Here is a 130970-nt window from a genome sequence, read left to right as displayed (position 1 = left end):
CCCGAGACCTCCCTGGGACGCCGGCCCCAGCGCCGTGGCCCCAGCGGCGGGGCAGCTGTGGCCACACCGGGTCCGCGCTGCCTGGCGCCCAGGCCTGGGCTGGCTCCGGGCCCCGGGAGGGCGGGGGGCCGAGCTCACCTGGCAGGGCGGGCTCGCTCCGAGGAGGCTGGAGGTCCAGGTCGGCCAGCTCGCCGAGCAGGGCGAGGCCGGGGATCCCTGAGCTGGGGGGCGAGGGGGCAGGGCTGGGGGGCTCGGGGGGCTGAGGGCCTGGCGGGCCTGGGCCAGGCAAGTCCCCGAGGTCGATGGTGGCTGCCACCAGGGCGTCCAGGCCCAGCAGCGCCCGGGGCAGGCGGCCGTGGTCGGGGGGCACCGCCCAGTCCCCCTCCTCCTCGCCTTCCTCCAGCCCGTCCTCAGACAGGGCCTGCTCCGCGGGGCCCGCCTCCCGGGGCGCCGGCCGTGCGTCCCGCGGGGCCCGGTCCGGGGCCCGGGGGCTCCCTGCCTGTGGCCCCGGGGCCGGGGGGCCGGCCCCCCACGAGGGCCCTGGCGCCCCCTCCTCGCTGCCTGCCCCTGTGGCCCTCTCCCCGGGGGCCCCTCCCTGAGCAGAATGAGCGGGGCCAGTAGCTTCGGGGCCCCCTCCCTGGAGGAGGGCCGCGCATCGCAGTTCCTGCAGCCCCTCCAGCGGGCTGGGGTCCGCTGCCTTCCCTGGGGGGCCCCGCTCGGCAGGGTGGGGGGCAGCAGCAAGGTTCTGGGGGGCTTCCCTGGCCCCCAAGGGCAGCCCGGGCCCCTGCAGGCTGCGGGGGCTGCGGCAGGGCTGCCCGGACGCGGGCACCCCGGAGGGCTCCGGCGGGGCCCGGGGGGCGGGGCTTTGCATAGTTTTGGGGTCCGAGAGGTCCGATGAGTGCACGCGGGGGGGCAGGGAGAAGCCCAAGCCGGCTGCAGGGCACGTGTGTCCAGGAGGCAGGTCTGCAAAAGAGGGGTGTCCTCAGGGGGGCTGCTGAGGCCAGGGGGCTCAGACCCCGCCTGGGAGGGAGGGGGCAGACACGGGAACAGTTATGGGGGTGCGGAGGGGGTCGGGGGCCCTCTCGCCCGGGCGTGTGGCTGAGGGGAAGGGAGGGAGGGCTGCTGGGACGGGATGCTCGCCAGGGCTCCCCCTGAAGCAGAGCGCGCGGCCTGTCAGAGGCCTCACGGCCCATTAACTGCAGAAAAAAAGGGAAAAAAGCCTAAAAAAACCGACACCCTCCGCTGGCTCCGTCTCCTTGTTGTGGAATTGGGACGCTTTTATGTTCGCCACACGAGTTTCCAGTGCAAACTCGCAGCCAATTCGGAGAGAATGGAATAGCCGTGGGGCGCTGGCAGGCTGGCGGGCCAGAACCCTCCTCACAGGCCCCGTGCTGCCCTGTGCCGCAGGCCAGGCTTCTGGTTCCTGGGGGGCTGGGGCTGGGCGTGGAGGCCTGACCCTGTCCCCCCTCTGCCTGGGGCTTTCAGGAGATGGCAGGGACCCCCTGCTCCTTCCACAGCCCGCCCCCCCCAGGAGGACCGTGGGCAGGGAGCGAGAGAGAGAGCAGGGCCAGGGGCCGGGCGGTGAGCACACTGCCGGATTCTCCTCTGCCTGGGGGGGGCGCAGTGGAGCGGGGCAGAGGCCGGAGCAGAGCACGGGTCTCACCTGGCTCCGCCGTGCCGAGGTTGGCTCCCGCCTGCCGGCCCTCCCCGCTCCTGTCCTCCGTGCGGGGCAGCCGGGCGCCGGGCCTGGGGCTGCCGCCAGGGCAGGCGGGTAAAGTGCAGGGGGCGCCGGGCTGTGGCAGCAGCGGGGGGCAGCTGGCGGGGGGCTTCGAGGTGGGCGAGTGGCAGCAGGGGGGCAGCCTGGCGCAGCCTGTGGCGGCGGCGGGCGAGGGGGCGCCCTTGGCCGTGGGGGTTAAGGCAACTGGCTTGTGGGTGGACTTCAGGGCCTTCTCGGGGGCCGGCTCCTCCAGCTCCAGGGGGTGGTCCGCAGGCCGACGCTGCGGGGAGGGGAGAGCTCAGGCGGGGGCGGGGCGGGGGCAGGGGAGCCGGAGCCCCCGCGGCCCCGGGCGGTACCTGGAACTGGGCGGCCCGCGGCGGGGGCGGGGGCTGTTGGTGCTGAGCCGGGTGCTGCGTCGGGTGCTGAGCCGGGTGCTGCAGGGCGTAGAGCTCCTGCTGCCGCAGGAACTGGGACCGCGAGTACATGGGGAGCTGGCCCGGGTGCTGCATGTGGGAGGCGGGGCCCCGGCCCCCGTACACGGGGGGCCACAGCGAGGCCTGGTCCATGACGTCGGCTGCGGGCAGGGCGGGGAGCCGTCAGGCACAGGGAGGGGCGCGGGCTGGTCCCCTGCCTTCCCACTCCTCGCCCCCAGCCCACCCACTGCACCCCCACTCCCGTCACCACCCCCTCTCCGGAGACTACTCCCTTCCCAGACGAGCTCCCCACACCCCACATGCCAGCAGCCTCGCCCGGACGCCCTTACCCAGCGCGTGGGGGGCGCTGTGGGGCGTGGGCTCGGAGGGCAGGAGGACCAGCTGGGCGGGGGTGTCCTGGGGCAGGGGGAAGACGGAGGGCATGGAGCCTGGCACGGAGGCAGGGAAGCCGGGAGGCAGGTTCTGGTGCAGGGCCGGGTGCCCCAGGCCTGGGGAGACAGGGCGCAGCGGTCAGGGGGTGTGGGGCGGCATCTGTCACAGGCCCCCCCCACCGGGCCAGCCGGGCCCCCACACCCCCGGCTCCTCCTGCCCTCGGACACTGACCGTAGGAATGGCCCCCCATCCACAAGGAGGGGCTGCGGGTGCGGGGCAGCCACGGGGGGTGGGCGGCCGGGTCCCCGCCCAGCTGGCTGCTCTGCAGGGAGGAGCCGCCGGCCAGCATGAGGTGAGGGGCCAGGTCCCGGGGGCAGCCGCCGGACGGGTGCATCCGGCCGAACTCCATGAGGTCCTTGTTGTCCCTGCACAGCAGGCGGCGGCGAGGGCTCAGGGCAGCTGCTGGCCAGGTCCCGCCCCGCCCCCCACGCCCCCCTCCTCCACCCTGGGGCCATCAGAGTCCGAGGGAGTGGGGAGGGGACTCGGGGAGCCCGGCTCAGGGCCGGGGGGTTAGCAGAGCGCCCGCCACGAGAACGGGCACCCCCGTGGCCACCAAACCGGACCCCTGGCCGTGTGAGCCCAGGGCGGGGCCGGGCGCTAGGGGCCGGGTCTAGTCGGGACGTGGGCGTGGCCTATACGGGGCGTGGCCCGGACATGGGGCGTGGCCGGGGCGTGGTGTGGCGTATCGGGGCCGGGCTTGGAGCATGAACTGGACCGGGGGTGGAGCCTATCCGGGGGGCGTGGCCCGCCCGGGGGCGGGGCTTACTGCAGCAGCAGCTCGCGGCCGGCCAGCCCCAGGCGGTCCTCGCACAGGCGCCGCTCCTCCTCGGCCTCCAGGTCCAGCGCGTGGGCGGAGCGGGCCCCGCCGCCAGCTGCCGGGCGGAGGCAGAGGGGCTGAGGGTGGGGGCCGGGCTCCTGGGTGGGGTCCCCGGAGCCCTGGGAGGGCGTCAGCATCATGCCCCCCTCCTCACCCCCCTCCGCGTTCGGGCCGTACCTTTGAGGGCGGGGGCTGCCCGGCTCTGCCGCCCGGGGTTGGCGCCGTAGGCCGCGTCCTGCCGGCTCCCCGTGTCCTTCTGCCGGGCCAGGGCCACGGCGATGCCCACCGGGGGCTGCCGCACCTCCCCGTCGCCGTGCGGGGCCTCGTGCTCCCGGCTGCGGGCGCAGTCGGGCCTCTCCACCTCCCCGGCCTGGCCCGGGCCCTTGGCGGCCGGGAACTTGGCGTCCTGCTGGGCGCAGCTGGCCTTGAAGCCGCCCAGGCCCACGAAGGGTGCCTTCTGCCCGGCGACCAGCGCCTGGTTGCTGTACTTGAGCAGGTTCTTCATGGCCGAGACCTCCTCGGGCGGCGCGGGCAGGTCCTGGGGCCGGAGGGCCGCCTGCGGGAGGCCCCCGAAGGGGTCCAGGTAGCCGCCGCCCGCCTTACGCTCCTCGCCGACGGCCATGGGGGCGCCCTGGCCCGACTGGACGCCCCACGGGGACAGCTGGGGCCCCCCGTAGCCCAGAGACGCCAGCTCCAGGGACTTGCGCTTGGCATCGGCCCCGCCGCCCGCCAGCTCCACCTCGGGGGCCACCAGGTGCTGCTGGTGCCGGACCCGGGCCACCTTCTGGGCCGCGGGGGGCCCCGGGGCCGCCTCCTTGCCGGCGGCCTTGTCTAAAGTGCAGCAGGCCTGGGCGGCCTTCCCGCCCAGAGGGTCCTGGCGGGCCGGCCGCACGCAGTCCTGGGCGGGGGCGGGCAGCTCGAAGTAGCCGGCCTTGTCCAGCGCGCCCGCCGGGAGCCCGGGGAAGGCGGGCTCGGGGCCGGGGCCCCGCAGGTACTCCGGGCCCTTCCGCCGGGGGGTCAGGGCCGCCTCGAAGGCCGCGGGCCGCCGCTCGGCCTTGGCGTGGGCGTAGGAGACGCCGTAGTGCGCGGTGTGGTCGGGGGCCAGGGCCCCGTCCGGGAGCCGGTCCTTGCCCTCGCCGGCCACCGCGCAGGCCTCCGCCGTGGCGAAGGCGCGGGCCTTGTCGGCCGGGGGGCCCACGGAAGGCACGAAGGTGGGCCCCCCGGCCTTCGGGTCCCGGGGGGCCTGGTCCTGCAGCGGGCAGAGCCCGTCGGGGCCGGCGTGCAGCTGCAGGCAGGGGAAGGCGCCGGCGGCCGAGCCGAGGCCAGGGGGCGGCCCGGCGGGCAGGCCGGAGGGCACCGTGTAGGCCGCGTGGTGCAGCGCCTGCCGCCGCTCCAGGCACTCGCCGAAGGCCTGCCCCGGCTCCGCGGGCCCCCCCGCCTCCTTGGGGCCGCGCCCGGCCAGGCCCGGCCCGCCGCCCGCACAGCTGGCCAGCGCGGCCTTGCTGCCCTCGCCGTTGAGCACCTTGGCGTTGAGGAGGCAGGAGGCCAGGGGCTTGGGGCGGCCCTCGCAGGGGCCCCGGGCCGCGCCCTCCCTGCAGGGCCCGTCGGCGGGCAGGGGCAGCCCCAGCCGGTGCCCCGCGCTGCCGTCCTCCTCGGGCGCCCGCTCCTTGGCCTCCAGCGCCTTGCCCGCCTTGTCCCTGCCCAGCTCCTTGCCCAGCGGGAAGCGGCCGAAGTCCGTGGCGCCCTTCTGCAGGGCGGGGGCCTCCGCCCGGTGGCGGCTGCAGGAGCCCGGCGGGTGGGCGGGGAAGCTGTGGTTGGCGGGCAGCAGCGCGGGCTGCGGGGGCAGGTTGCGCAGGTAGAAGTTATCTGCGGGGAGAGAGCCCGGGTCAGGGGCGCGGGCTGGGGGCCCCCAGGGCCTCCCCGTGGCCGCTGCCCGGGACCCCGCCTTCCCTGGGAGCACAGCGGGAACCTGGCCCTCACCACCTCAGGGTGTCCAGCGGCCGCCCGTGCACTGAGCACATTCACGTGTTCATCCCCCAAACCAGAGCTGTCCCCATGGCCCCGGGGTGGGCGCTGGGAATGCCAGGCCTCTGTCCGGCTCGGGGCCGGGGCTGGGGGTCAGAGGCATCCCCGGGCCCCGGTGATGTGCGGGAGGGGGACCGGCCCCGTCCTCACGAGCCCATCGGAACCCTGTGCTGAGGCTGGTGGGTGGCTGTGCCCGGTGCCAAGCCAGGAGCCCAGCCGGGGAGTGAGGCCCGGGCAGGGTGAAGGCCAGGAGGAAGGGAGGCCCAGCGGAGACCTGGTCCGACCTCCTGAGGCCCCCACCCCCTTCATCACGACGGGGGTGCCTCAGGCTGGGAAACTGGGTGACCGTTTTTATTATATATGTATTTTAATTTTACACATTTTTTATGAACGTCAGAGAGAAGGGAGAGGGAGAGAGAGAAACATCCACGATGAGAGAGAATCCTGGACCGGCTGCCTCCTGCACGCCCCTCGCCTGGGAATAAGCCTGCCACCCGGGCCTGTGCCCTGACCGGGAACCGAACCCTGACCTCCTGGTCCCTGGTCGACGCTCAGCCCCTGCGCCTTGCCGGCCGGACAGGGTGGTCATTTCTAACGAAGAGAATCAGGAAAATGGTCCCAGCTGGCTGACCCCTCCCGCCACCCTTGGCTTCCAGCCCTCGCAGTGCCCGGACCACCCGTCCTGGTGGCCAGTGGGTGTGCCCTGGGCTCCCTGTGCTGGGCCAGGGCCTTCCTGCCGGGCTCGCTCTCTGGGCCTCCCCACGCCGGGGCCAGGGTCCTAGCTGGGGGACCTGGGGGGACCAGGGGGGCGCACAGGCAGCGTGGACGGCCTGGAGCCCCGAGAGCGGGCAGCCGGGGGCACAGGCACATGAGGGGCCGGCCAAGCTGCCCAGCTGTGTCCGTTCCGTCACCTTCCTGCTGAGTGAAAGGAGCAGCCGCGGCGGACCCAGACCTGAGTGGCTGGAGGGCGCCCCAGCACCGGACAGAGGCTGTGGGCCCAGGGGCCAGGCCGGCCACCAGCTGCTTCTCTGTGGCCGTGGGGGCCCAGCTGCCGGTGGTGGGAGAGTCTGCATCTGTCCATCCCAGGGCGGGCGGGGCGCTTCCTGGCCCCCCTGCCGGCAGGGCCTTCTCTGCACCAACCCAGCGGCCGGCCCTGGGCTGGGCAAGGCCAAGGCCTTCGCTGCCGGGCCAGGCCTGGAGGTGGCGGATGCCTCCGGGAAGGCCCGCCCCCTGCATGGAAGCCGGCGCACCCTCTGACCTGCTTCTCCGCGGCGTGCCCCCAGACAGCGGGCCGTGAATGGGGTACCTAGGAGCCCCTCTCCCCCACCCCTCCAGGACAGGAGGCCCCGGGTCCCTCCTAAGTCCACCTGTCTCCTAGAACGCAGTAACCACCCATGGCCGCCCTGCCTCTCCCTCGGGCACTGCCAGGGAGAGCTTTCTAAAGGGCTCCCACACCTGTCCCAGCTTCAGACTCCTGGATGGGGCACGGCCTCGAGGTATTTTCACGTGTGAGCTAGGACCCCCAGCCCCTCCAGCCCGGTTCTCACCAGGAAGGCCCTATCCTCAGCGTCCCCCCTCCAGGGACCCTCCGGAGGCCTCCTGCCAATAGGGTGAAAGATCCTCCTCTGTCTGCTGGAGCAACAATGCACCCAGCACACACACACACACCCATGCACATATACGTGCAAGCATGTACACACGCATACACGTGCACGTGCACACACGTGCACCTTTGCAGCCTGACTGCAGGCCCCCCTGTGGGATGGGACCTTCCACCACCCACTGAGGCAGGATGTGCAGGCCTCCCACTGCCCCTGGCCCCTGAGGCCCTGGGCTGGGCTGCAGGGCACGGCTGGGTGCAGAGGGAGCCGGGCGCCCCCTCAGAGAGAGGCTCAGACCGCACAGCCGTGTGCCCTGTCAGGCCAGCTGAACCTGCACCTGGCTGGGTCCTGGGGCCTGAGAAGCAGGCCCACCCCCATCTCCAGACCCTGGGGGGGGGGTGCACCAGGCTGGCCAGCCCCCCTCCCCCAGGAGGCCTGCGCCCCAGTTCCCGCGAGCCCCCCGCCGGCACCTGCCTTTCTGGGCTCCATAGAAACGGTGTTGTCCATAGAGAACGTTGCTGTTCCCATGGTGATCCAAGTGGCTCATGGGTAGGAAGGTGGATGCCAGGCTCCCTGAAAATCTGGGGTACCCTGGAGCTGGAGAGGCAAAAGCACGGCTGCAGAGGCACCTCCAGCCCTCGGCCCACCCTGCCCTGTCCCAGGGACTCCCCGTGGAGCCCCGATAGCAGCCGCCGAGGGCCATCGACCATCAGCACGTCCCCCTGACTCCACGCCCCAGTCCTCTGTGCAGCCCCTGGGCTGCTGACGGGGCGTGCACAGGCCCCCTTTCTCTCAGCGCAGCCCCGAGCGGAGCAGCCCAAGGGCTCCGGGGTAGGGGACGCCGGCCTGCAGAGGTCCTCCCAGCCCGGCCACCCTCCCAGCACCGCCTGCCACACCTTCCCCACCCCGCCTGGGGGCTTCCCGGCCACACCGGGGCTGGCTGGGGGGCGGGGCCAGGCACCCACCTTGCTGGGGGCCCGAGTACGGGGCTCCCCCTGCCGGCCTCCTCGGTGTGAGGTCAGCAAAGGGTGCTGGCCCCCGGCAGGGGTGGCATCACCCCCGGGCGTTGCCTCCAGCCCAAGACGCTCCCTGGCACCTCGAGTCCAGCCAGAACCAGCTCGGCCAGGCCGGCCAGGCGGGGGAGGGGTGACTACTGCCGGGGCCCAGGGCCCCCGGCCACCTGGACCTTGGCCCCCCACTGCTGGCCCCCCCTGCCTGGCGCGCACGCTCTGAGCATCTCCCCGTGGAAAACAGGACCTCACGCTGTCCCAGGACCGTCTGGTCCCAGCTACGGGCCGCCTCTGGTTCCCCAGGGCCGGTCCCGGGGCCGGGAGAGGGAGAGGGAGGGAGTGGGGAGGGCCACGTCTCAGAAAGAGGGAGCCGGGAGCCGCGCCGGGGAGCAGGGGTGCCAGCCCCAGGCAGAGCTGTCATCTTGCTCCTGAGCTCTGGTTCCCAAACGACGTTTCTGACGGAACCCCTTTGCCCTGCGACACCTGGAGGCTCCCGGCCCCGGAACTCAGTCTGAGAAACTGTCCCCGCGGAGTCAGGCCTCCAGGTCCCACGCCCTCCGGCCGGGCACGCCGAGGCCTGGGCTGCCCTGGAGGTGCCCGGGGGGCGGGTGCTGAGCTGCTGGAGGGAGCTGGGGGGTGACTGGACCTCTGGGTGCCGGGGTCAGTGGCACAGGGCACCGTGGTCGGCTCGGGGTCGGGCGGGAGGGGAGCCTCGGGGCCAGAGCTCCCAGTAGGAAGTGGTCAGACGTCTAATGGGGCTGGTGCGGGTCCCGCCGTCCGCAGTGACCGGCCACCTCGGCCAAGGCCGCGGTGGGCTGGCCCCGACCCGGGGGTCCGAGGTGTGGCCGCCCCCCCCCAAGCGTCCCGCGTCCCCGGAGCGGGGGCACCACCGTGAGACCGCCAGGGGCCGGAGGGCGCCGGGCCACCGGCCTGTCCCCTCAGCCCGTTCCCACGGGCCCCGGACTGGTTAGTGTGCGGAGACACATCTGGAGCAGATGTTTCCTGGATCAGACACGGCTCCCGGAAGGCCTGACAGGAGGGGCGGGGGCGGGGCCGGGGAGGGGGGAGGCGGAGAGGCGGCCGGCAGCTGCCCTGTAACTGGCGCTGTTGGGCGGTTTACGGCCTCGCTGTGGTAAACAGGAGTGTAAATTCCTCCTCCCAGGCGCCCCTGACCCCGGGAGGCCCGGCCGCCCAGCCCCCGGGGGAGCAGGCCCAGCTGGCCGGCCGGGCTCCTTCCTGCCGGAACCTCCGGGGCACAGGGCGCGGCCCTGCCTCTGCTCCCACCTCTGAGCCCCAGCGGGCGTCCCCCCGGAGCGGGCGGACAGCCAGGGCCCCTCCGTCTGCAGCCGAGGGCCCCGCCCGCCCCGGACCCCAGGGGGCGATGGCGGGTGGGGGCGGGACTCGGGGCGGCAGGAGGAGAAAAGACCCCCCACCCGCTGGCCACAGCGAGACGCGCCCTCTGAGTGGGAGGAAACAGAATGGCTTTTATGAATCAGCAGCTGTTCGCGGACCAGAAGCCGGGAGAAGTCGGCCGCTGGGTCTTTGAGGGGCTGTTCTGGAGGAAAGGGGGAGCCCCTTGGGGGAGGCTCAGGGGGCGGGAGCCCAGGGCAGGGAGAGGACACAGGGCCGGGGGCTACAGCCCTGCAGCCCCCCACCCCCCCAGGGACCCCACCAGCCCTGAGGGGGCCCAGGCCCGCGTGGTGGCCCTCCCTGGGGTGACCCCCCCACAGATACGGAGGCTCACATTGCTAGGAAGTTCTCCCCACTGTCACATCCCAGCCCAGCGCCTGAGGGCGGCTCCTGCACGCCTGGCTGAGCCACGGTGCTGCCCCCTCAGCTCCAGACGGACCTTCCCGTCTGATCCCTGCGGCTCTGGGCCGCCCCCGCCCACCCTCCCCCCGGACCCCACAGAGACCCAAAGGAGACCCTGCCTGGCCACTCGGGGCCCCAAACCGCCCGGACCGGCCTCCACACCCCTTCCCTCGGGCGCCCGTGGCTGCCTGGTGCACAGCTGGGGATGGGGAGGGTCCTGGGTCCCTCCAGAGGGGGGGTCGGCCAGGACGCCCGCCATCCCTACTCTCAGGCTCCTCCTCGGTTCTTGGCCAAGCACCCCAATTCCAGCCCTTGGGGCTCGGACCCCAGGTCTCCCATCTTTCAAAGTGTGGGGGCGCCGAGGGGGGTCCCTTTTCTGGCTCGGCTGTGACAGCCCCTCAGGGCCCCCAGCTGGGCCTCTGGAAGCGGGGGCTCGGCTATGATGGGGGGGGCACAGGGGCACACGCTGACCCCAGGCCCAGGGGCAGGCCTGGCATGTGTGCGCGGCCGAGAGCAGGGGCGGTGCCCCGAGAACCGGAGCCCGGGCAGCCTGCCCGCCACCGGAGCCCGCCGTCCCTGAGGAGCCCGCCCGGCACAGAGCAGACACGCTGCACCCTCAGAGGCCAGGGGCAAGCTGGGGTGCCCCCAACCCTTCACCCACACCCCACACGGCAGCCGACAGCCAGGGCGCCCCGCCCTCCTGGGCTCCCACTGTCCGAGCACCCAGGCCGAGCAGGTCTTGGTGCCCCGGGGGGGGGGAGGGGGGGCAGGGGCTCGGAGACGGGAACAGCCTGGCAGCCGCAGCTGTGGCAGTGACGCAGCCCACAGCGGGCAGGGTTCGAGGCCCTCCGTCTGGCACGGGCTGGCCTGCATCACGGAGGGTCTGAGCGGCTGTCCGCTGAGTGTGGTGTGCAGACGGGGAGACGGGCTGGGGTGCCGGCCCTGGCTGGGGAAGTGGGCGGAGCCGGACAGCACGGCGTGGCTGAGGCACAGGCCGCCCCGCCGACCGGCACCCGGCCGGCCGGGCCCTGCCTCTGGGCGCCCGCAGCCACAGCACCAGGCCGGCGGGGCTGGCAGAGCCCCTGCTGGGTGCTGGGCCCTCGGTGGTCAGGACGGACGCCAGCGGGAAGCAGGGTCAGGGCCACCAGCTGGAGGGGAGACGGGGGCTGGGACCCTGAGCCGGCGGCCCCCCGGCGGGCACAGCAGGGCACGGGCAGGAGGGGTCAGAGGTCAGGCAGGATGGCCTCGCTCGGATGTGGGGAAGGGAGCTGGGGGTCTGTCCCTGTGAGGCATTCCCTGCCCCCACGCTGGCCGACCCCACATCTCAGAGCCGCCGGCCGCAAACCCCCACCCCCGGGTGCACGGGGGACGGGCAGGCAGGGCTGGGGTGCAGGGGCGGGAGGCACCTTCCCGCTGGGGGAGGACGCTGATGGGAGGGGCCGGCCCGGACAACAGGACCAGCTGTGCCGTGCCCCCCGCCCCGGGCGCCGCCCCCGCCCCCCAAGCCCGAGGGGAGTGCAGCCGGGCAGGACGTCCCATGGGGGGGGGGGGGGGGCCAGGCTCGGCCAGATGTTCAGGCCGTGCCCCGCGCTCCAGCTGCTCCCCTGCCCCCAACCGCCCAGGGAAGGCAGAGTCCACCCCAAACGGCCGCCTGGAGGGGGGACACAGGGCCCACCCCCACTTGCCCTCACTTGTTGCCCGTCCTGGCCGGGCGTGTGGGCACCTGCCCCCCCGCCGGGTCGGAGCGAGGAGAGGGCCTGAGGGTGAGCCGGCCCATCTCCAGCCGTGCCGCCTGCCCCTCCCAGGCAGAGAAACGGGCCCGGCACACGGGGACCCGGCTGGCACCGGCACAGGAGCCGCTGGGCACGGAGCCAGGGCCGCCCGCCAGCCCTGCTCCCCACGTGGAGGCGGTCTGCGGCCGGGCAGCGGGTGCAGCGGGCACCCCTGCAGGAGTCCCGGGCGCAGCTTCACTGGAGGGAGACCCGAGAGGCCAGGCCGAGGGCGTGTGTTCGCGTGGCCGGAACGTACACGCACACACGTGCACACACACAGGCCGACCTCAGGTGCGACCCACGCTCACCCCCAAGTCCCTTCCTGGCGCCTGGGAGGCAGCTCCCTATCCTGGGCCCCCCTGGCCCCCCGTGGGCACATCACCCAGGGGCGGGTGACGGACAGACCACCCCTCGCCGGGGGCTGCGGCCCCTTCTGCTCACGCTGCCGCCACCAAGGAGCTGTGTCTCCAGGCCCCGGGGGGGGCGGGGAGGGGGCACCGGCCAGGGGGCACCCCCCGGGGGCGGACCGGCTGCGGGTGCTCAGGGGAAGTCAGTGTGGGAGGCGGTGGGCGTCTGCAGTGCCTCCACCCTCCGCGCCCCCCGAGGGCAGGGCCGTCTTTCCTGGCAGGTGGTGCTGCCCACAAACCGCCACCCGCCCGAGGCCCCTGGGCCCCGCGGGCAGCAGGTGCAAGGAGGGAAACCGAGGCAGCCGGCCGCAGGCCTGCGCTGGGCCAGGGCGGGTGGTGACTGCTGAGGTGGCCCCACAGCTGCCGCAGGCCTCCCTGCAGGCTCCCCCCTCCGCCTCTGCGGACGCCTGGGAGCCAGATGCATTGCTGGTGGTGGGCGGGCGTGTGACGTGGGCAGAGGGCGGAAGGGCTGGGAGAAGCAGGGCCCAGACCCAACCCCCGAATTACCCGGGGCTCCCGTGGGTGCAGGCTGGGAGCGGGCAGGGTGGGGGGTCCCGGGCCGGGCCCTGCAGGAAGTGGGGCTCCTATCGCCGGCAGCATCGGCTCGGCCTCGGAGCCGGTAGTTCTTGGCGGCCTTGGCACCTGTCCGGCCGGGAAGCAGCCTTTCCCGTCGCACAAAGAGGCCTCTCTGCTCCGGGCGCTAATCCGCCGGGAGCACGCGGCCGGCGCGCAGGCCGAGCTCGGCACACTCGCGCCCGCCCGCGCGTCATTGAGTTACAGAGGCCGGTGCCAGGCGCCAGCCCTCTGTGCCCGCTGCCAGCTAATTACCGTCCGCGTGCGGCCGCGCTTAACCCTCCCCGCGCTGCGGCCACCGGGGCCCAGGCCACCACCACGGCACAGGCTGCGGGCAGAGCCGACGGCGGGAGCGGCCCCGAGTCCCGGAGCGGCCGCCAGCCACGTGTGCTCAGGGGCACCTGCTGTGCGCCCGGCTGTGTCCCCCGGGAGCCTGGGCGGGGGGGACTGTGTGCTAGGCCGGGCCGGGCTGCAGCCTCCCTCCTCCCCTGGCCTCCTCCCGGCCTCCTCCCGGCCTCCCTCCCGGCCTTCCTCCCCCTCCCTCCCCCTCCCTCCTCCTCCCGGCCTCCTCCCGGCCTTCCTCCCCCTCCCTCCCTGCCTCCCTCCTCCCCTGGCCTCCTCCCGGCCTCCTCCCAGCCTCCCTCCTCCTCCTGGCCTCCTCCCGGCCTCCCTACCTCCCTCCCTCCCTCCTCTTCCCTCCCTCCCGGCCTTCCTCCCCCTCCCTCCCCTTCCCTCCTCCTCCCGGCCTCCTCCCAGCCTCCCTCCTCCTCCTGGCCTCCTCCCGGCCTCCCTCCCTCCCTCCCTCCCTCCTCTTCCCTCCCTCCCGGCCTTCCTCCCCCTCCCTCCCCTTCCCTCCTCCTCCCGGCCTCCTCCCGGCCTCCCTCCCTCCCTCCTCTTCCCTCCCTCCCGGCCTCCCTCCCCCTCCCTCCCCCTCCCTCCCGTCCACCACACCTGGGGCCCGTGCCTCGAAGGCAGCCGGGCTGGCCGGCCAGCTGTGCCCACATGCTCCCCCCGCCCGGTGCCCCTCGTTCCCCCCGACGGCTCCCGGCCGGGCACCGAGGCGCTCGCTGCCACTTACCCTCGTGGGAGTGGGAGAGCCACAGCTGGGAGGCGGCCGGGTGGGCGCCGCGGTAGGCCTGCTCCGCGGGCGCGGGCACGGGGCCGCTGGGGTGCGGGGCGGCGGCGGAGCCCAGGCTGCCGGCCAGGAAGCTGCCCATGAAGGAGGAGGCGGGGGCGGTGCCCATCAGGCGGCTGCTGGCTGCGGGCACAGGGCGAGGTCAGGCTGGCAGGGCCGCCCGGGAGCCCCCAGACCCAGGGTTTTATCCTCGGACGTCCGGGCAGCCGGACGGAGACGCTGCCCCCTCGGACGCGCCAGCCAGGCGCAGGGCCTGGAGGCCCAGTGCTCCCGTCACTGCACAAGCCTCCGAGGGCACTGCCCGCCCAGGCGGCCCCCGCCGGGTGCCCGTCGGCAGATTTCTGGGCTCTCGCCCGCACACCCCGGGCTGGGCCGAGTCCGGGAAGGTCACAGCACCCGGGGCCCACCCTGCCCTTCCCCACGGCGGGCCCCAACCGCTCCACAGCTCAGCTCACGGCTCCTCAGGCAGGTGAGCAAGAGGAGAAACTGAGGCAGGAGAGGACTGGAGGAGCCAGTGGTGGGAGGGGCCGGGTGGGAGGAGCCTGTGGTGAGAGCGGCCGGGTGGGAGGGGCCTGTGGTGGGAGGGGCGGTGGGAGGGGCCAGGTGGAGGTGTAGGGATTTGCCTTCACAGCCCCCTTTGTCAGGGCCCAGCCCTGAGGAGACGCCTGGACCCACAGGTTGCTCCCCCCACAAGCTCTCCACACCCCTCCCCCTGCACCAGGCCCCTCCCTGCCCAAGGCCTGTGTCCCAGGCCAAGCTGAGCGGGTCTGCCTGGTTTCCATGGAGACAGGCGACAGGGAGGTGGGGGGTTGGGGGGGTCCTGGGCTGTGCTGGGCCCTCTGGGGCTGCGGGCAGGGCCGTTCCGGGTTTGGGGGGGCCGTTCGGGGTGTGGGGTCCGGTAGGGGTGTAGAGGGGCCGGTTGGGGTGGGGGGGCCTGTCGGGGTGTAAGCAGTTTGGTCGGGGTGTAAGGGGTTTGGTTGGGGTGGGGGGGGCGGTCAGGGTGGGGGAGGGCCGGTCGGGGTATGGGGGGCCGGTCGGGGTATGGGGGGCCGGTCGGGGTGTAGGGGGGCCGGTCAGGGTGTAGGGGGGCCGGTCGGGGTGTAGGGGGGCCGGTCGGGGTGTAGGGGGGCCGGGTCCGGAGGCTGCAGGCCGGCCGCGGTGAGTTGGGGCTGCCGTTTCCTGGCCGGGCCCAGGGGAGGCAGGGAATCGTGGTCCGGGAGCCTCATGGGCCCGCGGCCCGGAGCTTCCCAGACTCGGGGTGACTCAGCAGACGGAGGCCAAGCCGGGGAGCGGGAGGGGCTGCCCCGAGGGGAGCCCCAGCTTCCCGCCTCGGCCCGAGCCTGTGAACGGGCCTCCTGGCCCCCGGAGGGGGGCTGCGGGACGGACTGTGTGACGGCCCCGGCGTGTCAGGCAGCAGCAGTCCTTGGGGGGACCCCGGGGCGGGGGGCGGGGGCCCCGGAGCCAGGGACTTCCCGGACCGCAGGCTGGGCGGCCTGGGCCGCGGCCAGACCACAGGCAGGGCCAGCGGGAGGGCCGGGCGGGAGGGAGTGCTGCTCCCAGCGGGGGCGGGGACGCGGGGGACATGCCTGTGGGGTGAGCCAGGCCCTTCCTGCCCCGCCCGGGCCGGTCCCCCAGGCCTCCCGCCCCCTCGCCCTCGGAGGAAAGTCCCTCGCCCCCGGCCGGCCCTCGGGGACAGCGAGCGGCCGGCCAGCAGCGGGTCTGGGTAAGATTCTCCAGCCGCTCGGCCTGAGAACCCCGCCCGGCGGCCGCTCCCACAGCCCCCCCCCCCCCCCCGCCTCGTCCTGGATCCAGAACAGAGGCCGGAGCCGCCCCGCGTAGTCCCCACAGCCAGCCCCACAGCCCGAACCGACCGAACCCCTAAACCACATGTGTCAAACACAAGGCCCGCGGGCCAAATCCGTCCCGCCAGGCCTTGCAATGTGGCCCGCACCGCGCTGTCATCACTGCACTCCGCTGCGTTTCCATCACAATGACAGTTTATGACTGTTCAGTAAACCATTCGGCCCGCGATTTAGGCTGGATTTTAGATTTTGGCCCCTTCTCTGATTGAGTTCGACACCCCTACCCTAAACTCTCAGGGGTTCCCTGTCCGGACCGTCTGGGAAGGGACTGTCCGGACCGTCTGGGAAGGGTGTCCCTGCTACATGGGGGACACCCATGGCCGGAGACCCCACACTGGCCTGTCCCTCTCAGGTGCCTCCTCAGAGCCAGCTTCTCATTGTCCGGAGGGAGGGCCTGGCCTGGGGGGGGCAGGAGCGGGCAGAACAGGGTCCTGGCCCCACCCCTCCCGCCCTCCAGCCCCCGTCCTGGCCCCCGGCCCGGCCCCCCGCTGCCCCTGGGCTCCCCGGACCCTGTAGGCGGCCCTGCCTCTGGCTGGGCCATCGCGGGGTCCCCGCTCCTCTTCGTCCCACTGGGACTGCCCTCCCCGCGGTCCCTCAGGACGCTCAGCGGCACAGCGGGTGCCGCCCAGGCCTGCACCGGCCCCAGCGCCTGGCCCGAGGGTGCTCTGCTGCCCCCCCCTGGCCGGAGCTGGGAGCAGGGAGGGCCCTGCTTGGGGGGGGGGGCCGTCGGGGGGATGCTGGTCCCGCGGTCACTCCCTCGGCGGAGCCTGCCACGGCTCCGTGCCAGCCAGCGGCCGCGCAGACCTGGCTGCCACCTCCCAGCGCCGCCCGCCGCCCGGCAGCCAGCCCCAGACGGAGCTGAGCAGAGCGGCCGGGCCGGGGCGGGCTGGCTGGGAAGGGGCTGCAGGCGGTTTCCTCTGGCTCCGCCGTGCCCAGTCTGCACGGGCCTCACAGACCCTGTGCCAACTTGTGACACCTTCGTCCCAGGGGGGTGTGCCATCGGCTGAGGGAACCAGGCGTCGTCCGCCTGGGCCCCCAGGCCGGGTTCGAGCGAGGCCCCTGCTCCAGGGCCCCCCAGGCTGTCCCTCTGCCCGCCCGGGCAGGGCGCCGCTCAGGGAGACCTGGGAGAGGGCCGAGCGCCGTGGGCGGCCATCCTGGGAGCCTCGGGCCGCCCCCGCCCGGCCGGCCCAGCGGGGAGCAGCTCAGACGCGGCCCGGCCCAGCCCAGCCCAGCCCAGCCCGCCTGGCTCTGCCCAGCGACCGCGAGGGAGGCTGGCCCGGGCCCCGGGCTGGCTGAGAAAACCGCTCCGGAAGCCAGCGCCCCGAGGCCTGCTGACACCGGCAGCCGGCTCCCCGCCCGCCCCACCCCCCGTCCCACGCCCCGAGGCCGGCCGCAACCCCACCGAGACGGACCCGCGATGCAGCCACTTCCCTCCCGGCCACCCAGCGGGGGGGCCAGCAGCACTGCCCTGACCCCCGAGGATCTCAGTGGCCGGAGCCCAGCCTCTGCCCAGGGCCGCTGGCAGCGAGGGGGCGGGGTGGGTGGCCCGGGTGGGGCAGAGGGGGGAGGAGTGGACGGAGGGACGGACGGACAGGGAGCGACAGTGGAGCGAGGAAGCCGGGAAATGGGTGTGAAAGCCTCTCGGAGATGGGGGCCGCTCCGCCCGCCCCCTCGGCGTCCCCGTGACGGCCCCCCCCTCACACCTGCCCAGGCTCCCCTCCCACAGCCCCTGCGCCCGGGCCCGCCGCCCCTGGGTCTCCCCCAGAACACGAGGGCGGCGGGGCGCAGGGGGGCAGGTGGCCCGAGCCGGGCCCCAGGGAGCTGAGGGGGCGGAGGCAGGACTGAGGGTGACGCCCGGACCCCCACCTGCAGGACGGAGGGAGGAAGGGGCAGGCCCGTCCAGCCGCCGGGCGGCGGGCACCGCTGTCCGCCTGCCCGGAGGACTCGGGACCAAGCCCTGGGGGCGGGGCCGCTCGGGGAGCCCCCACCCGGAGGCCCAGTGCGGCTGCAGCCCCCGGGTGAGCATCAGCCGGGTGTGGGGTGCGGGCACCGAGGGCTGTGTGGGTGCTCACGGATACGGGCGTCCGCGGGCTCGCACGCAGGTCGACTTGCACACCGTCTGGGGCCCAGGTCCGAGTGTGTCCTCGGAGGTAGTGCTGGCGGGCGCGCCTGCCCCATGAGGGTGGCACCTCAGGCTCACGGTGTGGAGGGGCCAGCCCTCCAGGGTGCGCCGGCTCCCGCTGCCCAGCCCCCGGGGCCCAGGTCCCCCCAGAGCAGCCGGACCCGGCGTGCAGACCCTGGGGTGCACAGAGCCCTCCCCCGCCTCCAGCCGGGCTGGGCGGTTCTGGGGGCCACAGAGCCTCCAGTGTGGGGGCCCCCAATGTCGGCCCGTCTGGCACCCGCGCAGCTACGAGGGCCGGAGTCCCTGAGACGCACCCCGTGACCGGCTGCTGCCCACACTCTGTGAGGGTGGACGAGGGGGGGCGGGAGGGGACGGGCGGGGGAGGGGGAAGGCGAGGGGGTCGATGTGGGACAGGAATGGGGGAGCCCGCCAGCCCAGCCCTGGGGGTGGCGTGGGGTGTCCGCCCAGCCGGAAGTGCCTCTTGGCCAGCCCGGAGAACTTTCCAGAAGCCCTGCTGGCCCCACAGCGCCTCCCAGGCCATAATAGAACTCTGTGGTCGCTGAGCCACGGACCCCGGACGGGAGGCAATGACAGGGGCGGCCGGCCAGCGGCCCAGAGCTAATAACAGAGGAGCCTGGCCAGGGCTTGGGAGGGGGAAACAGCCTCGCAGGCGGGCAGCTCCTGGGGGGCGCCTCCGCCTGGGCTCAGCCTAAGAGGAGTGACTCAGAGGCCCTGGGCCAGGCGTGGGGGGAGACCCGAGGGGGCAGGGCCCCCCACGCCGCTCCTGTCCTCACCCCTTCGCGCTCGGCCTCCCCGCACGGACACTCCTGGGGGCGGGACAGGTGTGGAGGGGACGGGGGCGGAGAGGGGACGGGGGGGGGCGGAGAGGGGACGGGGGGGGGCGGAGAGGGGACGGGGGGGACGGAGAGGGGACGGGGGGGACGGAGAGGGGGAAGGGGGGGGCGGAGAGGGGACGGGGGGACGGAGAGGGGACGGGGGGGGACGGAGAGGGACGGGGGGGGGGCGGAGAGGGGACGGGGGGGGCGGAGAGGGGACGGGGGGGACGGAGAGGGGACGGGGGGGGCGGAGAGGGGACGGGGGGACGGAGAGGGGACGGGGGGGGCGGAGAGGGGACGGGGGGGACGGAGAGGGGACGGGGGGGGCGGAGAGGGGACGGGGGGGCGGAGGGGGGGCGGGGGGGGGGAGAGGGGACGGGGGGGACGGAGAGGGATGGGGGGGCGGAGAGGGGACGGGGGGACGGAGAGGGGACGGGGGGGGCGGAGAGGGGACGGGGGGACGGAGAGGGGACGGGGGGACGGAGAGGGGACGGGGGGGGGCGGAGAGGGGACGGGGGCGGAGAGGGGCCGGACAGGCAGCCTCACCCTCTAAGTGCCCCGGTTTGGGCAGGGCACGGGGGCACCCCCACTCGGCAGGGCACGGGGGCGCCCCCACTCGGCAGGGCTCGGGGGCACCCCCACTCGGCCTTCGGGAGACACAGACGGGAGGATGTGCCGGGACCCGCCGGCCACTTGGTCCAGGGGCCGGGCCCAGGGCCGCGCCCACGGCCACTCCCCGGGGACTGGCCCGCAGAGCCCCAGGGGCCAGGCGGCCAGGGAAGCCCAGGTGCCCAGCACCTGCTGACCTCACCGGACAGGCTGGCGAGGGAACAGAGGAGCGGGCGCTGCCAGCCGGATGGCACCCACGCCGCCGACACCCAAGCCGCCGGCCGAGCTGAGCGCCATCCAGAGCCGGAAACCCTAACCGGCTCCTCAGCAGACGCACGGGCACGTCCGCCTGCAGCCGCCACCCTGGCCTGTGGGGGCCCCCCGAGTGGACACCCCCAGGTGGGGGGGCAGGCCCACGTCTGCTCAGGCCCCCCCAGCAGAGGGCAGCCAGGCTTTGGGGGGACAGTGAGGCCGGGGGCCGCGGGCAGCCCCCGGGGAGATGGACTCCCGCCCGGGGAGATGGACTGTAACGCCGGCCCGGCCTGCGCTGAGCTCGGACGCGGCAGCTCAGGAGGCACAGAGCGGGCGGGAGGGTCTGCAGCCCCGACATGGAGCCCAGCGCAGACGGGAGCCTTCGGAGGCACAGGGAGGGCCGGGGGCCAAGGGTGTCAGCCGGCGGGGAGCAGAGCTGCTTTGGCAGACATGTCAGGACGCACAGTGCGCCCCAGCCCCACGCCTGCGGCTCTCACGCCACCTCCCAGGCTTCCTGATTCTCCCGCACCCACACGTGAGGGCTGTCGAGTGGGTACAGACGCCTCCCGTTTAATTTGGGTTTAATTGTGATATTAATTTAAGGTAAATTAAAGGCTTATTTTTAGGAGACCCAAAGGGAGGCAGAACGTCCCCAAAAGGGGCCGGCTTCAGGCGGACTGCCCGGGTGACCCGGGGCCCGGTGGCCGTGGCCGTGGCCGTGGCACGTGGCAGGCCACGGGACAGGTCGAGTGCCCACAGGGACCACTGGAGTCCGGCTCCTCCGTCCACGGAGGCCACAGGGGCCCTGCCACAGGCCAGGAGGCAGCAGGAGCCACACGGGCCCTGGCCCAGCCCCCTGCCAGGCCCAGGGGGAGGAGGGGCCGGTGCCACCGCATGCCAAGCGCCCTTCGAGAGCCCACAGACAGGGGCGGGCAGGGCGTGGGCCGTGCGGGAGAGGAGTGAGGGCCGGAGACGGGCGGGGCCCGCGGGCGGGAGGCCCAGGGACACCCACGGCTCTGGCTCCAGCTCCGGGACCGGCTCCCCCGGGCGGGCGAAGGGCAGAGCCTGAAACCTGAGCTGCCTGCAGAGGACACAGCTGTGGCTGCCGCCACCTGGGCCCCCCCACGCACCTCCCAGCAGACGTGTGTGTGTGTGTTTGAGAGTGTGTGTGCACACACAGGCCCCGGCACAGCCTGGGCCACGCGCACACGCACACACACACGCACACGTACATGCATGCACACACATGTGCACACACAGGTTCTGGGCACAGCCTGTGCCACGCACACGCCCGCACACACACGCACGCACACACACGCGCACACACACAGGCCCCAGCACAGCCTGGGCCACGCACACGCGCGCACACACACGCACGCACACACACACGCGCACACACAGGCTCCGGGCACAGCCTGGGCCACGCACACACACGCACGCACACACACACACGTGCACACAGGCCCCAGCACAGCCTGGGCCACGCGCGCACACACACACAGGCACACATACACGCACACACAGACTCCGGGCACAGCCTTGGCCACGCACACACACGCACGCACACACACGGGCCCCAGCACAGCCTGGGCCACGCACACACACGCACGCACACACACACACGTGCACACAGGCCCCAGCACAGCCTGGGCCACGCGCACGCGCACACACGCGCACACATACACGCACACACAGGCTCCGGGCACAGCCTGGGCCGGGCACCGGACACGCTGCCTGGGGGTGGGGGCGGCTGCACAGGGTCCCTGTGGCCCCTCCCGCGGGCCTGAGCGGCCCTTTTGGAGACAGAGCAGAGACCACAGGGCCACCCAGAGCCCTGGGGACAGAGAGGGCCCCGGGGCCTGGGGCTCCCCAGCCGGCGGCCAGGCTGGTGCGAGGGGACGCCAAGGCGGGGGAGTGAGCGGGCGGAGTGTGCGGTGCGGCCCGGCCCAGGCGTACGGCCTCTGGCCCCGGGGCGGGTCTGCAGGGGGGGCCTCTGCCCACAGCAGGGACCCCCCCCCCGCTGGCTGAGGGCCAACCCCCCCCCACGCTGCATCCCAGCCCCGGCCCAGCCCACCCGCCGGCCCGGCCGTGAGGGGCTGTGGTGGCCCCCAGCTGCGCGTGGAGCCCCAGGAGAGAGAGCCCCTGCAGGACAGGCAGGGGGACCCCGTGCCCTGCCTCCGGGAGGGTCCGTCCTTAGTTCAGGACAAGAAGGCTCTTCCCCGTGGGGGTGGGACGCCCAGCCGCCCTGTGGGGCTGAGCCTGCTGCTCGGAGGCCCTGGGGCACCCACCAGTCCTCGCCGTCCCCTCGCTACCACTTCCAGAAATTTCCGCGGAAAACCGAGACCTCCGCCCGGAGGCGCTGCAGGCACACGCCAGGGCCCCTCCTGCACCCACGGTCTCCGCGTCTAAAGGCACTGGACTCTGTTGGGGGGACTGGGGAGGGGGCTGGGGGCAGGGAGCCCAACCCACCTGTGTGTCCCTCTCCTCCCCAGCCCCCCCGGTTAGGGTGAAAACACAGCACAGGGTCCCCACGGGTCCCCCTGCAGCCTGAGTGTCCGCACAGCAGTGGCTGCTTCGAGGCCTGGGCGCTCCCCACCGGCCTGCCCCCCACACCCCCAGCTGACCCCCCACTGCCGGCCCCACCCCACCCCCCACCGGAGCCCACGCCGGCCCCAACCCCACCCCCCACCGGAGCCCACGCCGGCCCCACCCCCACCCCACCGGAGCCCACGCCGGCCCCACCCCACCCCCCACCGGAGCCCACGCCGGCCCCACCCCCACCCCACCGGAGCCCACGCCGGCCCCACCCCCACCCCACCGGAGCCCACGCCGGCCCCACCCCCACCCCACCGGAGCCCACGCCGGCCCCACCCCACCCCCCACCGGAGCCCACGCCGGCCCCACCCCCACCCCACCGAAGCCCACGCCGGCCCCACCCCCACCCCACCGGAGCCCACGCCGGCCCCACCCCCACCCCACCGGAGCCCACGCCGGCCCCACCCCCACCCCACCGGAGCCCACGCCGGCCGCGCCCACCCGTCCTCAGCAGCTGCGGGCGGAGGCGGCGATGTTATACATCACGACCAGCGGGCGGCCTGACAAATAGGCCCGTGTGATCCGGATGGTATATTACCCCATAAAGCCGTCAGCGGGCATGGGCGCCCCCCCGCCCGGCCGGCCCCTCCGGACCAGACGCGGAGGCCGGGCCGCTGTCTACTCGCCTCGCAGTGCCGGGAGCCGGCAGCCGGGCCGGGAGACGGGGGACGGGAGCCGGCACGCTGTGCACCCAGAGGCCCGGCTCCCGGGAGGCCCTCACGCGGGCGGCCCCACGGGCAGGAGGTGCAGTGGGAGCCGCAGAGGGAGCCGGCCGGCCTGCAGGGGGCCCTGTCCTGGGTGTCCGATGGCACCACGCACCCACCAGGAGGGAGCCCTGCCCCCGGGGGCACCCCAAGGCGGAGCTGGACTTCCTACGGGACCCCTGACAGATGCTGGTCCTGCCTCCCAGGCAGCCCCCCCAGGGCGGGGGCCCCTCTGAGGAGGCGCCGCCGAAGGTCGCAGCACTGCAGTGGGCTGGGGTCAAGGGTCAGCAGAAAGCCCCTGGGACTCTGCCACTCAGGGCGTGTGTGTGTTTGGGGGGAGGGGGCCTCTATTCAGATATTTGTGGTAGGGAGGAAGCCAGGCGGGGCTGGGCCTCTTCCAGGAGGGAGAGGGCCCCCCCAGCACTCATTCCCAGGGGCACTGGCTGACCTCTATCCGGGCTTGGGAATTCCCAGGCTCAGACTCTGGAGGTGGACCAGGGCATTCTGGGAAGTGTAGTCCTTTGGGAGTTGGAGGGCCTTTGTGGGAGCAGCTGGGGGAGGAAGTGGAAGGCTCCTGGGGGGGCCGGACTGGGGCCAGCACCGGGCCTGCAGCCGCGGGCGCGGGCGGGGTTTCTGAGCGGCCGCCTGGGGCGTGTTTTGGTGGGGAGACCAGGGAACTCCCCAGAGGGAGGATCAGGCCACAGTGCGGAGCCGGCCTCCTCTGCCTGCTGCCGACGCCCGGGGAGGGAGGCTCCACCGGGCCCAGAGAGGCTGGGGGCTCACAGCCCTCCAACGACATGTGTAAGTTGACGGCGAACATCCTATCAACTCACCGGAGTGTATCCTGACGGTTCGAACACACTCTTAAAGGTGTAGCATCATTTATCAAATTAACCTCGCCGGGCCTGGCCTGTCCTCGCCCACCCTCTCTCCTCCGCCTCCCAGGCACCCTGCCTGGCACCGGGGTGCGGGGAGACACGGTCCCTGCCCCTAGGGCCCACCGCTCAGGTGCCACCTTCCCGCCTGCCCCAGGCCGGGCAAGCCCAGTAATTGCCACGAAGTGACAAATGCCAGAAGCCCCACCAATTAAGTTTGAACGCACGCAAAGCTCGGTGGCCAGTAAGTTATTATTTTTATTAGCTGGAGTTCCCGTAAGAGGGAGCGGCCGCTCCCATGAATGGCTCCTGTATAATTTATCTCGCGCGGCCGGCCACGCTGCCAGGCCCGGCATATTTTTAGCCGGCTCTGTTGTTGGGTTTGGCTGTTTTATGTGTGTTTCGGAGGTATTTTTAGCCTCGTCCATGTTATGCTAACAGCCTCCTATGTGTTGTGTCCTGTCTGTGCGGCTGCTGAACCCTGTCTCGCAGCCGGAGCAGCCGGCGGAGATTTCTAAGAATAACCGGGAGCCCGCCCGGGGCGCACGCTTCCGCCGGCCACTCCTGCCTCCGGCGAAGGTGCCGCGTCTCACGTGGCCGGGAGGAGCCCCGAGAGGGCACCAGGCCGGGCGCAGCCCCCCGGGGGACAGCCGGGCGGCGGGAGCCCTGGGTTCCGGGTGGGGGCCCTGGGGCGCGGGCGCTTTGAAGTCTGGCTCTGTCCCCAGCGAGCGGGGGCAGGGTCTGGGGAAGCAGCTCGCTCACACCTCCTCAGCGTGGGGACCACACTCGCGCTGTCGCCGAGTTAATGAGGTATTTACGAAAATGTACTCTTTCTCCCTCAAAACAAAAAAAAACCGAGGGGGAGGGGAGCCCTCTGACGGGGTCTCTTCTCACCGGGAAACTCTTTCCCCTCCGGCCCAGTCCTCCGGGGGGCGCCGGCAGTCACCCTCCGGGGGGGCACACGGACCAGCCCCACCAACACCCCGGCCCAGGGCGCCTGGCTTCGCCATTCGCACCCGAACGGGGCAGGCGGCGGCGGGAGGCCCCACCTGCGGGCAGACCGGCTCCCGTGGGATGCCCCCGCCTCCCGGAGGCCCGGCATTCCCGAAGGCTGGCCCCTGGCGCAGGGAGGGTGCAGGGTGGGGCGGACGGGGAGGGGTGATCCCCGGCGCCCAGCAGCGCGGCGCCCAGGGAGCCTGGCCTCGCAGGCTCCTCCCGCGGCGCCCGCACACGCAGAGCTGACGGCGCTGAGACGCCTGCGCCCATCGCACCTCTGGGCGACACGGTGAAGGAGCAGCTCTTCCCGCAAGTCCGACGGGACGCCCCGGAGCTTTCATTTTTAGGGACGAGGCCCTGGAGCCCCAAGGCCGGTCCCTCGGGCTGCCGCGCAGAGAGCAGGCCGGCGGCGGGGGAGCCCTCGGCCCAGGAGCCCAGGAGCCAGGCTCTGTCTCCGGCTGCCCCTCCCCAGCTCCGGCCGGGCCGAGGGGAGGGAGCTGGGAGCCGCAGTGGCCTGGGCCACCGAGAGGGACAGGAAGTCCCCCTCACCGGCCATCTGGAAACCCGGACACGAGATGTAAAAAAACACCGTTTTCACTTAAGGATGCTTGTTTTTCTCTACCCCAGCTCACAGACAGACCCAGACCAGCACCAAGGGGCTGAGGGCACGGTGGCTCTTTTTTTAAGACAACGGTGTCGTTAAATTTCAGAAACCGACACAACCTTCCGCCTTCCCGCGCTTCGAAAGCCTTTCCAGGGGCAGATGCTTCTCGGTGGACACACTGTCCGGGCCCTGGCACAAACGGCCGAGTGTGTGTGGCCGAGCACAATAGGTCTCTCCAGTCCCGGGGGCACGTGCCCCCCGGAGCACCCTGCCTACGGGGGGGGCCAGCACCCACCCCATTTCCCCAAACCCGCCAGGCCTGGCTCCAAGAACCACGTGGTCAGACGTGCAGTGAGCGAGACAATGGTTTGGGCCCCGAGACCACATTCCCACTGCCTCACGTGGAGACGGCCCCAGGAGGAATGGGGACGGAGAGGGGAATGGCGGCGAAGCAGGACTGGGCCAGGAGGCAGGGCTGGGCACAGGGAGAGGGGATCCGGTCACGCCACAACACGCCACCCCACGCCACCCCAGGGATGGCCTGCTTGCCCGTGCATTACCCAGAAAGCCTGGGTGCTGAGGGCTTTCGGACCTTGTTTTCAAGGTGCTTGTCCCTGCCAGGCCAGAGGGGAGAAGCGGGTGAGGCGGTGAGGGGGTGAGGGGCTAGGGGGAGAGGGGGGAGAGGGGGGAGAGGGGGGAGGGGGAGAGGCAGTCCCCGCTCCCATCCCCCGCCTGCAGGCTCAGCCTCCGGAGAAGGGCTGAGGGGGAAGCCGGCCCTGCCCCCACCCCCCTCGGACCCGGCGAGCTCTTTCCAGTTACACACCCGGCGAGGGGACGGGAGAGGGAGCGGGCGACCGGAGGCTGCCCTGGGCCCGGGCCTTTGGAGCCTCTGCCGCCGCCGGGCCGCCGGTGACGGAGCCGCGGCCTCTCTCTCCGGGAAACGGACGTTTCTCCCGGGGCCGCTGCTTCCGACAGGCCGTCCGCGGCCGCCGCTCCATCCTAATCCAGCGCTAATTGTAATCCCATTAAGGCTGATATAATTTTATTAGCATTCACAGTTCACCAGGCCAGCAAGGAGGACGCTCCTGCCAAATTAACCACCGCCGACGCCGATGTTTACAACAAACTGTCACCAAACCCAGCCGCCTCCAGGGTGACCCGTCCCCGCGCCGCTGCCAGCTCCGCGCCGGGCCTGGGACCCGCTGCGCCTCCCCCGCCCCGGAGCCCCGCTCCCCGCCCGCAGGGCGCCCGGCCCGGGCAGCTCCGCCGGCCGCCCTGCGGGAGGGCCCTCCGGGCGCGGGCGCCGCGCCTCCTCGCTCCCCGGAGCAGAGCGCCCGGAACCCGCCTCCAACCCTGTGACTCCCGCTGACTCGCCTGCACCGAAATCCGGGCGCCCCGCCCCGCGGAGCCGCCGCCGGAGCGGGAGGCCGGGCCCCGGTCAAAGCAGCAGCAGCCGCCACCCTCCGCCCCGGCACCCCCGCCCCTTGCACAGGCCGGGCGCCCCGCCGCGCCGGGCACCGCCGGCCGCGGAGAGCCCCCGGGTTCGCCCGGAAGGTCCCGGCCGGGAGGGAGTCGCCGCGGCTTTCGCTGCGGGAGCGGGCGGGGGAGGCGCAGAGGCCGGGCGGCCCGGGGGGCGGACGCCGAGGCGGCCACGGGGCCCGCGAGGACCGTCTGCGCGGCCGCGGGGGCGGGGACTGCGCTCCGCCCGGCAGCCCGCGCCGGAGCCGGGAAGTGAAAGCGAAGGCGCGGGGCACCCTCCGCCGGCCCGCACCCTCCGCCCGCACCCTCCGCCGCCCCGGGCACTGACCTGCGTGCGAGGCCATGGGCAGCGGCGGCGGGAAGAACTTTCCGGGCGGGAAGGGCGCGGCGGGCTGCGCGGCGGCGGCGCTGCGGTGGCCCAGGCTCCCGCGCTCCGGCAGCAGATGCGGCGGCGGCGGCGCGAAGTCGCGGCCATCCATGCCGGGCCCGGCCCCGGCCCGCCGCCTCCCGGGAGCAGCGCGGCCGGGGCCCGGGGCGGCTCGGGGCGCGGGCGGCGGCGGGGCCGGTCAGCAGGCCGGCGGGCTGGGCTCCCCGGCGGGCGGCCGTGCGCCGAGCCGGCGGCCGCCGTGCGGGTCCATGGTCTGCGGAGGGAAGCAGAGGAGACTCGGTCAGCGGAGGCTGGGCCCGTCCCCGACCCGCAGCGCCCTGAGCGCGGCCAGGCCCCGCGCCCGGCTCCCCGCGCGCCACGCACCGTCCCGGCCGCGCTCGGCCCGGAGCCCGGGGAGCCCGGCGCAGCCCTCGCCGCTTCCCTGCGCGTCCCCGCGGGTCCCTGCGGCGAGGGCGCCGCGGCAAAGGCTGCTGGCTCCGCGGGCGATAAACCCAAACCTGCGGAGCCATCGCGCGCGCACGCACACTCACACTCTCACACACACTCAGTCACACACACACTCACACAACACACCCCCTCTACACACACACACACACACACACACTCACACACACACCCTCTACACACACTCACACACACACACACACACACACACTCCCACACACCCTCTACACACACTCACACACACACTCACACACACACACCCTCTACACACACACTTACACACACACACACTCACACCCTCTACACACACACACACAACACACACCCTCTACACACACTCACACACACTCACACAACACACACACCCTCTACACACACACACAACACACACACCCTCTACACACACACTCACACACACACACTCACCCTCTACACACACACTCACACACACACACTCACCCTCTACACACACACACACAACACACACCCTCTACACACACTCACACACATACACACACACACACACTCACACACACACCACACACACAACACACACCCTCTACACACACTCACACACACTCACACACACACACACTCACACACACCCTTCCCCTCCCCTCCCCCGCCGCCCGGAGGCTCCGTGGAAGGACCGGTTCCGCGCGGCGAGTCTGGTTCCCCGCGTCCCCCTCGCCGAGGAGCCGCGCTAATTAAGCGAGTAATTTTATTGATTGTAACTCAGGAGTTTTTTATAACCTTCCGCTTCTCCCCTTCCCCATCCCCCATGCATCTTCCAGCTCCTTTTGAACTCACCGCCCCCTCCCCCCGCTCCGACCCGGCCAGGCCCCGCGCCCGGCCAGGCCCGCTCCCTCCCCCCCGACCCCGCGTCCCCAAGCCCGGGGCTCCCCGGCGAGGCCCGCACCGTCACCCCGCCCCCAGCCCGCCCGCCGGGCCTTCCTCCCGGGCCGGGCTCCGGGCGGAGGGGACGGGTTATCCCCCTCCCGGCGCCCAGGGCAGCCGCGGGCTCCTTCCTTCCCGCGCCCGCTCGGGCTCCGGGCCTGCGCCGCTCTCCCCGGGCGCGGAGCGGCGGGTGGACCTGGAGACTCTTCCCTTGGAGACTCCGGGGGGCTTCCCAGCAGACCCCGGGCTTCCGTGGTCACCCCATTCCTCCGGGCAGGGCCCCTAACAACGCCCCCGCCCGCCTCCCCGCCGGAAGCGGGGCGTCCGCTCCGGGGCGCACACGGGACAACGGGGGTCGCGGAGGAACGGCCGGAGGCGCCGCGCCACGTGGGCTCCGGGGATGGCGCGCGGCCCGGACCCGGAGCCGCAAGGTTTTGTGTTTCCATCGCCGCCAACAAAGGGGCCTCGCCGGGACCGTGCGGAGAGCCGAGCGGCCGGGCCTCGGGCGCGGGCCGTTCGCATCGCAGCACGGAGGCCGCGGGCGCTGCGGCGTCCTGCTCGCAGGCTGTTTCTGTGTTTGATTTAATCTACGCCCGAAAACACCGTGTATGAAGTGAATACATATTTGCTCAGCTGATAAGCTTTTTAATATTTATTCGGAGAGCTTTCGCATTGTCAACTGACGCGCCCCCAGTCTCTTTGTCTCTCCATCCACTTCCCACAAAGGGCTCGGCGCCCTCTCCTCTGGGATCGCGGCCGCGGTCCCGGGTCCAACAAACCGCGCGCCGCCGCCGCCTCTCGCCTGCGCCGCCCGGGCCGCCGGCCTCCGGAGCGGGCGCGGGGCGGGCGGGACAAAGGGAGAGGGCGAGCGGAGGGGGGTCCCGAACCTGCGGCCCGCAGGCGCCGTGCCGGAGGGGCTGCGTGCCGGGGGCTTTTGTTTGGGGAGATTCCTTGTTTCTGATAAAAATGTTCCACCTCGTCCCGGGAGCGCGGGCCGCTCCGCTTCTCCGGACGCGGGCTCCGCCGCCCGCAGCAGCGTGAACCCCACCTCCGGCGGACCCCTCCCGCCAGCCCGGGAGCTCCGCACCGGGCGGCCACTGCGGCCTCCGCGGCGAGCGGGCCGCCGATGGGCTTTCCCTCGTGTCCTCGGCTCCCGTGGAGGGCGCGGCCGCCGAGGCCTGCGAGCCGAGCCGCCCCCCCACCGGAGCCCCCCGCCCCCGCCCCCGCCCCCGCCCGGAGCCGCCGCACCGGACAGACTCCGGCCCGTGGAGCCGGAGCCCGCGCCGCCGAGGGCGTTTTGTAAGAACCGGATCCGGGAACCCGGTGGCGGGGCGAGGTCTCCGGAGCCGGCCGTCCCTTCTTCCCGTGGCGCGCGGCCCGGGATGCGGGACCCCCCGGGTTTGCTCTGACTGTAACCTGCGCCCTCGAAACCCGCCCTCGCTCCGGCCTCCCCCGAGGACCGGGGCCCCCTCGGTGGGCTCCCCGGCGCCGTCCGCGGGGCCTGCGGGCTGGGCTGGGGCGGCGCCGCCGGAGAACCCGCTCCCTGCGAAACGGCCGCCCCCGCCGGCGTCCGGATGGCTCCGCGCTGCTCCCCGCGCTCCGGCCGCAGCCCCCGCCGCGCAGACCGGGCCGAGCCCCTCGCTGCCCGGATCGCGGCCGCGAAAAGGACCCGCGGCGCCGGCCTCGCTCCGCTCCCTCCTCCGTCCTCACCGCACACGCTCCCCCCGAATTAGGATCTGGAAACCGAAACCCGGAAACCTCGCCATTCTCCGCCCTCGCCCCGCACCGAGCCGCAAAGCCCCTCCGGTCAGCGGCCGGGTCCCTGCGCCCCGGAGCGGCCGCGAGGGGCCGACCGGGATGCGCTGGGGCGGGGACAAGGTGTGGGGGGGCAGACAATCGGGGTTCGCTGGCGGTGCCACCGGGCCGGCGCGCGTTGGCGGCGCCCGGGGCCTCGGCGACTGTCCAGCCCGCGGCCGCCCGCGCGGTTCGCGTGGGACGCAGCCGGCCCGCCAGTCCCTGTCCTGTCGCGATTATTTATTTTTAATGCTGGGTGTCGATCGAGACAACAAGCGCTCAGAGCAAAGCAAGGACGCGTTACGGGGTGGGGGGTGGGGTTAAAACCGATCGATAAAATTTTTCAGAGGAAAAAAAATCGCTCTTATAGATTGTCCATCTTAAAAAAAAAAAAAAAAAAAAAAAAACCCTGCTCGACATTCTAACGGATTTTTTTAAAGGGAAGATATATATATATATTTCTTAACATCACAACCCTGATTCTCTCTTGCTTAAAAATGTAAATCCCCAAAGCCAAAATAAAAAATAAAAATAAAACAATAAAAATACCAAAAAATTAAAGCAATTTCAGTTACTTACTGGAGGCTGTTTCCTGGACACAATTGAATGCAATACAATGAGCCCAGTGACTGTGACTCTGTTTTGTATTCCTATCGGTATTTTCAGTGTGCTGACTGGCGCTGGGAGCGCAGCGCTTCCACCTCGGCTCCTGCGAGCCCATCCAGAGCGGCGCTCCGCCCGCAGCCGCCGCCGCCCGCCGGCCCTGCATACTAATAAGCTCGTGCCATCGGCCCGCGCAGCCCGCGCGCTGATTGGCCGCGCGGCCCTCGGCGGCCGGGAGCTCGTGCCACTCATTCCGCGTAAACAGGCCTCCCCATAGGCTGGCGCCGGGCCAGCGAGCTGCCAATCAGGGAGCAGCAGGGCTACTACCGAGCCCGTTGGCGCTTAATTCAAGCCGGGCCACTGCGCAGCTCCCTCTGCGCAGATCGCTGCTGCTGAATGGGAATGTGGCGGCGCGGGCGGGAGGGGGAGCGGGCGAGGGGAGCGCGTGTCCGTGCGGGGGGGAGGGGAAAGAAGGTTGTTTTTGTGCGGGGTGTGTGTGTGTGTGTGTGTGTGTGTGTTAATGGGACCCAGTAGGTCTCACGTTTGGCTTCTGGTGCACAAAGTCCAGGAGCAGAAAAAGCAGCACCCTCTGCAGCAGATGCTTTTTTTATACCTGGGATCCGCTGAGCAGGTGGCTGGATCCAGGCACAGGTAGCCCCAGCTCCCGGCACAGAGGATTGATTCCTCGGGATCCCCGGCCCTCCCACCACTCTGAGACCTCCGCCTGCTCGGACAGAGCTCAGACCTCCCTGCAGCCCTGCGGGCGGCTGGTGAGCACGGACTCCACAGTGGCCTACCCGGCCTACTCTGGTCCCCCCTACCCCGGCACCCCGGGAATCAGACCCGGGGGATGGGGGGCCGGAAAGAAGAGTCCTGTCATCTATCTTCGGACTCTCCGTTTTTTATCTCGCTCGACTTTGCAACGGAACGCCGATCAAAATGTAAACCGAGGATTTATGGCCAAGACAAAGATTGCCCTTTTTTTTCATCTGCAACTAGACTTAGAAAAACATGCCCATCTTCATACGCACGGAGTGAAAAACCCGGGCATAATATTCTCCATGCCACTCTCCTGAAATTCCACTAAATTATCGCCCCAGTTAAAAAAAAAAAAAAAAAAAGCCACTGAACCATTATCTTCATCGTAATCATAGGCAAACCACTTTTAAAAATATTCTCCCACAAGGAAAAAAAGCCACAAAAAATAAAAATGTTCTCCAACGAAATGCTATTTATTCTTGGGAGTAAGGTGATGTCTGAGTGGCGATGGGTATATTATTTTTACTTCTCCTTCTACGTGTGGGTCTCTTCCTCCCCCTCTGGGGGGGGGGGGGGGGGAGCACATTTAACCTCCGTAGAAGGGCTGCCCGGCTCACTCCGGCGGGGCCGCGAAGGGGTTAAGCTGGGCCTGCTGTTGTCTCCTTCCGATCCCGGCCCCGCCCGCTCCCCCGGGGCCGCGGGATTGGCTGGCGCCGCGCCAGCGGACTGTCCATCACCGAGTGTAAACAAGGCGCTGATTGGCCGCTGTCCAGGCGGCACCAGGCCCCGAAAAAAGCAATTACTGGCCCCGCGGTTTCAAGGCGCCCGCGGCCGCGGATGAAAGGCGCGGCGCCGGGGACCGTTTCCAGGACCCCCGCGGCCGCCGTCCGCCCGGGAGCCCGGGGCGCGGGAGCCCGGGATCAAAGCGATCCGGGGGACGGGGGAAGCGGCGCCCGGCCCGCCGGCCTCCGCCCGGGCGTCTCTGGCTCGGGGTGGGGGCTCGGGCCGCGGGGGCTCCGGAGAGCCCGGGGCCGCAGGTAAGCGCCGGGCTCCGCGGGCGCAGGACCGGGAGCGCGGCCTGGAGTCCCGGCTCCGGCGACGTGCCGACCGGCGGCGGGGACCGTCCCCCGCGTGGCCGGAGCCCTGGGCTGCCCCGCGCGCCGCGCCCTCCGGAGCGACCCCGGCGGCGGGAGGAGAGGCGGCCCCAGAGATCCGATCGGGCCGGGCCGGGGTGGGTGAGGGGCTGCGGGGCTGGGCGGACCCCGGGCTCGGCCGGGTCTCCGGAGGCTGCAGTGGCCGCGCGGCCCGGCGGGGAGGGTCGTGGAGACGGGTCTTCCGGGCCCCGACCCCGCGGCTGCGGAGGAGCCGGCCCGCTTCCCGCGCTCCCGGGGGCTGCCGCCCGGCTCCGGAGAAATGGCGCCCGCAGCCGCGGCCTCTGCCGCCTCCCGCCCTGGGGCCTCCCGCCGCTCCCCCCGGGCCTGGCTCCGCCGGTCGGCGCTCCCCGGCCCCGGAGGCCCGGCCGCAGGGCGCCCCGCGCGGACGGTGCTCCTGCTCTTCTTCGGAAGCGAGTTCTCCAGCCAGCTGGTTGTCCGGCCGAGGAACCGCACTTCGTTGTTTTCAAGTTCCAGTTGAAACATTTTAAATAAAAGAGGAACCCTCTCCCTCCCAGAGAGCACACCCTGGCGACCCGCGGGTCCTTCCTGCCGGTGCTCCCGACACCCTAGGGGGGGGGGGGCGGGATCCTAGCCCCACTCTACACCAGTGGGGGGTGGCCCCATCTGGTAAGCCCTACCCCAGGACCCCAAATCCTGCCCCAACACCCCCCCCCCTTCGGCAGAAGGTTGCCTGATGCCCTACCCCGGCTTCCGGAGATGGGGCAGCACAGGGCCTCAGGGGTCAGGGCCACCCCGCCCCCCACCCCCCTCACCGGCTGCTGCGAGCATCCGGCATCTGCTTCCTGACTGAGGGTGCGAACTGGCTCCCAGAAACCCTGGGCCCTGCCCCTGCCCCTGCCCCTGCCCCTGCCCGGCCGCAGAGAAGCTGCTGGTGGGCCTGGGCCCAGCCAGTCCCCTGCCTGCGGCCGCCTCCCCCTCCCGTCACTCACAGCAGACCTAGTGCCTAATGGGCTTTTTTCCTTTTTTTTTTTTTAAGTGCTGTTTCAAAACAGTTGTTACAGCAAGAGCTGCAGACGGGCTGCTGGATGCGGCAGGGGCTGGCAGCTGCCCAGGCGGGCGGCGCTCCGCGGCTCCCGTGTTCCCCTCGAAGACGGGAAGCAGCGGCCGCGGGCATGTCTGGCTGAGCACACGCCTGTCCCGGCCTCCGGCTCCTTTCACTCTCCCCACTGTCCTGGCGGACAAATGTTTCCAATTCTGAGGAGCAGCGCGGTGTGGGATCGCAGGCTCTCCTCCCGGGGAAGGCCGAGGCCGAGGAGACGGGAGGGACAGCATGCGGGACACGAATGGGCTCCCTCAGGCCAGCAGCGGGGCGCAGCCAGGGTGCAGCCAGGGCCCTCTTCCTCCCCACGGCCCCGCGCACCCCACCCCCGGCCTGAGGAGAAGACAACGGGCGCCTCGTGCAGCCAGCTGTGCCCTGACACACACACAGTGCCCATGCACACGCATGGTGCTCGCGTGCAGTCTCGTGAGCGCACATGCATAAACGTGTACAACATACATGCACAGCCTTCCGGCCACGCACAGCTCTCCAGAGAACCTGCCTTTCCATGCGCTGCCTGGGGCCCGGGTGTCCCCGCCTCTCCCAGCCCTGGAGCCCACACCCGTGCCCTGAGAGTGGCGGCAGGAACCCTGGAATCATCGGTGTTGAACACGAGGGGCTGTCAGGCGGGTTACGTAAAACCGTGAATCGGTCACCGCGCCAACCACACGCCCGCTCGGGCCTCCGTGCCGCGTCTCCCATTGTTCCCCGGGCGTCCGTCAGCCGGCAAAGGAGAAACCATTTTTGGACAAAAGTGGACCCTTCGTTCCTCCCGCCGAGCTCGGGGGCGAGGCCGGGGGCCTTGCCCGGCAGGTGGGGAGCGCGTAGGACGGTAAAGGGCGGCACCCCCACCAGCCCTCAGCCTCCCTCCCACCTGACGTGTGGCCGCCCAGGGTCAGCCCCGGCCACACTCTGAGTGCGGTTTTTTGCCCCAGATGTGGGGTCTTCTTTCACCTGGGCCTTCGCTGGTGCCCCAGGAGCTGGGCTGTGGGGGAGAGATCAGAAAGGCCAGTCACAGCCCCCAGCGCCCTCAGGTGCTGCCTGGGACCTGGCTGCCTGGCGGGTGGCCTTCTCTGGGCCGCGCCTCCGTCTGGGGGCTGCAGCTTTGCTGGGAGGAGGCCTGTTTTTCTGGGGAGAGGACGAGGCTGCCCCCCTAGAACCAGCCTCCAGGCCCGGCCCTTCACCATCAGGGGCGGCCGCTCCAGGCCCAGGATGGACAGAGAAAGCAGCACGGTGAGCAGCCGGCCGCCTCTCCCCGTGGCCGGGCCCTGAGCCCGGGCTGCATCCCCCCTCCGGGGCCTGAGGCCGAGCACAGCTGCTCCCCGCTCTGCGGCCTCGGGGACACGTTTTTAAAGGCAGCCGGACCTGCGGGGGAGGAACAGAGTCCGTCCCCTGCCTCGAAGGGGCTTTAGTTCCCTGTGGCCGGCCTGTCCAGCCCGGTCGGGAGCTGCCCGGCGCGGCGATGGAGGCTGCTCGGGAGGACCATCGGGGCGGCCGTGGGAGGCAGTCCACCCGGAGCCGTTTGGGCTCCATCGAGGTTTCCACACGCGGGCCAGGCCTCTCCCTCTCTCTGTCAGGACGTGGGACGGGTGCTTGTTACCGCTGTGAGAGACGTGGTGGTGGGAGGTGCCCGGACCCCAGGACAGGGAAGCCTCCAGGCCCTGCTCCCATCTTGGCAGGAGGAAGGCGGGGACCCCAGGGATGTCTGGGAGGGAGTGGGGGGGGGCTGCCCAGGCTGGGTGGAGGAGAAGGAGGCAAAGGAGCTGCTCTCTGGGCACTACTGCACCCTCTAAGGCAGCCGGGGGGGTGCCCCATGGGGGTCTCCTGGCCCAGGGCGGCCCCGCACTGGCCCTGTCGTCCTGCCCCTGAGGAGGGCCCAGAGCTGCCAGTAGGGCCGGGCAGGTGGCTCAGTGGCTGGAACGGCCCCGTTTGGTGACGGGAGCTCCGGTGGGGCCTGGGGGGGATGGTCACCAGGTGCTTCCAGGCCCCCCGAGCCTGGCTCCGTCCTCCCCAAGGGCACGGCCTCCCGCAGCCTGGCAGCCCAGCCGCCGGGAAAGTGCCGAGTAAGCACCGGCCGCTCCGGCCGTGTTGGAGTGTGTTTACACGTGTCACTGTCGGGTGCGTGCGGACGAGGCTGGGGGCCAGGCGGCCGGGGCTGGTCTTGCAGGAGGGGGGTGGGGAGAGGGTGGAGGCTGGATGGCAGGGCCCTCCAAGGACACCCGGCTGGTCCAGGCTGCGCTGCAGCAGGCACCCCGGCTGGGAGACCTGGGGGACGGGACTGGGAGCTGGCAGAGCCCCCCCATCACCACCACCCAGGCCCGCAAGTCCCCTGAGCACCAGCAGAGCTGTGGCCGCCACCGGCGGTGCAGGGGCAGGAACCTGGGTCTCCTGTGTAACGGCCCCTCCAGCCCCGGCCCCAGCAGAGGGCCCCAGAGGGCAGGGCGCTGGGCGCTGCCCAGGCAGACTCCTCCAGACACAAAGCAGAGGCCTGGGGGCACACACCTGGCCGCCCTCCTGCCCCCCCACCACACACACAGGCACACACACATCTCCCAGCCCTCCCCCAGCTCCTGCAGCCCGGAGCTTTCCCCGGGTGACAGCCACCGGCCGGCCTGCCGGGCCGCACCGGGCGGCGGGCGGGCGGGCTCAGCGCCCTCGGTTTGGGGGTGGTGCCGGTGAGTCCCGCGAGCCCGCGGCCTGGCTGCCTGAGGCCCGTGGAGGCTCCCGTGATTCCCATCCAAACGCCCACCGAGCAGCGAGCCCTCCGCCCAGGGCCAGGCCGGGGCGGGCACGGGGCGGGCACAGGGCGGCGGGACCCCCTCGGACCCGGCCGCGGCCTTTGTTACTAGGAGGCGGATGGTCTAATTAAAAACCATCCGGTGTCCCTTTCTCTCTGACCCGCCCATCAGTGAGGCTGCAGCCATGACCCCTGAGGAGTGGGGGTCCAGGGCAGTGTCCCACAGACACCCCAGAACACCCCCTCTTCCAACGGCCCCAGCAGGGCGCCCGGCTCCCGGGACACGTGCCCGGCCTCTGCGCTCAGTCCCGGGCAGCCCCTCCAGGCACAGCCGCCGGCCCGCTGCCCCCTCCCACCGCTTCCCCGGAGCGGAGCGGGCCGGACTGTGTTCATTCCTGCTTTTAAAGCGGCGTCTGCGGCGGGAGGGGGTCGAAGCCCCTGCGTCCGAGCCGGGAACAAAGGCCTTTGGGACCCGCGTCGGGAGAAGCGCGCGCAGCACCTACCGGGCAGCTCGGCGGCGGCGGCTCCCGGCCCTACAACCGGGAGGCGGCCCGAGGCGCCGCCACCGCAAACTCACGGCCTGGGCGACGCGCTCCTCCGCGCACGGCCGGTGACACTAACGGAAAACTGATGGCGAGGAGCGAGCTCCAGTCCCCGCTCCGCCCGCCCTGCGTCTGCGGCCGGGACCGAGCCGGGGCGGGAGGTGTGGCCGCCGCGGCGGAGCGCTCCGAGCCCCGCCGATGCCTCCTCCCGGATCCGGCTCCGGCCCCGGCCGCGGGCTGGGCGGGACCGCGACCCGCCAGCTCCCGCCGCATCCCGGGCAGAAGCCAGGCCGCCCTCCGCGCTCCGGGCTGGCCCCGCGGGGCGGCAGCCACGCGCCCAGTCCCCGCTCCGGAGGGCCCGGCCCAGGTCGGGGCTCCTACGTGCCCGGGCGCTGGCTCACTCCCCACCTCCGCGTCTCCATCCCCACCGCGCGGGAGCGCAGGGAGGACCGGCCCAGCCCCCGCTCCCGAGCCGGGACCAGCGAGCACGCAGGGCCCGGGCCGCCCGGCCGGAGCGCCGCTCTCCGCTGCCCGCGCGGGGCTCCCGGGGCGCGCCCGGCGCCTCCAGGCACCGACCCCGCCGCCGCATCCTTCCGGCGCCGCCGCCCCGCCGGCCTTTGTCCGCCGCGGGAAGGTCACTCCCAGGGGCGCGAGGGCAGCGGCCAGGCCCGGGCGCAGAGCGCTCCCCGCCCCTCCTCCACCCCTGGGACTGAGTCCCCGGCTTCCTCCGGCCCTGCCCACTGCCCCCCTGCGCCCCGGGCCTGAGACATTGTAGTGGGGGGGAGACGCCCTGGGCCTGGTACATTGTAGCGGGGACGGGCTGATACATTGTAAGGGGGACGGGCTGATACATTGTAGCAGGGACGGGCTGATACATTGTAGCGGGATGTCCTGGGCCTGATACATTGTAGCGGGGACGGGCTGATACATTGTAGCGGCAACATGGCTGGTACATTGTAGCGGGGACGGCCTGAGCCTGGTACATTGTAGCGGGGACGGGCCTGGTACATCAGTGTTTTTCAACCTTTTTTGGGCAAAGGCACACTTGTTTCATGAAAAAAATCATGAGGCACACCACCATTAGAAAATGTTAAAAAATTTAACTCTGTGCCTATATTGACTATATATTGTATAAAGTAATTCTCTTGAATAGGAATCAAATAAACACAAAGAAAGTATTTTATAATTACTTTATTATGAAATATTAAGTAAACAAAATAGTGAAAAATTATAAAATTCTTGTCTTGTCTGCACCTACGGCACACCAGGCAACATCTCGCGGCACACTAGTGTGCCGTGGAACCGCGGTTGAAAAACGCTGTGGTACATTGTAGCGGGGGCGGCCTGAGCCGGATACAATGTAGCTCTGGATGCACTGGGACTGGGAGCCGGCTCTCAACAAGTGGGGGAGAGGGGGCTTCTGAGAGAGGACATGGAGGAGGAGGCCCAGGGGCTCAGGGAGAGCACCCTCCTGTCCTCCTGGCTCCAGGAGCCACACTCCGGAGCCTCGGGGCAGCCAGGTCAGGATGGCGGTGCCTGTTTTAGAGGAGCACAAGGGCGGAGACAGAGCCAGTGCCTGCCTTCCAACAGGGGCTGGGGACCTGGCCCAGACTCTGCTGTAAATCCGGTGTGGGGGCCGGCCTGTGGGTCCTGGGCAGCCCCTGCCTCATGGAGGGGGCAGGCCGTGGCAGGACGCCCCCAAGAGCCAAGAGCGTGGGCCTCGGGGCGCAGCACCCGCAGCGGACCCCCAGGGCCTGTGTTCCGTGGGCCCGGCCCGAGGTGGGAGCCCCGATGGAGCCGCTGGGAGGGCTGCTCGGGGCGCAGGGTGGGGAAGCCTGACCCAAAGGGCCTGTGGGGCTGACGGAGCCCCCTCAGGCTCAGGAGCCGGCGGCGGCGGCGGTGGCAGCGGCGTGACGAGCCGGCTGACTGCAGCTGTCGCATCGCTCAGGCAGAACCGGCTGGGAGGCCCGCAGCCCTGGCCCCAGCAGCTGAGCCCCCTCCGGGCCGGCGGCAGGCTCCTGGGGGAGGGACGCAGCTGGGGACGCACAGAATGGGGTCCTTGTGCTGCTATCGGCGACCCGGGCCCGATGAACACGGCTTTGTCTGCCCCTCGCTCCCGTGGCGGCCACGGGACCAGCAGGCATCAGCGCCTGGGGCTTCCTGACCGAGTGGCTGCGCTTGGGCCTCGGTTAACCCTTGAGTGGGTGTCAGAGGCCCCGTGTTCCCAGTGTCAGCCCCGAGGGTCGCAGCAGTTTGTCCAGCGGAATTTCTCCGGTTCCCAGGCTGAGCCATTGGGAGGGTGGGAGGGAGGCCGGCAGCAGGGGTGGGGGGCCCAGGGGGCGGTAACGGGGGGGGGCATCCAGCCACGCCAGGCCCCGCTGGGAACGGAAGCCACGGTGATGAGCCCTGATCCGGTCTGGCTCCGGCATGCGCCTGATTGTGGGAGTTCTTTTTTTATTTTTCATTTTATCTGTATTGATTCAGAGAGGAAGGGAGAAGGAGAGATACAAACATCAACGAGGAGAGGATCATGGATGGCTACCTCCTGCTCGCCCCTCACTGGGATCGAGGCTGCAACCTGGGCCTGGGCCCCGGCCGGGAATTGAAGGGACCGTGACCTCCCGGTTCCTAGGTGGACGCCAACCACTGAGCAACACTGGCCCGCCTTTTTGAGGATATTTTTTATTATTAATTTTGAGAGAGAGAGAGTGAGAGAAAGAGAGCAACATCGGTCTGCACAGGCCCCGGGAGGAGTTCTTGGTCACACACAGCACCCTCAGCCGCCAGGGTCTCAGCGCCAATGGCAAAGGGAGGCCCAGCAGTGCCTCTGCAGAAGGACGGGGTCGGGTGTCAGGCGGGGCTCCTGGAGCCGGAGGGCGGAGGGCGGAGGGGGGCCTGAGGGCTGGGGCCGCCCCATGGGTCTGGCCCTCCTTGTGGGCGGGCGGGGCTCCCTCTCCGGAAGGTGGGGTGATGAGGGGCAGCCCAGGAGGACCACGGGGCTCCGGCCCAGCCCAGGCCTGTCCGGGAGGGCTCCTGGGCATTTCCTGGTCTCTATACGTCTCTGTTCCTCGGGTCCCCGTGCCCGGCCGCGTGGCTCTGCTGGAGCCGCAGCCGGACACCAGGAGGTGGCGGCTGGATTCTGAATCGGGGCTGTGCCCAGGCCGCGCGCACAGAGCAGACAGACACCCGGGAGGCTGAGCGGGCGGAGACAGAGGCCGAGTGAAGAGTGGTGTGGCCGCAAGAGGGGGACCCGGAGAGGACGGGAGACGCAGGCCCCTCGGAGCCCCCCCCTGGAGCCAGCCCTGCGGACGGAGGGGCCTCGGGCTGAGGGCGGGGCTCCGTGTTTAAACCTCGCGGGCTCCGAGGAGAGCCGCCACCCTCATTCCGATTCCGCCTTCCATGAGCAGATGAGCAACCCCTGATGTGTGTATATCGTGTGTTGTCTGTTCCGTGTGCGTGACGAAGCGTGTCATAGGCAGTGGCTCGGCTCGGTGGGTTTGGAGACTCACTCTCCAGGGGCCTCTGCTCCCGCCCCCAGGCCGCCGCGGAGTGGGGAGTGGAGAGCACCCTGTGGGTGCAGGTGTGGCCAGAGGCACTGACTCCAGGGTGGGGACGTTTGGGGTGTGGAAAGGGGGTGCCGGCCTGGGTCCCCGGTTAGGCCGGGACTCAGCCTGCGTGCACCTGCCTGCGGTTTCGCTGGCCGCGGGCGGGACCAGGAATGAGCGTGGGAACCAGGCCTTTCAAGTGAAGACACTTCATCAGCCGCTGAGCCTGCGGCGCGGAGAGCAGCGCCCCAGCCACCAGGCCCCCATTGGGGACGCTCCCTTCAGGGACCCAGGCCTTCCAGACCTTTCCAGCCTCCCTCCCGCCCCAGACCGTGTGGGGCAGCGCAGGCCTGGGCCGTCCTGGAGGCTGCCATCTCTCCGGGCCTCAGTGTCCCCGTCGCCCTGGCGCGAGGCCCCCTCTGCGCGGCTCCCCAGCCTCTGACTCCCTCCCCCCCCAGGGCCCCAGCCCCTGAGCAGCTCCCCGCCCTGCCCCCCCGGGGGGGGGGGCGCCAGCCTCTGGTCCCTGGCGGCCGACTCCTGTGCCCAGGGCAGCCCGCTGGGCCTGGCCAGCATTTAGGTTTCAGGCCCAGAATGAGCTTTTTAAAAAAATATTTTGATTTCAGAGAGGAAGGGGGAAAGAGAGAAACATCAGTGATGAAAGAGAATCATGGAGCCGCTGCCTCCTGCACGCCCCCTACTGGGGATCAAGTTGGAAACCAGGCCCGACGCTCAGCCCCAGCCCCGCGGCAGTGACCAAGGAGCCTGGGTTAGAAAACCGGCGGAGACCAGCTCCAGCCCGGCTCTGCGGACCCCCCAGAACTCCGCGCTCACCAGGGAGCGCGAGCCGTGGCCTCCCGGGGCCAGAGCGGTCACCGGCCACGCCCAGGCCAGCAGGTTTCAGCCACGGAAGCACCAGGCTTAGCTGGGGCTGGGGGCGCAGCAGCCCCCGGAAAAGCTGGGTGGTTTCTTTGAAAAACCGGCCGTGCTCCTGGCACTCCCCGGAGACGGGAGGATGGTTCGGCCGTGCCCCTGGCACAGGCGTCCAGAGGTGCCGGAGCAAACGGCCAGCAGACTGGTCCACACTGCCCAGGGAGAAAGAGAAACAGCAGCCCCGGCCGGTGTGGCTCAGTGGATAGAGCGTGGGCCTGCAGATGGAAGGATCCCGAGTTCAATTCTGGTCAAGGATACATGCCTCAGGTTGTGGGCTTGACCCCCAGTAGGGGGCGTGCAGGAGGCAGCCGATCTGTGATTCTCTCTCATTGATATTTCTATCTCCCTCTCCTTCTCCTTTTCCCTCTCCCTCTCCCTTTTCCTTCCTCTCTGAAATCAATAAAAATACATTGAGAGAGAGAGAGAGGGAGAGGGAGAGGGAGAGGGGAGGGGGGGAGGGAGAGGGGGAGGGCGGGGGGAGAGGGAGAGGGAGAGGGAGAGGGAGAGGGAGAGAGAGGTCGCTGTTGCTATGCACAGCAGCTTGGGTGTGCCTCCCCCACCAGCAGGCCCGTCGTGAGGCCACGCGTCTGGAAATGGCAGCACGGAGCGGGGCGGCCGGGCCAGGGCAGGCGGGGACAGGCTGCGGCCGTGGAGAGCGGGTGAGAGGTCCTGTGAGGGACGTTCGGGGCCTGGGCCGGCGGTGGGAGCCCGGGCGGTGACGAGGCAGGCTTTGGCACGCTGTGGCCATGGCCGGAACGGGGGAAAGGGTCGGGGACTCTGTGTGTGTGTTTGCATGTTCCCAGCAGCTCCATGGGGATCTGTAATTATTTCAAAACAAAAAGCGGAACCAAAAAAAGGCCTCACTGGACACTGGAGACGCCCCTCCAAGCGGGGTTCCCCAGGGTTCCTCGGAGCCATTTGTGGGAGCTCCCGGACCCCACCCCAGTGCAGAGCCCGGTTTCCTGGCCGGGACCCCGAATCCTGCCTGAGCACCCGAAGCCCGGGGCCCCGCCGCCCTCCCAAACGCAGACGGAAACCCTCCCCCAGGGCCGGGCGGCCCCGTTCTGTGGAATGTTCCAGTGAACACTCAGGTCTCTGTCCCCGCGTTCTGCTGTCCAGTGGCTGCCCGGAGGGGACAGTGCCGCCCGCCTCTCCCCGGGGACGGCCGGGCCGAGGGTCAGCGTTTCCATGGCTCCTTCGCTCATAAATAGTTCGTGATCCTCTCCTGACTTCCTCCTCCAGCCGGAGTCCCAGGCAGGCGTGTTCTATGTGTCTCCGTCCTCTTCGCTGCTGAGCGGAGGAGGGGGACGTGGGGTTTCTGCTGTGAATTTATTCCGTTCCTCCGGTGGCCCCGTCCCACCCCGGCCCGGCCCGGCCCGGCCGCCCGCAGCTGCCCCCTGGCCCGGCCTCAGCCCCGCCCCGCCCCGCCGGGGGGCGGCCGGGCGCAGGTGTGGGGAGGGTCTCCGTGTCTGTCCACCCGTCCGTCCGTCCATCCGTCCTGTGTGTGGCTTCCGTTTCCTCGCCGTGCCCTGTGCCCCCAGCCCTCCGCCCGCCTCCTGCCTCTGGGGACACAGCCAGCCGTCTCCGCCCGATCCTGTTTCTCCCCAGGCCAGAGTTTCCACCATCTTTCTGTTCACAGTTCACCGAGGGCGACTTCAAACGTCTGGTGTGCGTGTCTAACCTAATCTCCCCCACCCCGGCACCAGGGAATCAGCATCCAGCCCCGGCTGGTGTGGCTCAGTGGATGGGGGGAGGGGGGGACTGTGAGCTGAAGGATCCCGGGTTCGATTCCGGGCAAGGGCATGTGCCTGGGTTGCGGGCTAGACCCCTGGCTCTGGCCTGGGTCGTGTGGGATACAGCCCATCCACATGTCTCACATCGATGCTTCTCTCTGTCTCCCACTCTCTCCCATTCTCCCAACACACGGAAAACACCCTCTAGTGAGGACTAACAACAACCAGCATCCAAACGGTTCCCATCGGGAAGTCACAGGGCTTCCCATTCTAGTTCCCTTGAGCCCTCCCCACTGACCCCCCCCAAATTACTCCCCCCGCCCCCCCCAAGCGCCGGGTGAGGCCACAGCCCCTCCCAGAGGGGAGTGTTTCCGGCCTGTGTCCTGGCGGAAAGCCGTTCGGCTCCGGGGCCCAGGCCTCCTCTGGCTCCGTCCTCGTTCTCGGGAGGTGGACGATGGAGCTATTACTTCCGACGGTGCTTGTGGGAGACTCTCTCCCCGCGCTCGGTGTGGCCGAGAAGGCTGGGTTTTTCTCCCGGCGGGCGGCTGCAGGGCCTCCCTCACCTTCCTCCTAACCTGCTGCCGCCGCTGGGAGCCAGCCTCCAGGGCTGGTGCGGCTCTTCCTGGCTCAGCCCTGGGCTGTCCCTGGGTTTTCCCTGGAGGATGTGTCTGATCCTTTTGTTCCCAATGTCGTCACGGGCTGGCAGCTGCTGCTGTGGCCCAGGGTGTGGGCTCATTCACATCAATGTTTCCCTCTCTCTCTCCCTTCTCTCTAAAATCAATGAAAATATTTAACAACTTATGACAAAGATAATGCCATGTCCCGGTCTTCCTCAGTGGTTTTCCTGCAGCCTTTGCCTGTGGCCTCTGACCTCGGGGTTCCTTACGTTAAATAATGCGCCTCGGAGAACGTGGGCTTGTTTCCACGCTGCTTCCGTCCGTTCCTGCGTGGCACCGTCTTCCAGTCCCCGCCGCCTTCCGGAGAGTTCTGTGTGAGCGCCCGCCCGCCTGCCCGGCCGGCCCAGGCTCAGCTGTGTGTGTGCTTCTCCACGGCCCTGGGGGTGTTTCCTATTTCAGTGTCCAAACGTTTACACCTCAAATGTCTAGTTGAGTTTTGGACTCATAAAGCCAATATGTTTTTATTGATTTCAGAGAGGGAGGGAGAGAAACATCAGTGATGAGAGATGTTTGTTGCCCAAACCAGGCGCGTGCCCCGACGGGAAATCGAACCCAGGACCCTTCAGTCCACAGGCGGGGGCTCTGTCCAGGGAGCCAAACCGACGAGGGCTTTTGGACAGTTTTTAGATTTAATTTTTGTGTCCCCCCCCCCCCCCCCGAGGATGTAAATGCTCTGTCCGTGTGAGGTGTGGGATACAGAAACCCATGAGGAGGAGGGCAGAGCCCAGCCTGCGATCCCCATGCCTGGCTCCTGGCTGCAGACCGGGAAACGCGCGCGTTCCGGCGCCGCCAGCTCCCGGTTCCCCCAAACGTTGGGCCTCCGCGGGGCGGCATGCAGCTCCCACATCCGCTCCCCGCCAGGCGCAGGCCCGCCGCCAAGCCGAGGCGCATATTCCGGGGCTTTGTCACCGGCTCCTGGGCACCCGTTTCTGTGTGAGCTCCGGGGGGGGATTAGTCAGCTGTTGCCCAGCGATGCCGCATAACAAACACCCCAACGTCCCGCCGCCAACCGTTAGGGGCTAACGGCCGTCACGGCCGCGCACACTGGCTGCGGGCCTGGAGGAGGCGAGGCGGGCTCCCGGGCACCCAGGGCGCGGCCCCGCCCCTCGCCGCCCGCGCGGCCCGCCCATTGGCTAAGACGCGCACCGCCCGCGTCGCCGCGCAAACTCATTGGCCCGCTCCCGCGGCCCAGACAAAGGGAACGGCGGCGGCGGGCGGTGATTGGGCGGGGCGGAGGGAGGCGGGCGGTGATTGGGCGGGGCGGGGCGGAGGGAGGTGGGCGGAGCGGGGGAAGGAGGAGCCGCACCGGGGGCCGGGGCGCAGCGGGAGGACCTCGGGGCGCGCGGCCCGTGGGGCCGGTGGGGGAAAGGGCGGGGGGGAGGGGGCGGGCGGGGGGGAGGGGGCGGGCGGGGGGGAGCTGCGGGAAGACCCGGGTGCAGCCGGTTGGGGCCCGAGGGAAGGGGAGGGCGGGGAGGGGCGGGCGGGAGCTGCGGGAAGACCCGGGCGCGGGGCGGGGGCGGGGCGGAGCGCCTCGGCGGGGGCGGGCGCGGCGCCCCTGGAGGGCGGTGGCCGCGGGGCCCGGGGAGCCCGCCAGCCCCTCCGCCGGAACCCCTGCCGCCGGGGCCTCCAGCCCGACCGCCGCCGCCCCCGAGGGCTCCGCGCCCGGTCCGTCCGCACATCTCGGCGGGAACGTGGGGAGGCGGGACCCGGGAAGAGCGCTCCTGGGCCGGAACCTGCAGCCGAGCCGCAGCCGGGCGTCGGACGGGCCCTCCAGCGTCGGAGCCCCAGGCCGGTCTGGGCGGGGCCTCGGGAACCCCTCCCCGGTCGCTCCCCGCGGAGCCGGCGCGGAGGGCGCGCCGCCGGGGAGGGGACCTGGCGGGGCGGCCGGGCGGGCGGGCTCCGGGGTCCCCTCGCCGCCTCGGAGAGCCGCCAGGTACGTGTTTCCTGTTCCCGCGCCCGGAGCGCCCTCGGCTCAGGAGCGAAAAGACCGGCTGTGTGCACGGCCTCCGCGCCCGTCCGTCCGCGGCCCCGGCCTCCGGGGGACGCCGGCCGGAGCGCTCGCAGGCCCGCGGGGCCGTCCCCCCGCCTCTGGCCGGGCGCCGAGGAGGCGCCTTGGGGAGGGGGCCCCCCCTCAGGCCTTCACCTCCTGGAGACCGAGCGCCCTGCCCGGCCGCCGCGGGGCCGGAGCCCGGTCTGGGGGGCCGGCGGAGCTCAGCACCGGGAGACCCCACCCTGGTCCCATGCGGACCCGCAGCTCCCCTGGCCCAGGAGGAACCCTCGCAGCCCCGGAGCTGGGGCCGAGGATGGGGGGCGCTGAGGGGGTCGCTGTTTTGAGGGGTGAGGGGGGCGGGCCCCTCCCCTCCCACACGCCCACTTCAAACAAAAGCAGCTCCTGGGGAGTCTTTTTGGGGGAGAAATCGGAATGTGAGCTTGTAGGGTCCCCCTTCCCCCGCCCTGGGACGGGGCCGAGTCTACAACAAAGCGGAGGGTTGGAGGGGGTCGGAGGAAAGGGCCGCTTTTACTTTGGGGGCCTCTTAGGAGAGGGGGCCTTTAGGAGAGGGGGTCCCTTTAGGAGAGGGGGGGCCTTTAGGAGAGGGGGCCTTTAGGAGAGGGGGTCCCTTTAGGAGAGGGGTCCCTTTAGGAGAGGGGCCTTTAGGAGAGGGGGTCCCTTTAGGAGAGGGGGGGCCTTTAGGAGTGAGGGGGCCTTTAGGAGTGGGGGTCCCTTTAGGAGAGGGGGTCCCTTTAGGAGAGGGGGCCTTTAGGAGTGGGGGGGCCTTTAGGAGAGGGGGTCCCTTTAGGAGAGGGGGGGCCTTTAGGAGGGGGGTCCCTTTAGGAGAGGGGGCCTTTAGGAGGGGGGTCCCTTTAGGAGAGGGGTCCCTTTAGGAGAGGGGGTCCCTTTAGGAGAGGGGGTCCCTTTAGGAGAGGGGGGGCCTTTAGGAGTGGGGGGGCCTTTAGGAGAGGGGGGGTGGCACGCTGGCTCTCCCGGATGGAGGGGCATCGGGAACCCCTCCCCGTCGGTCCTGAGGCCTCTCCGGGGCGGGGAGAGGAGGACCCCCATGGGGTGAAGGGACCCCCTGCCCCGGGGGACTGCGTTAGCGGGGAAGGGATGTTGGTCCCCCCCCATAAGCTGGAACAAAGAGGGGAAGGGGCTCCCGGTTCCCGCGCAGCCCCCTGTGCCCAGGCTTCGGGGCGGAGAGGAGGGAAGGTCCGCCAGGGGCTGCTCCGGCCTCCGCTCCGGGGACGGGACGCGGGGTCCCCGGGCGCCCCCCGCTCGGCGCTCGGGCGAGACCCGCATCCGGCGAAGGACGGCCCGGACCCCTTTCCCCCGAAATGGCTCCCGCCTGCGGAGCCCCGGTTCCGCCGGAGAAGGCGCCGGAGAAGGGGTGCCCGGCCCCCGTTTCTGGGGCTGTGGGTGCGGCACTGAGCCGTTTTCCATTTTGGATTAAAAACACGAAGAGCGGCGGCCTCGCGCCCGCCTCCCCGCCCGGGACCCCTTTCCAGCGGCGGCCGCCGGGCCGGCTCCCTCCGCCCGCGCCCCCGGCGCCCTCCCGGCGGTTTGGGGCGATGCCGCCGCCAGGGCCGGGTCCGTGCGGCCGATGCGGGAACCCCGGGGGCCGCCGCCCCTGGCCCAGCCCGGCTGTGGGTCCGAGTGGAGAGAGCCCGGGGGTGGGGGCTGGGCCCCAGCCTGGGCCGCCGAGGCCCCGCCCGGGAGCCCGCCGCCCCGCCCCGCCGCCTTTGTTCGCCCCGCGGGCCGCGGCCGCGGCGGGAGGAGCGCGCGGAAACCGGAGCGCGGGCCGCGCCGGCCGGCACCCACCGGCGCCGAGAATGTCGGCGGCCTGAGAAGGCCCTGGCCCGGGTCCCGGGGACTTCGGAGCTACCGGGTGACCTCGCCGTCCCCAGCACCGCAGTGGGGAGGGCAGTGTTCTCGGGGACCCCCCCCCCCCGTCCGGCCAGCGCCCGCAGAAGCCGATGCTGTGGTGGCGGGTGGACAGGGTGACGCCCCCAGGCCCCTGTCCCAGGAAGGGAGAGGCCCCCCACCCGTGAGCCAGATAAATGGGGTGCAGGCTGCCTGGGGGGTGATGGGGACGGCCCAGGGGCCGGGGGGAACCCCAGCGGGCGGCGCCTTTGTCCGCCCGCCAGCGCGCCCGCCCCGAGGCCGGAGACCGGCTCCGGCGCCGCCCGCCCGGCTGAGCCCCGGCCGCGGGCCGGAGGCGGAGGGACCGGGAAGCCCGCCCGGGCGGTGGGTTAAAGGCGACCCGCGGAGAGGAGGGGGGGGGCGCTGGAGGGCCCGGCCACGCCGGCAACCGCCGCCTCCAGGAGGCGGCCCGGGCGGCGGAGGCGGGCAGCCGCTTCCTCACCCGCATCCACAGCGGCCGATGGCGGGCGGGATGGGGTTCACAGCGCAGACCCCAGTGGCTCCGGTGAGGACGCTCTGGCTGATGCTATTGAGCAGAGCCGATCTGGATGTTTGTGGTCTTAACGAAAGCGATTGTGACATAAAATATGTAATTTTTAAAGTAAAAAAAAAATCCAGTGGGTGCGACCCCCACCCTCCTTCCTCCACTCCTACACACACACCCCGTTGCTCCGTCCGGGGGAGGCCGGGAATTAGTGCTGATTTCTGTGGGAGACACAGGAGCTCACACCCAGGAGGGCGGCGGGGCGGCCCAGGCCCCCACCCACCTCCCTGTCCGGCCTCAAGGCCAGGTGCCCGCCCTCCCCAGGCCACGCCGGCCGCCTGCCTGTGGGCCGTGCACCCCGAAGGCTTGGGGCCGCTCGCTGCTTCCCCAGATCCCGAAAACGTCCCCGTTCCTCCCAGCGCCGGCTCCGGAAGCACCCGGAGGGGCTGGCCACTCTGCCTGCCCCGGACGCCCGTCAGCCTCCCGGCAGGGGCTGGAGAGGGTGCGCCAGGCCCCGAGGCCCACCGCGCCCACGGCCTGCCCCATGGGCTGGGCGAGGGCTCGCCCGGGCGCTGCCTCCTCCACCCACTGCCGCCCGGGGAGTGGGCGTCGGACCCGCCTCTGACCGCCCCTGCGCCTCCCTCCCTCCCTCCCTCCCTCCGAGGACGGCGGCCCCGATGGCCCAACGCGACCTCGTGCTGCTGCCCGCGGCCCAGCCTGTCCCTTCTCCTGAGGAGCCGCCGCCTCCTCAGACGGGCGTCCTCTGCCCCCCAATTACTGTTTGTGAAGCCGGGCCCTGCCCCGGCCCCTCCCAGAGGGCCGTTGGGACGAGGTGGGGGCAGGGCGCGCCCCATCCTCCGGGGCCGGGGACCGACCGCCGGCCGCACACCCTGAGCGGCCGCACACCCTGAGCGGCGGGCGGCGGGCGCTGGGAGGAGGCGCCTGCCTGCGCGGCAGCTGCTTTCTCCAGAACATTGTGTCGTGGCCACAGCCTCCTGGAGGAGCCCTCCGGCCTCGGGAAGTCACAATGGCCCAGCGGTTCCTGGAGGCAGTGCCCCTCCCTGCTCCTCTGGCGATGGGGGGGGGTACCCCGAAAACCCTCCTCCGCTGGGGTCTTGTCCCAGTTACTTCTGGGAGGGGGCGCAGCCTTCCGAACCCCAGGGAAGTCAGTGGTTGGCCCCCGAGTCCTGGGCCTTCCCTCCACCCCTGCCTGCACCCCTTGGTCACCCTGGGCCAGGCCGTCACCACAGTGTCCCTTCCCCAGGAATCCAATCCCTGTTTGCTTTTGGGGTCAGCGCTGGCCAGAGGCAGTTAAAGATTAATGCCCTGGGGGTGGGGGCGGGGGGCTGGGAGGGAGGTGGCCTCAGTGGTGTCTGCTGGGTTTACAGTGTTGGATGCCCCCAGGCAGCCGTCCCCGTGGCCTCTGCACTGTCTGGGCTGGGTCCTTTGTCCGTCTGCCCCACCCACAGGCTGAACCCGGGCTCAGCGGGCAGCAGCTGTGGGCTCACCTGTTGGCCAGAGAGGTGGGAGCTGGGGTTGCTGTGGGCAGCAGGGCCCAGACCTGCTGGCCCAGGGAGATGAGGGGACGGCCCCCCCTCCCGGTGCCTGGGAGAGCAGCCTGCGGCGGTGAGGGCCTCAGCTGAGCCCCCTCCGAGGCCAGGAGGGGCGGGCAGGAAGAGGGCCCTCGCCATCCATCACTCCGGAGGCGGCCCCCGGGGCAGCCCGCAGGACCTTCCCGAGGCTCCTGTCCCGCCCGTGAGTTATTTGCGTGTAAGCGGTGCCAGGTGCGTGGCTGTGACGGCCACGCCGGCCTGCACAGTGACAGGGGTTGAACTTTAGTCCCCAGGCAATTAAGGCGGCTGGGACTGTACTTCATTAATGGTTGTTATGCAATAAAAACGATAAAATGGCCCCTATTTGCGATTTGAAAATGCAATTTATTTTAATTTACGTTGCTAAGTGCTGGTGGGGCTGGGCGGGGGCAGTCGGGCAGTCCTGGGAGGAGGGCGCGGGGAGCCGTGCGGCCAGGCTGGCGGGAGGGTGAAAAGGGGTGGAAAGTCTCCGGCCGGGCCTGGAGCCGGAGCTGCCCGCCCGCGAGGCAGGGCCTCCCGGCCCAGGACCTTGGGCCCAGTGGCCCTCCAGCCACGTCCGGGCAGCGGCCGGTGCCGCAGTCCCCGGGCCAGGAGGCCTGCCTGCACGTGTGGATTCTTCCGAGGGGAGGTGGGGGCTCACGTCCTGTCCAGGTGCTGTGCACCCAGCGGGACCAAGGCCGAAGGGCAGAACTGAGCCAGGGTCACGAAGGCCTGGGCGGCCGAGCCCACGGGGAGGCGGGGCCCGGCTTCGCACAAAAGGGAACGAAACTGCAGAGGACCAGGCTGGGGCTGAGGCAGACCCCCACCGTTTCCCCAGGCGGCCCCGGCCTCCACCACCGGCTCCCGACACCCAGAGCCTGAGCCAGACCGTCCGCGCCGAGGTCCACCCTCGACACTCAGGACCAGGGCTCAGCCTGTCACCCCCACACACAATTACACACACGATTACATACATACACACACATGCGAATACATACACACATGCGAATACACACATAAATCACACAATTACATACACGGTCACACACATACACGCACACCCTTACATGTGCATACTAATACACTCGTGTAAACCACACAATTACACGCACGCACATGTACATGCTCACACATGCTAACACACATATGTGCACTCATGTGCCCACACAGTTACGTGTACACGCACGTACGCACACACACACACACACACACACACACACTTAGGAGACACTGTGCCGCCCGGAGGACAGGCTGGCACACCCTGCCCCCTCCTGTGGGTGGAGGCGGGTGGGAGTGTCCTCATTCCTCCGTCCTCTCCTCCAGCTCCGAGCACCGTGGGGTCCCCCTGCCCCCCAGCCTCCGCTCCCCTCCCTCCTGTGCCTCTGCGGGCCGAGTTAATTGCAAACTTTCCCAGAAGTGAACTTGGGTGGAAATTAGTAATTTCCCCGCCACGCACTCATTACTGAGCCGGCCCCGGGGAGGGGTCCGGGCAGGAGGACCCCGCACCTCCGCAGGAACAGGTCTTGGGGGTCTGGCCCAGCGCTGGGCAGAGGCCTCTGCTCAGGACGCTGCCCCCACCCCCCCAGCAGGCGGCGTGGCTCCGGCGGGTCCCCAGCAGGCCTGGGCCGCAGGCAGCTGCCCTGGGCTCCGGGCTCCGCGGCTGGGCCTTGGGCACCTGTGAAGGGCACAGCTGGGCCGGGTTCTCAGGGGCCTGGTGGGAACCCAGCCCCCAGCCCCGCCCGCAGAGTGGCCTGGGGTGTGGGTGTGGTGTGGCCCGAGGGCTCTGACCCGGGGTGGGCTGCAGGGAGGGGGGCGGGGGGCTCTTCCCCAGGTGTGTGAGGGGTGGAAGGGGGGTGGGGGCTGGAGGGTTGGGGTGGATGGATGATGAGGTTTCCTAGGAGCAAAGATGGTTTCCTAGGCCCAAGGATGCTCCAGGCTGCCTACTGGCCGCTGACCTCTAGGCTCCGCCCAGACATTGTCCTTGGAGAGCCGGAGGGAGGGGGACAGGGGGGCTGGGCGGGGAGAGAGGGCTCCCTGCCTCCAGCAGTGACCACGCTCACAGGGACACGAGAAAGACCCCCAATCCGCCAGGCGCGCCTCCAGGAGGTCAGACGTGAGCAGGATGAAGCGGGGGGCGGGTCTGATGGGGGGGCCGGTGAAGCCGGGCTGTGGGAGGAGGGAGGCCCGTGTCCTGGGGGTCAGGGTCTCAGGCGGCAGCCGCCACTGGACTCGGCCTCGGCTCCCCGGTCCGCCCAGAGCACTGCTGACGCTCCGGCCTCGGGGGCTGTGGGGCCCGCGTTCCGGCACCAGCCTGCCTAATGGTTTGTCCCACGGCTGCGGGGCGCAGGGCAGGAAGGGAGGGAGGAGGGAAAGCCCTGGCTCTGGTGGCACTCGTCCCGCGTTGGCACGTGGGTCCCCACGGTGAGGACCAGGCACGGAGACGCTGAGTAACTTGGCCAAGGCCACTCAGCAGGCTGTGAACCAGGCCTGCTGACTGGGAGGCCCGTCTCCGTCCGGGCAGCCACGGGACAGGCCCCGCCCCTTGGCCTGCGCCAGGCGGCCGGCCAGGCGGCTGGCCTGCTTCCCGGCCGGCTGCTGGGCTGGCCCGGCGGGGGTGGGGGGCTCCGCCCGAGGGCAGGGCAGCGTGCATTTCGCAGCTCGTGCCCACAGGGAGGCCCCAGCTCCTGAGGCAGAGTCTGAGGGGCCCCGAGGCCTCAGCCCCGCCCTCAGAGCAGCTGCTCCCCGCCCCGCGCAGAGGAGGACCGGGCCTGGGTTCCAGGCCTGGGTGAGCCAGCTGCTGTGCCCTCCTGGGACAGGGCCAGCCGGCTCCGACGCCCGGCCGCACACCTGTCCGCCCTGGGCCCTGGGGCGGGGTTCCCGTGGGCGATGGAGCCGGTCAGCGTTCTCACCTCCCGGGCAGGAAGGCCAATGGCCCGGCCGTGTGCAGCACCACCTGGCCCTCAGGCTCCTGGCGGTGGGAAGGGACCAAGCGGGGGCACCTGCTGGGCTGGGGGCGGGCGCAGGGGCAGTGCCCACCCACTCAGCACCTCCCGCCCTCGCCTGCAGGTCCAGGGGCCCAGGCCATGTGTCGGTTCAGTGTTTCTTTTATTTTAAAAATATATTTTTATTTATTTCAGAGGGGAATGGAGAGGGAGAGACATCCAGGATGAGAGAGAACCATGGATCGGCTGCCTCCTGCACGCCCCACGCTGAGGATGGAACCCGAAACCCCGGGCCTGTGCCAGACCTGGAATCGAACCCGGATCTCCTGGTTCCTAGGTCGGCGCTCCGTATGGTTTTCCTCAGACGCCGAAGGAAAGTGCCTTTGGCAGAGTGTGCCGGCTCCGTGGCTCCTGCCAAGCCCACAGCCGGAGGCACCGCGGCCCTTCCTCGGAAACGCCGGCCGGGGGGGGCCCGGGGGTGAGGACTGACCGGGAGGACGCGGTGAGCGGGGTGACTGGGCGCAGGGAAAGATTCTCACCCAGAAACGGAGTGTGATTTATCTCAGAACAGGCAGATCCTGGAGTCGGAAGGTAACCGAGAGGCCGGGGGAGGGGGAGGGGTTATTACCCGATGGGACGGCGTTTCCGTCTGGGCTGCACTGGTGGTGGGGGCTGGGGGGGTGCACAGTGCAGGACTGAAGCCGCTGAGCTTCACACTTACGCTCAGTCCAGCAGCGGGCTCTGTGGTGTGTTTTACTGGTAAGTGGCCTGGACAGTGGGAGGGGCTGTGCGGTGTGTGTGTGTCCCCGGGGTGTCCCCCCCACCTCGGTGGCTCCCCGCTCGGCAGGCCCAGCCCGGCAGGAGATACACAGTGACTGCGTCCCCTTCTGGGCGGGGAGGAGGGGAGGCCCGGACAGGTAAGGTTTGGGTGATCTGTGGGGTCTCACACGCATCGCTGCCAGGGGCCTAGGCCCATGTGCTCTCTCGGGTCCCAGGCGGCCCTGCCGGAGCTGTCAGCTGTGGGGTGTCGTCCCTGCACTGCGAAGAGGCTGCCAGCGGCTCCCGGGCCGGGCACACCCCGGGCCGGGCACACCGGGGGCCGGGCGCGCACCTGGGGCCGGGCAAACCGGGGCCGGGCGCACACCGGGGCCGGGCGTGCACCGGGGGCCGGGCGCGCACCGGGGGCCGGGCGCACACCCGGGGCCGGGCGCACACCGGGGCCGGGCGCACACCGGGGGCCGGGCGCACACCGGGGCCGGGCGCACACTGGGGGCCGGGGGCCGGGCGCACACCGGGGCCGGGCGCACCCGGGGCTGCAGGCTCAGCCCCTGGAGGCAGCCACCAAGAACCCACTCTTACATCCACGCTTCTCTCCCTCTGCCTTCCTCTCGCCCTCAGAACTGATCTTAAAAAATCTCTTTTTAAAGAAAGGGTGGTGACAGGTGAGGGTCTTTGTAGTGGTTGAATGGCACCTCGACCCCCCAAAAAGGAGGTCCCCCTGGAGCGGGGGACGCGCCTGCGTGGCCACATCGCCGCCCTCAGACCGAGCTCAGGGGCCACCAGGCTCCGAAGGTCAGAGTTCACACTTGTCGGCTTTGTCCCCTCCCCCCGAGCCGCGGGCTTCCTCTGAGGGCTGTGTCCCTGTGTCCGTCCGACCGGCCAGCAGTGTGCATGGTGCCAGCCGGGGCCTCGGGCCAAACCAGGGGTGGGCTGTCCCAGCCCCGTAGCCAGGGGCCCCGCACGTCTGGGGGACTCGTGGCCTCAGTCTCTCTGCCGGGCACATGGGGACGCGTCGCCTGAGGGCCCGGGCGGAAGGCCATGGTGGTGTCATTCCTGCGACGGCAGACACTCCTGAGGAGCGAAGGCCCAGGCCACGGTGGTGGTCGGGGCGCAGGGAGGATGGGGGCGCCCTGGCCCCTGGGCCCGGCCGGCCCCTGCTGACCCGGCTCTGGCCCCGTGCCCGGCCAGCCTCTGGGGCCTGGGCGCACCTCATGCAGCGGCTGGTGCCTCCCAGCGCTGCCCCGGAGCGGGTGGGGGCGCAGAGAGAGGAGTGTCCACCGCGCCCCCAGGGGGCGCCGGCTCCGGCTCCGGCTCCGGCTCCCGGCCGCCCGCCCGCGTGTGGAACCGATCCATTCGGTAGCTTGGCCGCTGATTAGTTGCAGGTGAGCGGGTGGCACGTGGTCTGTGTTGTAACAATATTTTGGGACAATTCGATTGAAACCACATTGTTCGAGGCTGCTGGCGGCTGGCCGCAGCCCTGCACTCGGCGTGCCCCTGCGGCTGCCGGCTGCCCGGCCACCCCGCCTCGGCCCGGCCTGAGAGGCGAGGGGCTGGGCCCTCCGCGGGGCCTCGGGCCTCACCCCACTCCGCGCCGCTGGCCTCCCGCTGACCCCAGCCTCCAGCTGTTTCCAGAAACAGCTGCTGGGAGCCTTTCCCAGGCAGGTGGGGGCGGGTTCTGGGGCCCAGAGAGGGGAGCCAGGCTGGAGGGCGCCCGTTCCCGGCAGGATCTCTGCACCTCCCTGTCCCTGCCCAGCAGGAGTCCCCTGAGCACCCCGTCCTGCCCAGCCCACAGCACCCACAGATTGCATTCTCCTGGAGAGGGGCCAGACCTGTGACCCCTGAGGGGAGGAAACAGCCAAGGTCAGTGGGCCTGGCTCTGGAAGGAGGGTCTAGGCCCCCCATCCCTTCTTCCCACCCCTCATGGCAGAGGGGACAGGAAGCAGGTCGTCCCCGCACGGAGGGCCACGCTCGCTCCTGCTCCGTCCGGAAATGGACTCAGGGCCATCCTGTGAGGGTGGGGCTGAGAGGGGGCCCTCGGTCCAGGCCCAGGCCAAGAAGGGGGTCGTGGACAAGGCCCGAGCACAACGGGTGCACATGGCACCCAAGACTGCCCCCGCCCTAGGAACAGCCAGCAGTGGCCTGGGAAGGTCACGGAGAGCTGGGGTCGTGGGGGGTGGGAAGATGGGGTGCAGGAGTGGTGCCAGCTGGGGAAACAGCCTTAGGGGCTTTGCAGAGGAGCTGGGCTCACAGCGCCTGGGAGACTCAGGTGGGGCTCACAGCCACGGCTCAGGGCTCCGGGGGCCTGGGGGCCTGGTGGAGGGGTGCCAGGACCCCCCCATCCACCGCCTGGAACCCCATGGCGCCGAGGCCAAAGGGCCTGGGAGCAAAGGGCTGCGGCTCGCCCCCCCCCCTCCAGCTGTCAATCACAGTGTCTGCTCCAATCAGGGGCCGGCGCGGAGCCCAGGCTGGCCAATCAGAGCTGGCTACGCTGTACCACGTGACGCGGGTCTTCCCCGCTGGGGCCTGGCCCGCCCGGCCTGGCGGCGGGGGACGGAGGAGGGAGGGGGACGGAGGGGGGAGAGGGGGAGGGGGGCGCAGGAGAGGAGGTGCGCGGGATGCCGGCAGCACGGGGGGGGGGGGGGGGACACGCCGGTGAGAAAGGAGGGGGGCTCCCCGCCTGCTGAGTGAGGGGACCCCTAAGGCTCACCCCCCCCCCCCCCCCCCCCCGGGGCCTGTTTCTGCAGAAGCAGAAGCTCGGGCCGCCGGGAACGGGAGCTGATGGGCCGGAGGAAGGGCCGCAGGCGCCTGTGCCGGGGTGGGGGGAGTGAGGGCCGCGGTGGTGGGGTGCCTGCTGGGGTGCCGGCCCCCCGCTGCCCGGGCGCCCCGCGGGAGGCAGGTCCGGAGGCCTCTCCGCCTCAGTGTCCTCTGCCAGCAGGTCCCTCGCCTCTGCCAGCACCTGCTCCCTCCTGCCCTGTAACCCTGACCCCTGACCCCTGACCCGCAGCACCCGAGGCCCCTGTTTCTAACCTCTACTGTGCGAGTGCTGCTGTGCCTTCATTCTCCTGCCGCCCACAGCCGCCGCCGGCTGCGCGCCCGTTATCTGTGCCACAAGGCATCCAAGTCTTTGGTGCTTAGCCGCTGGCCGTGCGGCTGCTTGGCGGCAGACAACCACGCAGGCCCAGCGGGGCCACGCGGGCACGGCTCCCACCGGCCTCCACGTGCGGCTCAGTGCAGCTTTCCTCATTAACCGGGTCCACCGGCGCAGAGCGGCCGGCTGCCCCAGGAACGCTCCCCACCGAGCCTGGGGCCTGTCCGAGGAGGAGCCGGACCCCTGTGCCCGGTGTCTGGGAACCGCTCGGAAGGCACACTCGTCTGCGGGGGACCGGACCGGACGGCGGGGCTGGCTGGGGGCCGGAGGCTGAGCAGAGGGCCCGCCGAGCTTCCCGGTGCCGGGAGTCCCATGTCTCCGTCTCCCCCGATGCCAACCCTCAGCGTGCGGCCCGCGCACAGTGGGCGCTTTATTGTCACTGAGTCATAGCTTTAAAAACTGGGTGTTCGCCGAAACCGGTGTGGCTCAGTGGATAGAGCGCCTGCCTGCGGATTCAGGGGTCCCGGGTTCGATTCCGGTCAAGGGCACATACCTTGGTTGCGGGCACGGCCCCAGTCGGGGTTGTGCAGGAGGCAGCTGATCGGTGTTTCTAACTCTCTCTCTCTCTTCCTCTGTAAAGAATCAATAAAACATTTTTTAAAATGGATTTTACCACCTCCTGCTTCTTGGTTTCAGAGAGAGACGTGGACTCGGGTTCCCGGGCTCAGGCCTCGCTGGGTGCCCCGTGGACGTGCCCTGAGGGGACCCAGCCCGCAGGCGTCCGGTCAGGGCTCAGGACGACGCTCACCGCCGAACGCCGATTCTGCAGAACCTGCCGCCGCTCCGGTCACTTCCCGGCGACAGTGCGGCGAGAGCACAGCCTCCAGCCTGGCCGCGGGCGCTGCTCTGCGAGGGGGTGTTGGCACCGCGGGCGGCGTGGCGATGGCACTCACAGCCGGCACCGGTGCCTCCCACCGGCAGCTGCTGCCGCGGGAACTGTGTCCTCCAGACGCGCCTGCCTCGGGCACAGGGAGCGAGAAGCCGCCGAGCCGCCTGTCCCGGCGGGACCCCGCGGTCCCCGCGCCGGCCGTCACCGGAAATCGGGTGGGGCTTGGGCAGCCCCGGGCCCGCAGACCTCGTGGTGGCTGCCCTGAGCACGCAGACACGCCAGGAGGGCGAGGGAGGCGGGAGAAGTGGCACCGTGGGGCCCCTGGGGGGAGGGAGACCACACCCGGGGGCAGGGGCAGGGTCAGGGGGCTGTTTGTAACTGCGGCCTGCAGAGGCGGGAGGGGAAGGGGTGCGCTTCCCTCTGGGCCGTGGGCTTTAGGGTTAAAGGTATGTTCTCCAGCCCGGCCGGCGTGGCTCAGGGGTGGAGTGTCTGCCATGAACCAGGAGGTCAGGGTTCAACTCCTGGTCAGGGCCCTGCCCTGGCTGCAGACTCCATCCCGGTTGGGGCGCGCAGGAGGTGGCTGATGAATGATTCTCATCACAGGTGTTTCTTTTTGTTGTTAATCCTCACCTGGGGGTATTTTCCCATCGATCTTTTCGGAGAGAGTGGAAGAGCGAGGAAAAGACGGAGAGAAACACATGGATTGGTTGCCTCCTGCATGAGCCCCAATGAGGGCCGGGCCGGGGAGGAACCTGCAAGCGTGGTACATGCCCGTGACTGGAATCGAACCCAGGACCCTTTGTCTGCAGGCCGACGCCCTATCCACTGAGCCACACCAGCTAGGGCCCATTATCACTAACGTTTCTATCTCCACCTTCCTCTTTGAAATCAATAAAAATATGTATTTTCTAAAGGAAATGTGACCTTGGTCTGCAGTGAAAGGCCGGCGGGGGGGGCTGTGTGTGGTCACAGGGAGGCGGATGCTGGCAGAGGGGCCCAGGGCAGCGGAGGACGGGGCCTGGCGGGCGTCTCAGGACAAAGGCCTAGGGCCGTGCTCGGCAAACTCACTAGTCACCAGAGCCAAATACCAACAGCACAACGATTGACATTTCTTTGGAGAGCCACATTTTTTAAACTTAAACTCCTTCTAATGCCACTTCTTCAACACAGACTGGCCCAGGCCGTGTGTTTTGTGGAAGAGCCACACTCAAGGGGCCGCAGAGCTGCCTGTGGCTCGCGAGCCGCGGTGTGCCGACCGCGGGGCGAGGGGACCGGTGGCCGTCAGTGGCCGTCAGTCCTCCGCCCTTCCTGGAGGTGCGGGCCTTTCTGAGGACCCGCCTTCCGGAACCTGCCGGCCCCTCTGGCCGCCTCCGAACCCCTCACCGCAGGCAGCCCCCCTTTCCTGCCGCCGCCGCACCCTGAAACACAGCGCAGCCGGATTGTTACAAACTAACGGGCGGGCGCTTGCTCGCAGGCTAATTCCTGCGTCTTAATGAGCAGGGAGATGAGGTTTTTATTCATCACCGGGGCTTTTAAAATCGCAGCAAAGTGGCCCACTTTATAAAGAAAAAATCAATAGCGAAAAGAAAACAGGAGTATGTAAATGGACAGAGTGACAAAAAGCAGGCCAATTACCCCCAAAACGAGGCACAGTTATGGCTCCATTAACTCAATTATATTTTCAAAAGGATTTCTTCCATGGGCCACCCCCCCCCCCCCAACATGCCTGTAATTTTTACATCAACTTCAAGCCATTTCGTTGCATTAAATTATTCTGTGGGAGAGAGGTGTTTGGGGGGAGGGGGCCTCGGTCTTGTCTGGCCCCACGGGGGAACCCTCCTGAGTTTCTCTTTGTCTTGTGAGAGTTCAACAGTGAGTTTTCTGGGGAAGTGGGGACATTAAGTGGCATTGAAAATGCCACACCTCCCGCCGGCGTGACTCCGTGACCTCTGAGCCAGGAGGTCATGGTAGACCCGGGCGGGCACAGGCCGGGCTGGGGCCTCCCTCGCCAGGGCGGGGCGTGCAGGAGGCGGCCTATCGTGGTCCTCTCATCACTGATGTTTCTACCTCTCTTCCTCTCCCCTCCTCTGACATCAATAAAAACATTAAAAAAGCCGAAACCGGTGTGGCTCAGTGGTAGAGCGTCGGTCTGAGGACTGAAAGGTCCCGGGTTCAATTCCAGTCAAGGGCATGTACCTTGGTTGCGGGCACATCCGCAGTGGGGGGTGTGCAAGAGGCAGCTGGTCGATGTTTCTCTCTCATCGACGTTCCTAGCTCTCTATCTCTCTCCTTTCTCTCTGTAAAAAATCAATAAAATATATATATATTTAAAATTTTTTTAAAAAATGCCACCGGCAGCATCGGGGACTGGGGGGTGCTGGCCGGGCCGGTGGGCGGGGCCTGAGCGGGCGCTCAGCCGGGCGCTGGAGGCTTGCACACGGCCTGCCTGCGCCTGCGCTTCTCCCGGTTCTCAGACTGCGGCCCCGGCCCGGCTGTAACCTGCTTTTCCTCCCGGCCCCCAGGAGCCCCGCTGCCCTACATAACCAGCCTGTCCCGGCTGCCGGCTCCCGGGAGGCGGGAACGCCGAGGGTGTGAGTGGAGAGGAGGAGGAGGAGGAGGAGGAGGAGGAGGAGGAGGAGGAGGAGGAGGAGGAGCAGGAGGAGGAGGAGGAAGGCTGGGCACAGAGGGCAGTCCCTGGGCAGGTGGCCAGGTCGCAGGGCCAGGTTGGGGGGGGCAGGGGGGCGGGAGGGAGAGGGGGAGGGGAGAGAATCTAACCCAGCCCGTCGTGGGCAGGTGGCGGGAGAGGCTCAGGCTGAGCAGTGGGGGGACCCTGAGGGGAGGGTGGGGGGGCCGTGTGTGTGCACGTGAGAGACGGGACACCCCGACTCCCTCTGCCTAAAGCTGCCGGACCCGGACGTGTGAGTGCCCAGGCGGTGGGCTGCTTGCAGACCCATCGTCTCCCCGTTTAGGTGAGGCCGTGGGGCTTTGCAGCTGGAGGCAATCCCAGGGCAGGGCAGTGGGTGAAGGGCCGGGCCTGCGAGGCCTGGGGTCCGGGAGAGGGGGCAGCTGGGACAGGAGGGGGTTGGAAAGGCAGCTGGGGCAGCAGGCAGGGCGGGTCCAGAGGCCTTACTCGGGGGAGAAAGGGGGGGACGGGCTTCCGGTGCAAAGGGAGCTCTGTGATGCTGTGAGAGCACCCACCCGCCCGCCCGACCCAGCCTCCCCCACCCACACGGACCCTCGGCTCCCCCACGGGCGGCTCTCCTGCCTCCAGGCCCCACGATGAGGCTGAGCCCGCCTCCCTCCCGCCCTGCACCCAGGTGCCCACGGTCCAGTGGATCTGGGCAAGGAGGGCCCGCCTCCCGGCTGGCAGCCTGTCAGTCACCTGCCCGGCCGCCGCCGGCTCAGGAGCCGCCTGCCCTGCCAGCGGTGGCCTGTCGCCAGCGCTGACAGAGGCTTTGTTCCCCCGTCACCGGGCCAGCCGGGCGGTCAGGGCCAGGCCCCAGGGCGGCTCCCTGGGCGGGGGGTGGGGGCCAGTGGCCGGGTAGGCCTGGCGTGAGGCCTGAGTTCAGGGCCACCTCCCCGTTCGCAGCCCCTCGTCCCGCTGGGCCTGGGGTGCAGCTTTGACCCCAGAATTGGCTGCGGTGGCATCGCCCCTCCCGGGGCTGGTCCCGGTGGCCTCTCGCCTCCTGCGGCCCCTGGGAGGAGCCCGGGCCCGTGTCCCTGGGGCCCTGCTCCTGGCCGCTCTGTCACCTGCAGGCGGGGCACCCGGCCAGAGGCCTGGGCAGCAGCCTCTGCTGTGCACACAGCCTCCGCCTCCGCCTCCGCCCTCCGCCCTCTGCTCGCCTGGCCTTCCTCTCTCGGCCTCTCCCTCGTGTCCCTCTCGGCCTGTGGGTATCTCCCATCTCTGCACCTTCTCCCTGCCCCCAGCCTGCCTCCAGGGCGGTCAGCCTGCTGGAGGGAGACTGCCCGGAGGCCCTGCCCTGTGAGCCTGTCCCTGGGCCGCCCAGGGGCAGCCTGGATCCTGGGCCCGAGCAGCACCCGGCCTGCTGGCCCTCTCAGGCTCTAGGCCCGCGGCCAGCAAACTGCGGCTGGTGAGCCACAGGCGGCTCTTTGGCCCCTTGAGTGTGGCTCTTCCACAAAAAACCACGGCCTGGGCGAGTCTGTTTTGAAGAAGTGGCGTTAGAAGACGTTTAAGTTTAAAAAATATGGCTCTCCAAAGAAATGTCAATCGTTGGGCTGTTGCTATTTGTCTCTGTTGGCTAATGAGTTTGCCGACCAGTGGCCTAGGCACTGCGTCTCCTCACGCACAGGCCCCCGACCCCAGGCCCTATCCCTCCCAGGGCTCCGTGGGCGTCTGGCTCCGAGGGGCTGGGCTGCTCTCACCCGTTCGCTCGGTCCCACTCGGACCCGGTGGTTCCCAGCGCCTCCTCCCCATCCTGTCCCGAGGGGTTCGGGGCCTCGGAGCCAGCCCCTCCCTTTCCCTGGGCTCTAGCCTGGAGGACGGAGGCTGACCCCAAAGGGGAGCCGGGACCTCAGGCCGCGGGCCCTGCGGCCTGGGCCAGAGGTGGGGGGCCGGATGGACGGCCACGGCTGGAGTCCCCAGGAGCCGTGAGAGGGTTCCAGAGGCGGGAGGGGGAAGGGGTCCAGGCGGCCGTCCCCTGTCATCCTGAGGAGCGGCCGCAGGGCCTGCCCTGCTCCTCCAGCAGCAGCCAGAGGGGCTGCAGGATCTGCGGGTGGGGGTCACCGTGGCGGGTGTGGGCCCGCCGCTGGCTCCCCTGCACCAGCTCCCCCCGGGGGCCTCCTTGGAGCTCTGGCCGCCAGACCCTGAGGCCCAAGCCCAAGGTCAGCGCCTGCCCTGCTGCGGGAAGGGAGACGGTGAGCGGGAGGTCACGTGTGGAGGGAGGAGGGAAATAAAAAGATTCCATTTTTAAAAGGCTCTTGAGCTGTCTGCTGACACCATCTCTGGTCTCCGTCCGTTTTACAGCCGGACGGAGGGAGTGCTCGGCGGCGGGGCCTCGTCCTTCGGCACGGGGCTTGGGGGCACCGGGGTGTGGGGGCACCGGGGTGTGGGGGCACCGGGGCTTGGGGGCACCGGGGTGTGGGGGCACCGGGGTGTGGGGGCACCGGGGTGTGGGGGCACCGGGGTGTGGGGGCACCGGGGTGTGGGGCTGCGAGAGCCAGCCCCCAGGGCAGCCTCCTGGACCCCCCCCTGCTCCCCCTGCCGGGCTTCTGCTCACTGGGGGCTGCCCAGGTGGGAGAGCCCAGCCCGGCCCTGGCGGGGGGCGGGGAGGGGGCCCCCCCGCTGGCAGCGCTGTCACTGCCATCCATCCCCCTGACAGCCGGTTTCCCCGGTTTACGGGCCTTCCCCGCGGAAAGTGCGCTCTGGGCTGATGGATGTCACCACCTGCCTTTGTTCCCGCCCCGCCGCCTCCGCAGGCTGCCCCTCCGCCTGGGGTCCATGCCCCCCCATCCCCTCCACTGGGATCCCCGTGTCCAGCAACCCCCCCCGGTCCCCTCCACTGGGGTCCCCGTGTCCAGCACCCCCCCCCCCCTCCCCTCCACTGGGGCCCCCGTGTCTAGCACCCTCCCCCTGTCCCCTCCACTGGGATCCCCGTGTCCAGCACCCCCCCCGTCCCCTCCACTGGGGTCCCCATGTCCAGCACCCCCCCCAGTCCCCTCCACTGGGGTCCCCGTGTCCAGCACCCCCCCACCCATCCCCTCCACTGGGGTCCCCGTGTCCAGCACCCCCCCCGTCCCCTCCACTGGGGTCCCCGTGTCCAGCACCCCCCCCGTCCCCTCCACTGGGGTCCCCGTGTCCAGCACACACACCCCCCCGTCCCCTCCAGGCAGGGACCAGGCTGGCCTGTGCCTCGGACACAGTGTTCCCTGGGAAGGCGGTCTAGGAGTAATTCCAATTTCCCACTGAGGGGACCCCTGGCCGCAGCCCCCCCAAACCTGCACAGGTGGGGGTGGCCACCAGGACGGGGGGGCGGGGGGGGAGGATGACTGGGCGGCCCTGGGGAGGGCGTGTCCCTCAGCGGGGAGGGGGGGGAGGCTGTGTAATAGTTGCTGCTTTCTGCGTCACCGGCTTTTGTTCTGCGTCTCCCGGTGTTCAGCTGAGCCTGCCCGCACTGCCGGGTGGGGCTCTGCGGCGCCTCCTGAAGGAGGAAAGCCTCTGTCTGCGAGGCCGTGAGGACGGCCGGATTCAGCCCAGGCCGCCTGGTCCCCACCTCCCCCGTCCCCCCTCGGGGCATCCTGGGAGCCTGGGGCCCTGGGACCCTGTGGCTTCCTCTGGGCCCCCTGCTCTGCGGGAGGGGGCAGGGCCGCTGGGCAGAGGCGGGAGAGGCCTGGCTTCCTTGGAGGCGGGGGCTCCGAGGCCGGGCTGCAGGGGCTGCGGGGCCTATGCCCGCGGGAGGGGGAGCCTGTGTTTCGGGATTGGGCGGAGGGTGTGGAGTCGCGGCTGTGCACTTCGTTCGTTTTTTTAATGTATTTTTATTGGTTTCAGGAGGGAGGGAGAGGGAGGGAGGGAGGGAAAGAGAGAGAGAGAGAGGGACATCAACCATGAGAGAGAACCATGGGTCGGCTGCCTCCTGCACGCCCCCCACTGGGGATGGAGCTCATCCCCCGGCCTGTGCCCTGACCGGGAATCGAACCCCGACCTCCTGGTTCTGAGGTCGAACCCTGAGCCACGCTGGGGGCTGCCGTGCACTCTGAACCCGCTCCCGCTGAGCCAGGCCCGTGGCCGCCCCACTCTTGCGGGTGATGGGGGGGCTCTTCTCCCGGCCACGTCCCCCTGTGGGCAGCATCGGGCACGGGCAGGGCCACGGGTCTGCGTGATGGACTGGACAGAGCCCTGAGCCAGGAGCCGGGGTGGCCTGCCCGGTGACTGCTCTCCTGCACGCTGACCCTGGAGCCTTAGCCTGTGCTCACCGAGGCGGCCCCCTGCCGACAGCTGGGCCAGGTGCAGGCCGTGGGGGCCCCTACTCTCTACCCCAGCAGGGTGGTGACAGCTGGGGGAGGCGGGCTGGGATCCACGTGTGGGTAGCCCTGATGGAGGCCTGGCCTGGGGCTCAGCATTCCCGTACCCCGGCATTCCGCGCCCTCCTGCGCCGTCTGAGAACATGGCCTGTGTCTCAGCCCCCAAACCACGGCAATAACAGCGCCACCGGAGCCCGCACACCTGCTGCTCCCCCTCCGTCCCTCCCCGCAGGCCGGGGACGGCTGTTCCCCCGGGGCCCAGGGCCCGCGCCGGCCTGCGAGGGGCGGTGCTGGGCGAGAAGGGGTCTCTGGGTCGGCCCCTGTGCACAGGCCCTCGGTGGGCCTCCATTTCCCTCCAGGGCTGCGAGGGGTGCGGCAACCGGGCTCGGATGCAGCTGCTTGTGCGGCCCTCGGCTGGGGGCATGTCTCTCACAGCCTCCTCCTTGGAGGACCGAGGCTGCCCCCTGCCCCTGGCCCTGTGGCCTTCCTGCTGGGCAGGCTCTGGTGTCTATGAGGCCCGGCCCCTCCCAGAACACAGGCCCGGGCCCCCCTGTGCTCCGGCTCCCTCCCCAGGGGCTCCCTCCCCAGGAGGCAGTCAGGGGCCCTGACTGCCAGGCTCCCTCTGCGGCCTGGGGCCTCTGCACAGCTGGGGAGGCTCTCCCTGCCCGCGGCCCAGGCATGCCCGCCTGCCCCGCCGCATTCCTGCATTCCTCCCCCAGGCCGGCTGCTGCCCCCCATGGGGCGGGCGGCCAGGGCCAGGGGCCGGAGGGCTGCAGCTGCTGGCTGGGGAGCTGGATTTCTCCCAGCTGTGCCCCCAGACCCCACCTCCCCGCCCCCCGCCCCAGGACTCCCAGCTGTGTCTGCCCCCCTCCACCACCTGCGCAGGCCTGGCCCCAAACTGTCAAACAGGAGCAGTGACAGGCCCCCTGGGGCTCATAGTGAGGGGGGCACGGCTTCCAGAGGGGGGACCTCTGACCCCCAGGGCTGCTCTGTCCCCTGTGGGCCACAGCTCTCCGGAGCCTGGGCAGGGCCCGTGGAGTCCCAGTGTCTGGACCTGCCCAAGTGCCACCTCTGTGTCCGGGGGGCTCTCCCGGCCTCGGGGGTCTCAGCCCGGCTTCACCCCAGACCGCCAGGCTAGCTGGACAGAGGCGGCCCCGGTCTGCTGAGGAGGCCGGGAGCCGAGCCGTGTGGCCCGATGGGCGGGGCCAGCGCGGGGCCTGCTCGGTGCGTCAGGAGGCTGAGCCAGACGGCGGCCCTCAGCAATGGCCACACTGCGCCTGCGCCCGGTCCGCCTGGACCGTCTGGTCCTGCCGAGCGGACCCACGCCCTCTGAGGCCCTGGGAACCTGGCTGAGGCCTGGGGGAGGGGAGGGGAGGGGAGGGGCCGGGCCTGTGCTCCGGCCCTAGGTCTGCTCGGCTCTCCCCTCACACAGAAAGCGTGTTTTTTTTTTTTTTTAATATATATATTTACATGTTTTATTGATTTTTTACAGAGAGGAAGGGAGAGGGAGAGAGATAGAAACATCCATGATGAGAAAGAATCATGGACGACCCGCTGCCTCCTGCACCCCACACTGAGGATGGAGCCTGCAACAACAGGGCTGTGCCTGACTGGGAATCGAACTCTGACCTCCTGGTTCATAGGTCAATGCTCAACACTGAGCCATGCCAGCCGGGCAGGCCTAAGATGTTTCATCTCAACCATCACGCCCCGCTGACCAGTCATTGGCCACGAAGATGCCACTTTGCCGGTGACAGGGAGCCTCGTGGCTGCGCCTGCCGGCATTCGTGGACACGAGGCACCTCCGTCAGCTGTGTTTCTGCTGAAGGAACATGATTTGAATCACATCGTGAGTATGGTTGGCAGGATAATGCTACCCCCAAGGGGTGTCCCCCTCAACTCCTGGTACCTGAGAGCATATCACCTTACTTGGCAGAGGGGACTTTGCAGATGTGATTGAGGTACGTGATCTCGGATTATCTGCCTGGGCTCAGACTAACCACAGGAATCCTGAAAAGGGGGAACGTTTTCCTGGCTGGGGCCGAGGAGTTCACTCGCGGTCCCCCTCCTGCCACTGCTTTGAAGCTGCAGGAAGGGCAGGAAGGGCTGTGAGCCCGGAACAGCAACCCCTGGAAGCGGGAAGGGTAAGGGACCGGTGTACAACAAGCAAGAAAACGCCGCCGGAGCGACAAGGGCTGCCAGGCAGTGTTGGCGAAGCTGCGAACTCCGCAGTGATGTGTTGGGACAGAACGATGAACCAGTCTCGCGGGAGACATCCGGCAAACCCAGCCGGAGGGACACCCCGTTAGTTATCGCCACATGGAATGCAGAGAGCGGAGACAGACTGCTAATTAGAAACACAGGCAAGTGTGAACACGCACGTCACCAACAGCACTGCCCCGCCGGCGGGCCTCAGCGGCTGAGCGTCCACCCGGGAACCAGGGGCCTCGGTTGGATTCCGGGTCAGGGCACAGGCTTGGGGGCGGCTCCATCACCAGTGGGGGGCGTGCAGGAGGCGGTGATCCATGATTCTCCCTCATCACGGACGTTTCTATCTCCCTCGCCCTCTCCCTTCTTCTCTGAAATCAATTAAAAAAGTTAAAACAAACAAAAGTCAGCAGCTGGTCCGTCCAGAAAGCAGCCCGTGCACGAAGGACCCAGAGCAGACAGCTAAGTCCCCGCCAGCCCGCCCGGACCCACTGCTAGGTCCTAGGGGTGTAATTGCTCCATGGACGCTGGAAACCCCGCTTCTCCCCGGGAGGCGCGGCCATTTTCCTCTTGCGCTCCGCTTTCCTTCCCGAGGGGCGCTCTGCGGGCGCGTCCCTGGCCCCGCAGCCGCTGCAGAGCGGGGTTCAGCAGCCGGGCTCTGCGGGAGGCCAGCGCGGGACCAGCAAAGGCGCTCAGCTCCACGGCCGCCTGGCCCCGCCTCAAGCCCCGCCCCTGAGCCAGTGCCGGATTCTCATTGGCTCGTAGTTCCTTAGCCCCACCCCTAGAGGTCCCGCCCCGCAGAGCCCTCTATCCCTTGCAGGCCCCGCCCATCCCTGCTCCGCTGGGTCTCGCTCCGTGTCGTCACTTCCGGGAGGAGGAGCCTGCGGAAGGCGGAAGTGTGCGCCCGCGGGCAGCCCCGGAGCCGGCTGAGGTGTGCCGAGTTGGCAGCTGGCGTCTCTTCCGGGTCCGGGCGCGGGGACGCGGAGGCGGCCGGCGGGAGGGAGAGAGCCAGAGAGGCCGGCGGGAGGAGGAGAGCCAGAGACGCCGTCATGAGGCGGCCGCGGGGCCTGGCGGTGTCTGCAGGCTGACGGCCCCCGCCGCCCTGCCGCCAGGCCGCCTCCTCCGGGCAGCCGCCCGAGCCTGTCCGGGCCGCGCGCCCCGCGGGGGTCCCGGCGCCTCACCCCCGGGCCCCCGGGCCCCGCAGCCCGCGCTATGACGGCGGCCGCCGCCTCCAACTGGGGGCTGATCATGAACATCGTGAACAGCATCGTGGGGGTGAGCGTCCTCACCATGCCCTTCTGCTTCAAGCAGGTGAGTGCCCGGCCCGTGGCGCGGGTCCCGGGCGGCGCCCCGGAGTTCCCGCCGCGGGAAGCTCGCGGGGTTGGCGTCGCAGCACGTCCGCGCGTTTGGTGACCGCAGCCGAGCGCCGAGTGCGGCCGAGCAAGAGGGCCGTCCCGGGCGGACCGTGGCCAGGGCGTTGCTGCTTTGGTAAAACTCCGACCCGCCCGCACCTGCAGCAGAAGGGGCTCCTCTGGCCCCCGAGGCCGCGGGACGAGGCGGGCGCCCGCGGCTGCAGGTGGTTCCAGGGTTCCAGCTGGAACACGTCCCGTCTGCGCAGCTCGCCGTCGGCAAGTGAAAAACCCTGAAATATTAAACAGTCAGCATCATGCCAATTTTAAATACCCCATGAGAGCAAGTCACCATTTCTGATCTGCGGCTCCATGGTAGCTGCTGTTTAAATCACCCCCAAACAAACCGGCCGGCGTGTGCGCGAGTGCGGGGTTCCTGCCCTCCCCGCCCCCCCCTACACACACACTGGAGACAGCCTGTGGTTAAGGTGGGGTGGGGAGTCTTAAGTGATAAAATCACATAGGTGGTAGGAAAATTAAATAAGATGGACATCTTGGCACTGAAATGGGCCCCAGCTGTTTAATTTTAGAGAAACAGACACTTTGCATTTTTCATACTTCCTGTCGTTCAGATGAAAAGTTTTAATCTGGGGAGTTTGGATCCCCCACCTCCAGCCCTCCAGCCTGTCTGGGCAAGAGCACGACTGATGTGGCTGGCGGGCATGTTGGCAGGAGCTGGTGGTGCCCAGGCAGTCGTGGGAGGCCCAGCTGGCAGCTCCTGGCACCCTCGGGGCAACATCTGTAATCTGGTGGCTGGCCAGCGCTGGGTGTTTCTGGGAGGACTGCATGTCCCATGGTGCATTGCGGCTTGCCTGGCACAGAACTGCATCCTGGGTGGTGTAGTTGGCAGGTCGCATGCTGCCAGCCTTTCTGCCACCGTGGCTGCCCAACGGACCTGCGTGTCGGCCGTGTGGGGGCACAAGGCTTCTGGCAGAGCATTTAAACACAGTGAGGCTGGCTTGCTCAGCAAGAGCCCAACTCTTAGTGGTGGAGGGCACCTGGGAGCCACAGATGGGATGTCACCTGACCCAAGGGCCTGGGGTCACCTGTCCTGAGGGCCTGTCCGAGTTCAGTGTCTCCTCCCAAGGGAGTCCCTGGCTGGAGCATAGTGGGAGGCAAGTTTGGCAGGTGTAATTTTAGTGTAAGACAGCCATGCCATCTTTATAAAGTTTATTTTTTCTGGTTTCGTTGATTTTAGGAATTTGGTACTTTTTAAAAGATTAACATTTTATTGAGATATTAGAGTATTCCTGCTCCGGTGGGGTCCCTCAGCCTGACCTGTGGGGATCAGGCCAAAAACGACTCTGACATCCCCTGAGGCATCCCGCTTGTGAGAGGGCGCCGGCCAGGCTGAGGGACCCCGCTGGTGCATGGATCTGTGCACTGGACCGGCTTCGGCAGGCCAGGCCAGGCCAAGGGACCCCCCTGGTTTTCGTTTCCATGCCTGTGCATCGAGCATCTGCCCCCTGGTGGTCAGTGCACATCATAGCTATTGGTCGAACGGTTGCTTAGGCTTTTATATATATAGATATTGTGCAAACCAAAAAGTGCACAATTTTAGATGCAGCCTTTTAAAAATATACTTTTATTGATTTCAGAGAGGAAGGGAAAAGAAAAGAGAAACAACAACGAGTCACTGATCGGCTGCCACCTGCACACCCCCTACTGGGGGTCGAGCTCACAACCCGGGCATGTGACCTTAACTAGAATTCAACCTGGGACCCCTCCTCTGTCTGCAGGCCAAGGCTCTATCCATTGAGCCAGACCAGCCAGGGCTTAGGTGCCGTCTTGATGAATTTCCATAAAGTGAACAAACATGTCTCTAGCTCCCAAGTTAGGGAGCACGGCCTGGCCAGCACCCCTCCACCCACTGCCTCCCTGTGAAGGGTCCCCTCCCCGCAGGCCCAGAGGTCAGGGTCGCCTGTTTCCGAGTCCGTGGAGTAGAGTTGTGTCAGGTGTTGGTTCTGCTGTCTGGCTAGCTTTCCCCGAATGGATGTGCCGCAGTCGGTTCATCCCTTCGCCGCTGCTGGGCTCCCCGGGCGTTTCCTGGGGGGCTCGGTGCCCTCGCGCCGAGGCCCGGACTCTGCTTTCACGGGGCATTCGCCTCCGAGGAGAGAGCCGGAGCGCGGCGCTGTGTGCGCTCGGCTCCCGGAGACGCCAGGAGGGCATTTGGGTGCAGATAACCCTGCCGTAAGCGTGGGCACACGGTGTTTGCATGAACACGTGTTTTCACTCCTGCTGAATCCCAGAGACGCAGTTGCTAGGTTAGGCGGTGGGTGTCTGCCTATCTTATAAGACAGGCGTGTCACCGCTAATCTCTTCCTTCCAGAGTGTGTTTGCCGCGTGGCTGCTGATCGGGCGGCGGAGGTGCCCGCCGTGGGGGGCGGAGGACTGAGAGGCGGGGGCGTGCACTCAGACCCTGAGGGCCGGGAGGGGGTGGCCCCTGGTGCTCCTTCAGGATCACCAGCAGAACTTCGTCCCTGGACACGGTGTGGCGCCCACAGCAGGGACTGGCCGGGCAGGGACCGGGGCAGACCCTGCGCCCACGGGCACAGACTGGGCCGCCCACAGGGGGCTTTCGGGCGCCGGTGTGAGGCGTGTGCCCTGAGGCCGCGGCAGCTTCCTGTCCTCAGCGTCTCTCCCCCCCGCAGTGCGGCATCGTCCTGGGGGCCCTGCTCTTGGCGTTCTGCGCCTGGATGACGCACCAGTCCTGCATGTTCCTGGTGAAAGCCGCCAGCCTGAGCAAGCGGAGGACCTACGCCGGCCTGGGTGAGGTGCAGCGCCTCCTGCAGGGCGCAGGGCTCTGTGGGGCTGGCCTTATGCCTTCACGTATTCACCTTCTTCCACTTTTGTTCTGTTAATCCTCACCTAAGGATATTCTCCCATTGGTGTTTAGAGAGAGCAGAAGGGGAGGGGGCGAGACAGAGAGAAACATGGATGTGAGAGAGACACATCGATTGGTCGTCTCTGCATGTGCCCGGGACTAGGGATTGAGCCTGCATCTCAGGTGCGTGCCCTTGACCGGAACAATCTGGTGCTTTTCAGTCCATGGGCCGACGCTCTATCAACTGAGCCAAATTGGCCAGGACCTTCCACTTGATTATTTGTAATCTATATATTTGTATTGATTTCAGGGAGGAAGGGAGGAGGGAGAGATAGAAACATCAATGATGAGAGAGCATCATGGATTGGATGCTCCCTGCACACCCCCTACTGGGGATTGAGCTCACAACCTCGCCATGTACCCTTGACCAGAATCAAATCCAAGACCCTTCAGTCTGCAGGCCAGCACTCTATTCACTGAGCCAAACCAGCTGGGGCTTCTACTTGATTGTTAAAGTGTGCCTTCAACAGCAATTATTTTTTAATTTATTGCAGTTTTTTTTTAAAAAATATTTTATTGTTTTTGTACAGAGAGGAAGGGAGAGAGATAGAGAGCTAGAAACATCAATGAGAGAGAGTCACTGATCAGCTGCCTCTTGCACACCCCCTACTGGGGATATGCCCGCAACCAAGGTACATGTCCTTGACCGGAATCGAACCCGGGTCCCTTCAGTCCCCAAGCCGACGCTCTATCCATTGAGCCAAACCGGTTTCGGCTAATTTATTGCAGTTTTTAAAATCTATTACTATAGTCATATTAGAGGCCTGGCGCATGGGGGGGGGGGGTGTGTGTGTCCCCCAGCCCAGCCTACACCTTCTCCAATCTGGGACATTTCTTTCACAATCCAGGACTGCTGGTTCCTAACCACTTGCCTGCTTGCCTGCCTGATTGCCCCTAACCTGCTTCTGCCTGCCAGCCTGATTGCCCCCTGATCGTTCCCCTGCCGGCCTGATCGCCTCCTAATTGCTCCCCTGCCGGCCTGATCACCCCCAACTGCCCTCCCCTGTTGGCCATCTTGTAACAATGTGAGGGCAGCCATCTTGTGAGGGTGTGAGAGTCAATTTGCATATTACCTCTTTATTATATATTGTAGGATGCTTTGAAATTGAGGTGACACAAAAGGGTCTGGGGCACAGTCTCCTGCCCCCTGGTTTTCCTGTCTCCCCTCTAAGCACCCAGTTCAGGCAGAGTTGGCAGCCCCCACCTCTCTGTGGACTTGCTCACTGCCGGCCCTGGCCCAGAGCGTCCGTGGAGCTGCCCAACAGTGCCCGCTCCTCCCCTCCACAAGTGCCCGGGACATGCTCCTGCACAGGCCTGTTCCCGGGGCCACCTGGCCGTCTGCACCCGCCTTTCTGCTCCGGATGCTGTCGGCTGCAGTTCCCTTCCTCTGGCTCTTTCTTTCCTGCCTGGCTTCCAGCTGCACTCCACTTCCTTCCTCTCTGCGTCCTTCCTCTCTGCTTCCTTCCTCTCTGCTTCCTTTCCGTTGGGGATGTTGGCTGGGCGTTGGGCTCGGGGACCGAGTTGAGGCTGCCTTCTCTGTGCCCACCTCAGACCCGTAGGCTCTGCTTTCTGTGCCTGGGAGGCCCCGGAGGGAGCTGGCCCTGTGTGAGCCGGGAAAGCTCCTGGCCTCCGGAGGAAGGCCTAGGTCCCCGCCCACCCCCTCGGCCAGGGTGACCGGGATGCTGGCCTCTGGAGGCCCGCCCGGCCTGGCCCCGGGCTCCGCTGTCTCCGTGCAGATTCCAGGGGACAGACAAAGGGACCGGCGGGCCGGGCCGGCCGCGGTTTCCTTCCCGTCTGCGCTGAGCATGGGCACTGGACGCTGGTGTGCTCTGACCGCGCTGAGGGGCCGGAGCTGTCAGCTGCCTTGTCGGGGTCACCCAGCTAGTGAACCTCACCGGCTGCACGTGGCCGCGGCCCTTCCTGCCCCCGCAGGGCCTGTGGGTGACCCTCTTCTCCCCGAGGGCCTCTGGGCAGCGGGTTCCCATGGCCAGTGTCCAGGAAGTGCTGGCCGTGCCTGAAAGAGGCAGGTGACCCTGGGCTGGGCAGGCCGTGTTCTTTGGCGGCTGCCCGGTGATTCTTGGAAAGCCCCGAGCCGGCCGACCGGTTTGGCGAGATGTGAAGCCCCAGGAGGGCACGGCTGCTGGCTCCTGCCTGGCAGTGACAGCCCGTCCCCCTGCCAGGAGCAGGAAGATGGGTGCCCACCGTGGCCTCCTGTAGGTCCTGGGTGCCAGGCGGGAGGGCTGCCGCAGCGTCCCTGCCCGTGGTCCCGCTCGGTCCCGGTCCCTGCTCAGCAGTGGAGAAACCAGACAGGGAACACACAAGCCCGGAGCCCGCCCTGTGGTTTGAGCTGTGAGAATGGGTGTGCTGGTCTGGGGGACCCGGCCCACGGCACCCCTCTCTCTGCCTCCCCAGCAGGCCGTACGGAGAGTCCGGCTCAGGAACGTTCATTCTGTTCTCTCCCCCGGCTTTGTTCTTGTTCACGGGGTTTCTGTTTGTCGGTCACAGAGTGACCGAGGTGTGGGGCCGACACAGAAACGCGTCCCCTCATCCGCCACGCTGCCTCTTCAGCTGGTACCGGAGTGTCCCCCGCCCCACCCTCTCTCCGCAGCGCTCCACGCCTACGGCAAGGCCGGGAAGATGCTGGTGGAGACCAGGTAGGCCCCTTCGAGGCTGCTCTCCCTCCTCCCCTGCGGCCGCGGGGCAGAGTGCGTGTTTCCGAACTGCTGCTTGCTCAGGATTCGGCAGTTCAGTCTATTGTACCTTATAATGGCCGCGCGGGGCTGAGGACCTGTGTACGAAGGAAAATAGAAAGTGGAAAACTCGGACGGTGCAGGTCACGCCTCGGGGCCCCCCCCAGCTCTGCGGCCTCCAGTGGCAGGAACTGGGAGTGTCCTGTTCTCTCCCTGCGGAGCAGGAGCACAGGGGGCAGACGGACACGCTGCGGGGGGCGGGGGTGGGGGTGGGGATCACACCTTTAGGCTCCCAGCCCGGCAGCCTTTCCGGAGCCGCAGGTGCTTCTGTGGCCGGAGGCGCTGGCCCTGTGTGTCCAGGGAACACCAGGCTGCCCAGACAGGCCGGGGCCCCGCCCGTGGGAAACCGCACCGACCACGCAGCCCGGCCGTGGGGGGCTGTGGGGGCCGTGGGGGGCCGTGGGGGCGGGTCTGGGAGCGGCCGAGCCCCTGCGAACCGGCCCTCTTGCAGCATGATCGGGCTGATGCTGGGCACCTGCATTGCCTTCTATGTGGTCATCGGCGACCTGGGCTCCACCTTCTTTGCCCGGCTCTTCGGGTTCCAGGTAGGCCTCTTGGGGTCTGCGGACGTGGCTGCTGGTGGGACAGCCCAGGAGTCCCCGTCCCGGGCCCTGACCTGTGGGGACGGGAGGGCAGGTCCTGGCGCGCGGGCGGCCGCAGCACGGGGCTCCCAGGCGGCGCCTGCCCAGCGTCGCGCCCACCTGCCTGCCCGCCCGCAGGTGACCGGCTCCTTCCGCGTGCTGCTGCTCTTCGCCGTGTCGCTGTGCATCGTGCTGCCGCTGAGCCTGCAGCGCAACATGATGGCCTCCATCCAGTCCTTCAGCGCCATGGCGCTGCTCTTCTACGCCGCCTTCCTGTTCGTGGTGTGTGCGGGCGGGTGGGTGGAGGGGAGGGGAGGGGACTCTCCCTGTGGCCCTCAACTGGGAGGGGAGTGGAGGGGAAGGGAGGGGAGGGGAGGGGAGGGCTGTGCCGCACAGAGGCAGGTTTCAGGCGGGTGTGGCCAGGGGCCCAGGCCCGGCGTTTGGTCACAGGGATGTGCTCTGAGTGGGCATTTCTAGTCCAGATGGCAGAACCCGCAAGCATGGGAACGCAGGACGTCGGCTCTTGCTGAGTGGGTGCCCAGCAAAGCCAGGGTCAGGGTCAGGGTGCTTTCCGGGAGCAGGACCCGGAGGTCTCTGTGGCCAGTGTCCTCAGAGGGCCTCGGCCGTGAGCGCCCACTCGTGATGCACCCACTGCTCCCCTGGGGCTGGGGAGGGGCCTGCCCGTCAGGGCATCCTGCTCTGAGGTGTGGAGGGGGCACACGATAGCCTCCCGCCTCCCGCCTCCCGCCTCCCTGCCTGGCTCGGGCCCTGCCCGGGTGCTCCCGGCCTCGCAGCCCCAGGCGCCCGCGGGCGGAGCCCGGAGCGACTGACTGGTCCCTGTGCCTCTCCTGGTCCCGCAGATCCTGCTGTCCTCGCTCAAGCACGGCCTCTTCGGCGGGCAGTGGCTGCGGCGGGTCAGCTACGTGCGCTGGGAGGGCGTCTTCCGCTGCATCCCCATCTTCGGCATGTCCTTTGCCTGCCAGTCGTAAGTGCCGCCACACCGGGCCCGGCTGCGTCCTGTGTCCGGGTGGGGGTCGGTGCTGGCGCGGGCCGCCTCCGATTCTCGAAAGGCTGCTCAGGCTCCGCGTCTGTTCTGTTGAGACCTTTGCCTGCTCCCCCCGCCCCGGGAGTGGCTGTATGTTTATGTGTCTCCCACGTGAGGAAGCTGGCTTGTGCCTCCTGCTGCCAGCATGGCTGGTGAGAGCGCCGGTCTGCCAAGTCCCCGAGGAGAGCTGGCTGCGGGACGAGGAGCCGCCAGCCCATCTGATCGGCGCGTCCCAGCACTTTGCCAGAAGTTAGCTGTTTGCTGAGAACATTGTAAAGGAAGCTGCACAAACACTGCCTGCAGGCTGCCTCCGGGCGCTGTGCTGTCTGCCAGAGGCCTGTGTGCGTGTGTGTGCGTGTGTGTGTGCGCGCGCGCGCGTGAGCACGTGCATGTGTGCACGCATGTGTGCCCGCGTGCATGTGTGCCAGCGTGTGCCTCCCGTCGCGGAGCTCTGAGTGCAGACCGGGCTGTTCCTGAAACCCCAGCAGCACTGCCTTCGCCCACTCCGAGGCGCGAACGGGAAAAGGCCATCGGTGTGCGGCACTGGCAGGCGCCCCCATCGGCTCCTCCATGCGCACCGGGAGCCGTCCGCCTCCGCCTCCCGCCGCGGCTCCTGGCAGCGGCTCCGCCAGCACCCGCCGGCCTGCTGCTCAGTCCCCGCACCTGCCGGTGACGCCCGCCGGTGCCTGTTACCTGTTCTCCCTCTTGTGTTTGTTGCTTTTTAGTTTTGTTTTGTTAATCCTCACCCGAGGACATTTTTTCCATTGATTTTTATTTATTTATTTTAGAAAGAGTGAAAGGGGAGGGGGAGAGAGAAAGAAGCACATGGTGTGAGAGAAACACATCGATCGGCTGCCTCCTGCGCGTGCCCTGACCGGAGCTGGGGCTGAACCTGCACCCTGGGCCTGTGCCCTGACCAGGACTTGAACCCTGACCTCCTGGTCAGAGGTCGATGCTCGAGCACGGAGGCCCCTCCCCCGTTCTCAGGGGCAGCTGGGGCTTGGTTCCCCTGACAGCCAGGGACCTTCAGGCTGAGGCGCCCGCCATGCCCCGGCCTGTGACCTGTGCCGAGCCTGAGCGTGCGCATGGGCCTCGGCTGCCTTGCCGTGTGGGAGCCCACGGGGACCCCCGCAGCCGGGGCGGGAGCCACCGGCCCTCAGCACAGATCCCTGCTTTCTGGTCTGGTCACCCCCAGTGCAGCTCCTCCAGGCAGCCCCAGCCCTCCCTCCCCCCTTTCCGACTCCCCCAGGACAGCCAGGTGGACGCCCCCCCAGCGGCACAGACACCTCCTCTGTCCCCGCTCCTGCCCGGCGGCTCCGAGTGCGGCCGAGGCGCAGAGATGGCAGGCGGCCAGGCGGCCGTGTTTGTTTAACTTCCCAGTCTTTTGACAGCAGCGCCCTGACCCACTTCCTGCTTCCCCAGTAAACACGCGGCCCCTGCCCGCCCCGCTCCCCCAGCCTCCCGCTCCCGCAAACATGGCCTTTCACCGGGCACTCTCCCCGGTCCGCAGAGGGAGCGGAGCCCCAGCAGGTGCCCAGCCCCTCCCTGGCCTGCAGCATCTGGGCTCTGAGCTAGTTCCCCGGGGGCTGTGAGCTCCCTGGGGCGAGGGGGGCGGAGCTGGGGACCGGTGGCACCCAGGGGCCCGCCTGTCCCTGGACCTCCATGCGGAGCTGCCTGTCCCCGCAGCCAGGTCCTGCCCACCTACGACAGCCTGGACGAGCCCTCCGTGAAGACCATGAGCTCCATCTTCGCCTCCTCCCTGCACGTGGTCACCGCCTTCTACGTCATGGTGGGTCCCGGGCGGCAGCAGTGCCGGGGAGCGCCCCTCCCTCCAGCTCCTCGCAGGCCCCTGGCCGGGATGGCTGTGGAGGGCCCAGGGCCCAGAGGCCGCGGGCAGACCTGCTGGCCCCCCAGGGCGTGGAGGGCTGGGGGCTGCCGTCCCCGCAGAGGGTGTGGGCAGCAGGGGCTGCACCAGCCAGTGCCCCGCCCCCGCCATGCCCGGGGGTTCCGTTACTTCCGGAAAGCTGTAAACACGCCAGTGCTGGCCCGCTGCCCTGCGAGCCGCGGTTCGGCATTCCTGTGTGTTTACAAATGGTCCGTGCAGGCACCGCCCGCCGCGCGGCTCCACATGGGGACAGGGCTCACCCCACGGCGCCCGGCTGGGCTTTCCCTCCCCACGGAGTGCCTCCGTGTGCAGGGCTGGGCCTCCGTGTGCAGGGCTGGGCCTCCGTGTGCGGGGCTGGGCCTCCGTGTGCAGGGCTGGGCCTCCGTGTGCGGGGCTGGGCCTCCGTGTGCGGGGCTGGGCCTCCGTGTGCAGGGCTGGGCCTCCGTGTGCGGGGCTGGGCCTCCGTGTGCGGGGCTGGGCCTCCGTGTGCAGGGCTGGGCCTCCGTGTGCAGGGCTGGGCCTCCGTGTGCAGGGCTGGGCCTGGCCCGCGTCCGCAGGAGCTCCTCTCCTCAGCGCTCTGCTGTCCTCGGGGGGAGGGTGCAGGGACACTCCCCGCCGGGTGTTCGCCCTCCGTAGGGAGGTCTTTCCGCTCACGCGGCCAGGGGGGGGGGTGGTGGTGGTGGTGGTGGTGGTGGTGAGGGCCGTCTTGCCCAGGCTGCCTCGAGGCGCCCAGGCCCTCAGGAGGCGCCCCCTGTCCCCGCAGGTGGGCTTCTTCGGCTACGTGAGCTTCGCCGAGGCCATCGCGGGCAACGTGCTGATGCACTTCCCCTCCAACCTGGTGACGCAGATGGTCCGAGCCGGCTTCATGATGTCCGTGGCCGTGGGCTTCCCCATGATGATCCTGCCCTGCAGGCAGGCCCTCAACACGCTGCTGTTCGAGCAGCAGGTGCGCCCGCCGGCCAGGCTGGGAACGGGGAGAGGAGGGGGGCCCGGGGGGGGTGACCTTTCTATTTGCGTCTGTCCTGGTGGCAGCGCCCGCTCTGTGTTTTCCTGGCTGCACCTAAACAAGCTTCCATTAAAGTGAGGTATTCAGTGAGACTGAAACCAGCTTCCGAGAAAAGAGACGGCGCCGCCCACCAGGGGCCGATGCTGTGGAGTCAGGCCCGGGCTGCCCACCGCCCCGTGCGCCTGGGGGGTGGGCCCGGGTGGGTGCTGGCTGCTCCGTGGCCTCTGCTTGTGGACTGAGCACTTCACTGTTTGACAAAAGGCGCCTGAGCCCCCAGCACGCTCGGACCCGGTGCTGGCACACGAGGAGACGCAGCCCGGGGTGCGGGCGCCAGGGAGGGGGCGCTGCCTCCTTCCTTCCTGGGGATGGCGCTGCTGAGCCCGCGGCGTCACGGAGCCGCGTCCGTGTCCCCCCACCCCGTGCAGCGGGTTTTTCGGCGCCGTGGCTGCTCTGCAGGGAAGCCAGGCCTTGCCACTGACCTCACCGCAGCTGTAGCTCTGACAGCCCCCTGACCGCGGCTGCTGGTGCCTCCCGTGGCAGCTGCTCGGCCGCAGGGGCGGGGCCTCCGCCGGGCAGGCCTGGTGCCGCCCCGGGAGGGGTGGGGAAGCCCTCACACCTTTCCCGCGCTCCCTCCTCCAGCAAAAAGACGGGACCTTCGCCGCCGGAGGCTACATGCCGCCCCTGCGGTTCAAGGCGCTCACCCTGTCCGTCGTGTTTGGGACCATGGTTGGCGGGATCATGATCCCCAACGGTAAGTGGGGGTGCTCTGGTCCCCTCCACCCACACGGCCCCGTCCCGCCCGCTTTCCGTGACCCCGTCTCAGGGTCTGCTCGTCTCGGGGTCCCCGCTTGTGTCTTGGAAGCAGCTCCTGCCTGTCGCCGGGTTCAGTGGTGCCTCCCCAGGGGAAAGGGGGCCCTGAGCTAGGCCCCTGTCAGGCCCCGCCCCCGTGGACAGACAAGCTGGTGTGACCAGAACCCGGGCCCGGAGCGTGTTAGGGAGGAGACGAGGCGCAGAGCAGGGAGCCGCCCGAGATGCTGCAGTGGGCAGCGCAGCCACGGGTGCCCGACGGGTCCCGCGTGGCATGTGAGGCCAGGCCAGGCCCCTGTGCCAGGCTGGCAGCTCCCGTCAGTCCCTCCGGGGCCCGTGGTCACCCCGCCCGCCCCTCTGTCCCCAGTGGAGACCATCCTGGGCCTCACGGGCGCCACCATGGGCAGCCTCATCTGCTTCATCTGCCCGGCGCTCATCTACAGGAGGGTGCACCGGAACTCGCTCTTCTCCCAGGTGAGCCCGCGCCGGCTGCTGCTCCGGGCACAGGTGCCGGCCCCCGGTCCCCAGGCCTGGGTGGGCCAGCGTGTGGGACCACCCCGGCACCGTGGTGGGGGGCACATACACTGTCAGACTCTGTGTCCGGCGAGGTCCCGCGGGCGCTCCTTGCTGGCGGTCAGACTGGCGCTGCCACGTTCAGGTTCACACGTTCCTGCTGATTTTCCATCTCCTTTCTCCTCTCGGGGAAGGAGTGCTCCCCCCGGTGGTGGGAGACCCTCTCCCAGTGCCGCCTTTTATCTGCAGCTGTGACGGGTGACGGACAGCCGGAGGGGGTTATATCTTGGTAAAGGGACCCTTTTTCTCGGGGTGCCCCCTTCTATGGAAAGGCTTCTCTCTCGGAGGCGGGCGGCCTTGCTGGCCCAGCTCGGCGTGGCTCTGTTCTGGCACCGGGCGCTTTTCTTGGCCCTTTCCGCTCGGCCCCCGTCTCTGCTGAGTGTGTCTCTTACGACAGCACACGGCTGGCTTTTGCCTTGTTTTCTTTTACCCGGTCTGTTAATGGGCTTATTTAAGGCTCCTTATAGTTTCTGTAATTACTGATTCTGGAGGTATTAAAGCTTCCGTCTTACTCTTTGGTTTTCACTTGTCCCATCTGTTCATTTTTTTCTCTTTGCTATCTTTTGGATAAATCAAGCCTTTTAAGTATTTGTTTTTTATTTTTTAATCCTCACCTGATGATATTTCTTCATTGATTTTTAGAGTGAGTGGAGGGGAGGGGGAGAAAGAGAGAAACATCAATGAGAGAGACACACATCGATTAGTTGCCTCCCACCTGTGCCCGACCAGGGATGAGCCTGTACTCAAGGCACGTGCCTTTGGCTGGAGCTGAACCCAGGACCCCGCAGTCCACGGCTGGTGCTCTGTCCCCTGAGCCAGCCTGGCCAGGGCTCCTCGTTCGGCCGCTGTGCTGTGTGCCGCTGCCCTCCCTGCGCGGGGCGGGTGAGTGGAGGCCTGGCTCATTGGAGTGGATGCGGATGAGTTGTTTACTTCTCCCCAGACAAGGCTCGGGCTGGCCGTCCTGGCTCCTGTGCCCGCTCTGCTGGGTGCTGTTTTATGTGCTTTAGTTGGACAGGCACCTCAAACTCCTCCGGACATCGCGGTGCCAGGGAGTCAATATTGACTCCCACTGTCCTTGCGGTTCCTGGTTTCCCATCCTTGGCGCTGCCTACTGGTGTGTGGGCGATGCCGGGCTGGGGGTGGGGTGTGCTGGGAGGGGACGGGACCTGACAGGACAGGGCGGCCCTGTGCGCACTTTGGTGCGGTGGATCTCGCGGGATGGGTTTGGAGTCAGTGCCTGTAAGCCCTCCCGAGCCTGACGTGGCCTCAGGACGCCTGGGGCAGCGACGGGGTGGCCCCCGCAGGCCCCTGTCCGAGTGCGCCCGCGGGCACTCTGTGGCTTGGGGCCTGGTATTCCCGGTGGTGGTTTGTAGGCAGGAAGGCTCCGCCTTTCCAGTGTTCGCTCATCTCAGGTCCTTCCGGGGGCTGGCTCCGTGGTGGAGCCTCTTCCTCCTGACCCGGAGGCACAGGGTCTAGTCTCTGCTGGTGGGGCCTGACGCTGCTTCCGGCGTGGTGCGCTGACGGCTGTGTGCCTCGCAAGCCCCACGTGTGCACACAGAGCCCACTGACCTCCGCCTTCGCCAGCGGAGCCAGGGTCCCCAGCCTTGGCTGCAGACCTCGGTCTCAGCCAGCGGGCCTCGGAGTCGCAGGCCCCTCTCTCCTCTGGCTCCCCCCTCGCCCGTTTCCAACCGCTTTTGCTCAGGACCTCTGTCTCCTCCAGGTGGTGCTCTGGGTCGGCCTGGGCATCCTGGTGGTCAGCACTCTCACCACCTTGTCTGTGAGCGAGGAGGCCCCCGTGGACGTGGACCCGGCGAAGGAAGCCCCCGGCGGTCGGCTTGGGGAGCCTGTGGGTGCGGTAAAGGCGGAGGTGGTCCCGCCCCCAGGTACGTCCCTCGGTCCACCCTGGGCTCCAGCCCCCAGCCCCTGGGAGGTGCCCCTGCGGGACTCCTGGGGCCGTGAGAACGCGGGTGCCCGTCCTGGGCTGGCTCGTCTGCCAGCTGCTTCACCCCATTGGGTGCTGGGACAGGTGGCAGGTGGGACGGCAGGGCCTGACCTCCAGGCTCCACTCGGGCCCTCACAGCTGATGGTTCGTGGGTGTGCTCACGTTGGTGGGCTCTGAGGCTGTGAATCTCAGCGGGTCTCCCCGGCTCAGCCCCTGGCGGCAGCTCCTGGGCTCCTGTCCTGTTCACCGCTGTCCGGCCAGCCGTCTGCTGGTGGACGATGACCCACGCCTCCCCCCGCGGAGGCATCAAGGGTGGTCTGACCTCCTGCAGGGCCTCCCGGCCGTGACTGACACGGGAGGTGGCCGAGAGGCCAAAGGAGGCCGGGGGCCGCGGGCCTGCTGCCTGCGCTGGGGACCTGCCTGGGCTGGGAAAGGCCCCTGCGGGCGGGCGGGCCCCGAGCGCCCTCCGCCAGAGGACCCCCTGGGGGCTTTCCTGCAGACGCGACCGGGGTGAGGCTCAGGCAGAAACAGCGTGTGCGGAGCTGCGGGCGCCCGGGGCCCTGCACGGAGTAGTGGTGTGAGGAGGGAGGGGTGTCAGGCCCTCGCTGTGGGGCGTCTCTTGCTCCCGGACTGCGGGGGCCGCCGGGGGAGACCGGGCCGCGGGCCTGGTCCCTGAGCGGGGCGTGGGCCGGGCGAGTTCTGGGCGTGAGTCAGCAGCGCCGCCGGAGCAGCCGCGTCCGGTGGGGGCGGGCGCTGCCTCACCTGGAGCCGGCGCCACATCTGGTTCCCATTTGCTCCTGAGGCCGCAGCGAAACACATGGCCCTCCAACCACATGCGGTGTTGAGCGCGTTCTCCGCTTTCTCGCCGTCCTCCCGTAATCGATGGCCTGGGGGGCTTGGGGCTGCGCCGCGGGCTGTGCGCCCGCCGTTCACCGGTCCTGCCGTCTCCATGGCAAACGGCCCTGAGGAGGCGGGGGCTGCCCTGGGCGACGGCCGCCTGCACAGCCCTGCACTTGGGGAGCAGCTGTGCCCGAGCGTGGGGCGGGAGGGGGTGCCGGCCTGCGAGGCTCCTGGGCTCCACCCTTTGGAAAGGCTCACGGGGCCACTCACCCAATGTTGGGAGCACCTGGGCTGCAGGCAGGGCAGGCTTTGAGACACAGCGTGCCTCTCTCTTCCCCAGCGCCCGCACCCCTATGCAGTGTTGGGGAGCAGCCTGGGCGCAGCTCTGCACACCTGGCCCCCTTCCCGCAGCAGGGGCGGGGCGGGGCGGGGCGATAGGCCTGCTCTCTCGGGAGCTCCGGCCGGGAGCATCTCGGGGCGAGGGCGTCTCAGTGCGAGGGGGGCTGCTGACCCCCATGCCCCAGGCAGGTTGGACCCCACAGCCTCTCCACCGCCTCCCCTCTGCCCTGGCCGGTGCTTGCTGATGAGTTGCTTTGGTACTTGGAAGTCGTGACCTTGAGGATGAGTGACTTGGGCAGTGACCTTGAGGACTAGTGAGGCTCTGACCTTTGGGAGGCTGGGTTTTGGGCCAGTGTGGGGCGCCCCCTGCTGGCTGCTCTTGAGCCCCCTGGGCTGCCAGCCTTGCAGGGGCAAGTGGGGCGCAGAGTGCGCTCCCCTGCAACCCTGTCCACACCATTGTCCCTGTTCCCCGCAGCCGCCAGCCACAGGGCACTTCCTGTCTTACAGCGGCGGCCACGTCGGACCGGCCGGGGAGCCCGGGCTGTCAGCGTTACTGTCTGAGTGTGATGCCAGTTTTCCCGCGGCCACAGGCTGCTGGCACTGTCCCCAGCGGTGCTGCTTTACAGACGGTGCCCGTGGCCAAGGACTGCCGGGAGGGTGGAGTCCAGGCTGAGGCGGTCCCTCCCAGCCGGGCGGGCAGGCGCTCGGAGCTCGCCTCCGTCCCACCGGTGGCTCCTGGCTTTGTTCCCTCTGAGAAGCGACTGCCTGGTGGCCACGCTTCCGAGGCTGATGGGCTCTCTCCTGGGCTGTGGTACCCCGTTTCCTGACTTGCAGTCGCTGGGTGACCCTGATTTACGGGCACTCGTGGGCGCGGGGGGGGGGCGTCTGCAGGGGGTAATCACATGGCAGCCGGGGACGCAAGGAGGCAGGACCGTCCGAGCAGGGTGCACCCCCACAGTCCCCCTCGGGCCTTGGACCTTGGTCTCCCCTTCCTGAGGGAGCTGGGGCGGCTGCTGGCTCGGGGTGAAGTGTCCCGATTCCCCCCCCACCAACCCCGTATGCCTGCCTGACCCAGAGTGTTTATTCATTTGGAATGGAGATGGTTTCCTACAGGCTCCCTCTGGCCCAGCTCTGTGGGACCCTGGGTGACGGGGGCCCTGGGTGAGGGGCCCTGGGTGAGGGGCCCTGGATGGGGTGGGAGAGGTGTGGGAGGTGGTGGCTGCAGGATGCACTGCGAGGGGGCAGAGCAGCTCCCGCTGTGGCCTTGCTCTGCTCTGCCTCTGCCTCTGCCCCGTCAGTAGTCAAAGCCTCCTCCCAGGGCAGAAGCCCCCCTTGTTCTGTGGCAGCCCAGCCCCCAGCCCCTACGATGGTGGGTTCGTGCTGCCACCTGGTGGTCACGGCCAGTGCTACATGGAGCTTTGGTCTGGGCCGTCAGGTGTAAATTCCATTGACGGCGATTTTGTTATGAAGACACAGGGACAAGGACAGTTTCCGTGCTGCTTCCCTGCTAGTGACCGGACAGACAACAGGGCTGCGCAGGCCCTGCCCCACTCCCACGGCTCGTGCCCACTGTGGGACGGCCACGTGGACACGCCACTCAGCGAGCCACTCTGTGCCGACAGGCCAGGACCCGGCCGTGGCCGCGGCCGCGGACACCCGAGACAAGCCGAAGCCGCCGCCGCGGGAGAAGGACGAGCTGGAGCAGGCCCAGATCAAGGGCCCCGTGGACGTGCCCCCGCGGGAGGGCGCCAAGGACAAGCAGGAGGAGGCGCAGCTGGACCGGCCCGGGCAAGGTGGGCCTGGGGGCAGGGCCTCCCAGGCCTCGGGTCTGCCCCTCGGCCCAGCCCACCCTCGTCCCTCCTGCCCCTTCCTCTGGGTCAGGTGCCCGCTCTGCCCGCCCAGAGCAGCTGGTTGGCCACTACCCGCCTGTCATCTTCTGGGCATAGCCTGGCCCCACAGCAGCCAGAGCTGAGGCGGCCTCGCTGGCCTGGCCCGCCTTCGGCACCAGCCGCCAGCCCTGGGACGGCCCCCTCCCCTCCCCCTCCCCTCCCCCTCCGCTCCCCCTCCCCTCCCCCTCCCCTCCCCCTCCGACAGGCCCTCCGTGTCTCCCAGGCGTGGCGGTGCCCGTGGGGGAGGCCCATCGCCACGAGCCGCCTGTCCCGCACGACGAGGTGGTGGTGGACCAAGGCCAGGACGGCGAGGCGGCGGCGGCGAAGGACCGTGCAGCTGGGCACGTGGCCGACGAGGCTCCTGGGGGCGAGGGCCAGGCGGCACCACCGCCGCCCGATTCAGGAAGAGTGCGAGGGGCCCCGGTGGAGCCCAAGGGGGATCTTCCTAAGGGTCCCCAGAAGGTTCCAGAAGGAAATGGCGTGCGGGCTGTGAAGCCCCTGAAGGAAGACCGGGAGCCAGTGGTCAGGGGTCTGCACCCAGGGCCCCAGGCAGTGCCCCCCGAGGGGCAGGACGCCCTGGGGGCAGGGGCCGCCGACAGAGCGGATGGCGTCGTGGTCCCGGACCCGGACCACACCGCAGGTACGCCGAGAGCCGAGAGCGAGCCGGGGCGTGCGTGCCTGGAGGCCCGGGATGGCCAGCCTGGCCTGTCCGGTTCCCTCCTCGAGAGGCAGGTGTGCAAGGGGCCTGGCGGCCTGGCAGCCACCAGGACACTGCCAGGTGCTCACCACGCCGGCGGGCGCTGCTGCGTGTCCTGTGCACGGGCTGCGGGAGCGCTTGGCGGTGCTGGCGGTCCGCGCCGGCTCAGAGCAGCCTGACGGCTCACGCCTGTTCATCGGCCAGGCGGTCAGCACGGCCCGCAGCCCGGCCAGGAGGCTGTTGAATCTGTTTTATGATTCCCTGGTAACCGTGGTCGAACGTAAACTGTGCTGGGGGAGGGGGGTGCAGGGTGCTTTTAGGGGACCTCTGCTCCCTTCTGTCCCTCCTCCACCTTCCTCCGTCCCCCTCCTTCCGAGTGTCTCCTGTGTGTGCAGGTGGGAAGCCAGCCCCCCAGGCCGGGCAGCCGGCGGAGCCGCGAGGGCAGAGGAGCTCGGAGGGCCAGCCTGGGGAGCACGCCGAGGGCCCGGCCGGGGACCCCGCCGGCAGCAAGCTGGAGGGTAAGGGCTGACTCCTCACGCATCCTCCGGCCCAGGGACACCTCCCTTCCTGCAGACCCCGAGCAGGTGGTGCGAGAAGCAGGGTCGTCTGGGGTCTTTGCAGGGCCCTCGGCCTCGGTGCCTGTGTCCTGCCGACCGAAGGCCCGCCACCAGCCCCGCTCTCCGGCAGCGCCCCCGCCCTGGGACCACTCTCCCTCCCTCGCCCCCCGCACAGTCAGCGCCATCGCCTGGCTCCCGGGACCCTGCTGTGCCCTCAGTCGTGTGTGGGCCTGGCTCACGGGTGACCTTCCTGCCCCGCTCTCGGGGTTCCGTCTCCCTGCGTCCGGGCGCCTCGGCACCGCCTCGCTGTGGTTCTTGGTCTTTCCCTCGAGGAGAGTTCTCACGCCTCCCCTCTGCCTCTCTCCCTCTGCCTCTCTCCCTCTGCCTCTCTCCCTCTGCCTCTCCTCGGGACGCGCAGCTGAGATAAAAAAGCTAGTAGCAGGTAGGCTGCAGGCATGTGTCCCAGCGAAGCGTGAGGGTCGGGGGAGCCCAGGGCTGCATGGGTACGCGGTCACGTGACGGCCCGGCACAGAGCACGTGGGCAGAGCCCGGGAGCTACACATACAACCACCCTCCAGCCCGTTGGGGTCCCCGATGCCCCAACTTGCCCCCTTCTCACACAAATGCCAAGATGGCTCCCAGTCTTAGAGGCCCTGCCTCGGGGGAGGGGGTCGTGTAACTTGTGCCGTGTGCATGGCCTGTGTTCATACGTTCTGCATGTGTGTTAGCCTCGGCAGCTCTCACCCATCTGCAGGTGATCCCGTGGGCTCGGGCTGGGGCACAGCATGTCACCTCCTCTCTGCCTCAGGCCTGTCCGTGTGCCCCTCTGGCGCTGGTGCAGGCTGGTTCTCTGGGAGCCGGTGGGCAGCACCTCCAGAGCCGCCTGGGCCCTGTTGGGGCCAGACTTGTACCCCCAGCAGCACACGGCCGAGCGCCCTGGGTGCCGAGGCAGGTGGCCGTGGGTCCTTGTGCCTCCCTCACCCAAAGGGAGTGGGGTTTCTGATCCCACCCGTGGCCGTGGCCTTCATTAGGCAGGTGTCAGGTGCCCTGGGTGGGCACTGCTGAGGGTCCGTCCTCCCCGTGGGCAGCCTTAGCCTTCCTTCAGGCCGCGGCCTGCACACCCATGCCCTCTCCAGCGGGAGAAACCGAGTCCCTGGGAAGTGGCACTGGTAGGCGGGCATAGCTGGGTGTTGGCCCTCCCGCTGCAAACGCTTCTTGCTTCGTGTGAGCTTGCCCCCCGGGCAGCTCTGCCCAGTCACATGTCAGCCAAGCGTCTAAAGCCACAGGGTCGTGACTGCTCGCCCGCCCATGCTGGAGATCGGAGGGAGGGGCTCCCGTCCCCGTGGGGGCTACAGGTGCCCAGCCTTGGGCCTCCCCTGGACACGCTGGCGCGTGGCCCGCGCAGCTGGCTGCAGCCTGTGTGGGCGGGGCTAAGGCAGCAGGATGCTGCGTGAGAGAAGCAGTTCTGTCTGTTTTCAAACCCCCCTGGAGGAGCTGTCCTGCAGGCACAGCCTTCTTTCCCAAAGTGTTTACAGCCAGCCACCGAGCCCAGGTGACACGGTGCCGCTGGGCCGGGCCCCGTGGGCAAGCAGGGGTGCCTGGGCTCCGCCGGGGTGTCTGAGCCCCCCGGCCGGGCCGGAACACGCCCAGCTCCGCCTCCTGGACCTGCAGGGGACGCCCTGCCCGAGGGCATCCTGGGAGGGCCCCGCAGCGCCTGGCATGCTCGGGCGCGGGCTCTGACGGGTGTCCCCCCAGACGCCGGCCGTGTGGAGAGGCTGGACCACGAGGTCCTGCTGCAGGTGATCAAGGAGCAGCAGGTGCAGCAGAAGCGCCTCCTGGACCAGCAGGAGAAGCTGCGGGCGGTGATCGAGGAGCAGCACAAGGAGATGCACCAGCAGCGGCCGGACGGCGAGGACGGTGAGTGCTGGGGGGGCCTGAGGAGGGCTGTGGGGCTGGGGCCTGAGTCCTGCTGGGCACATGTCGGTGGTGGGTTGTGTTCTCTCAGCCCCGGCATCGGTGGCTTCTGCGCGTTCCTGTGCTGAACCAGTCCCTTCACTTTCAGTGGATGCGCCGGGCGAGCCTGGGGTGGCCGCACCGAGGAGCAAGGAGCAGGAGGCCCAGGACGCGGCGACAGTGGCGCACCCCCCGCTGCAGCCTCTGGAACCCGAGCTCAGGGCTCCCGGGCAGCCCCCTGCTCCGCCCCAGGGACACAGCCAGCGCTCCCTGCAGGAGCCCCAGGGGGCTCCGGGCGGTGTGGACACAGAGCCCAGGAAAGACCAGCCTGGCGCCCAGCCCCAAGCGGCAGGTGTGCGGGAGGGGGCCCCAGAGCCCCATCTTGCTGGGGCCCCCAGGAGCGCAGAGAAGCCCGATGCCGGGGCCGCCGCTGGACAGGGTCTGGATGTTCTTGGCGGAGGCCCTCCGGAGAGGAACAAGTCCCACAAGGAGGCGGCAGCCGCCGGTGCCCGTGTTCCGGGAGCCGGGGCAGGGGCAGCGGCCCCTCCAGTGCAGCCCCAGCAAGTGAACCAGGACCGGGCAGCTGCAGGCCCGCCCAGCAGGTCGGAGGGAGCAGCCCCCAGGGCCCCGGCTGGGTTCCATCAGCCGGAACGCCGAGCTTTCACCGTCAGGGCCCAGGGAGGCCACCCAGAGGCCAAGGAGGCGGCCCTGGGCGGGGACCACGTGCCTGCCCCCAGGCAGGACGCCGCCATCCAGACGCCCGAGCAGAAGTCAGACCCTGAGCTCGGGCCCCAACAGGCCGTGCCCGGGGCTCAGAAGCTGGACAATGTCAAACCGAACCGAGACCTGAAAGTTCAGGTTGGCGCCGACCTCAGGAGGAGACGGCGGGACGTGGCTCCTGCAGACGAGGGACTGGTCCCCCACGAGGGGGCCATTGTCCACTTGGACCCCCTGCCTGATGTGCGGGTCGGCGACCTCCGCAGTGCCCTGGACGCCCAGCTCCGCCAAGCCGCGGGGGGCGCCCTGCAGGTGGGCCACAGCCGCCAGCTCCAAGAGCTGCCCGGGGCCCCGGAGGAGGCCTGAGGCTGCAGCAGCTGCTGCTCCCGGTCTGCTGGCCTCTGCAGCCGGCCAGGCCGCCGGGAGCCTGGAGCCGGTCCCGGAGGCCATGCTCGAGGGCCGTCTGAACTTGTCAGGTGACCGGCTCACTGCGGCCCCTCCGTGTTCCGAGAAGGTCCGTGCAGCTGTGGGTCTGAGTGAGGGCCGCTGCCGCCGGTGCTGACCTGTCCCAGGCCCAGCTGCCGGCCCAGCCCCGGCCCCGATCGCGTCTCAGTGTTGGGTCTCACGTCCCGAGTTGTAGAAAATTTAGTGAACGTTCTGCCTTGACCACGAGCGCTGCTGCCTGTCTGAGTGCACCCCGCCCGCCACACGGCTCTGCTCCCCGCCCCTTGTCCCCCAAGTACCCTGGGCTTCAAAAATAAAACCATTCCAGGCCGGTGCGTGGCAGGTGGTGAGGTGAGTTACCGGAGGAAGGTGTGCAGGACTGAATGGACCTCAGCCAGGGGCCCAGTGCCAGGCGTGGGGTCGCACACACGGCCCAGGATGGGCCTCCCCGCAAACAGCAGCCACTGTGGGTGCCCTTCTCCTGGGGCTGCCAGGCTCGGCCGTCCCCGCTGAAGCCCGCTCACCTGTCGGTTTTTCAAGGAGCAGAAAAGCCCCTGGAGCCACCGGCAGGTGGACCAGCTGTCCCATGAGCCCAGGGCCTCCCCGCTTTGTGGGGTGTGGGCATCCAGACTCCCCTCTGGGGCGGAGGTCTCCAGCTGGAGCCTGCCGAGGGTCCCGCCACCCTGGCCTCAGGAGTGTGTGTGTGTCCTCACGTGAGGATCTTGTTCCCATTGCTTTTCAGAGAACGGAGAAAGGTCTGAAGGGGAGAGGCAGGGGGAGGGAGAGAGGGAAAGAGGGAGGAGGAAGATGTGGAAGACACATTGGCTGGTTGTGCCTGATGGGGGCGGGGAATGAACTGCCGCCAGATACATGCCCTCGCCTGGGACGCGAACCCGACGCTTTGTGGGTGGGCAGCCGCTCTAACCATAGAGCCACACCAGCCAGGCCGATTTTAAATTGTTATAGTTCTACGCACTGGGCAGCTTGCCGAGCTGACTCCTCGGGGTCTGGGGAGGGAGCCCTGCGTGCTGGGCTGCCTGTTCCCGGGGAAGCCCTGGACATCCCGTGGGGCCGCGGGAACAGAAGTGGGTGCTTGTGGTGCCCCCACCTGCAGCAGAGCAGCCCGCAGTGGCCTGGAATGAGGCCCAATGGTGGGAGCTGGCAAGGGTGGCAGGAGGGAGCACCCGGTGGGACTGGTGTGCCCAGTGGGAATGCCAAAAGCTGTCAAAGAGGTCAGAGTGGAGGGAGGGAGGGAGGGTCAGGGAGAAGAGGTATGGGCAGCATCAGACAGGCCCACCTGCCCAGCAGGAATGTCTCCCTCACCCTGGCGGGGGCGTGGGCACTGGATTTTGTCTGGAGACCCAGTGGTTGCTGTGAAACGTGACTGCCCAGCAGCCCCAGCTCAGGATGAGGGCCGGCGCCCCACGAAGCTACCAGGGCCGTCTCACTGAGATGGACACTCGTGTCTGAGACCTGGAGGCCTCACCACTAGGGGGGAGTCGGGCTAATTCTGGAGTTTTAAGCAGAGACGGAAGTGCAGGCCCGGTTCTGGAGCTCAGGGACGCCAGGGCGGGGAGTCCAAGGACCATGTGACCTCCGTGCCCCAGGAGAGGGTCTCAGAGCGGCCCAAGCTCCCAGGGGGTGGCACCCAGGAGTGCGGGCTGAGGCCTGGGGCCCGTGTGTGGTTCTCAGGACGGGGTGGGGTGGCCTGCAGGCTCGCTGGCCTAGAAGCTGCTGGGCTCCTACCCCCGCCCTGGGCTCAGCTTCCTGCCCTCCGCGAAGGCCCCCAGCCCTGCTCCTGCCCCGCCAAGCCTCTGCGTGGGCCGGCTGGACCCACAGGTAACATCCAGAGGCGTCGTGAGGTTCGGGAGACATTTTATTGGTGGGAATTCTCTAAAAAATGAGACTCAGGAGGCAGCGTCCCGCACCCCACGCGCCCGGCAGGTTCCTGGGGGCGAGGCCGGGCCGTGCACCCCCAGTGCCCCCAGGCGTGACCCGATGGGCCTCTGGCTGGTTCCCCCGCCCGTTCTAACCCGGTGTCCACGCTGCTCCGGCGGGGCGGGCCCAGTGCCTTCGCCCCAGGGCTCTGGGTGTTCCAGGCGCTGGCTCTGGGCCCCGTCCGGCCTAGGGGCCTCCCTTCAGGGCGTCCTTGGCCTGGAAGAGGAGGTGCTTCGTCTGAGCGCGTGGTTCCCAACGGACAGCTGCGGTACCGCCGCCAGGAAAAGGCCGTCCTCCCGCCAGTGCCTCCCGGAGAAGGGGAGCTGGGCCGCGGGGGGTGGGTTCCGGGTGGAGCACACCCCCCTCCCCCCCGCACCCCACCCTGACGACGGCACCACAGGTTCACAAGGCGCTGCCACGCACCCGCCACGCTCCCCACCTGCCGGGCACACGGGCTCCTGGCGGCGGGGCCGCGCGTGCAAGGTCAGCCTGCAGCGTCGGCAGCACCAGCCTGTGCCCGACAGGGACCGCGGGAGGGAGGGGAGGCCCGCGGGACACTCGCCGAGGCGGGGCCGGGAGGGCGCGTCCACCTACCGCGGCGGCGAAGCAGCGCCGCAGGGCCTCGAACTCCTGCGCGCAGAGGTCCTTCCTCAGGCGGCCGCCCGGGGCCGTGGACGCCTGCACGCAGCGGCCGTAGGCGACGGCCTGGGGGCGGGCGGCGCGGGACAGGGTCGTGGCGGCCTCTGGGCCCGTGGGTCCCGGCGCAGCCCCCGCCCCTCCCCCCCGCCCCCGCCAGCGCCCCAAGCCCCGCCCCGTCCCGCAGGTGCTGCCCCGACCCACAGCTCCTCACCTCAGCCCTACAGGCCGCCAGGCGCTCGGGGAAGGCGCGGAGGCGGCATCGCACGCGCCCCCACACCGCTCCGTTCCCCGACATGAGCACCTCTTCCTGGTACCCGTGGGCGCCGCCATTTTGGGTCCGGCCCCTTCCGGGAAACCACCCCTTGATAGGTTGACTCTTCCGTCCATCACCTTTCTCCAGCTTTTTAATAGGTCAGGTTTCAGCCTTCCCCTCGATCTCTCCGGAACCGCGGTCTCCAGGAACCCTATAATTGGCTGGGAAGCTGTCTGTCATTCATCTGAGACTTCGGGTTGGTTAAGGCTCAACTTGTTGACCTAAGTCCGGCTCAGGTCCCGCCCCACGCGAGCGATTGGCCAGCGGGCCAGACCCGCGCGGTGATTGGAGGGGCTGGGATCGGGGCTGGGCCGGAAGGTGACCTGCATCATGGCCGCCGCGCCGCTGCTGAGAGACCGGCTCAGCTTTCTGCACCGGGTGAGAGCGCGTGGCCCGACCCCGCTGCGCGCCGCCTCCCCCGCCTCGCCCGGGGCCACAGCCACCCGCCTCCCGCCGGGGCCCCCGTGCCCCGGTCCCTCCCGGGCTCCGCGCCCCCCGCCGGCTCCCCGCCCCGCCCCTGCTGCCGGCGGCGGGAGCACTCAGCCCGGCGTGACAGCCGGGCACGTGTGACACGGGCGGCGCCTTCGCGTCCCCGAGGCCCTGTGCCGCCTCCCGGCGAGGCGCGTGGGGCACGGGGCTCCGGTCCGCACCCCGCGCCGGGGAGGCAGCGCTGACAAGGCCACGCGCGGCGGGGCCAGCGCTCCTCCCGCGGCTCCTCCCTGAGGTCTGTCCCGAGTCCCGCCGTGGTGCGTCCGGCGTGGGGGCCGGCCACCGCCCTGCTCCGGGGGGACGGGCCGCCGCCTCCGCTGGGGAAGGGCTTCCCTCTGCTCTGGGCTCCGCCAGGGGATGTGCAAGGGAGCGGCCTGGGCTGCCCCTCCGCCCTCCCGCCGCCGCCAGCGGGACCATCGCCGGGCAGCGCCAACCACGGCGCCCCCAGGAGCCCCCGGATGGCTGGCCCCTCTGGGGGCCCCGTGGGCTCGCCCCTGCGCCACCCGCTCACGGCGGCGCTCTCGCTGCCTTTCAGCTCCCGATCCTCCTGAAGGGAACGTCCGACGACGACGTGCCGTGTCCGGGCTACCTGTTCGAGGAGATCGCCAGTATCCTCCGTGTCCCGCAGGCCCCGGGCCCCCGGAGCCGCCAGGGGTGGCCGGGCCGGGAGCCGCGTTTCCGAGGACAGGAGCCAGGGAGGCCCCGGTGCCCGGTGCTCCTGAAACCCCGCCTGGGCTGGGTGCCCGCAGGGAGGCACCGGACTGTTGGGTGACGGAGGCCCGTCAGCTCCATCCTTCCTTAACCCGAGCGCCCTCCAGAAATCTCCCACGAGTCGCTGGGCAGCAGCCAGTGCCTCCTGGAGTACCTGCTGAGCCGCCTGCAGAGCGGCTCCGGCCGCGTGAAGCTCAAGGTGAGGCCGGCGTGGCCGCTGACCCCCGGGGGTCAGGTCCACCCACGCTCACACCCGGGTGGGGAGGCGGAGGGGTGTGAGGCGGGAGGGGCAGGAGGCGGGAGGCAGGGGTGGGTGGGTGGGGCCCCCGGGCCTGGCCCCGCCCACGTGACCGTGCCCCAGGTGCTGAAGATCATGCTGCACCTGTGTGGCCACGGCTCCTCCTCCTTCCTGCTCCTCCTCAAGCGCAACTCCGCCTTCATCCAGGAAGCGGCAGGTACCAGCCGGCGAGTCCCTCAGCCCCGCGGCCCCCACCCCTCGGGCCCCCCAAACCCTTGCTCCCACCTGGGTCCTCTGTCCCCAGATCTGCTTCCTCCACCTGTGGGGTCCTCGTCTCTCCAGCGGCCGGTGCCCTGCTAGGACCGGCTGTCGGCTGCCTGTCCCCGTGCCCGGCGGGCACACTCGGTACCCGGCCACAGGGCAGTTCCCGGCCGAGGCCGAGGAAGCACAGTATAAGCCTTAGGGGCGGGGAGCGGGGAGGGACCTCTGAGGCTTCCCCAGCGGGGCCTGGCCTGTCCTGATTGGGTGCCAGGTGGGTCTGGTGGAGCCCCTCACCGCCCCTCACCCCCAGCTGGGGTGGCTGTGCATCTCCCTAACAAGGACTGTGGGGGTGGGGCCTGAGAGCTTCCCCTCAGTGGGGGGAGTCCTGGCCCAGGTCAGTCTCGGGGTGCACCGCCCCCACATCCCCACGGGCCCTGAAGGAGTCTGGAAGGGCTGCCCTTCAGGCCAGACCCACCTCACAGGCCGCCCCAGAGAGCAGCACCAGACAGGGGCCGAGCTGCCTTGGCTCCCAGGTGCTGTGGGAGCCCTCAGCTGCCAGGCAGGGGGACTGGAGCGCAGACCTTGTTTCAGGGACTCCCCGGTGGGGCGGGGGTGGCCGAGGTCCGGGGCAGCGCCCGCTCAGCCGCCCTCCTGCCCTGCAGGGTTCACGGGACCCCCGGACCCTCTCCACGGGAACAGCTTGTACCAGAAGGTGCGGGCGGCCGCCCAGGTGAGCCCGGACCAGCTCCCCGGGACCCAGCGGCTCCCGCTGGGTGGCCCTCGGGGGAGGGGGGGGGCAGGGGCACAGTCGGATGTGTGGCCACACTGAGCACCTCACTCCTGTCTAGGACTTGGGGAGCACCTTGTTCTCGGACACCTTGTCCCCTCCTCCCCCCGCCCAGCCTCCCAGGACCCTGCCTCCCTCAGGTACGCAGCCTTGTCCAGCTCGTCACAGGGTCCCCTGGGGTGGGCCCAGGGGCCTCCTCTCCAAGTATCGGGGTGACTCGGGTTCCCCCGCAGGCATGGGCTCCCAGTCCCGGCCCCAGAGCGCCCTCCAGGGCTTTGGCTACAGCAAGGAGCCCAGCCCCGCGGGTGAGTGCTGCCCGGGCTCCGGGCGGGGAGTGGGCGGGAGTGGGCGGGAGGGCCCAGGAGTGGGAAGAAGGTTGCAGGAGTGGGCGGGAGTGGGCGGGAGGGTGCGGGAGTGGGGGGGAGTGGGCGGGAGTGGGCAGAAGGTTGCGGGAGTGGGCGGGAGGGCCCGGGAGTGGGCGGGAGGGTGCGGGAGTGGGGGGGAGTGGGCGGGAGTGGGCGGGAGTGGGCGGGATTGCCAGGAGTGGGCAGAAGGTTGCAGGAGTGGGCAGGAGTGGGCGGGAGGGTGCGGGAGTGGGTGGGAGGGCCAGGAGTGGGCAGAAGGTTGCAGGAGTGGGCGGGAGTGGGCGGGAGGGCCCAGGAGTGGGCAGGAGTGGGCGGGAGGGTGCGGGAGTGGGCAGAAGGTTGCAGGAGTGGGCGGGAGGGTGCGGCAGCGGGTGGGCAGTCTACAGTGGGGGCCACAGGAGTGCAGGGCGTGGCCGAGTCCGGCTGCTGTGCTGCCCGGGGTCACAGCTCGGCCTCGGAGGCTCCGGCCCTGGAGTGGAGGCCCTGGGCCGGCGCCATCCCCCGTCCTCTGTGCAGGCTCCACGGGGGAAGCCCTCCTCGCCACCCTCCAGAAGGCTGCGGAGGTGGTGGCCAGCGCCGTGCGCCCTGGGCCCGAGGGCCCCGGCTCCCAGGGGCCCCGGCTGCAGGGGGACGCCTACCAGCCCGCTGTGACGCCTTCCGCCAGCCACGGCCGCTTCGCCCCGGGGAGCCCACCCCCTGGTGCCTGCCGGGGTGCCCGAGGTACCGGGTCTGACTTCTCGTCCGTGGGCTCCTTCCTGCCACCTGCTGGGCGATGTGAGGAGGGCAGCCCCCCCACCTGACACCAATGCCACCCTCGTCCCCTGGTGGCTGCACGCAGGCCGCACTGCCCAGCGTGGGCTCGGTGTGGGACGACCCTGGGTGGGTGGGGCTGGCTGAGGCCAAGGCCCCAGCTCCCAGGTGCAGGGCCAGACATGGGCTGGGCCAGAAGCCCTTCCGTCCTGAGCGGTGGGTGCCCGTCTGGGCGGCTCTGCCTCTGGCCCCGGCGTCGGGTGGCTGGGCAGCAGCTCAGGTTGACTGAGAACGACGTGCTGTGTCCCCGGCCTGAGCCCCACGCCGTGTGTCCGCCCGGCCTGTGTGAGGGAGCACCCTCTCGGACCCACTAGGCCCCCAGTCTGGGGTCCCCGGGAGGTGGTGTGAGGCCAGTCTGAGGCCCCAGGTCTCACCGAGGTCACCTTTCTTCCAGCCGCCAGACACCAGCCGGGCCAGGCGGGCGGGGGCTGGGACGAGCAGGACAGCAGCCCTGGCTCGCGGGGTTCTTGCCAGGAGAACGGCCGGAGCAGGGCCTCGGGCTCAGGCACCTGGTCGGGCAGTGACAGCCCCTCGGGGGCCAGCGGGGCGCCCGGTGACCAGGCTGAGAGGTGAGCATGCACTCGGGGTCCCGACCAGAGGGACATGACCTGGAAGGCGGCCCTTTGCCCGCCCGCTGTGCCCGGCCCCTCCGTGCTCTCACTATCAGGGTTTGCCCAGGGGCGTGGCCTGGAAGGCCATCCTGCCCACCTGCTGTGCCCTGCAGGGTGGAGGCCATGGCCCTGAGCGACTGCCAGCAGGAGCTGAGCCTGGTCCGGACGGTGACACAGGGGCCGCACCCCTCCCTGAGCCCCGAGGAGGCTCAGCGCTTCATCAGAGAGTGAGCCCCGCCCAAGGCCCCCGCCCCCGCCCCCTCCTCCGTCCCCCCCTCCGCGCTCCCCAGGGAAGGGCCCGGCCGCCACCCGCCCACCTGCCCTCGCGCCCTCCGCAGGTGTGGGCTGCTCAACTGCGAGGCGGTGCTGGAGCTGCTGACTCGCCGCCTGGGCCTGCCCGGCGAGCACGCGCAGATGGTGAGGGGGTGCGGGCGGGCGGGCACGGGCCCCCTTCCTGGGTCTGCCCCGGGAGGGGGTGCGGGGCGAGCACAGGGGGCAGTGGGGCTGCCAGGAGGTCCTGGGGACTCGGTTTCCGGTGGAGCCTGCTGACCCCCTCCCGCCCCGCAGAGAGCCCTGGGCGCCATCGCCACCCTGGGGTGCACGGACCTGCTCTCCCAGGAGCACCTGCTGCTCCTCGCCGGGCCTCGCCTGCAGGAGCTCAGCACCCACAGCCCCGGGCCCGTGACCAGCAAGGCCACCAAGGTGGGCAGCGCCGAGCCCAGGGCAGTGGGTGGGGGACCCCGTCCCTCCTGTCCTTCCCGACAGGCCCCTTCCCTGCCGCTGTCCGCCCTGGACGAGCCGTGCTCCAGAGCAGCTCGCAGCCTCCCTGCCCACTCACCCGCCTTCCTGCCCAGCAGCTCCTCTCCCCCTGGTTCGCTCACGTGCCGCCTCCTGTAGGAAGCCCTCCTTGATTGCTCGGGTGGGTCTATTCCACTTTCTCCACTCGTGTCACAGCTCCTGGTCTGTGCTCGGCTCCCCAGTGGGCCGCCCCCCCACCCCCACCCCATAGCCGGGCCCGCAGCTCCCCTGCCTGTGCACCCCCCTTCCTCTGTGGCCGTGGAAGTTCAGATCCTCAGTGTCCATCCCAGCATCGGGGCGGCTGCGGTGGCTGAAGGCGCGCCGTTCCCGGCGCCTCTGCCTGTGCCGCGGGCCAGGAGGCCGGTCGATGGCAGGGAAGCTGTTCGTGAGGCAGCAGAGGGGAGGTCGCAGGCGTCGTGGGCACCTGTGTGCCCAGTGTGAGCAGCTTGAGGCCTGCTCCGCCCAGCAGGCCCTGCCTGGGCAGCGCTGAGGAAGGCTCGGAGAAGGGGTGCGTCCTCTGGGGCCCCCAGGACCACTGGGCCCTCAATGGCCCCTTCCTCCCGCCTAGATCCTGAGGCATTTGGAAGCCTCCTGCCGACAGCACGCCGCTGCCCGGAGGCCGCTGGCCGAGCCCCGCCCCGCCTCCCCCTGCGTGGGCCCGGCTGACCTGCTGACGGACGCCCTGCCTCTCGCCGGGGCCCCCGAGTTCCTCCAGCCTCTGAGTTCAGTCCTGCCCTCCCCCAGGGGCCCTGCAGCTCTGGGTGGGCGCCCTGTCCCAGCCCTCGGGGGCCCCAGGAAGGCAGAGCCCAGACTGGCAGTTCCCAGAGACCAGGAGGCCAGCCCAGAGCAGGGCCGGGCGGGCTCGGATGCTCTGAACGGAGGGCCGGCATCCGGCCCAGGCCCAAGCGGCAGCCACACGTCCCTGTTCGCTGGCATGGAGCTGGTGGCCTGCCCCCGCCTGGTGGAGGCGGGCCCTGGTGCCCAGAAGCCCCCACAGCCCCCATGGACGCTGGCACCCAGGGCGGCGGCCCCAGAGCCTCCTGGCTCAGAGCCGTCGGCTTTCGCCTTCTTGAACTCATGACCCGGCGGTGGCTGCGCACAGGCCCTCGGCCCTCCGCCCAGGTCGACGTCGGCCTCTCCCGCACCCTGAGGCCTCGGTGCGGGGAGCAGCCAGCCAGGTGAGCGCGGCGTGGACGAGCCGTCCACGACCGAGCAGGAGCCACGAGCTGGCCAGAACCACGTGGAGGAGGGGGCGGCAGGCAGGACTCGGATGGGGGTGGTGCAGAGCCCCCAGTGCCTGCGGGCCCAGGGGCTGAGCTGGGTGCAGACTGGCAGCCGGCGGCCCAGGCCGCTGGGCCTCCCGCCTCACTGCCGCCCAGTCTGGCCGCCTGAGCACCGTCCGACCCGTGGTCCATCTGCAGATCCGGCCCCGTGCGGTGGGAAGGAGGGGGCTGGTGGTTGAGCTCGGAGGCAGACCTGCCGAGCTGTCTCCTGGGCCGTGTCGGAGGGGCCAGGGCCAGACACCAGGCGGGAAGGCAGACCTGGGCTGCGCGGTCTCCCTCCTCCCAGAGGCTGCTCTCGGCCTGGACCTCCCGTGGCCGCAGGGAGCCGGGCGGCAGGGCCTCGGAAGGAGGGTTCGTGTGGATTGGAACCAGGCTCGGCTCTGTGAGCGCAGAGCCCTCCTCCTGCAGGGCCATGGGCAGCCTGGGGCAGCCCTGTGGCCGGGGCACCCTCTGCCGAGGCTGCTTCCTGCAGACGGCAGGGCGGCCTCTCGGGAGCTTCCTGAATAAACGGTTGTGTCACGGAGTGCTTTTCCTTCGTGTGTGTGTGTGTGTGTGTGTGTGAGTGTGAGTGTGAGTGTGTGAGTTTATGTGTGTGTATATGTGTGTGAAAGTGTGCGAGTGTGGTGAGTATGTGCGTGTGAGTGTGTGTGGTGTGTGTGAGTGTGGGTGTGAGTGTGGGTGTGTGAGTGTGTGTGTGAGTGTGAGTGTGTATATGTGTGAGTGTATGTATGTGTATATGTGTGTGAGTGCGTGTGGTGTGTGTGTATATGTGAGTGTGTGTGGTGTGTGTGAGTGTGTGTGTGAGTGTGGGTGTGTGAGTGTGTGTGTGAGTATGTGTGTGTATATGTGTGAGTGTATGTGTGTGTATATGTGAGTGTGGGTGTGTGTGAGGGAGAGGGAGAGAGTGTGTGCACGCTTGCACTTTAATGCGATAGCCATACGAAGGGGCACACTCGGAGGACTTCTCCAGTTAGGGACAGCCATCATTTCTTTCCTAAATGTTTTGTAGAACTATCTGATCCTATAATTTTCTTAATTGCAAAGTTTTTAACTTTGAAATTCAATTTCTTAAGTAGTTATAGGACTATTGGGGTCATATATTTCATTGTGAATTTCAGTTACTTGTGTTTTTTAAGGGATCAGTCCATTTCATGAAAGTTGTCAAATTGTCCTTTTAGTTTATGTTCCATCCTTCATTTCTTTAAAAATTTTATTGATTATGGTATCACATAATTGTCTTCATCCCCCTATTCCCATCCCAAACCCCTCCCCACATATGCCCCCACCCCCGTGCTGCCCATGGCCACTGGCTAGGCCCATGTGCATGCACACAAGTCCTTTGGTTGATCTCTCCCCCTTACCCCACCCTCTCCTGCTTTCCCTCTGAGGTGTGAGACGTCCTTCATTTCTGATAGTGACAGTGTTTTCCTCTCTTTCTTAGTCTGATTAGAAGTTTATTAAGATTGAACTTTTCAAAGAACTAACTTCTGCTTTTATTTTTCCGTAGCTTTTGTGTTTCTACTTCATTGATTTCTGCTGTGACTACCTTCAGTGGTGTTTGTATTTTTCTAGTTCTTCAAGGTGGAAGTGTGGGTGGTTTTTTGAGAACTTCATGATGCTCTAATATAAAGCATTTTAATGCTGTAACTTTCCTCCTCTTCTGCTTTGCCTGCATCCCAGGAGCTGATTTATTTTTATTCCGCTCGGGATGGTGGCTAGCTCCCCTGAGACCTTTTTTTGTCCGGTGGGTTAAAGATATGTGTGCCTCCTATTAATTGATGCAATCATTTAGCATTTTGTATGACTTACATTTTATGGTAAAAAATTTCAGATTTTTGCTAATGTGTGTTTTGTGGTCCAGACTATAAATTTGTGTTGGGGATTGGTCCATGCGCACTTGATCTATAACATAGATGAAAGAAGTCCTTAACAAAATACTAGCAAAAAGCAAAAAAAAAAAAAAAAAAAATTTAATATCAAAAGGAACCTAGCAATATATAAAAGGAGTATGAATGGACAATACATCACGTTAAGTGGGATTTATCGTGGGCTTGGAAGGCTGCTTTCACACCTGAAAATCTAATTCGCCATATTTGCACTCTAATGAGAAATATGCAAAAAGGGCAAGAGCCAGAATCTCACATCCATTCATGAGAGGAAACTCAGCAAAACCGGAAACACAAAAATTTCCGGGGTTTTGTGGGTGCCGGGAGCGGCGTAGGTGCCCACAGGTTGGGGGACCCCTGGCTCCTCGCCGCCCTCCCCGACCCTCGTTCCTACCCACGCCCCGCCCACCCCGTCCGAGGCCCCGCCCTCACACCGGCCGCGTCCAATCGGCAGCCCGCTGCTACGGTGGAGCGGGTCTCTGCGGCTCCTCCCAGGCTTGAAAGACAGCCGCGCGGCCCAATGAGCTCGCACGGCGGCCGGAGCGGCCAGCCGAGGGGCCAATCCGGGCGCGGCGCGGGCAGGGAAGGCGGGGCTCGGAAGGCCGGCGGAGGTGCGGGCTGTTTGCTGGTTGCTAGCTGCCGCGGCCGTCCCCCGCGGCCCGCATTGTCGCCGCGGCCGCGGTGCCGGCGCCGGGGCGGGGCGCGAGGCGGGCGGCCGAAGCCCGGGCCCGCGTCCCAGCCCGCGGCCCGCGCACCGCGCCTCGGGCCCCGCGGCCCCGCGCCCGGGCGGCTCGCGCAGGTGAGGAGCGTGAGGTGCGGGGCCTGCACCGCGGGGCGGCCCGGCCCGGCCCCTCCGCGCGGCCCGGACCCCAGACCCGCTGCCCGCGGGGCGCCGCCTCGGGGCGGGAGGCCGGGCCGGGCCCGCGGGGCTGCGGCTGCGGCTGCGGCGGCCGGGCCCAGAGCCGCCCGCCGGGGAGGGGGCGGCGGTCCGGGGGCTGCCTCCCCCGCACAGGCGGGAGCGGGCCTGGCGAAGGCAGGGGCGGGCCGCGGGCCGTGGGCGTGCGCCCGCCGGGGTCTTTACCGAGGCCTGTCCTCCCGCGGCTGCTGCCTTCGGAGGCTCAGAGGATGCACAGGCCCCCGCGTGGCCAGGAGCCGTCCGGGGGGCCGGGGCCGGGGCCGGGGCCGGGGCCGGGGCCGGGGCCGGGGCCGGGGCCGGGGCCGGGGCCGGGGCCGGGGCCGGGGCAGCCAGCTAGAGCAGGAGAGGGAGGGGCCCAGGCCGGTCCCCACGTCCAGTGCTCCGGCCGCAGGGCGGCTGAGGCTGAGCAGAGGGAGGGGCAGAGGGGCGGGAGCAGGCCATGGGCGGGGTCAGCCCTGAAGGGGTCAGACTGTTCTCTGCCTGGGGGCCATCGAGGCTTAATTTTTAAAATTTATTTTTATTTATTTATTTAAATATATTTTATTGATTTTTCACAGAGTGGAAGAGAGATAGTTAGAAACATTGATGAGAGAGAACCATCGACCAGCTGCCCCCCCCCCCCTTGCCACTGGGCATGTGCCCGCAACCAAGGCATGTGCCCTTGACAGGAATCAAACCCGGGACCCTTGAGTCTGCAGGCCAATGCTCTATCCCCCGAGCCAAACCGGTTTCAGCTAAAATTTGTTATTATTGATGTCAGGGAGGAAGGGAGAGGGAGCAAGGGGTAGAAGCATCGTGCTGAGAGAGGATCACGAACCGGCTGCCTCCTGCACGCCCCCAACCCGGGCCTGTGCCCCGACCGGGAATCGAACCGTGACCTCCTGGTTCCTAGGCTGACACTCATCCATGGAGTTGGGCCTGCCGGGCCCAGCAGGTTTTAAGGCCAGAGGTGGCCCTGTCCCCGGAGGCCGTGTCTGTGCTATTCATCGCTCGCCGTCCTGCTCTGGGCCTGGTTTGGGGGTGGGGGGGGGGTGAGGAGGGGACCGCCGCCTTCCCAGAGAGCTTGGGGGCAGCAGGCCAGAGGCGGGGTGCACCGACCCTGCTCTGCGAGGGCTCATCGCACTTCTCACCTGCCCAGGCCCTCCCGTCCACCATGAGAGGCTCCCAGACCTCCAGCAGCCCCCCCGGGGCCCCCGGAGGCAGCCTGGAAGGCTTGGACCTCAGTCTGACGGGGCTCCCTCCACCCACGTCCCGACGCCCCAACAGCGCCTCTGCCGCCAAGCCTATGGCCTGCTCCGTCTCCGTGGCCGCCGGCGAGCCGAAGAGGAAGGCGATGGTGAGCGCTAGGGTGGGCGTCGGGGTCCCCGGCTCGCACCCCATGGGACTGGCCTTCGGGGGCATCTGACCCCAGTGCGCTCCGGCCCCCAGCCCCCCAGCCGCCTGGAGTGCAGGAAGGACCAGGCGGGAGCTGGGCGAGGGCGAGGGCGAGGGCGGGCCCTGGGCCTGCCGGGGCCTAGCTCCCGCCAAGTTCTCGTCCTCCATCAGTCCTGGGGTTTGTTTAAATCCACGGGCAGCGGGCGGGACAGGCTCCTGGAGGCCCGGGGAGCTGGCGGGCAGGTGGCGGGCTGTGAGCTCCAGGCGCCTCTGCAGGGGGTGTGGGGGGGCTCCCCCTTCTTTCCAGAGGGAGGCTGGTGGCGGCCCGCTGCTCCTGCCCCCCTCGCCCCCTCGCCGGCCAGCGCGGTGTGAGCGGGGCCGGGGCACGAGCTCGCTGTGTCCTCTCTGCAGGAGGCCACGGGGCCCATCAACAACCTTCGCCGGTCCAGCAGCACCACGCAGGTCCACCAGCCACAAGCCCGGCAGGCGTGGGCCGGCCCCCCCAGGTAACCCCTGACCCCTCAGGCAACCTCTGACCACGCTTGCTCCCGTCCTGCCTCTGTCAGCCCTTCTCCCGGCCTCGCCAGGGTGGGCCCCGGCCGGACAGTGGGGCCAGTCCTGGGGGCGGGCAGGTCGTGTCCAGACCCGTTGTCCCTGCGCGCGGGGGTGGGCTCGGGGCCGACGCCCCTGCCTGCCTGCCCCCCGTCCGGCGGCTTTTCCGGGGCCGGGGCCCGGGCGGGGCCAGAACCCCCTGCCGGTGCCCCGTCCCCGGTGCCGACCGTCCCGCCGCTGTCCCCGGCCGGCCAGGCCGGCAGCGCCCCCGGACGGCCTGACGCTCCCCGAGAGCAGCCCCGGCGGCGAGGAGGCGGCCACGTGGAACGTCCTGGTGAGAGCCGGCGCCGGGCCCGGGGACGCTGCTCCGCTCCGCCCGTCGGGGGGGGGCGCCCTGACCACACGCTCCGTCAGAGCGGGACTCCCCCGGCCGGGCTGTGCGATGGCCGTGGGCAGGGAGGGCGGGCTCAGCGCGGGGGCCGTGTCCCTGCTCGGCTGAAGCGTCTGGTTCACCCCAGGACGACCAGCCCCGGGCCCTCCCCTCGCCGCCCGCCGCCCGGAGCCCCTGTGCCCTGGACGCGCCGGCGGGCCCACGGAGGAGAGAGGGCGCCGTTCCCCTGGCTCCCAGCTTCACTGCCAACAACAGGTGCGCCTGGCAGGTGCCCACGTGGCCCGCCACAGGGGGCAGGTGCTTCGTCCTGTTTGTGGCCAGACAGGCGCTCTGGAGCGCGTGAAGGAGTGAGAGCACGTGGGTGAGCGAAGGCGGGAGAGAGAGAGTGTGGACGAGTGAAGGAGTGAGTGAGTAAATGAATGAATGAGTGGATGAGTGAGTGAATGAATGAATGAATGAGTGAGTGTATGAGTGAGTGGATGAGTGAGTGAATGAGTGAGTGAGCGAATGAGTGAGTGGATGAATGAGTGAGTGAATAGATGAGTGGATAAGTGAATGAGTGAGTGAGTGAGTGAATGAGTGGATGAGTGGATGAGTGAGTGAGTGAGTGAATGAATAAGTGGGTGAATGAATGAGTGGATGAGTGAGTGAGTGAGTGACTGGCTCTCTCCCGGGCCCCCAGGGGGCTGCACGGGCATCCTCACACCGGCTCTGCAGACGGCACGGCTGGGGCTTCCTCCTGAAGAGGCGGGGGTGGGGGGGGCCACGCCGCCAGAGGGACTCGGGGACCTGACCCCCCTCCGTCTCCCGCAGGAGCAACAAGGCGGCCGTGGGCAACTGCGTCACCACCATGGTGCACAACAACCACACGCCCGCCGAGCCCGCGGCCAAGAGCTCCAACCGCACGGCGCCCTCGCTCAAGTGAGGCCCGGCCGCCGCCCGGGGCGTGGGGGGACACGCGTGGGAGTGCGGGAGCCTGTGGCGAACACGCGTGGGTGTCCCAGGCTGCGGGGGCCCCGGCTGCCGTGTCGCCCCGGAGTGCTGGAAGGGCCAGGCCGGGCCTGGTGGGCTCACACGCGTGGGGTCCCTCTGAGGAAGCCCCCCGAGTGCCATCAGGGACGCCGAGGGTCCTGCCGCAGCTTCTGCCCGGGACCGGTGACCTGGAGGCCCTTTGCCTCTCGGACCCGGTGCCGGACGGGCTCTCGGGAGGCAGGTGGCCGTGGGAGCAGGCCCAGGGCGCCCGGTGGCGGCGCCTCCTGGCAGGGCCGGCCGGGCGGTGAGGGGCTGGGTCAGTCACGCGCCTCCCCTCCTCTGCCCGTCAGCAACCTGGTGAAGGCGGCCACCCGGGAGGGCGCGGGCGGCGGCGGCAGGACGCCCGGGAACAGCGCGGGCGCCGGGGGCCTGCTCAGGCGGCGGGCGGTGACGGAGGAGGAGGCCGAGAGGTAACTGGGCCGGCGCCGGCGTGGAGACACACGGCCCTGCTGCGTCCCCCACAGCGTCCAGGAAGGCAGATCAGGAGGCGGCGGGGTCCGGGGGCGGAGACATTCTGACCCTAACACACACACACACACACACCCCCGCCCGCCGCCCGCTCCGCGGCTTTAATGAAACCACGGAGTCACATGCTCAGACGCACGGACTCATGGCGCTCAGGTCAACGCCGGGAGGGCAGTTCACGTCTAGAGGGAACCAGACGTAGAAGTAAACTCCCAGGAGCACCTGGGGCAGCCAGGGCTGTGGCCTGGCTGGGCTGGGGGCGGGGCGGGGGCCCTGTGAGCACGTCCCAGCAGGTGACCCCGGCGAGCGAGGCCGAGGCCTCCTGTTCGGTCAGCTCCCCTGAGTGGTTCCTCCCTCGTGACCGGGATTGTGGGGGGGTCTGCGGGCGGGGCCACTGCCCAGCCCCGCCCCGGGTCCTGAGCCCGCTGTCCTCTCGCCAGGTACATCCGCCAGGTGAACCAGGCCGCCGTCACCATCCAGCGCTGGTTCCGGCACCAGGCCCGGCGGCGCCGAGCCCACGCCGCCAGCCCGGGGCGCCTGCCGGCCTCCAAGCCCGAGGGTGTGAGTGAGCTGTGCGGGCGCGGGAGCCTGGGGCGCAGGACTGGCACTGGACTGGCCGCGGCCACACCTGTCGGGGCCCTGGGTCGGCTCCCTCGGTCGGCAGGGCCGGGTGTCGGGAATGCTGGCCGGTCCATCCCGGCTGAGAGGTCCAGATGGATTTCTGGTTTTGGGGCCCCTGCTCCGTGACACAGCCGTCCCCTCGCCCGAAAGAGCCGCCCAGAGGGAGGCTTGTCACCTGTGGCTGCGGGGTTCTGCGGGGGGCTGTGGGGTTCTGCGGGGGGCTGTGGGGTTCTGCGGGGGGCTGTACGGTTCTGCGGGGGGCTGCGGGGTTCTGCGGGGGGCTGCGGGGGGCTGCGGGGTTCTGCGGGGGGCTGCGGGGTTCTGCGGGGGGCTGTACGGTTCTGCGGGGGGCTGTACGGTTCTGCGGGGGGCTGCGGGGTTCTGCGGGGGGCTGCGGGGTTCTGCGGGGGGCTGTGGGGTTCTGCGGGGGGCTGTACGGTTCTGCGGGGGGCTGTGGGGTTCTGCGGGGGGCTGTACGGTTCTGCGGGGGGCTGTACGGTTCTGCGGGGGGCTGTGGGGTTCTGTGGGGGGCTGCGAGGGGCTGCGGGGGTGGGGTGCCGGGGGAGCTCACTGGCCGGGACGCCTCTCCAGGGCCAGCAGAAGCGGCAGGCGGAGGCGGCCCGGAGGAAGGCCCGCGAGGAGAAGGCGCGCCAGGCCCGGCGGGCGGCCATCCAGGTGGGCGAGGGCCTGAGGGCACGGGGGGAGGGAGGGGGGACACACGGACGGACACACACACACACACACACACGGACACACACACGGACACACACGGACACACACACGCGGACACACACACACACACACACACACACACACGGACACACACCTCGGGCAGCTGCTTGAGGGCACTGCTATGCTGGGCGAGGTGCTCACGCCCCGCCCGCCCGCCCGCCCGCCCGCAGGAGCTGCAGCAGAGGCGAGCCCAGAAGTCCCGCCCCGCAGCCCAGGAGGCGGGGAAGCCCCGGGCGGCCCAGGAGCCCGGAGACAGCGCTCAGCAGGCCTCCAAGGCCAACAACACGGGTGAGGGAGCCCGCAGCCCTGCCCCTCCCGTCCCCGGGGCTCCGGTCCCTGTGAGCTGGGACCAGGGTGGCCACCAGGCCCTGCCCCCCCCCCCCCCGCCCCACCTTCTCGAGCCGGACTCATGGGACCCACCGAGCAGAGGCCAGGCCCATGTCCCCGTGTCCTCTCTGCCCCGCGAGGCCTCCCCGGGGTGCCGACACCTCGATCTGCCTTGCAGGGGCCAGCTTCCGGGCCCCGGGCCCCGAGGACCCCTGCCAGCCTGTTCCCGACACCTGCCCGGAGGCCGGGCGGCTCCCGGAGGACAAGCCGCAGGTGTGGTCACAGCCTTCCCGCCCCCGGCCCGCCCCCGGCCCGCCCATGTCCCGGCCCTGCCCTGCCCCGCCCCTGCCCCTGCCCCTCGCTGCTGTGGTTGCTCAGCCAGGAATGCCTGCTCCACCGCAGGGGGGTCCGGTGGCCTGGGGTCCTAGGGGTGGGCACGATGCCCTGGGGTGGGCCCCCGAGACTGGGAGCTCAGAGCTCAGTGGTGGCCAGGCCCACACCCCGCTCGGCCGCTGCCCTCCCCGGAGGGGGTTCCGCAGGCCCGGTCCTCCTGGCTGAGTGGGTGCCCGGCCTCACCCACGGGTGCTGCCGGCCTCTCAGGGCCGCGCTAGCTTCTCCCGCCCACCGTCTGCCTCAGGACGCCGGCACCCAGGATGCGGCTGGGGAGGCCCTGGGGCTGGGCGGCCCTGGGGGCCGGGCCCAGTGCCGGGCGACCCTGGACGAGCTGCTGGACACACTGCGGCTGCTGGAGGAGGCGCCCGAGCCGCTGCCCCGGCCCAGGGCCTCCCACAAGGACAGATACGCCTGGAGCGACGAGGTACGGGCGCCCTGGCCCCCTCCCCGGGCCCTCCCTGCCCCCCTCCCCTGGCCCCGCTCTCCGGTCCCTCCCTGCCCCCCTCCCCTGTTCCCCGCTCTCCGGTCCCTCCCTGGCCCCCCTCCCCTGTCCCCGCTCTCCGGTCCCTCCCTGCCCCCCTCCCCTGAGGATGGCGGGAGGGGGGGCCTAGGGGGGCCACCAGGGAGGGACCGGGAGGCCTGAGCCGGCCGGCACCCTCCCCTCCCCGCGCCCTGCCCCGGCCAGAGCTCCTGGAAGGTCAGCCTAGGCCCCCCCTCCCCCCGCAGGAGGATGATGCCGGCTCGCTGACGGCCGACAACCTGGAGAGGCTGGGCAAGCTGAGCGCGCTGGCCGGGCCCCCGGAGGACGGCACGCTGCTGTCCGAGGCCAAGCTGCAGAGCATCAGGTGCTTCCTGGACGAGATGGAGCAGTCGGGGCGGGAGCGGCCGGCGGACCTCCAGGTGTGCGGGCCCCAGGGTGCGGGTGCCCAGGTGTGCGGGTGCCCAGGTGTGCGGGTGCCCAGGTGTGTGGGTGCCAGCGTGCGGGTGCCAGGGTGCGGGCGCCCAGGTGTGTGGGTGCCAACGTGCGGGCCCCAGGGTGCGGGCGCCCAGGCTGCGGGCGCAGCTCTTCCCCGGATGGACCTCCTGACACGGTGTGTCCTCAGGGCCTCGTCCTGGAGGAGGGGCCACGGCGCCTGGAGTCTGGGTCCGAGGCGAGCGCCTCTGTGATGCGGCTGAAGCTGGAGGTGGAGGAGAAGAAGCAGGCGATGGGTCTGCTACAGCGGGCGCTGGTAAGCATCCCGCCACCCTGCCATGCCCCCCCCCTGCCCTCACGCCCCCCGCCCTTACGCCCCCGCCCTCACGCCGCCCTCACGCCCCCCCGCCCTCACGCCCTCACGCCCGTTACTGTCCCCCCCGCCCCCGTCCCCACTGGCACGTCCTGCTGGGTCGCCGCCGCCTCTGCCCCAGGGGGCCCTCGGGATGGGGTCTGAGTGCCCGCTGAGTGTCCTTCTCTCGGCCCCGCCCGCACCCCAGGCACAGCAGCGGGACCTCACCCTCCGGCGGGTCAAGGAGACGGAGAAGGAGCTGGGCCGGCAGCTGCGGCAGCAGAGGGAGCACTACGAGGCCACCATCCAGCGGCACCTGTCCTTCATCGACCAGGTGAGCCGGAGTGCACAGGCGGCCAGGGCCCTGGGGCCGGGCAGGGGCAGGGCCTCCCCCGCGGGGAGGTGTCCACCGCTCAGTGGGCTAGTCCAGCGGTCGGCAAACTCATTGGTCACCAGAGCCAAATACCAGCAGCACAACGATTGACGTTTCTTTGGAGAGCCACATTTTTTAAACAAACTCCTTCTGATGCCCCTTCTTCTTCTTCTTCTTCTTCTTCTTTTTTAATATGTATTTTATTGATTTTTTACAGAGAGGAAGGGAGAAGGATAGAGAGCTAGAAACATCGATGATGAGAGAAACATCAACCAGCTGCCTCCTGCACGCCCCCTACTGGGGATGTGCCCGCAACCAATGTACATGCCCTTGACCTGAATCGAACCTGGGACCCTTCAGTCTGCAGACCGATGCTCTATCCACTGAGCCAAACCAGTTTCGGCTTATGCCACTTATTCAAAATAGATTCGCCCAGTCCGTGGTATTTTGTGGAAGAGTCACACTCAAGGGGCCAAAGAGCCGCAATTTGCCGACCATGAGGCTAGTCCAAGGCTCACAGCCCTGCCCTCTGGTCTGCATGGCAGGTGGGCAGGGCACGCCAGCTGGGCTGCTCAGGACCACAGGGGGAGGCGTCTGAGGAGACATGGCCCACCTGAGTGCCCACCGGCCTCTGAGCCGCTCCCGTGCTTTCTGGGCTGAGTCCTGGCGGCTGTGCCGGTGGCAGCTGGAGGCTGGGGGGGGGGGGGGGGCTGCGGCTCCCAGCGCAGCCTGTGCCTCCGCTTCCGCCGGGCCTGTGGGCAGAGGCAGGCTGAGGAGAGGAAGGAGCCCGGAGCACCCGGGTGGCTCCAGCCGTCTTCATGGAGACCACTCTGCTCTGGGGGCCATGGTGCCTGGGCGGAGAGGGCGTGACAGCCCCTTGACCGTGACCACAGGGCTCAGCTGGAGTGCCGGCCCCAGGCAGGGGAGGGCGCCGGGCGGGGGAGGGCGCCGGGCAGGGGAGGGCGCCGGGCAGGAGTCGGGGGCACTGGGCAGGAGTCGGGGGCACCGGGCGGGCTCACCAGCGCCCTCCCACCCGCTGCAGCTGATCGAGGACAAGAAGATGCTGGCGGACAAGTGCGCGGCCGTGGTGGCTGAGCTGCAGCAGGGCGAGCAGAGGCGCCAGGAGCGGGAGGCCCAGATGCGGGAGCAGCACATGCTGGTGAGCGGCCGGCAGGCCACGCCCCGGCCTCTGCCCGGCCTCAGCCGCCACGGGGCTGGTGTGGGGACCGGAGGAGCGCGGTGCCCCCCGAGAGCCCGCGCCGGAGCCCTGGTGCCGCTGTGCCCGCTGTGCCCCCGAGAGCCCGCGGGAGCCCCGGTGCCGCTGTGCCCCCCGAGAGCCTGCGCCGGAGCCCCCGTGCGCGTGCCGCTGTGCCCTCGAGAGCCCGCGCCGGAGCCCCGGTGCCGCTGTGCCCCCGAGAGCCCGCGCCGGAGCCCCCGTGCGCGTGCCGCTGTGCCCGCTGTGCCCGCCCGCAGCTCGCCCGTCTTCTCCGTAGGAGATCAAGCAGCTCAAAGAGCTGATGAGCGCGACGGAGAAGGCGCGCAGGGAGAAGTGGATGAGCGAGAAGACCCGCAAGATCAAGGAGATCACGGTCAGAGGTGCGGGGCGGGCGGGCGCGGGCCCCGGGCGCCGTGGTGCTCAGGTGGGTCAGGTCTCCTGCCCCGTCCGGTGGCTCCTCCCCTCAGAGGGCGGGTCCCAGTGCACCCCCTTCCCGGGAGCCGGGGTGCTGCCACGGCCCCCACCGGCCTGGCATCCCGGGTGAGGACGGGGGAGCAGGGCCACGGCCGGTCCCTGCAGCGCCGGCTCCGCCCCCCAGGCCTGGAGCCCGAGGTCCAGAAGCTGATCGCCCGGCACAAGCAGGAGGTGAAGCGGCTGCGCGGCCTGCACGCGGCCGAGCTGCTGCAGGCGGACGAGCGGGCGGCCCAGCGCTACGGCCGCCAGGCGGAGGCGCTGCGGGAGCAGCTGGAGCAGGAGAAGGAGGCGCTGGCCCAGCAGGAGCGCGCCCGCACCCAGCAGCGGTGGGCGTCCCCCCGGGTGTGCCTGCAGCTTCGGGGGCTCAGGCCGAGCGAACACGGGACCCGGAGCTGGGCTGCAGCCCCGCACACGTGCTGGGAGGCGGCAGCTGGAGGCGGGGCGGGGTGGGTGCTGAGCGGGCTCCCTGCCCGCCGGCCCAGCAGCTCCTCCTCTGCAGCTTCGAGCAGCAGCTGGAGCAGGAGCAGCGGGAGCTGCAGCAGCTGCGCCGGCGGCTCTACGGCGAGGTGGCCGAGGAGAAGGAGCGGCTGGGCCAGCAGGCTGCCAGGTGCCGGTGCCGTCCGCCCGCGCCCCCGCGCCCCCCCGCCCGCACCCTGACACCCCCTGCCCGCACCCTGACACCCCCGCACACTGACCTCCCCCCGCACACTGACCCCCCCGCCCGCACCCTGACACCCCCGCACACTGACCTCCCCCCGCACCCTGACACCCCCCGCCCGCACACTGACCCCCCCGCACACTGACCTCCCCCCGCCCCCACACTGACCCCCCCCGCACACTGACCTCCCCCCGCCCCCACACTGACCCCCCCCGCCCCCACACTGAGCCCCCCGCACACTGACCCCCCCGCACCCTGACCCCCCCCCACCCGCACCCTGACACCCCCCGCCCGCACACTGACCCCCCCCGCCCCCACACTGACCCCCCCCGCCCGCACCCTGACCCCCCCGCACACTGACCTCCCCCCGCCCCCACACTGACCCCCCCGCACGCTGACACCCCCCGCCCGCACACTGACCCCCCGCACACTGACCCCGCCCGCACACTGACCCCCGCACACGGACCCCCGCACACGGACCCCCGCACACTGACCCCCGCACACGGACACCCCCCCCGCACACTGACCCCCGCACACGGACCCCCGCACACTGACCCCCGCACACTGACCCCCGCACACGGACCCCCGCACACTGACCCCCGCACACGGACCCCCGCACACGGACCCCCGCCCGCACACGGACCCCCGCACACTGACCCCCGCACACAGACCCCGCCCGCACACTGACCCCCGCACACGGACCCCCACACACGGACCCCCGCACACGGACCCCCGCACACTGACCCCCGCACACGGACCCCCGCACACGGACCCCCGCACACGGACCCCCGCACACTGACCCCCGCACACGGACCCCCGCACACTGACCCCCGCACACGGACCCCCCGCACACTGACCCCCGCACACGGACCCCCGCAGGCAGCGGGCGGAGCTGGAGGGCCTGCGGCAGCAGCTGGAGGAGACCAGCGCGGCCAGGGCCCGGGGCCTGCGGGCCGAGCTGGACCAGGCGCGGGAGGAGCTGGAGCAGCGGCACCAGGTCTGTCCCGTCCCCGCCAGCCCCGCCTGGAGCCCGCAGGGGGCGGGGGAGGCCCGCAGGGCGCAGCGCGGCGCCGGCTGCTCTCACGGCGCCCGCCCGCCCGCCCGCAGATGGAGCTGCAGGCCCTGAGGGAGCAGCTGGAGGTGGAGCGGCGGCTGTGGGAGGCCAACTGCGCCAAGAAGGAGGTGGGCGGCCGTTCCCTCCCGCCCGCGTCGCGTCTGCCTCTGCGCCTCCCCAGGCCGTCCTGGCCTCGCCTGGCGTCACCCTGAGCGACGCCCAGCCCTGCCCGTGTCCGGGGCCCCCAGGGGGCGCTCCTCTCCCTCCGGTAACGGCCTCAGCCACCTGCCGCCCTGTGGCCCCCAGGTGGCCGAGCAGCCGAGCCTGGGGGCTGGCAGGCTCAAAGGGCACCTGCTAAACCTGCCGAGTGTCCAGCTGTCCAGTGCCCGCTCTCGTCTGAGGCCGCCCCCCGGTGCCCTCACCCGTCGTGGGGCGCCCGGCCACCCTCAGCCCAGGCGAGGCCCTGTCCTGTGGCCGGCCCCTCCCTGAGGACGGATGGGCCTGGGGCGGAGTGAGGCCCCTCTACCCCCACGAATCCGGCCCTGGGCCGCCTCCGCCACCCTGGCCGTCCCCTCGGGGCCCTGTCCCCCAGGAGGCGTGGCTGCTGAGCCGGGAGCGGGAGCTGAAGGAGGAGATCCGGAGAGGCCGCGACAAGGACATCGAGCTGGTCATCCGCCGGCTGGAGGCCGACATGACGCAGGCCCGGGAGGAGAGCGAGCGGGCCACCGAGAGCCGGTGAGCGGCCGGGCGGAGGGCGCCGAGCAGGGCCTGGAGGCTGACCGGGGCCGGTGAGCCGGCCGTGCGGGGCGTGGGAGGCTGACCGACCTGCGCTTCCTCTGCAGCGTCAAGCGCCTGCGAGACCAGCATGAGGCGGAGCTGCTGGAGCTGGAGCAGGTGCAGCGGCGGCTGCAGGACCAGTGTGCCCAGCTGCGGGGGCGGCTGGCGGAGGCCGAGGGCGAGGGCGCGCGCCTGCAGGGCCTGTTGCGCCAGAAGGACAAGGCGCTGGCCGAAGTGAAGGCGGTGAGCGGGGCAGGGGGAGTGCCGGGCCCTCCCCGCCTCCCAGGGCTCCGTCCACCTCAGGCTCCCGTCCACGGCTCCCGTCCACGGCTCCCGTCCACCTCGGGCTCCCGTCCACGGCTCCCGTCCACGGCTCCCGTCCACGGCTCCCGTCCACGGCTCCCGTCCACCTCGGGCTCCCGTCCACGGCTCCCGTCCACCTCGGGCTCCCGTCCACCTCGGGCTCCCGTCCACGGCTCCCGTCCACGGCTCCCGTCCACGGCTCCCGTCCACCTCGGGCTCCCGTCCACGGCTCCTGTCCACCTCGGGCTCCCGTCCACGGCTCCCATCCACCTCGGGCTCCCGTCCACGGCTCCCGTCCACGGCTCCCGTCCACCTCGGGCTCCCGTCCACGGCTCCCGTCCACGGCGCCGCTCACGGCCCTGCCTCCCCCACCAGGTGAACGAGCAGCTGGTGGGCGAGCGGAGCGGCCTGGCCCAGGTGCTCCGCCAGGAGTTCGCCGACCGGCTGGCCGCCTCGGAGGAGGAGAACCGGCGGGTCAGGGCCGAGCTGGCCGAGCTGCGGGCGCGGCAGCGGCTGGAGCTGGAGCAGCTGCGGCGGGAGAAGCAGGCGGAGCTGGAGGACGTGCACGTCCGGTGGGTGGGCCTGAGGGCGGAGGCGCGGGTGGGGTGGCCGCTCCAGACTAGGGGAACCAGGGTCCGTGGGGCCGGGCCCGCAGCCCTGTGTCTCCGGAGTGCTCCCGGCCGGGGGGGGGGGCGCCGTGCAGGGGGGAGGCTCAGGAGTGAGGAGACCCAGCCCGGCCCAGCGCCCCGGGACCGTCTGCCGTCTGCCCACCACGGCCCTGAGCGGCGGCGGGCACAGCCAGGGGCTGGTTCTCCGGTCCGGGCTCCCGTCCCCACTCCTAGGGCAGCCCCGTGCCCGCAGTCCGCCGGGGGGGGGGGCAGGAGCTGCCCTCCTGTTGTTGGGGTGGAGGCCCCCCAGCCCCCCGTCTGGACTTGGCCGCAGACCCCAGAACCCGTCTGTGCCCACAGGGTGAAGGCGGCCCTGGCCAAGAAGGAGGAGGCCGTGAACAGCCTGTGGAAGCAGCACCAGGTGGGTGTGGGGGGGGCGGGGAGGGCTGGAACGGGCTGGGGGGCGGGGGCGGGGGGGACCGGCCGGCCTGACCGCGGTGCGTGTTGCAGGCCGCGGTGAAGAGGGCCGACCACCTGGAGGAGCTGCTGGAGCAGCGCAGGCGGCCTCTGCCCAGCGCCAAGTGACCCCGACCCCGAGCCACCGCCCGAGGCCGGGGGCCAGCGCAGCAGCAGCGGGCGGCCCCCCCCCCCCCCGCCCACGGCCCTGCAGCGAGCGCCGTGGCCGCTGTGACAGTAAAGGGCTGTTACTTAATTCTCGTGTCCCTGCCTGTCTCTCCTGGTCCTGGGGCTGCGGTCTGCGGGCTCCAGGCTCCCTGCCTGCCCTGCCACCCCGGCTCAGGTCCACCTTCCCAGACACCTTGGGGGGAGCCCGGAGGCGGGGGCGGGGGCGGGGGGCGGGCTCTCGGGTGGCCCCCGCTCCCCTCTGCTGATCCCCTCTGCCCGGCCAGGAGCTCCCTGCTCACACGAGTGGGGGACCCACTGTGGGGGCTGCGCCGCCCGTGGAGGGCGCTGGGGACTCGGCTCTCGCGGTGAGGCCCGGCAGGAGCCGCCCTCAGGCCAGTGCTGAGTGTGGGCTGTGAACGTGTGGGTCCCGGCCGGCCGTCAGGCACATCGGGCGGCGGGCCGGTCCCCGGGGACGTGGTGTCTGTCTCGCTGAAGTCAGTGAGAACGTATTGTCTTCATGGCGCCCAGGCCGCTGCCCCTTGGGGTCTTGGGGCTGCTGTCCTGGCCGGCGCGGCCAGGAACGGGTGCGGGAGAGAAGATGGCGAAGGGCCCAGCACAGGAGGAGCCGGAGGGGTGGCAGCCTCCAGGGTGCTGAGGCCACCAGGAGGCAGCTGCCAGGTGGCGAGTGGGTGGGGCCGAGGCCGGGGCAGGCGGGCGGGGCTCTTCCTCAGAATTTGGGGCGAAGGGAGAGCAGGAGGAGGTGCAGGGAACTGACCCTAGTCGTGTCCAACCCGGAGAGCATGGCTAGGGTGCGCGAGGGGTCCCCTCGACTGCCCTGGGGCTGCAGGGGCCCGCGTGGTGCTCACACCGCTCTGTGCACCTGGTGGCCCGGGGACCGGCCGGCAGGAGCCCCGAAGGCGGGGGCACGGTGGCAGCTGCAGGGAGGTGGGCGCCAGGAGGCAGATGAGAGACAAGGCCGCTCACACACCTGCCCCCGACCCGAGACCCGGCCCCCCCCCCCAGACCCGGCCCCCCCCCCAGACCCGGTCCCCCCCCCCCGAGACCCCGCCCCCCCAAGACCCTGCCCCCCCAAGACCCGGCACCCCCCCCCGAGACCCTGCCCCCCCCCCGAGACCCTGCCCCCCCCAGACCCTGCCCCCCCCCGAGACCCTGCCCCCCCCAGACCCTGCCCCCCCCGAGACCCGGCACCCCCCCCCAGACCCTGCCCCACCGAGACCCTGCCCCCCCGCCCGAGATCCCGCCCCCCCAAGACCCCGCCCCCCCGAGACCCCGCCCCCCCCCAGACCCGGCTCCCCCGAGACCCGGCTCCCCCGAGACCCCGCCCCCCCCGCCCGAGATCCCGAAACCCCGCGCGCGGCCGCCCCCCCCCCAGACCCAAGACCCGGCCCCGTGCGCGAGGCGCCACACGCAGGCCACGCCGGGTGGGTCGCTCGATGCTGTTCATTCCCTCGGCCTCGCGGGCACAGGGGCACGGGGGCCGCTGCCCTCAGGCCCTCGCCAGCCGGCGGGCTGGGCTGCTTCGGGATTTTCTCCTCGACCAGCTCGGAGAGCCCTGGGAGGAGACAGGCTTCTGTGGGCGCCCCTCCTTGTGCCCCAGAGCCCGCCGGCCCGCGGGGTGTGCCCCTTCCGAGCAGGGGCCGCCCGTGGCCTTCACCGTGGAGTGGGGTGAATGGTGACCCCAAACTGCATGTATGTCTGTGTCCCTACTCCCGCCGTCCACACGGGACCGAGTTAGGATGAGGCCAAACTGGATGCGCTACGGTGGCCCCAAAGCGGACGGCTGGTTCCCCTGAAGAGAGGCCCTGAGAAGCCAGTGTGCAGGCGCCCAGGCTCCCGGGGCCCAGCCGCTCCTGGCCCAGCTGCCCCCGGGGCCCAGCCGCCCCCCTGGCCCAGCCGCCCCCGGGGCCCAGCCGCCCCCGTGGCCCAGCCGCCCCCCTGGCCCAGCCGCCCCCGTGGCCCAGCCGCCCCCCTGGCCCAGCCGCCCCTGTGGCCCAGCCGCCCCCGTGGCCCAGCCGCTCCTGGCCCAGCCGCCCCCGGGGCCCAGCCGCCCCCGGGGCCCAGGCACCCCCGGGGCCCAGGCGCCCCCCTGGCCCAGCTGCCCCCCTGGCCCAGCCGCCCCGTGGCCCAGCCGCTCCTGTGGCCCAGCCGCCCCCGGGGCCCAGGTGCTCCTGTGGCCCAGGCTTCCCCGGGGCCCAGCCGCTCCTGTGGCCCAGGCACCCCCCTGGCCCAGCCGCCCCGTGGCCCAGCCGCCCCCGTGGCCCAGGTGCTCCTGGCCCAGGCGCCCCCGGGGCCCAGCCGCTCGCTGCAGGCCTGGGTCCCAATGGAGACTCTCTCCGGCTGCTCCCAGGACCTCTGGCTGGAGACACTGCGGTACACAGCACCCGTGGTGTTACCGTGGCCTTGGCCGCATGGTCCGTCACTGACCCTCCCATGAAACTCACGCTCTGGAGATGCCTCTTTATTCCTGATTTATTACTCTTCGTCCGATAACGCTTAGAGGGAACGAGAGGGAGAGAAACATCAACGTGAGAGGGAGACACCCGTCCGCGCCTCCCACGCACGCCCTGACCAGGAGCCCGATCGGCAGCCTTCCTGCACAGGATGGCGCTGACCACTGAGCACCCCAGCCGGGCAGGCGGCTGTTTTCAGAGCTGGTTGTACAACCACAGCCTCTAATTCCTCCCCCCACAGAAGCCCTGGGGGACAACTATCTTCCGTGTGGGGTTGCCCAGACCCGCACACGGGTGGAATCCTATGTCGGAGCGTGTCCTGTGGACGGGAATGTTCCATGTGTGGGCCCTCTCTGGGTTGGTGGTGCCTCGTCCTGCTCCTGCCTCGGGCTTTCCTGGGTCTCGGCCCAGTGACGCCCTGTGGGTGCCACTCCAGCGAGCACCCCAGGGCCGTGGTGACGGGTGTGGCACCCTGACCCCCGCTGTAGGGCTGGGCCCTGGGGGGCCTGTGGAGGGCGCTGGGGTGTCCAGGGGAGGGACACATTGCCAGGGACCTCTTATTCCCCGGAGTCAGCAGAGGCCAGCGCGGGGGGGTCCCGGGTGAGCTGGCAGTGGCCACTCCGACGGCAGGTCCCTCTGCCCCCGACAGCGAGGCCTGGGCCCACACCGCTGGGCCTTCCTGAGGCCGCTCAGTGCCGCCGGGCTTCCTCCTGGCCCGAGGGGGCTTCAGCCTGGGTCCGAGCACCCGCCCGGCCAGGGCCTCCCCTGGCGGCAGCCACACAGCCCCTGCGAGGGGACCTGGCCCCTCCTCCGCAGGCTGGGGGCACCCCCACAGGACCCCCCTGCCTGAGGGAGAAAGGGCGCCTCTCTCAGGGCCGGACGGCCTCTCCATCCTGCCAGGCCCTGAGCCTCGCCAATGACCTTGATCCCTGTCCTCCGCGGGCCTGGCTGCCTCCCTCCCGCCCTGTCGGCCGGCCTGCCAAAGCGCCGGCTGCTCTGGCCGGGAATGAATGGAGGGACGAAGAGGGGGCAGTATCACCCCAGCTCCCAGGTGGGAGGGACCTGGGTTCAGGCACCCCCGCCCCGCCCCGCCCCACCCCGGGCCAGATGGGGGGGGGGGGGCAAGCGCCCTGCCCTAGCCGGTGTCCCAGGCGGCTCCTCCCCCGAGCCCCACGCGCCCCTGCCCCTGCCCCGCCGTCCCCTCCGCCCTGCGCGCCTCCACGTTCTGGCCGCCGGCCGCCGGTGCCCACGTCCGGGGGGGGGGGGGCTCCGCGTGTCCCCCGCTCCTCGGCGTCTCCGTGACCCCAGCCTGCTCCGCCCCAGCTGCCCATCCTCCCCTCCGCCCCACTCCCCCCCCCCCCTGCGCCCCGCATCTCTGTGACCGGACCGCACGCCCCCCTCCGGCCCTCAGCCTGGGCCCCCCCCGCGGCCCGCCCCCCCCCCCGAGGCCCCCCCCGCCCGCGCGCTCCCGCCGTGTTTTCGGCCGCTCAGCCCAGCCCGGCGCGCTGCCCGGACAGAGGCGCCGGCTGTGGCCTCGGCTCCCCCACACCCCGCACCCCACACCCCGCACCCGCTCCCGCTCCCGCACCCCGCTCCCCGCTCCCGCTCCCGCTCCCGCACCCGCACCCGGAGCCGGGCTGCGCCAGGCTCGGCGGCGGCGGCACCTGCCGCGATGGCGATGGCGATGGCGATGGCGATGGCGATGGCGATGGCGCGGGGCGGGCCGGGGCGGCGGGCACTCTGAGCGGAGCCGGAGCCGGCGCCGGGCCATGTCGTCCTCCTTCTTCAACCCCAGCTTCGCCTTCAGCTCGCACTTCGACCCCGGTGAGTGCCCCCCGCTCCCGCCTGCCGCCCCTCTGCAGCCGATGCTCCTGTTTCCGCAGGGAATTAACCCTCTCCCCGCCGGCCGCCGGGAGGACCGGCTCCAGGGACCCCAGGCCTGAGGGCGGCCTGGGCAGGGCTGGGCCCCCAGTGGGTGGGCGGCCGGGCTGCCCCCTCCCTGGTCTCTGGCCAGTTCTGGTTCTGGTTCTGGTTCTGGCTCAGGGAACTGGGGCAGGAGCCCTGTGTTTGCCCAGGTGCCCTGAGGGGGGGTGCCAGGGCCGGGCTGGGCCAGGGGGGTGTGGGAGTGCCCCCGGGGCCTAGGCCACCAGCCCTTCCTGGCCCGGTCCTGGTGGGAGGCTCCCGCCCAGGGCAGGAGCCGGCCTGGAGCTCTGCCCACCGCCGGCCGCTGTGTGCAGAGGTGGGCGCCGTGGGCACAGCGGTGGCACAGAGCCCTCCGGCCGAGGCGCAGGAGAGAGGCCTCAGGGGTGCCAGGTCCCGGGCAGGGGGGAGGCTGCGGGGGGCGGGGGTGCTGTCAGCTAGCTGCCCGGGCCGGTGGCCCTGGCGTGTGTTTACCGGGGATGCCTGGCTGGGCGAGGGCTGCGCCCGTCCCCGCCAGCTCCAGCCCTCCCCTGGGTGGGGGTGAGCCCTGCCTCGGACGGGGCCCCGGGGCCCGGAGTCCGCCCGCAGGTCATGGGGCCGGGGCCCCGCTAACTCAGCGGACGAGGCCGGCGGCAGGGCCTCCTGGCGCGGGGCCAGGCTTGGGATGCTCGGCGCCCCCGGCACTGCCCTGCGGGGACAGGGCTGGCGGCCGGGGCGGGGGCTCGGTGGGTGGCCTCCTCGGACTCCCCGGGCTCCGGCTTGGGGACGCTGTGGCCCAGGCGGGGCCGGGCCGGGGCCGGGGGGACCGGGCTGCTCCGGGCGGGAGGTGCCGCCCAGGCCCGGCCCGGCCCTGCAGGAAGCGGTCACCCTCCGGCCCCGGGTGCGGGCTCCAGCCCCTCCCCACCGCGGACCTCAGCCTCCGGCTCGCGGGGCACAGCTGGGCGGTGGGGCTGATGGAGGAGGGTGTTCAGGGATCGGCTGGAGGCCAGGGCCTCTCTGTGTCAGCTGCTGCGGGGCCTCACCCGTGTGCGGCCGGGCTCTGCGGTCGTCACCGCCTCGTGGGTCCGCAGGTGGGGACCCCCGGAGGGTCCCCTGGGGCTGCACTCTGCTCCCCCCAACTGGGATTTTTTTATTATTATTGATTTTTTTTACAGAGAGGAAGGGGAGGGATAGAGAGTTAGAAACAGCAGTGAGAGAGAAACATCGATCAGCTGCCTCCTGCACACCCCCTATTGGGGATGTGCCTGCAACCAAGGTGCATGCCCTTGACCGGAATTGATCCTGGGACCCTTCAGTCCTCAGGCCGATGCTCTACCCACTGAGCCACACAACTTAGGGCCCAACTCGGATTCTTAACGAGTGTGAATCCTTAACGGTCCTGCTGGGGCCCCCGTCCCGCCTCCGGGCCCAGCCGGGCCCCGGGCACCGGGCGGGCCCTGGCGCAGGGCGCGGGCACTTGGTGAGGAGCGTCCGCCTGCGTTTGCTGCCGGGAGGGGGCCTGTGGCCGGAGGGTCCTGACCCTTTGGCAGGAGGTAAGCGTCCCCGAGAGGCGGGTCCTGGCCCCGGGGTGGGGGCCCAGGCCCGGGACTGGGGCTCCGTGGGCAGGGCCCGTTCCCCTCCTCCCGGCTCTCCGACGGGCACCTTGCTGCCGCAGCTGAGGCCAGCCCTGGCCTGGGACTGAGCCTGCACCCCCTGCCTCGTCCCCCCAGCGCCCCCCCCCGTCCCCCTAGCGGCCCCCGTCCCCCAGTGCCCTCCCTCACCCCCCCAGAGCCCCCTGCCTCGTCCCCCATTCCCCCCCCGCCCCCCTAGCGGCCCCCGTCCCCCAGTGCCCTCCCCCACCCCCCAGAGCCCCCTGCCTCATCCCCCAGTGCCCCCCCAGTCCTGCTAGCAGCCCCCGTCCTCCAGTGCCCTCCCCCACCCCCCAGAGCCCCCTGCCTCGTCCCCCAGCGCCCCAGCAGGGGAGGAAATGGGGGGTCCCCGGTGGGGGCCCTGGGCAGTCTCCCACACAAGTGCCCCCAGGCCCCTCACCTGCGGGAGCCTGGGCAGGCGTGGGTCTGGCCGGGTTCTGAGCAGGGAGGGTGGGCCTCGGCGCCCCACGGGCTGAGGGCAGGGCCCGAGGGTGGGGTCAGCGGGCACTGGGGCTGCCGAGCCGGCTCCTGGGCGGGGCGTCCTGCAGATGTGGGCTTGTCCTGGGAGGCCCGGGGGAGGCCGGTGTCTGAGCACATGGGTGTGTCATGTGCCCTCGGCCGCTCCTGCCCTGCCAGGCGCCTGCCGCACACAGCCAGGGCGAGGGGGGGGCCGGGGGGGCGCCCGTGCCTCCCGTCTCTGCCGGCAGGGGGCGCCCTGGCCCTGCTGGGGACTCTGCTCCTCCCTCGGGCGACCCTTTGCCAAGAAACTGCCCCACAGGCCCGGGCGCTGGGTCGCCCTGTGGGTGGCTCGTGGGGGCGTGGGGCCCCCTGGCCCCCGTGCCCCCGGAATCCTGCCGCTTGCTCGCTGGGGCGTCGGGGCGGGGGCTGGGCTCGCTCTCCGGGCGCCGGGCACTGGCTCCGCAGGCAGCGGGTTGCACAGTTCCTTCCTGCACGAGATCCTGTTTGCGCCACCGGGCAGGGGGGGCGGGGCCGGGAGCCAGGCCCGCAGGCTGTGCTGCCCAGCGCGGGCACTGAGCGCCCTGACGGCCGGGCCCCGGTGGGGCCTGCGTGCGCCGCTGCTTGGCTGGACCCCGGCCGGCTGGGCGGGCACCGTCTCCCGGCGGCACAGTGTGTGGTCGTGTGAGTACCTCCAGCAGGGCCTGGGGCCGGCCCAGGGCCAGGGGCCTTAGGAGGGGCACCCAGAGGGCAGAGCTGGGGTCAGCTGGGTGCAGACGGGGTGGGTCAGTGCGGACCCCTGGGGGCATTGTGAGCAGTTCAGCCTCGGGGCACCTGAGCCCTGCATGGGGGGACTGGGCCCTGCACGGGGGACTGGGCCCTGCATGGGGGGCACTGGGCCCTGCATGGGGGGCACTGGGCCCTGCATGGGGGGACTGGGCCCTGCATGGGGGGGACTGGCCCTGCATGGGGGGCACTGGGCCCTGCATGGGGGGGACTGGGCCCTGCATGGGGGGCACTGGGCCCTGCATGGGGGGGACTGGGCCCTGCATGGGGCACTGGGCCCTGCATGGGGGGGACTGGGCCCTGCATGGGGGGCACTGGACCCTGCATGGGGGGCACTGGGCCCTGCATGGGGGGCACTGGGCCCTGCATGGGGGGCACTGGGCCCTGCATGGGGGGACTGGGCCCTGCATGGGGGGGGAGGCTGGGCCCGGGGGCGGTGGGCAGGCTGTGTGGGGCGATCTGGTGTGGACAGGGCCTGGCCAAGGGCTGCCCTGACCTGCAGGAAGGGCGTCCTGTGAAATTCGAGAGCCTCGATGAAGGTCTGATGTGACAGCACTTATTTATTTGTTTAAACGCCGTGACCTGGTCCCTCCGCCCGGCCTGCACCCTCTCCACTCTGGGGCCCCTCGGGAATAATGGCAGTCGGACATCGTCTGACAATCCAACTGCTGGCTCCTAACCGCTCGCCTGCCTGCCTGATTGCCCTTAACTGCTTCTGCCTGTTGGTTTGATTGATCCTGATCCCCTCTGCCTGACCCTGAACCGGGACCCAGATTCCCTCCTCCAGCCAACCACAGGCACCTGGGACCTGGGCCTCCCTCCCTCTGGTCAGCCATGGGTGCCCAGGGCCAGCTTCAGCCGTGGGGGATGGTGGGCAGGTGGCTTCGCCTGGGCTGCTCCAGCCCCCACAGGCCCAGAGCAACGGGGGGTGGGGCTGCCGCCATGGTTTTCAGGTTAATTTGCATACACACTCTGATTGGCTGGTAGCATAGCGGAGTGATGGTAATTTGCATGTTTCTCTTTTATTAGTGTAGATATCATTATTGATTCCAGAGAGGAAGAGAGAGGGAGAGAGAGAGAGAGAAACATCAGTGATGAGAGAGACTCATGGATCAGCTGCCTCCTGGTCACCCTGCACTGGGCTGGAGCCTGTGACCGGGCCTGTGCCCTGACGGCATCCAGCCGGGACCTGGTTCGGGGTGCTCGGCTCCCCAGAAAACCCCGGGGCGCCCGCGCCTGGCTGCGGCCTCCGTGCACCTGCCGGTGCTGGGCGCGCCTCGCGTGGCGCCCCGTGGCCCTCCCCGCCGGCCGCCGTGTCCACACCCTCTCCCGCCCTCGGCGATGGCTCACGGCTCTGCAGGCGGCGGGCTGTGGCCGGGCCGGAGACCGGGGACCAGAGGCGCAGGGGTGAGGCTGGAGAGGCTGAGTGCCCGCCCTCCCCCCAAAGCCTCCGCCGCCCGCCCCTGCCGCCCGCCGCCCGCCCCCGGCAGCGCTGTCTGCTCTGGGCTGGGCCTTCGCTCCACGTGGAGCCGGACGGTGGGGCGTCCTCTGGGCCCGTCGCCGGGGCAGGGACCCCTCGGGCCGCGGGGCCCCGGTTCAGGTTTAGCCGGCTGTCCCGCCGCTGCCTGACCTCGTGCGCTGCGCCCAGCGCGTGGCCGTGAACGGGTGCCCAGTCCCTCCCCACCAGCCGGGCTTCCAGGAGGAGCCCGGAAGCGGCTTGGGGGGACATGCGCCCCTATTTGTGTCTCCTCCGGAGCCGCAGCCCCCGGGCAGGAGGGGGCGCCCTCCCGGCTACGATGTCACTGCCCGCGGTCGCCCTCTCTCCTCGCTGCTGGTCTGCCGGGGCCTGGGGGCAGCTGGGAGCTGAGAGGTGGGGGTCGTGGGCAGAGCGGGGCCCAGGCAGAGGGAGCCGGCGGTGGGGTGCACAGGGCGCTGGTCCTCTGTCTGGGGGTCCCCTCGCCGCAGAGGGCCGGGTTCCCCGGAGCCCAGCTTAGCGGGAGCCCTATGGGGGCCGTGCCTGTGGGGGCCTGTCTGCTGTCCCGGCACCCGGGTTTCCCCACCCAGTGAGGGCGAGCCTGGGGGGCTGCCCTGACCAGGGGCTGCGGGAGGGGCCCCGTCTGCGGGGTGCCAGGACGTGCCCGCCCACCCGGCGCCACCTTCTGGGGACAGCGGGCCCCGCCTCAGAGCCAGACAGTGCCCAGAGCCGGCACGTGGCCAGCACTGCCGTGGCCCGTTACGGGGGCCGGGGCCCCCCCATCTCAACCTTTCCCGTGACACCCCGAGAGCTTTGGCAATGATCCCCCGGGAAGGCTCCGAGGGGGGGTGGCCAGAGTCTGAGAAAGACGTGAGGGGTCCCCCACAGCCCCTGGACCCTGACCTTGTGGAGGGGAGTCTGCGAACCCCTCAATGGGGAAGTGTGCCCAGTGAGGCCGGAGTGGCCCCCGGTGGCTGGCGGAGGGACTGCAGGCTCGGGCCCCTGTGGCTGCCTGGTGTGTCGGTGTGGGTGCTGGAGCAGGGGTGGGGTGCTGAGGCCGTACTATGAAGTGGGGCTGGGGGTAGTGGGGAGCAGGGGGGAAAGTGGGGGCCGGGGGTATTGGAGGGGCTGGGCAGTGGGGGCCGGGGGGTATTGGAGGGGCTGGGGGGGTATTGGAGGGGCCGGGGGGGAGTGGGGGCTGGGGGCAGTGGGGATCGGGGGGATATTGGGAGCTGGGGCAGTGGGGGCCGGGGGTATTGGAGGGGCTGGGCAGTGGGGCCGGGGCAGTGGGCCGGGCAGTGGGGCCGGGGCAGGGGCCGGGGCAGGGGCCGGGGCCGGCGCAGAGGCCGCCTGACGCCCTCCCTTGCAGGCGGCGCCCGGCTCGGCGAGCTCTCCTGGCCGTCCTCGCTGGCCGTGCCGGCCGTGGCCCTGTCCGGGCTCCTCACCGCCGTCGCCCTCATGCTGGCCTGCCTGTGCTGTAAGAAGGGCGGCATCGGCTTCAAGGTGAGGCTGGGTCCGGGCTGTGGTCGGTGCCTCCTGTGGGGCTGCCGCTGGGCTGGCCCTCAGGACCCCCTCCCCCCCGGCCCTCACAGATCCGCCTCAGGCTGCCCCCGCGCAGGCCAGGCCTGGGGCTGTGCTCTGGCCCTCTGGGCGGGAGCGGGCCTGGGGCCGGGCTCCGGGCTGGGAGGGGGCCTGGGGCCGGGGGGCTCCGGGCTGGGAGCGGGCCTGGGGCCGGGGGGCTCCGGGCTGGGAGCGGGCCTGGGGCTGGGGCTCCGGGCTGGGAGGGGGCCTGGGGCCGGGGGCTCGGGCTGGGAGGGGGCCTGGGGCCGGGGGGCTCCAGGCTGGGAGGGGGCCTGGGGCCGGGGGGCTCCAGGCTGGGAGGGGGCCTGGGGCCGGGGGGCTCCGGGCTGGGAGGGGGCCTGGGGCCGGGCTCCGGGCGGGGGGGGGGCCTGGGGCCGGGGCTCCGGGCTGGGAGGGGGCCTGGGGCCGGGGCTCCGGGCTGGGAGGGGGCCTGGGGCCGGGCTCCGGGCTGGGAGGGGGCCTGGGGCCGGGCTCCGGGCTGGGAGGGGGCCTGGGGCCGGGGGCTCCGGGCTGGGAGGGGGCCTGGGGCCGGGGGCTCCGGGCTGGGAGGGGGCCTGGGGCCGGGCTCCGGGCTGGGAGGGGGCCTGGGGGCGGGCTCCGGGCTGGGAGGGGGCCTGGGGCCGGGCTCCGGGCTGGGAGGGGGCCTGGGGCCGGGCTCCGGGCTGGCTGGGAGGGCCTGTCTGCCCCAGGGCGGCGGGAGCAGGGTCCCGGCACTGGGCTCAGGAAAGGGAGGCAGCCGTTGTCAGGGCCAACGTCAGGGCCAGCGTGACCGCCCCTCCCGGGGCCCTGCAGGACCAGTTCCCAGCAGCCCCTGGGCTGAGCCTCCTAAGAGCGGTGGCCGAGGGCGCCCCTTGGGGTGCAGTCCCCCAGCTCGCAAGCCCATGGCTGCCCACAGCGCCCTCCCCCCCAGCAGCTCTGAGCTGGGAGCGGGGACCCAGCCAGCGGCCTGGGGCCGGTTCCCCTGACCCAGCAGCAGCCGCCCACGGCCCCACGGCCCCGCCCCGGCCGAGGGTCAGATTCCGGGCCCGGGAGGTCCTGGGGGGGCACCCGTGGCCCAGCACAGCCCCCGTGGGTCTCCATGCCAGTGCCCACCCCCGGCATTCTGGAGGAACAGCGTGTCCCCCCGCCACCTCATGGGGTGTGGGCACTGCCTGTGAGGACAACGAACAAGGACTCGCTGTCACGCGCCCACAGCGGGCAGCGGGCAGTTTGCCCTCCCCCCTCCCGGCCCCGACCCGCCAGGCAGCGGGGTTCCTGGAAGACCCCGGGGGGGGGGTGGGGCGGGGCGGGCCTGGAGGGCGCCGTATAAGTCACCCCTCCTTGTTCGCTGTGCGAGCCGGCCGCACAGGGCCCGCTGTGCCCCCTCCGGGCGCCCCCTCAGGTCCCGGGACATGGCATTCCGGAGCCCGCGCCCCGGAGGCCCGTGGGGCGCTGGGCCGGGGCCGGGCAGGATGCTCACGCTGCCCTACCTGCTCGCCCGCTGGGCCGGCGCCGTCTGGGGGGCCGCGCGGGGGCCCCGGCAGGTAAAGGGCGGGGCCTGCCGGCCGGGCAGGGAGGGGGCGGGGTCCCAGCGCCCTCAGAGCTCTGTCCGCTGGCGCGGAACGGACGGCCTGTGGGGACGCAGGCTCCTGCCTCCCTCTTGCCGCTGGGAAAGCGAGGCCCCGAGAGAGGGGCCACCCAGCACCCGGCGGGCGGGCGGGCGGGGAGCCCGGCCTGGCTCCCCCTCCACACCCACACCCACCGCCCCACCTGGTCCCTCTGGGGCTGTCACAGCCGCTCCGGCTGCGGCTTCAGGCAGACTTTGCCTTCAGGCCGCGCCCCGGCCCCGGGGTGGGGGGGTGGGGGGGAGGGTGTGTCCCCCAGACAGACAGGTGTGGTGGCGCCTTCGAACCCCAGCCAGGCAGGTGGGGCTGCCCTCGCCCGGCTCCTGGGAGGCGGGAGCGGCTGAAGGTCCGTGGCCGGGCAGGGTAGGAGGCGCGGGCCGGGGCTGGGGGAGCTGGCGGGGTCCCTGCCCCCTAAGGCAGGAGCTCCTGTCCGGAGGCAGGGCGGGCGTCTGGGGGCTCGTCCCCGGGCAGCGTGGGTGACGGGCACGGAGACACCAGCCTCCCGGGCAGCTGGTGCCGGCGGGGCTGTGGGGCTGTGCCCAGGAGCCAGGGGATGGGTGAGGGGTGCCCGCGGGGGCTCCGAGGGAAGAGGCCTTTCAGAGCCCCCCCCGCCCCCGGCCCCCAGGAGTTTGAGAATGCCGAGGGCGAGGAGCTCGCGGCCGGCTGCTCGGCACAGGGCTCCCCGGCCCAGGACGGCCCCGACGTGTATGTGCTGCCGCTGACCGAGGTCTCGCTGCCCATGGCCCGGCAGCCGGGCCGGTCAGGTGAGCGAGCGGGCAGGGGGGAGGCGGTGCCCCGGGAGGAGGCCTGGGGCTCAGGAGCCGTGGTCCTGGGGAGGGGAGGGGGACCCGGGCCGGAGAGCGGCCGGGGAACAGCCCCCGGGGCTGCTGTGCTGGCGGGGCCTGGGCTGGACGCGGTGCCGGAGGGGGGGCGAGGGGGGACGGGAGCGTCCAGGGCCAGCGGCCCCCAGACCCCGGCACCAGCGGCCACGTGGGCCCTCCTCCGGGGCCCGTGAATGGCCTTTCGCTGGGGCGCAGGGCGGGGGCCGGCTCGCCCCACTTCTGTCCCCGGCCCCACGGGTCCTCACCAGACGCTGCCCCTGGAGCCGCCTTCGCCGTGGCCCTGTTCTGACCCTGGAGCAGAGGAGCTGGCAGCCCCAGGCCGGCCCAGAGGGCCCCTGGGTCTCCACAGCCCCAGGCGGGCAGGGCCGGGCGTCCGTGCAAAGGGCACCTCACACCCACGGTCGGCCCAGCCCCCGCTGACCGCGGTGCTGAGCCTGCACCTGGGCGGCTGGGGAGCCAGGGCCCCGGGGCCACGCCCGGCCTCGCCTGTCACCCCGTGGCTGGGCCTGACTCTGAGAAGCTTTGAGGCCCCGTGTTTCCTGCCGTCGCCATAGCGATGCCACGGCTGGGCCCCCTGCCCGGGAGCTCCCAGACCCCCTCCCTCCGCGCCCCTCTGGGCCTGTGGGTCCCCGAGTGGCCGGACGCCCTCACTCTCTGGAGACGCGGCACAGACGCAGGGTTATTGCTCAGGCGCCTGGCCTGGCGGCTCCGGGCCGCGGTGAGGGCAGGTCCGGGAGAGGCCGCCCAACTCCCCCTCGCCCCGCCTCAGCGACCGGGAACCCACGGCCCAAACGGCCAGGCGCCCGGCACCCCCGGGCCTCTCCGGAACCAGCGCCTCCTGGGCCGCGCGCAGCGGTGCGGGTGGAGCCGGGACTCAGAGCCATGGAGGTCAGCATGCCTGGCCCTCGGGGCCGTCGGCGTGGGAGCAGAATTCGGGGAATCCCCGGCCCGGAGGGCGTGAGCGGCCCCCCCGGCCCGGACCCCCGCACCCGGCCTCACCAGCTGGCCCGCGGAGAATGGGCCCTGTGTCCCCGCTGCCCCTGCCAAGCCGCCCAACAAAGGGCCTTTGGGAGCCTCTGGCGCTGGAATGCCAGCCCTGTCCTTCCCGTGGGCCCGGCCGGCCGGCCGCTCTAGGCACCGAGCGCCCGAGGCCGCCCAGTGCCCCAGGGGCCCCCGGAGGCGAGGCGAGGGGGACGGCGGTGGCGGAGCTGGTCCCTGAGCCTCGCCCCGGTTACAGTGCAGCTGCTCCAGTGCTCGGCCCTGGGCCGGCACAGCCTGCTGTACCTGGAGGAGATCGGCCGAGGCTGGTTCGGGAAGGTGAGGCGGGCGGGCGGGCAGGTGGGGGGCAGGGGCAGGTGGAGCTTTTCCTGGGAGCTGCCCAGTCCTGGGGTCCCCTCTCTCCAGGTGCCCCCGCTGGGCCCCTCCTGGGGAGCTGGGTCTGCAGCCTGGGAGGCGTGTGCCCCCCGGAAGGGAGGTGCCCAGAGCCAGCCTCTCCCTGACCCAGCCGGGCGGGCGGGCAGGGGTGCCCCGTGCACAGGCGGGCGGGCAGGGGTGCCCCGTGCACAGGCGGGCGGGCAGGGGTGCCCCGTGCACAGGCGGGCGGGCAGGGGTGCCCCGTGCACAGGCGGCGGGCAGGGGTGCCCCGTGCACAGGCGGGCGGGCGGGCAGGGGTGCCCCGTGCACAGGCGGGCGGGCGGGCAGGGGTGCCCCGTGCACAGGCGGGCGGGCAGGGGTGCCCCGTGCATAGGCGGGCGGGGAGGGGTGCCCTGTGCACGGCGGGCGGCGGCCGCAGGGTGACTCCCCGCAGGTGCTGCTGGGGGAGGTGCACTCGGGGCGGAGCAGCGCCCGGGTGGTGGTGAAGGAGCTGGAGGCCGGCGCCAGTGTGCACCAGCAGATGCACTTCCTGGAGGAGGCGCAGCCCTACCGGTGGGTGAGGCGGGGCCGGGCCGGGGGCTGGAGGCGGGGGCTGCGCTGGGCGCCGGGACCCTGTCACGCAAGGCAAGCTCTGTGCTCTGCCCCTCCTCCCCTCCCTGCCCTGTCCTCCTCCCCCTCCCGTCCCCATCCCCGCCCGGGGCGTCCGTGGGAGCCGGGTCAGCCTGTGGCTCCACAGGGCCCTGCAGCACAGCAACCTGCTCCAGTGCCTGGCCCAGTGCACGGAGGCGACGCCCTACCTGCTGGTGATGGAGTTCTGCGCCATGGTGAGCACCCCCCTGCTCCCACCCCTGCCCCCCTGCCCCCTGCCCCCACCCCTGCCCCCGCCTGCCCCCGCCTGCCCCCGCCTGCCCCCTGCCCCCACCCCTGCCCCCGCCTGCCCCCGCCTGCCCCCCTGCCCCCGCCTGCCCCCCTGCCCCCCCGCCTGCCCCCCTGCCCCCCACCCCTGCCCCCTCCTGCCCCCCACCCCTGCCCCCGCCTGCCCCCTGCCCCCCACCCTGCCCCCGCCTGCCCCCCTGCCCCCACCCTGCCCCGCCTGCCCCCCACCCCTGCCCCCGCCTGCCCCCTGCCCCCCACCCCTGCCCCCGCCTGCCCCCCTGCCCCCCACCCCTGCCCCCCCCTGCCCCCCTGCCCCCGCCTGCCCCCTGCCCCCGCCTGCCCCCCTGCCCCCCTGCCCCCGCCTGCCCCCCTGCCCCCCTGCCCCCGCCTGCCACCTGCCCCCCACCCCTGCCCCCGCCTGCCCCCTGCCCCCCCCTGCCCCCCTGCCCCCGCCTGCCCCCCTGCCCGGGGGCAGCAGGGCTCCGGCTGGTGGGGGGGGGGGGTGTGCACCGGCTGTGGGGGTACACCGGCTGTGGGGGTGCACCGGCTGTGGGGGTGTACGGGCTGTGGGGGGTACACCGGCTGTGGGGGTGTACGGGCTGTGGGGGGTACACCGGCTGTGGGGGTGTACGGGCTGTGGGGGGTGCACCGGCTGTGGGGGGTGCACCGGCTGTGGGGGGGTGTACGGGCTGTGGGGGGTACACCGGCTGTGGGGGGTGCACCGGCTGTGGGGGTGCAGGGCTCACCCCCCCGCGGTGAGGCGGTGACGGCCCCTCTCACAGGGCGACCTCAAGGGCTACCTGCGGAGCTGCCGGGCGGCGGAGCCCCTGGCGCCCGACCCGCTGACGCTGCAGCGCCTGGCCTGCGAGGTGGCCTGCGGCCTGCGGCACCTGCACCGCGGCAGCTACGTGCACAGGTGAGGGGCACGGGGGGGGCACGGGGAGGGGGGCACAGGGGAGGGGGCACGGGGGGGGCACGGGGGGGCACAGGGGAGGGGGGCGGCGAGGGGGCACGGGGGGCACAGGGGAGGGGGGCACAGGGAGGGGGGCACAGGGAGGGGGGCAGGCACAGGTGAGGGGCACGGCGAGGAGGGCACGGGGAGGGGGGCACAGGGGGGGGGGCACAGGGGAGGGGGGCACGGCGAGGGGGGCACAGGGGAGGGGCACGGCGAGGGGGGCACGGGGGGGGGGCACGGCGAGGGGGCACGGGGGAGGGGGGCACAGGGAGGGGGGCACAGGGGAGGGGCACGGCGAGGGGGGCAGGGGAGGGGGCACAGGGAGGGGGGGCACAGGGGAGGGGGGCACGGCGAGGGGGCTAGGGGAGGGGGCAGGCACAGGGGAGGGGCACGGGGAGGGGGCAGGCACAGGGAGGGGCACGGCGAGGGGGCTCGGGGAGGGGGGCACGGGGAGGGGGGCTCGGGGAGGGGGGCACAGGTGAGGGGCATGGCGAGGGGGCTCGGGGAGGGGGCAGGCACAGGGGAGGGGACACAGGGAGGGGCGGGGCTCAGGGGAGGGCGGGTACGGGGCAGGGGCCGGGCACAGGGGCAGGGGCCGCTCCCCAGAGCTCGT

General features: G+C 70.3%; 6 protein-coding genes across 14 annotated transcripts in view; 4 read left to right on the top strand and 2 right to left on the bottom strand.

The window, feature by feature from the left end:
• The window catches only part of BAHCC1 (BAH domain and coiled-coil containing 1), a 42574-nt gene extending 11578 nt beyond the window's left edge, over positions 1-30996 (bottom strand). For 2 of the 3 annotated variants that reach the window (XM_045572240.1, XM_045572241.1), the window contains exons 1-10: positions 30772-30996; positions 13679-13858; positions 7501-7623; positions 3578-5266; positions 3350-3455; positions 2755-2948; positions 2481-2639; positions 2074-2291; positions 1664-1997; positions 139-963 (exon numbers count right to left, since the gene is read on the bottom strand). In XM_045572240.1, coding sequence (XP_045428196.1) covers positions 139-963; positions 1664-1997; positions 2074-2291; positions 2481-2639; positions 2755-2948; positions 3350-3455; positions 3578-5266; positions 7501-7623; positions 13679-13858; positions 30772-30961 — 4018 coding nt within the window. In that variant the 5' untranslated portion in view covers positions 30962-30996. Of the gene's footprint in view, positions 1-138; positions 964-1663; positions 1998-2073; positions 2292-2480; positions 2640-2754; positions 2949-3349; positions 3456-3577; positions 5267-7500; positions 7624-13678; positions 13859-26997; positions 27311-30771 lie in introns of all 3 variants that reach the window. The other variant, XM_045572242.1, reaches the window with a different exon arrangement.
• Positions 30997-67664: 36668 nt separating this feature from the next.
• Positions 67665-89439, top strand: SLC38A10 (solute carrier family 38 member 10). 3 transcript variants are annotated; one of them, XM_036412193.2, is made up of 17 exons: positions 67665-68099; positions 70849-70966; positions 73690-73735; positions 74283-74376; positions 74551-74694; positions 75273-75397; positions 77144-77246; positions 78106-78288; positions 78988-79099; positions 79523-79629; positions 81449-81611; positions 84472-84642; positions 84962-85378; positions 85831-85953; positions 86411-86434; positions 87748-87909; positions 88055-89439. In XM_036412193.2, exons 1-17 carry the CDS (start codon positions 68001-68003, stop codon positions 89026-89028), a joined length of 3165 nt encoding a protein of 1054 aa, XP_036268086.1. In that variant the 5' UTR covers positions 67665-68000; the 3' UTR covers positions 89029-89439. The 3 variants fall into 3 exon arrangements, with proteins under 3 accessions (XP_036268086.1, XP_036268087.1, XP_036268088.1); XM_036412194.2 differs by lacking the exon at positions 86411-86434; XM_036412195.2 differs by lacking the exons at positions 85831-85953; positions 86411-86434.
• A 612-nt stretch (positions 89440-90051) lies between these two features.
• NDUFAF8 (NADH:ubiquinone oxidoreductase complex assembly factor 8) lies at positions 90052-92133 on the bottom strand. Of its 3 annotated transcripts, none has more exons than XM_045572327.1 (3): positions 91895-92133; positions 91639-91749; positions 90052-90327 (listed from the first exon to the last, which is right to left on the bottom strand). In XM_045572327.1, the coding sequence occupies exons 1-3, from the start codon at positions 91976-91978 to the stop codon at positions 90067-90069; spliced, it is 456 nt and encodes a 151-aa protein (XP_045428283.1). In that variant the 5' UTR covers positions 91979-92133; the 3' UTR covers positions 90052-90066. The 3 variants fall into 3 exon arrangements, with proteins under 3 accessions (XP_045428283.1, XP_036268296.1, XP_045428284.1); XM_036412403.2 differs by lacking the exon at positions 90052-90327 and adding an exon at positions 90965-91260 and having other exon boundaries at positions 91895-92052; XM_045572328.1 differs by lacking the exon at positions 90052-90327 and adding an exon at positions 91364-91533 and having other exon boundaries at positions 91573-91749.
• A 69-nt stretch (positions 92134-92202) lies between these two features.
• TEPSIN (TEPSIN adaptor related protein complex 4 accessory protein) lies at positions 92203-98872 on the top strand. Of its 2 annotated transcripts, none has more exons than XM_045572265.1 (13): positions 92203-92374; positions 93021-93093; positions 93304-93395; positions 93558-93651; positions 94358-94425; positions 94544-94604; positions 94692-94787; positions 95364-95567; positions 96052-96226; positions 96382-96495; positions 96607-96685; positions 96836-96970; positions 97635-98872. In XM_045572265.1, exons 1-13 carry the CDS (start codon positions 92327-92329, stop codon positions 98145-98147), a joined length of 1752 nt encoding a protein of 583 aa, XP_045428221.1. In that variant the 5' UTR covers positions 92203-92326; the 3' UTR covers positions 98148-98872. The 2 variants fall into 2 exon arrangements, with proteins under 2 accessions (XP_045428221.1, XP_036268140.1); XM_036412247.2 differs by having other exon boundaries at positions 94544-94622; positions 94716-94787.
• Positions 98873-100740: 1868 nt separating this feature from the next.
• On the top strand, positions 100741-114445 carry CEP131 (centrosomal protein 131). Of its 2 annotated transcripts, XM_045572247.1 has the most exons (26): positions 100741-101034; positions 102290-102487; positions 102937-103031; positions 103333-103411; positions 103596-103723; positions 104282-104389; positions 104791-104910; positions 105406-105526; positions 106178-106261; positions 106489-106606; positions 106824-106918; positions 107283-107462; positions 107765-107938; positions 108142-108267; positions 108512-108637; positions 109719-109835; positions 110170-110272; positions 110491-110692; positions 110866-110973; positions 111904-112021; positions 112132-112206; positions 112671-112813; positions 112921-113098; positions 113534-113730; positions 114127-114187; positions 114277-114444. In XM_045572247.1, the coding sequence occupies exons 1-26, from the start codon at positions 100756-100758 to the stop codon at positions 114349-114351; spliced, it is 3408 nt and encodes a 1135-aa protein (XP_045428203.1). In that variant the 5' UTR covers positions 100741-100755; the 3' UTR covers positions 114352-114444. The 2 variants fall into 2 exon arrangements, with proteins under 2 accessions (XP_045428203.1, XP_045428204.1); XM_045572248.1 differs by lacking the exon at positions 109719-109835 and having other exon boundaries at positions 114277-114445.
• A 4093-nt stretch (positions 114446-118538) lies between these two features.
• The window catches only part of AATK (apoptosis associated tyrosine kinase), a 19306-nt gene continuing 6874 nt past the window's right edge, over positions 118539-130970 (top strand). Inside the window, exons 1-7 of the mRNA XM_036412166.2 lie at positions 118539-118685; positions 124495-124628; positions 126936-127074; positions 128390-128469; positions 128960-129078; positions 129263-129350; positions 130185-130318. Of these exons, the coding sequence (XP_036268059.1) occupies positions 118631-118685; positions 124495-124628; positions 126936-127074; positions 128390-128469; positions 128960-129078; positions 129263-129350; positions 130185-130318 (749 nt within the window). The 5' untranslated portion in view covers positions 118539-118630. The remainder of the gene's footprint in view (positions 118686-124494; positions 124629-126935; positions 127075-128389; positions 128470-128959; positions 129079-129262; positions 129351-130184; positions 130319-130970) is intronic.

The sequence above is a fragment of the Pipistrellus kuhlii genome, unplaced genomic scaffold (assembly GCF_014108245.1).
Source record: "Pipistrellus kuhlii isolate mPipKuh1 unplaced genomic scaffold, mPipKuh1.p scaffold_m20_p_44, whole genome shotgun sequence".
NCBI classification, from domain to species: domain Eukaryota; kingdom Metazoa; phylum Chordata; class Mammalia; order Chiroptera; family Vespertilionidae; genus Pipistrellus; species Pipistrellus kuhlii.
The sequence above is the reverse complement of the archived record's forward strand: the minus strand, read 5'-3'. Positions and strand labels throughout refer to the sequence as shown.

Bases quoted from the DNA above. Each gene is read 5' to 3' on its own strand.
- SLC38A10 (XM_036412193.2), top strand. From the start codon at position 68,001: ATGACGGCGGCCGCCGCCTCCAACTGGGGGCTGATCATGAACATCGTG. The intron at 70,967-73,689 runs GTGAGGTGCAGC...CTCTCTCCGCAG, and splicing joins GAGGACCTACGCCGGCCTGG to CGCTCCACGCCTACGGCAAG. The intron at 75,398-77,143 runs GTAAGTGCCGCC...CTGTCCCCGCAG, and splicing joins ATGTCCTTTGCCTGCCAGTC to CCAGGTCCTGCCCACCTACG.
- NDUFAF8 (XM_045572327.1), bottom strand. From the start codon at position 91,978: ATGTCGGGGAACGGAGCGGTGTGGGGGCGCGTGCGATGCCGCCTCCGC. The intron at 91,750-91,894 runs GTGAGGAGCTGT...GCCCGCCCCCAG, and splicing joins TGGCGGCCTGTAGGGCTGAG to GCCGTCGCCTACGGCCGCTG. The intron at 90,328-91,638 runs GTAGGTGGACGC...CCTCTTTGACAG, and splicing joins GGCGCTGCTTCGCCGCCGCG to CTTTTGGCATTCCCACTGGG.
- TEPSIN (XM_045572265.1), top strand. From the start codon at position 92,327: ATGGCCGCCGCGCCGCTGCTGAGAGACCGGCTCAGCTTTCTGCACCGG. The intron at 95,568-96,051 runs GTACCGGGTCTG...CCTTTCTTCCAG, and splicing joins TGCCTGCCGGGGTGCCCGAG to CCGCCAGACACCAGCCGGGC. The intron at 96,496-96,606 runs GTGAGCCCCGCC...CGCCCTCCGCAG, and splicing joins GCTCAGCGCTTCATCAGAGA to GTGTGGGCTGCTCAACTGCG.
- CEP131 (XM_045572247.1), top strand. From the start codon at position 100,756: ATGAGCTCGCACGGCGGCCGGAGCGGCCAGCCGAGGGGCCAATCCGGG. The intron at 104,390-104,790 runs GTGAGGCCCGGC...TCTGCCCGTCAG, and splicing joins CGCACGGCGCCCTCGCTCAA to CAACCTGGTGAAGGCGGCCA. The intron at 110,693-110,865 runs GTGGGCGTCCCC...CCTCCTCTGCAG, and splicing joins CGCGCCCGCACCCAGCAGCG to CTTCGAGCAGCAGCTGGAGC.